Raw genomic sequence first — 144,179 nt, forward strand, 5'->3', positions numbered from 1 at the left:
CCTTTAGTTGCTGTCACAGGTTCCACCCTGATGGGGGTTTGGCTCTCAATAGGGTCAACATATTTGACAATTGTTAGGGGGGATACAGTGACGGCTGTGTCACCCTCCGCATCATCACCTTCAACATTGGATGACAGGTTTATGGGGGTAGTAGGCGTGGGTATGTCACCCTCCATTTCATCATTGTCCTTTTGTGCACTCTGTCCCTCATCCTTGTCTTGACTATCTTTATCATTCTCTCTATCATCCTTTTTCTTGTCTTCCTCCTCACTTATCCCATCATCACTCCCCCTATCATCCTTCTCCTTGTCCTCCTCCTCCTCCTCACTTGTCTCATCATCACTCCCTTCGTCATCTTTCTCCTTCTCCTTCTCCTTCTCCTCACTACTCTCACCATCACTCCCTCCATCATTCTTCTGCACAGCTTCACTAGTCTCACCAGCATGCTGTCTCTCCTCCTCCTCATCATCTTCAAACCCAGTAACAGTTGATGCGAGTGTCTCAGCAGGAGCCTTTCCTTTTCTCTTCCCATTTGTCTCTCTTGGAATGTGCACCTTCAACAGCTTCTCATCTACCCTATTCATCAGCCTCTAATGGCTTTCTTTATCTTCTTTATTAATCGTGCACGTAATTGCTTCAGTTCCTGCATGACAATGACGTTTATCAATTTACTAACAACATAATTATACCACATCATGATCTCACTATTGCAGATGACAAGCTCACTTTACCCAGTGACAAGTTAACTATTATAAATAACAACTTCAGTATATGAAATTACAAGCTTACTACACTATAATAAATAACAACCTCTCCCTATTATGAATAACAAGTTCATTAGTAGTATAAATAACAACTTCGGTATGTCATATAACAACTTTATTATATCAAATGACTAGTTCAGTTTAGCCAATCACAACTGATAAATTATAATTAGCAACTTTGGTACATCAAATAACAACTACACTGTAACAAATGACAAGTTCACTTGACCCTATCACAACTCAGGCATAATCAATAACAACTTCATCAAATAACAACCCAAACCTGAACTTTACCGAATGACAAGTTCACATTACCCAATCACAACTTTGGTACCGTTTTTAACAGGTTAAGTTTATCAATTAACAATATCAACTATAACAAATGACAACTTCAGTAAACCTAATCACAACATAAGTTTTATATATACCAAGTTCAGTTTATCAAATGATAACGTAACTATCACAAACAAGAAGTTCACTTAACCAAGAATATCACTCTACCAAAGATATATATATCGAGTCCAGAGAATCAACATTTATCCTCTCGTCTTTGCCAGACACAATATCACTCCCTTTCTCACCATACAACAGCCCCCTGACGCTCTTCCTCTCAGTATTTGCCAATTCTTTGATCTTCTCATCTGTCCAGTATTGGATAGCACTGGTGGAGCCTCGCTGCGAACCTTGGATGAGGTTAAAATGCTCACCAAAAAAAGCTGCAACACACATATCATCACCAATTACATTGTTCATATTGCCAATAAAGTATTGCACAGTGAGAAACAAAATAGTCATACCAGAAGTAAGTATACCCAACCACCAATAGTACTACTCCCCTGCCCATCATTACCCTGTCTATACAGCTTCACAAAGTCAACCATTTCTTTCCATAGGTCCTCCAGTTATGTGTTGCCCAATCATACTTTCCAAAGTCATCCATCATGGAATGCATGACTCTCACTAGCCTCTCACTCACTTCTGAGCTAGATGACGGACATAGAAAGGTACCCAGCGTGTATAGGACAAAAAAGAATTCAAATCTACGATCTTCCTCCCCAGAAATAATGTCATCCAGTATTTTGCTGAATGGCACTCTCCGATACTGATTCTTCAAGTTCTTGTACATTTCATCATCCTCCGAAACTTCAATTTTAATCTTCTCTCCACGATGGCGTATTCCTAGGAGCTTCTCAACATGTTTTGCTCCTATTTCCTCATTTTTCCCTGGATTGTAAATTGATGTGTTGGTGGGTCATATGATCTTAGCATAGTCACAATGAGATCGCGAGGGAGTCTCTTCAATCTAACCTTCAACAAGCTTCCAAATCCTATCCTCTCCACCCTATCCCTTATCTCATCATTATTATTCACAAAGTGCAGTAATTTCTTAAAACCTTTCAAGGACACTTGGGTTAAAAATGATGGTACATATTTCTTTTTCTTCTCCTCTTCAATCTTTTCTGGCCTTCTTTTTTTCGCCTCCTCTGTGTACCTCTTCCTCTTCTCATCAGACAAAGCTCTCCATGCCTTTGACACAGTGTCTCTTTTTTGTTTGCCTCTGATATCACTGTCACCTAATGTCGCCAAATACTCCCTTCTGAATAGCAACCAGCCATTGTGTGCCGGCTTTGATCCGGAGGCTCCCTCAGATGTCATGTCCTTTTTCCTGCAAATATTCAACATACAATAGTTCACTAACACAACTTATTAATTGACTAACAACAATTCTGTCAATACTCGTTCTGTCAATCAAACGCCTATGATAAACTTATTATTCTCTCTACAAAAGTTGTCAATTCTTTAAACTCAAATTGTTATTCCCACATACTTATCATAATTGTTATTTCTGATCATACACTAGTCATTTAACTTGTCATTTGAAATGATAAACTTATCATATTGTCATACTCAGCTTTGTTATTCAAACAAGTCATTTCCTATTATCAAATTCTTACTTCCGCATACAAATCATGTTATTCACTATTATAACCTTGTTATTTCCCATTACCAACTTGTCAATTTCGCATTGACATCTTCTTATTCCCAATTAATCAACTTGTCATTTCCTATTCTTAAATTATCATTTTCGTTACTGAACTTGTCAAATCCCACCGTCCACCTTCTCATTTACAACAAAACACACTTAGTATCTCTTCAATTCAATTTACCCTTGACTATATCCTATGTCGTTATTTTCCCTACTATTATTGTCATCTACGAAACTGATATTGTCATTCCCTCCCCACATAAATACCATTCCCATAGGTTATTTAACAGAAAAAACCTATATTTTTCATAGTAAAACATTCTTCATCACTCAATCAAAATTTGGGTACTTCTACTTTCCTACCCTAAACTCTTTTACTCTCACCAATCATTCGCACATTCTTGCAGCAACCAATCCAAACAAAATTAGCCAGCAAACTTAACACAATCAATCGCCCAACATAGCTGCTAACTCTGATCACCTAAAGCGATTGCTGCCGCACTGTTCAACAATGCCTTCGACTTCTCTGAACCCTTCCACAATGCTGATAAACCACAGCTTTGTTCACCTCTGTCACAGCAAATATGCTCTTCACTATTGCAACACTCCTCTCCACACTACTCTTACGGCAAAATGGCGATAAGCAGGTGCAGGAAAATGGAGACAATGGGGAGAATGTAGAGAATAGTGGGAAGCTGTCAATAGTGGGGGGACTACGTGCCGCGAGTTCAGCTGGTTCAAATCACTGAGGAGCAATTTCGTCTTTTCACCAACATTTGCTATTTGCAATTTGAGACCGGGTCTCTTATGGTAATTTGGCTTATTCAGGTGATCATAGAGTGATTTTGCTAATTCGAGGGTCTTCATTTGTGAATTTTTCATCTTCGTTTGCAGATCCTTTATTGCAAAAACGATTTTCCAAATCTGTGGGGCCTTTTTGGCCCTTCTAGAATTTCTGCATGCATCTGAATATTGACGCAAGCGTTTTATTATTATTCATATGTTGACTTCACGGCTTTTTTCCCCTCGCCAATGACTTCATGTCCATCCACCGGTACTTACCCACTACTCTCCAGTCCCCACGTCTTCATTATTAATTAAGAGCCACTAAGATTTCAAAGTGCTAGTAATAAATTCTCACGTAAAGATAAGTGACTTTACTTGGGGACTACGCTCTGCGTATTAATATCCATACATTTCACCCTTTCTGCCGTGGCTGTTTTTGTCCCATAAAGACAAAAGTATATTCATATATACTACTGTACAACCGAAAGGAGTATTAGAGTGAAAAATCTGTTTGCGTAATTATTCTAAAAAATTACATTTAAAAATGAACATATTGAAATCAGAAGATAAAACTTCGATTAGAACTCAAGTCTTTATGTACAGAAAAAGTTGAAGGAGAAAGAGTTTCCCAATCTTTTTAAATAAAAAGTAAGAAATACAAAAACAAAAACAAGAAAACAATGAAAAATTATTTTTAGTTTCCTTAAAAGCATATTTAATTTTTTTATTTTTAAAAAATTTAATTAAAAACAAATTATCAAACAATTTTTTTTATTTTCAAAAATGAAAAAAGTGTTCTCAAAATAAGAAAACAAACAAGGCCTTCGTTAATGATAATATTGATGTCTAATTTTGATGAAAAAGATCATTTTTTTGTCAAAATTAAAATATATTTTTCGTTTAAATTTTGGTTGATTGTATGCCGTTTTTAGATTTGTATAGATTCCTATTTTTAGTTTTGAAATTTGGCTTCACTTTATTTAATTCATTTATCTCATGATTTTCTAACCTAATCACTTTTTTTAGGCGAAACATTAGTTTTTTTTTTCATTTTCTTATAAATTTAATAACGCAATCATGTTTCCTTAATTTTTACATTGTGATTAGACGTGCGTCATAAAAAGAAATACTGAAATAGACGGAGGACATAAAATCAATGCAACAATATAATAATTAATTGTAAACCATTTGTGCCAATTTTCATGATTCTAATATAAATTACTTATATAATTAATGAATTAATTAAGAAAGTTGAGTATTTACTACTAGTCCGGTACTTAACATAAGATTTACTTATGTAGTTGATGTTGGTCCTATATATAGGATATGTTTAACATATTTATCAATTTTTCTCAAATTAACCCTATCGATATTCTCTCAATAATAATTAAGTAGAAAAAAAAAGATAGAATTAAAAAAGATGTTTATAATATTTTAGAAAAAAATATTATATTAACTAATTTAATTAATATTTTTAATCTACTCAGATTACTTAATTAGATCTTACATTACAATTAGAGTATCTTAATTATAATTGAAAACAAATGACACGTTAGTTTTTTTTTTTTTTTTTCGGGGGCTAGTTCAAGGACTCCAATGTCCTTCGCAACTCCTCTGGTCTCTGGCACATGTGATCGACCTCAACAGCGAGCTTGTCATTCTCATGTACCAATGAAGCCAAACCGACGTCGAAATGTGCGGTCTGGAAAATTTGTAAGCATATCATCAATGTAATGAAAGCCTCTGCTAGGCTTTTGAATTTTCCAAGTCTTTCATAAATTGAATTTACTCCTCCAGTACTTAATATAGGATTCAATTTTTGAGTTGGTTTTAGTTCTAAATATAAGATCTATTTTTCATATTTATCAGTTTTCTCTAAATTACCCCTATGGATACTCCCTCAACCATAATCAAGTAGAAGAGAGAAAGGGGTATTAAGAAAGATGATTATAGTGTTTTAGGAAAAATGTGTTACTTTTCTTATAATTAACTAATTTACCTAACTTCTTTAATCTAATCAAATTAGTTAAATGAGTCTTATATTAAGAATCGGAGGAATATTTTTTAGGGTCCCAATGTTGTCATCTAAGGTAATGTGTCCTTTGTATCGGACCAAAATTGCTTGTTCACGTCACTGTCCAATTTAGTCATAAATTAGAACAAAACAAAAAGTTTTCATACTGGGGAAAAAAGAAATTCCATCCACTTGTAAAAGTAAGATTTGGATTTATTTTTGTTTTAAATTTAAAACATCAATATTTTGTCTTAGAAATTTAACAATCCTGTTAATTACATATGTTAAAAGGAGTTTTCATTAATAAGGGTGGTTTTTAATGCAAATAATTGAAGGGATAATTTAGACAAATTAATATATATATGTTTGTTATAAATAATTAATTTAACTATTTAACTAATTTGCTTGATTTTGATAAATCAGTTTTCTAACTTTTACAATTATAATTGAAGGAGTATAATTAAAAGAACTTATGAAAACTTTAAATATTTAGATATATTTAAGATGTACTCAACTGGTCTTATTTATAGATATATTTATAAGTTATTTTATTAAATTTTCAGTTTGAATGTATTATTTTGTCTTTTATTTATTATAGTGTAGGTAGTTGTCTCTTTTGAAAGTTGTATATATTAAATATAGGTAAAGTTGAAAAATTATTATATTTTAATAGAAAGTTAATGTATTTTAAGGTTTTTCTTGGTCTGTGTGAAACATGCTGAAAGTGTTTTATAAATAAGATTAGAGGAGTAACTTATAAAAGATATGTTAATTCAAAAAATTGTTGCTTTAAAAAGAAAGGGAAGAGCACATTAAGATGAATTTATTAAAAAAAAAAGCCAATAAAAAAAAGAACATGAAGTCAATTTGTTCATTAGTCTATGTGGGAACCGTTTGCGGCAATATTCAATTGAAACGCGCATAGAAATTCAGCGGGGCGAAGTGGACCCCACAGATTTGTCAGAAAGTGGTTTACATAATAAAGAATCGACAAATGAAGAATCCCTCGTTCCCCCTGTTCCCCACGGCCTCTGTTTTAACCAAGAGCTCAAAAAGATGCAAGATGCAAATGAGAAATTGAGAACTCGCTCATAGACAACTGACTTTACTTGGGGACTACACATTAATATCCACACATTTCATTTTTTCTGCCGTGGCAGTTCTTGTCGCCATCACAATTCCACAATTTATTATTCTTTTCAAAATATTTATTGAATACTACGTATATTTAGATACTACTAGGTTTTTTAAAAACATTAAAGGTCATTTTTTTCCTTAAAATCACTCGGGAAGAATCATAAACATTCAGGAATATTTTTCTCCACTTAATGTCACACCGAAAATGTTAAAATTTTTTTTAAAAAATAGCAATGTCACCCTAGTTATTAAAATATTAACATTGATAATTCAAAAACTAACATTTTTTAATGGCAAGGGCAACATTGCTTACTTTTTAATATTTTCATGGCAATAAGAAAAAAGTTTAGTTGAGTTGCGTTTCGGGTATTTATAAATTATCCATTAGTAAGGTTCTCATGTTAACAATAAAATTCAAACCCACGACTTTTGTTGTTATGAGTTAACTTTTCACCAATTGGATCAATTTTTGTTGACACTTTCAAGGCAGTATTATATGTCTTTTCTAGGTTTGTTTAGATTCTTATTTATTTTTAAAATTTCATTTCACTTTATTTAATTCATTACTTATTTCATAATTTTCTAATTTAAAACTCTTTTGGGTGAAACATTAATTTTTTGCATGCTTTTATTTGAATAAAATAAAATCAATATATAAACACAGATTATAAAAAGCCTATAACAACAAATATATCTAATGCAATTATAAGTTTTTCATTTTTGAAAAATAAAATTATGTAGAGTTATATACAAACAAGTGAACAGCTGAATTATGTAGATTGGAAATTGATTGGGGGGGGGGGAAAAAAAAAGAGAATAGGAAGGGAGGCCGCTTCCAAAGAGGGAGTAAATACTAAATACTAGACGATGTCCCCCCCTTATGTTTAGATAGAGAATCTAAAAATATAAAAAAAGCCAAAAAAAGTAGGATACGTATCCTAATTTTCTTTAACTGTATATGAAATTTAAAAAGTTATTTTCACGGGGCCGCCAAAGAAGTTTCTGTGGCCTCTCTCTGCCCGGAGTTCACCCCTTTCCTGGAAATCAGTCTCCTTCCTTGGTTCGCTCCGCCCATTTAGCCTTGGGCACCACGTTAGCCATTCCTCAAGGAATCCAATCTTTGACTCTCCCTCCCTCTCTTTCTCTCGCACTCTCACTCTCTCCCTTTTAAGCTCAGTTTTTCCAGATTTTCGTTCTCAATCTTGCGCGACCTGAGTCTAAACTAGAGCCCCTCACCTGAACCTTCGAGCGCGGCCCTCATCTCATAAGATCCTATTTCAGAAATTTCCGCATTTGACGCTAATTTCTGTTTCTTTTTTTTTTTTCCTTGCTTAAAACTATGCCATTTCTTTTCTCACACAACTCGCTAATGGACTCTGCATCCAGTCTTCTCCTAAAACCCATTTTCTTGCATTTGTTGTCTGCTTCTCTCCACCTAGTTTTGTTAGTAGCGTTCTTCGTTTCATGGGCGTGGAATAAAATTGTTGTGGGTGCAAGAGATGGTTCCAAGGAGAAACTCAGGGGCACTCTATATCCAAGGGCTCTGTTTTGTTCTTTGGGTGCTTCTGCATTTAATCTTGTCATGTGTCTACTGTGTTACTTCTACTGGTATAGAAATGGTTGGTTTGATGAAAAGTTCGTGACCCTGTTGGATTTGGCGCTTAAAACAGTTGCTTGGGGTGTTGTTTTTGCTTACTTGCGTACAGGATTCTTCAATTCAGGTGAAAGGAAATTCCCGTTCTTCTTCAGAACTTGGTGCGCTTTCTACCTCCTTATTTCTTGTTATTGCTTTATACTGGACGTTATTCTCCAACTTGAACACGTCTTGCTGCCGCTTCAATACTTAATTTCTGATGCTGTCTCCTCCTTTGTGAGTATATTCTTTTGTTACGTGGTGTTTTATGTGAAAAATGAGAGTGAAGATAATACTCTTCAGGAGCCTCTTTTGCTTAACAATGCTGATTTAAGTAATGCGTTAGAGTCAAATAAGACCAAGGGGGAGGAAACTGTAACTCCCTACTCAAATGCTGGGCTTTTCAGCATTCTTACGTTCTCCTGGGTGGGTCCTCTGATTGCTACGGGCAAGCAGAAAACTTTAGATCTTGAGGATGTGCCGCAACTAGCTGGTTGTGACAGTGTAGCTGGAGCTTTTCCACCTTTTAGAAATAAACTCTAGGCTGACTGTGATACAATAAATGGAGTGACCACACTTAAGTTGGTGAAGTCATTAATATTCTCAGCTTGGAAAGAGATTTTTGCAACAGCCATTCTTGCACTTTTAAACACTTTGGCTTCTTACATTGGTCCATATCTCATTGACACTTTTGTTCAGTACCTCAATGGTAAACAAACATTTAAGAATGAGGGATATGTTTTGGTGGCTACATTTTTTGTTGCAAAGATTATAGAATGTCTATCACAGAGGCACTGGTTCTTTATATCGCAACAAATTGGAATTAGGATCCGAGCACAGCTGGTGACAGTGATTTATAGTAAAAGCTTAACCCTTTCCTGTCAAGCCAAGCAGAGTCACACTACTGGAGAAATAATCAATTTTATGACTATTGATGCTGAAAGAGTCGGTGATTTCAGTTGGTACATTCATGATCTGTGGATGGTATTTTTGCAAGTGGCGTTGGCCTTGTTTATTTTGTACAAGAATCTTGGGATGGCTTCGATTGCCGCATTGATTGCTACTATTATTATAATGTTGGCAAATATTCCCTTGGGCTCACTGCAGGAAAAGTTTCAAGACAAGTTGATGGAGTCAAAGGATAGACGAATGAAGGCCACATCTGAGATTTTGAGGAACATGAGAATTCTCAAACTACAAGGATGGGAAATGAAGTTTTTGTCTAAGGTTATTGAACTAAGGAAGATAGAAGAAGGTTGGCTAAGGAAATTTTTCTACACATCAGCCATCACCACCTTTGTATTCTGGGGTGCACCAACATTTGTATCTGTGGCTACCTTTGGTTCTTGTGCACTTCTGGGGATCCCACTTGAATCGGGGAAAATCCTATCTGCACTTGCAACATTCCGAATTCTTCAAGAGCCCATTTATAGCCTTCCAGACACAATTTCAATGACAGCACAAACTAAAGTATCTTTAGATAGGATTGCATCATTCCTTCGACTTGATGATTTACAGTCTGATGTTATAGATAAGCTTCCAAAGGGTAGTTCTAATATAGCAATTGAAGTAGTTAATGGCAATTTCTCTTGGGATTTATCTTCCTCTAATACAACATTGAAAGGTATAAATCTCACGGTCACGCAGGGCATGAGGGTTGCTGTCTGTGGTACTGTTGGCTCAGGCAAGTCCAGTCTACTATCATGTATTTTGGGAGAAGTGCCAAAAATATCAGGAACAATAAGGGTGTGTGGAACTAAGGCCTTTGTTTCTCAGTCTCCATGGATTCAAAGTGGCAAGATTGAAGAGAATATATTATTTGGTAAGGAGATGGATAGAGAAAGGTATGAGAAGGTCCTTCAAGTATGTTCCCTAAAGAAGGACCTAGAGATTTTGCCATTTGGTGATCAGACAATTATTGGAGAGAGGGGAATCAATTTGAGTGGTGGACAAAAACAGAGAATTCAGATTGCACGAGCTCTCTACCAAGATGCTGATATATATCTATTTGACGATCCTTTTAGTGCTGTGGATGCTCATACAGGATCGCACCTTTTTAAGGTAACCCATTATGATATTTTGTTTGTTATATGCGATGAATTTGGCTGTAGAACTTGAATGCTTTGCAGATTTAGTATTCTATAAATTATTCTTTTTCACGCTGTTTTGAAACATGATCCTTATTTAGTGTCACACTTGTTTAAATGTTTTAGTTAATTGTCTCTTTCATTATTTCTGTATATGGCAGGAATGCTTGCTAGGTTTTTTAAGTTGAAAGACAGTTATTTATATCACTCATCAAGTAGAGTTCTTACCTACTTCCAACCTTATTTTGGTGAGCTCTATTCTCATAATTTAATCTTTATCATTTGAAAGAGAATTTACTATGTTTAGTGTCCTCTAATATTTATTTTATATCCTATTTATTAGGTCATGAAAGATGGGAAAATTACTCAATGTGGAAAGTATAATGATTTGCTCAACTTAGGGACTGATTTTATGGAGCTTGTTGGGGCACATAAAAAAGCGTTATCTGCACTTAATTCATTGGAAGGGGGAGAAGAGTCTGATAAAGTAAGTATAGTTGATCAAGAGATAAATATCTCTGGTGTACAAGTTACAGAGGAAAAAGAGGCAAACAGTGATAGGCAGAGTGATAAAACAGATAATGTAGTTGAACCAAAAGGCCAGCTTATTCAAGAGGAAGAAAGGGAGAAAGGTAAAGTTGGGCTTTCTGTCTACCGGAAATATATTACTACAGCATATGGAGGAGTTCTTGTACCAATTATATTGTTGGCACAAATTCTATTTCAAGTTCTTCAAATTGGAAGCAACTATTGGATGGCTTGGGCAACTCCCGTCTCTTCAGATGTGAAACCACCTGTTGGAACCTTTATGCTTATAGTTGTCTATGTTGCTATGGCCATAGGAAGTGCTTTTTGTATCCTTGTTAGAGCAATTTTTCTATTCACAGCTGGTTACAAGACTGCAACTCTGCTCTTCAATAAAATGCACTTGTGCATCTTCCGTGCACCTATGCCATTTTTTGATGCCACTCCAAGTGGAAGGATTATTAACAGAGTAAGAAGTTGAAATATTCCATTGTTTTTATCGTTTTTGTTGTCTAATCTAATGAGCTATAACATTTTAGTTTCTGGATTTTAAATAATCTTTAAAATTTATAGTCCCCTTCACCTTGTATTGAATCGTTGACAATGTTTTTCTTTGTTTTCTTGTAGGCCTCTACAGATCAAAGTGCAGTTGATTTAAACATTCCCTATCAAATTGGGTCATTTGCCTTCTCTATGATCCAACTTTTTGGAATAATAGCAGTGATGTCTCAGGCTGCATGGTAGGTTTTCATCATCTTTATACCTGTGATATCAATCAGCATTTGGTATCAGGTATTTTGCTTAAACAATGTTATCTTACTTGATACAAGGTTCTGTGTATTTCTTGTATGTTCTTCCTTGTTCTGTAGTCTATGCTGATCATGCACTTCTTCCTAAATTTTTCATTGCTTATGTGTACTTTGTTAACAACTTATTATTTGGCAGCAATATTATCTGCCTTCAGCTCGAGAGCTATCACGGTTAATTGGAGTGTGCAAAGCTCCAGTCATTCAGCACTTTGCTGAAACTATTTCAGGGACAACAACTATCAGGAGCTTTGATCAAGAGTCAAGATTTAAGGAAACAAATATGAAACTGATGGATGGGTATTCTCGGCCAAAATTTAACATTGCTGCTGCTAAGGAATGGCTTTGCTTCCGCTTGGATATGTTGTCTTCCATCACATTTGTCTTTTCCTTAATATTCTTGATATTTATGCCACGGGGAGTGATAGATCCAGGTGAGCGATTCAGCTTTGGCATCTGTTGGTCAAAAAATGGTTTTGGCACCTTGACCGATTGACAATTACTTAGCTTATGTTATTGAGGTAATGGAGGCTTGTTGTTTACTTATATTTTATTTATGATTATGAAGGTATTGTTGGTTTGGCTGTTACATATGGACTTAATCTAAACATGTTACAAGCCTGGGTGATATGGAATCTTTGTAGCTTGGAGAATAAAATTATATCAGTAGAGAGAATACTTCAGTATAGTAGCATTCCAAGTGAGCCCCCTCTTGTGATAGAAGAAAATAGACCCAATCTTTCTTGGCCAATGCATGGGGAAGTTGACATTTGTGATCTACAGGTACTGAGTCAGTCCTAAATTTTATTCCAAGTGCATGTCTTAATCCTATGGAGCATGTCAGCATCATCATTTCTTTCAATTTTTGGTCAATTAATTTGTAAAACTTGAACTGTTAGTCTTTTATCAAGTGTTGGAGTTTATCTTCAAAGAGAAATATTACTGCTTGTAAAATATCTTTTGGATCATGGATTTACATTATGTTTGTACTAACATAAAAAATAATCCTGCATATGATGAAGGTTCGCTATGCTCCACATCTTCCACTTGTGTTGCGGGCATAACGTGCAAATTCCCTGGCGGACTGAAAACTGGCATTGTTGGGAGAACAGGAAGTGGTAAAACAACTCTCATACAAGCACTTTTTCGAATCATTGAGCCAGCTATTGGGCAAATTGTGATTGATGGCATCAACATTTCATCAATTGGACTTCATGATTTAAGGTCTAGACTTAGCATTATTCCTCAAGATCCAACCATGTTTGAAGGTACAGTAAGAAGTAACTTAGACCCATTGGAAGAGCACACGGATGAGCAAATTTGGGAGGTAGGTTGTTATATTTTCAAATAGAAACATGCACTCACTCAACATAGGTTTTTTGCCAAGATTAAATTTGTGTCTGTTTCGTGACGTGTCTTTGCCTTCATTGATTGACATGCTTTTAGGCTCTAGATAAGTGTCAACTTGGAGATGAGGTTCGAAAGAAAGATGGAAAGCTAGACTCTGCAGGTTTGTCCTATTTTTCTTGATCACAAAAGGACATTACATTGTTTCTGATCTCAGAAACGTTAACCGGTGGCTTTTTTTGAAAATGGGTGTAGTTAGTGAAAACGGTGAGAATTGGAGCATGGGTCAGAGGCAATTGGTGTGCCTTGGTAGGGTGCTACTTAAGAGAAGTAAGGTGTTGGTGCTTGATGAGGCTACCGCGTCGGTTGATACCGCCACAGATAACCTAATTCAGCAAACTCTTCGGCAACATTTCTTTGACTGTACAGTCATTACCATTGCACATAGGATAACTTCTGTTCTTGACAGTGATATGGTTCTGCTTCTCAATCAAGGTCAGTTAAGTTGCTTGCTATTCTTCTTTGATTATGTATAGTTTCTATACTTTGATCTGCTTTATTTTGTCTTTTCATATGATTTCCATGGATCTTGATGCAGGACTGATTGAGGAGTTTGACTCTCCAACAAGATTGCTTGAGGACAAATCATCTTCTTTTGCTGAGCTTGTTGCTGAGTATACCATGAGATCCAAGTCTTCCTACCAGTAAATGAGCTTATCTCTGATTTTGCTTACTGAAACAAAGATAACACAGTTTCTTGATTATGACGAAATTGAGGGAAATCTATCAATAACGATCATATGAAGGAGTTAATATGAAATTGGGATAATCCAGTCGAACAACGTTAATGCCACTTGCTGTTTTGCTGTTTTGAGTTGCAGATTTTAATAGTTGTGAGTATGATGTGTTTTTATATATGAGTTAGGATCTTGTTGAGAACAATATACGTGGGGAAAGTTAAGAGAGAAGATTGTAAAACTATAAGATGGTCATTACTGTCACATTGATTTGTTTGGAGTACTGATAAGATTATGTAATTTGGCCAAGTTAGTGTGGAATCTCTCCAATAGTTGAGATGTTATGTTAATGTTGGTTCTCATGTCCTGTCTGATTATTTTGACATTACTCGAGTCTGGACAGCATTCTCTACGAAAAACAACATGCCATTACATTTGTCAGGTTTTGAAGATTTTCGGTTCCACTGATGTGAATAGAAGAAATGGAAGAACCCATTTACAGTTGATCATTGCTGTCCATTTCTATGTTTCAGTACTGGCGGTAATTGCAGACGAGTGTTTAAAGCATCCATCTTTAAGGAAGTATACTATGCATTTGGAATCATCTTCATCTATCAGTGAAAAGAATTCAACATTTCACTTGAATCATGATTATAATATAATTAACATGATATAAAAATTATATGTGTATATATATAAGTTTGTTAGTATTGTTTATATATTAAATGTTATTTGTAATTATATTTTATAAAGCTAGCACTAAATACCCCGTGCGTTGCACGGGGAGCAAAGCAAATATTATAAAATTATCTCTAATTCTAATTATAAAATTTTATTTTATTTATAATTTATAAATAATATCTTATAAATAGAATCAAAGATAGTATTAAAACAAAACATAGTACAAAATAACTAATTCACAGTCACATCTCTAAAAACTTAAAACCAATCTATTGAACATCCACAATAAAAATAAAAAACACTGCAAAAGTTGTACTAAGCTACTAAATAACTAATGTTCATAACATCAACTACAAACACACATGACTTAATTGTAATATGTAATATTACAATATTATTATATGATAATTAAATTATAATTTATAATTATAATTAAATTATAATCATAAATATAAGTAGATATGAATACAAATAACATATAAATATATAATTATCCGTCCAAAATTATTATCCAGCTAATTATCATTACTTCATTTAATATTAATAATTAATAAGTTAGCAGATTCAGTGATAAAGGAGAAATGAAGCATCCGTAACTTATGTTTTGTTTTATTATGATTCTTATACTCTTCAAGAGAAGCAATTAACTGGACAAAAACCACTACATTTGAAAGAACACGATACAAATAAACAATTGCAGAAACGGAGTAATTTAACCGTTCGAACATGCAAAACAAATTTACCAATTAAATACTGCACCTGATTCTTTTCGGAACTCTTAATAACCCTCACAATGACTCTCCACCTATTGGTCCTTTCATGGGGATTTTTTAGAAGAGAAACTTTGGACATGATGGGAGTTGGAACATCAAGTGCAATTGCAGTAGACATTGAATTTATTTTATTTCATTTTTAATTAAGAAAATAATTTACTGGTTTCAAGTCAAAATAATTATTTTAGGATTAAAAAACATCTCATGAATTTATTTCAACATGACACAATCTCTTCTTACATGCTTTCATGCTTTGTCTTACATGGTGCATTAAAATTTCATGATCCATGGAGATTCCAAAATTTCTCCCGGTAAACACCATTGATTATTTTCATTTGGATGAATTAGAATAATATTTGTAGCCTTCACCATCACAAATGCCTCGTTTATTCCTTCACTATGGTTTGTAAAAAAGACTAACACTTTAAGACATCGATCGTTTAAGTTGAGATTTTCATCCCCATTGCAAAACAATATCATTCAAATTTCAAATCTTGCAAAAATAATCCCATAGATCTATATTTATAAAATAAAAAAAGTTATCAACAACTGAAAAATTGTTATAAAAAAAAAAACCTTCATTATCTTTTGCCTTACTAAATATCACCTGTAATCAATAAACGCAAGGTTGAAGAAGTAATATATATATTGAAATAAACTTTACTGATTTACTACAAATGCAGATAATCTTTATGAGGCGACATTAAATCCCACACAAGCTAATATTGTCATCATAATTCTTCCACCTAAAGATTTCAAATTTTCACCAAAAAGGATTTTACGTCAAATTATCTTAACAATTTAACTTTAATATTCAAATACCTTGATTTTAATTCATCAAATATCAAACGGTGCAATATTAAAAACAATATATGACACTTAGCCCAGACAGCGAAAAACTCTTCAAAATTAAAGATACATAACATTAAACTTCAATTAATGAAACTAAAGTATAGTTTCTACGTATTACCAAGTCTAAGATTTTCATATGCCACTAACATTGTGATTGTTGATCTAAAAAGAGAGAAAAAAACAATATTCTCTCAATCATTTCCTAAATTGGTCTTGTGCATTTCAACAGAGATTTCCCAACCAATGATCCCATTATCCTTCAACACACTACAGAAATATGATCCATGAAAAAAGTACATTAATTCATAGCATTACTCTGTTTACTACTATGATGGAATGAAAATTCGCAAACAATCTTATCATACTAAAGCCAAATGTGAAAATGTTGTTGACTTGTGATGGGTCGACCTAAAGTAGCAGTCATGATGATATTGATATTGATGATTTGAAAAAAAAACCAACATAAAAAAAAAATAAAGACAAGGTTGTTCATATAAAAATTTTTCCTCGCCTCCACTAGACCCAACTGATATAATATTAAAATTTCTTCTCTCTGCTCTTCTCCCCCCAACCAGGCTCTAATAGATGACAACATAATTCCTTTGACTATAACTAAAAGTTTATACTATATGTGGTCTTTAATATAAAACGTGGTTGACTAATTTGGAGAGATTAAGAAAATTAAAAAATTACTTTAAAGTATTATACATATATATATCTTTTTTAAAAAATTAATTTGTCAGGTTTATAAATAAATACATAATCTAGTAATACACATAAGTATTTTAAAAAGATCATGTAATATATAGTATAATTAAGTGATTTTTTTAAGTTCCTTAATTATTTCAAAGTAGTTGACTATGTCTTTTATTAAGAATAGGAGGTAGTAGAATTTTTCTTATGTTCTTGATTTTTTTTCCAAACATGTTCTTGATGTAAGTCATCTTTTTTCTCATTTATTTTTATTTTTTAATTAAAGGGGCAACACTAATTTGGCTTATTTTTATTTTTTATATGTATATATGATATTTAGTGTTATTAAGTTAGATTTAGGCACTGTTTAAGTTTAGTTGAGAATAGGTCTCAGATATATTCTCTACATTCATTGTAAAATGTAAATTACAATTTTACATGGACTCAACTTAAAACTTTATGCATCTTTAATTAATTTACACATATTAAAATAATTAATTAAATTGATGAAATTCCAACACCACTATTTAAGGAGAGAAAATCATCATGTCCCTCCCTTTTCACGAAAGAATGTCACAAAATTATTTTTCAATCAGACCAATTTAGTCATATGATAACCTAAATTTTTCAAGAAAAAGTTATATCAAATACTCATTTCAGTCTTCATAAAATGCCCTATAATCACATTTGATGAAAATAACTTAGGTTAATATAATTTTTAGTTCCTGAAATTTGACTATATTTGAGTTTTGGTTCCTAAAATTTGAAACCAATGATTTTAACCCTTGAAACTTGATCTCATTTTAATTTTCATCCCTAAAATTTAAAACTAGATGAGGACTGAAACCAAAATGATGTTAAATGTCCAGGGTCAAAACCACTGGTTTCAAATTTTAGGGACCAAAATTATAATGGGATTAAATTTTAGGAACTAAAAATGATATTAATCCAAATGACTTTATATGTTCCTAAGCAAACACTTAGATTCTAAACACCATTATTTTAATAATAAAAACAGAATAGTATAAAAATAATTAATTATGTTTTATTAATATTTTAGTTCATTAATTATTTTCAAAAGAAAACTAAAATTTCAAAGTCACGCAAGATAAATTTAGTAGCCACATTTAACTCCTATCCTAAAATATTTTGTTAACTGCATCCAACAACTTAAAGTATTTTGAAGTTTATCCAACATCTTTAAATTTTTTTTCCAGTGCATTCATCAGTCTAGAAAATATTGAAAAAATTTTAGGATGTTTGATACACTTTCATTTAACAGGCTTTTTGAAGAGTTAACAATAATATTAAAATTGTTCCTGAAAAAATTACCTAAGGACAAAAATTGCTAATTAATAGTTTAAGGACAAAATTGAACTAACAAATATTATAGAGTGCTGATCATACCTAAAAAAAAAAATACTTTAAGATGCTAGCTAAATCAAAAAATATTTTAAAGCACTCGACATATGTTAAAAAAATATTTTAAGGTAGCATGTGCATCTTAACCCTTGTATAAATAACAAGTATAAAGGTATTGTATTCAACATCAACCTCAGAACTTCACATCCTATTTCTTAGTCAATCATCAATGAAGCAGTCCAAGTAAGAGTAAGATCCACCCTCCAACTCACTCATTTGCTTTTTTTTTTTCCATTTTTTTTATAATAGACAATTTTATTAATACGAAATAAAATGATACATAAAAAGGGCATCAACAACTAACACACCAAAATAAGTAGCTGTGAAGCCTAGTAGCAAAAAATAAAACAAGTACAAAAAAAGAAATATACAACAAAAAGTATAAACATATAGATAGCTAGGAGGACAACCCAAAGCAAGTCTCTCGTGGACCAACACAACTTCATGCATGTCCACACATAAGACTTTAATATTTTGAAAAGAGTCTTGACAAACACTTCTGCCGAGTTGTTTCCAAAAGTTAATGCCATTGTGAGACTTGAGAACTATCATATCCCCAGATTTTGGGCCTAGGAAAGCAAGGAATAATCTAAAATGGGCAAGCTATTGAGTCCTTATGAGCTAAAGTTTTGAAAATGTTAAAAAAAGGTTAAAGGGTTTTCAGGGATTAAACTGCAAATTGAGAAGGTTCTAGGAACTAAAATATAAATAAAGTTAGAAACACTAGTGAAGTCTCGAGACCTAAAAATGAGAAATGAAGATAAATATAGGCCAAAGGTTATATTAGAGGCTTCAATAAGGTGAATTATAAGGTTAAGCCGAACTAGAAGCAAAATTGTAATTTTAAAAAGTTTCAAGTCGAAAAAGATAATAAAGGAAGTATGCCCAAAAATTTCAGAAAAATCCCAAAAAATGGGAAATGGTGTTGTAAGGCTTTTTTTGTGAAGAGAAATGACAAAAATACCCCCGAGATGACTTTAATGGAATTTTCAAGATTATGACTCATTTTGATGTATACAGTCAGATTTAATTATGTGAATCATGAGGAGGTTTTAGAAAAGTAAGTAAAAATAGGGATTCATGAGTTAAGATACTATAAAAAAATTATAAAATTGGTTTCATCCCTAGAAGGCTAGCAGAATGGCTTTAAGAATATTTAAAAGCTAGTTCTGCCATTTAAGGGTATTTTATGGGAAATTCAAATAGAATTGCCCACAGGTTGAGTTATGGTTTGAAAAAATTCACAGATTTTTTCAAAATTAACGAAAGATTATGGTATGGAAAGATGAGTTTTTGAAGCCTTGGATTGAATAAAATACTTTAGTCAAATATTAAATAATTTTATCCCCTAAGTAGGAGACAACGGGATAAGATTGCATTAATGAAGCACTGAGTCAGTATGCTAAGTCGCTAGAATGCATTTATGATGCCACATCTAATGAGTCACTAGAAGATATTTATGGACAGTAAAAAAATATAATGTCGTAAGGGTATGTTTTAGACAGTCATCTGTCTATCCAATACATCGAAATCTCTACTGCGTGACTCAGTGAGACTAAGCAGCCTGTCAGTAGAGCTAACTATTTTCTTCTATGCTTCTCAAGGATGGCATCATATGTGGGCCAATTCATTGGTTAGAAATTCTAAGAAAGAATGTGGGAAAAGAAAAGGGATCGGTAAGAGACAAATGAAACTGGTAGCTTGGAAGCTTGTTGGAGAAGCTTTCCAATTCTCTTTTCTTCCCCTTTTTCACGCCACATGTAAGGCTTCTCATTGGTAGGAGTATTGCAAGAAGGCAAATGACGAGATAATGAAACATATAGCATAATCAAGTTACAAATGGAAAAATCATAAGCTAAGTGGTTTAATTATAAAACACATGGCAAGGCGTGATGTCATAAGGAGTAAGCAATCTAGAAGCCTAGACACATGGCTTGATAAAGATGGAAGACAAGAGGATAAGGGACACATGACAAAGAGATTACATGAATGGTCAAAATTAAGCCACCCATTTACAATATCAAGGGCTAAGATTTAAGCTTGTTTCTTATAAATACCCTCCCTCTCTCATTCCTTGAAGATTTTCGGCCCAATTGAAGATAAAAGGGAGAGAGCATTTCAGCAAGGAGGGAAGGAAGAGGACAAAGAGAAAGAGCAGAGGGAACCTAACTAACTTTATGCATCCAATTAAGGTAAGACCATAGCTCTTGTTCTAGTCTATGTTACCATATGAAATTTTTAGCTTGGTTATGGGTTTTATTGGATTTTAGGAGCTTGAAACCGTAAAGGGACATGCTGTATGAAATTGATAAATGAAGGGGAAGATGAAATTGATGTTAGAATAATATTTAAAGGTTTGATAGAAATGAGAATCAAGTGGTTATTGCATGATTTATGAAAGATTTCATGATTATGTAACTTAAATAAGGGTTTCAGCCAAGTTGGGGTTTATGCCTTAGGGCTAGATTTTGATAATTTTGATGCCTCCAATAATTTTAAAATGAAAAATGGTATATGAAAATACCAAGAAAGGATGTTTGGAATCATTAGAATTGAAAATAAAATTTTTAGACCCTAAAGGCATACCTTTCGGCCAAATGGAATTCAGGAGGAAGAAGTTAGATTTTGTTAAATCCAAGCTCATATTTGAATTCCTCATAAAAAATTGAGTAGGAAATGGCCAAGAGAAGGAATTTACGAATCAAGATTAAGAAAGTGGAAAGTTAAGGTTAAAGAGGAATCAGAGTTAAAAGATAGAGTTGTTAATAGTTTTCATGGTCTTAATGGATTGGCTATTAATGTGTATTGTGAATTTAGGGCTATGACATACCAAGGAAGAGGAATGGCAAGACTGATCAAGCAATTTTGATAGTTAAAAGCAAGGGAGCAAGAAGAAAGCTTAAGGATAAAAGGTAGTGAACTTACCCTAATGTATGCTTGATATGTATGTTTGTGGGTTGATAGTGTTTGATGATGAATGAAAGCATGATTGATGAGATGTTGCTCTATTTCTTGTTTAATTCATGGCCATGTGTGTTTGAAATAGTGAGCATATGAATATGACATTTTAAAGCATGAAAATGTGCAATACCAAGCATGTCATACACTTGCATATATCTTGCATGCATGAATAGTAATGTTTGCTATTGAGATTCTCTCAAATCTCACTCTCCCTTAACCAACCATAATAGGTGCAAAGAGCATGGGAAAAGAAACCAAGAAGTGGAAATGCAAGAATGAAGAGAAGAAGTGAAGAAATAAATATTGCATTGTGTTATATAAGTTATGATGATATATTCATAAACATATTGTGACTGGATTGCATTACTGTATGATGGTGTTGACACGTATGATTGAATGAGGTAATGTGTGGGAATATTTTATAGATTGATGGAATGATAACATGTAAGAAAGGAATTAATTATGCAATATTATTGCAAGTTAGGGCGATAGTTTATCCCTAAATAAGCTATGAAATGGTGGCAGAGTGGAAGGAACACAAATGATTGGATCTACATGTGAAATTTACTATAATTAAAGTGCACATCCTGAAGTAGTAGATTATTTAAATTGGATGTGTGTGTTCAAAGTTAAGACAGAGAAACTGAAAAACACTGTTTTGACCAAATAAATAGTAAACTTCACACAATTAACTGTATGAGTTGAGCAAGGAAATGAACGATGGAGTATTTTTTTTCCTTACAGAGAATTGAAAGAGATTTGAATAGAATTTTGAACCATCTCAATATTATTTTTTTATAACTAGTTATGAATTTTTAAAATTAGACCGAAAACCAGTGAACAGAAACCCGATAATTAAGTTTCAAAATTTCAATCTATGGGCTTGTTTTGTGATTCGCTTGAACTGTAATGCTTCCAAATGCAAGCTAAAAGGGGTTTAAGAAAGGATGTTCCATTTTGGTATCAGAGCAAAGGTTATGACAAATGTTTAAACAGAACATAGGTTTTGGTAATGGAACACTGGTTCAAGCAACACTCGATATGAGTGAAACCCCTATCCAAGTAAGTAACAAGTCACTAGGATTGGTCCAACTAAGGTTAAGGGATTGAGGTGATTTCTCTAGGGAAAATGGCACAAAAGAGAAGTAAGGAATGATAAAGAGTAATCTAAGAGATAGGTAGCTACTACTAACAAACTCCCCCTCAGGAAATGAATAATTGAGCTGAGAAAGCTTGATTGAGGTATGAGTCAAAGTCAAAAGACTCTCCTAGAGGATAATGGATGAGAGTAATGTAAGCTAGGCAGGGATAGGAGTTTATAGCCTAATAAGAAAGTAGAATGATAACCTAAGCCTCAGGTGATTGATATTAGGTGTTTGACTTGAATGTCACATAATAGAGGTATTTAATAATTTAAGCCTGCTGTGTAATGTGGTTAGTTTATGATAGTTAGTGTATAATCATAGGAATAAATGGTCAAAAGATAAGAGAAGTTAGAAGAGTACAACACATGCAGTATTACTTAAGATAAAGATAAAGAGAAATAGATGAGAAGTACAAGACTACCTCAAATTCCTGAAAGATGTAGGAAACCCTAAGAGATAGCAAACCAAGAGGGATAAATATTAAATGATATAGAAGGAGCAAGAACCCTTTAGTGATGCCTCCAGAAGTTGAGATTTAACTCAGGGTATAGCCCTGATATTTAAATTTAGTGCACATGGTTAAAGATGATGGTTACACTGGGAATTAATATAGACAGATAAGTATATTCCCAATAATGCCTAGATGTATAGTAATGTCTGGGATTGGTGAGGATCCCTTTATGTCCCTAAGGCATCTATGAGGAATGTGACTATTGCACTCAGGCCAATAAGGAATCTAAGAGATGAGATTCCTAAAAATGAATGCCATTAACCAAGTAATTGAATAAATCAGGTTGAGAGGCTCCCTCTAATGGGAATGGGACATGGAAAGAACGTGCCAGGATAAAGATTGAGTAAACAGAAGGTCTTGGCCATAGAGTATCTCTTAGAAATTGGGAGGTGGTCCTCCGACTCTGAGTTGATATTGCTCTATTAAGAGCAAATTGTCCTCTGAAGAAAAGAAGGAGAAATGGCCATAATGGAGTTGACAACATTGGCAAGAAAATAGCGCCTCCTCCTGAAGCGATAGAGTTGATGCTGTACCAGTGAAAGCAATATCTTCTCCACCAAAACAGGGAAAGTGGTTGAGTTGATGTTGCTCTGATGAGAGCAATACGTCCTCCCATAGAAAAAGTAATAGCAGTTGAGGCAAGGCATGTAGAGTTGACCTTACCCTAACGAGAGTTAAATTGGCCAAGAGTAATGTAAGGGCGAAATATCTGAACAGATAACAGAGATTATTTTACAAGTTCTCTCCTTATATCATTCAGATTCAATAAGAGACAGTGAATATAGTAAAATAATAAGAGAATTTCTAAAGCATGACGGATTGGTATGGATATAATGATAAACCAATTGGTCATAAAGATAAACCTATCACAAATAATCAAACCTATCACCATCAAATTCAATTAGAGAAATAAGCGCACTTGAGTATCTTCTCCATTTAATTATGTATTTTTTTTCTTAGCTAATTACAACCTTACTATGACAATGACCACGTTTGGTTCATCCTAGCCCAAACTATTCATTAAACCCATTACTTCTCAAGGTTTTCTTAACTAGCTTCCCAAATTTCTATACCTAAAATCTTTCATGAGATAATATTTGCACTTAACTAATTTAAACAGAAGCAACTTTATATTCTTATCTTAGATTTGTAAAATTAATTTTAAGGTGGAACTTAGGATTTTAGGTGCTCTTAGACGCATAAAGAAAAGTAGGGAGAGAAATTTTGGCTTTTATAAATTATCGATGATGCTTATACAAGAATATTGCTTATAGGTGATACTTGTGCAAACACGTCAGCTAGTCTTGAATTATAGAGTGGTTAGAAAGGGATCTCTATGATTGATCCCAGCAGGTGAGTGTAGATGTAGCAAGGGAACAGTTTTGTTCTCACTGTTAGTGTTTTCCTACATAATCATCCTTGATTTTGTTCTGGCCGCTACTTGAGAAATAATTCCAAATTATATTTTTTTCCTCTCTCTTTCTTCGATGTTTCTCTTAAATCGTATAAGGAATTGAGTTGAATAAAATTTTGATTAAAATGTTTGGGTTAACTATGCCTTGATATATAATTTCATATAGTTAGATAAGTAACTTTATTTCTCCTCTATATAAAAATTAATAAATTTTTCTCATATTATAATTATACTTGTTCATATAGAGTTATTTGTTTATTTTGTCCCTTTTTTTATGTTGTATAAACTTTGTTTTTAAACAACATTTAATTTGATTTTTCATTTGATTTTGTTTTAAAGTTTTTTTTTAAAAAAATTTTTGGGGTATATATGTACATGTCAACTGAACTATTAGTAATATAAATATATATATATATATATATAGTGAGTAAGCATACGGGATGTGGGTATATGGATTACATGATATGTTGATGAGATACATACGTACATACATACTTGTAGGTGGGACGGCTGTTCCTCACCAACGATTATGAAGGTTTATAAATAAAATAAAAGCTATAGTTGAATGCCCTGTGATTGTTGACCACTATGGTGGGTTGGTTTTGATTTTATCTATTTAATTCTCCTGCTTGGAATTTCATTTGCGAAAAATTCTTGTATGCCATCGTTTCCTTCCGTTTACTTTGTTTTTTGTGCCTCACTAAGTCAATGGTAGACTCACCCTCCTTTTATATTACTTTACAGATTAATGTGCAGTTGAATAGAGCATTCTGGTGTTGCGTTGGTGTATTTTAGGTAGGATAAACTAGAATAAAGGCATTATAGTATCCTATGGTGTCGTGACTATTATGGAGGAGTTAGTGTCTTAGTGCCTCATCGACTTAAATTTTATGCTGAACATTGACTTCTTTTTCGTTTTTTGGAATAATGCTTGACTATTATTAGTTGTGTTGTTTGAGATTAGTGCTTTGCAATAGGCAATTTGTGGTTGCTGTTAAATAAATGAATGCTGATTTTCTGTGGATCTTTGTTAAAGGTGATGGAGTGTGAATGTGATTTTAATTTAGGCTCACTAGACTAAGGATAACTGTATTGGCTTAGTCTATGTGCGAGTCATAGCTCAAAATTTGGATCGTGATAGGTGACTAACCATGTTGCCGCTAAAAAGTTCTTTCAACGGTGACCTAATATTACCACTGAAAGGAGCTTTCATGACTCAACATGTCACCACTGAAAGCACCTTTCAGTGGCAATACTGAATGTTGCCATATGAAGTCTATTTTAACTTTTTATTACTATTTTAATTTTTTTAAAAATATCATATTTAGACAACAATTTTGTTCATTAATACGACATATTATGACGAAATAGCTCATCGTTATAAATATAAATATTAAAATAAATAATATAATAGCTTAAATAATTAGAAATAAAAAATATAACATAAATACTATTGTATGAATTATATATTTTTATACAAAATTGATATTATAAATAAATATTTTAATCAAATAAAAAAATTAAATAGAAGTATTTAATAATAGTAATAATATTTAACAATATTCAATATAATAGTTTTAGTGGTGACTTTTTGTCTTTACCAACGACGACTTTTTTGGTTGCCATTAGAAAGTAGTTTTAGCGACAACTTTTTGTCACCGTTGAAAGTTTACCTTGAAGTGCCATATCATGAGCTGGATATTATCACCTTAAATATGGCCCTTCTATGGTTCAAACTACTAACTTCCTCCTTCTGCGTCCTTTCTTCATGTCACTAAATCATTTTGCTTGGAGGGAAGGCGACTTGGGTGTGTAGGAATTCGATTTGTTTCGATGGATGGTTTGATTTCGAAGAGGGGTTCTTCATTTTATCCGTTAGCCACAACTGTTCATCTTCTCCCTTCACCAAAAAAATGATTTAGAGTTTCAATTCAATAAGTCAATTGGTTCAGGTGTGATTTCGAGTTCAACTCAAAGAAAAGAGAAGAGTGAACCCAAAATAGGAAGATTGCACACCCATGAAAACACACACATAAACAAAAAGACGCACATACCCATGAAACCAACTAACACGTTCAGCAAATGGAGGAGGTAATGGTTTCAATGAACAGATTAGACATAAAAACTATACCTGGTGTTTTGGACTGATCAAACTCATTGCAATGGAATAGCGACCGTGCATCTTCGATAGTGTGTTTGCCTATAATGCTCAACTACTCAACTAATAGAGATGACCCTATTTCAGAACTGATTGTGCGGTAATTTTTTCCTCCCTTTTGTATTTTAATGCCGTCCATTTTTCCATTGCTCCCTTCGTGTGCTTCCGAAAATATAAGGGCCAACGGTGTTAACTGTGTAAAGTTAAAGGATTTAAAAAGAAAAAAAGTAGAGGTACCAAATTAAAAATTGAGTGAAACTATAGGTGCCTGTAAAATGGTTTTCCCTTCTCGTTATGTGGCATTGAAATACGAGGATCTTTCATAGGTCTTATCACTTGCTCATGTTCTGTAGATGTATTCTCAACTTTATGTTTGTGGTTTGATGTTTTATTTCATAAGTGTGTTGCAATCGTTTTGTTTGGGTTTTATGTGTTTTGTCTTTTGCACACTCTTTTGTACATGGATGCATGCTACTATAGGTTGTTGCTGCTCAAAATGTGAGTGTCTTTATGTACTCATCCTTTATTTTAATATAATCGATCATTTTATTAAAAAAAAAAAGCTTGCTTGCAAAAATATATAAGGAATTTATTTTTATATCGATCAAATGTTACTGTAGAGTATCTTGTTAAGAATTGAGTATTTGATGTAAGTTATTCTTAGAAAAATTGTTACGTCAATTTTTGAAACCAAACATCATCTCATTTACACATTATAAATGATAAATTGAGCCGCTTATCTTGACATTTTGTCTTGTGGAATTATTCCTCTGTTTTATAATAAATGTCACAACAAATTCATTTTTATATTTTATAACAAGTATCATATTTCGATTTCAAGAAGATATTAAATACTTTATTTTTTTGGGGCAAGGGATTGATGTAGAACAGAGGAGAAAAAAGGGAGAGGTCAGAAGAAGAAGGGAGAGAGCAGAGAAGAGAGACAGAGAGAACGTGAGAGAAAATTGTATTCTAATAAACCAATAATCAAAGTTTGATTACATGATGGAACCCTAGGATACTTATAAGCTAATATAAAATAAAATAATTAAAATGTAAATTAGTTAGTGGGTTAGTGGGTTACTAGGCAACTGGCCACTACTAAAAATAATGGAATTAAATAACTAACAAAATAAAATAATTAAAAGAAACTAATTAATCAAATATCTGCATCATTTCCCCCTGGTTTGAAGAACTCGCCACTGGAGAGTTAGAAAGCTTGTAGCTGTCAAGGAGGGCGGCGTCTACATGACTGAACTCATCCTCAGTGATCCATGTAGCATCTAAGTCAGGTTACCCTTTCCAGTGAACGAGGTAACGACTGATGGGACCTGTTGAAGTTAAAATCATCTGTTCATCCATCACAACGTCAATAGCTTCCATGGGAGGCGCAACTCTAGGCACGAGCAGGGTTGGGGCTTGGTGGGTCTGAGTACCTGCAGAGTCATCAAAAGATAAAGGGGGGCGGCTTGAAAGTGCCCTGGTAAGAAACAAGATCCTTAACATTAAATACTGGAATAATAGCCATATCTGGAGGTAACTCTAATAAATATGCATTGGGCCCTAACTTCTTGGAAATATAGAACAGGCCAGAGGCACGGGCATGTAACTTCTTGTAAGGCCTCTTTGGGAAACACTCAGGCCGTATGCGAGCCACGACAAGGTCGCCAACGTCAAACTCCTGGTGACGTCGATAGACATCAGAAGCTATCTTATACCTGTCATTGTTCAAAGCTAACTTACGCCTAACCTCAGCATGAATATCCTGAAGGTGATGGGCAAAGGTCTCGGCAGATTTAGAAGGGAGAGTGGATATGGGAAGGGAAACAAGGTAAACAAGCTGCTTTGGGTTGTAACCCTGGACAATTTGGAATGGGCTTTTGCTAGTGGATCTGTTGACCAAGTTATTGTGAGCAAATTCAGCTATAAGCAAGACTAAAGGCTACACGTTGAGGCCTTAGCTTTCTATAGGTCCGTATAACCCATAGGTTAAACCATTACATGTTGAGGCCCTTCCCCCACCAAGGTTCGGAGACTTGCTACGAATCTCAAGTTGGTAATTGACATACCTATGGAGGGTAAGCAACTCACCCCAGACACGAACGAGACCCGTCACCACCTAGACGATACCAAGACACCCCTCGATAAGACTATAATAATGATGCAATGAAGAGGGTTAAGGTTAAGGCACCTGACTTTGATAGTCGATTAGATGCAAATGCCTTCCTTGATTGTTTAGCCACCATAGACAACTACTTCGAGTGGTATAATATGAGCTACATTCAGCGTATTCGCTTTACCAAGATGAAGCTCCTCGGATCTGCACGGAAGTATTGGCAGCATGTCCAAGTGAACCTCAAACGCTTAGGGCAACCTCCTGTTACAACTTGGAAGGAGATGAAGTTAAGGCTTAAAGAAAAGTATGTGTCGGTAGCCACTTGAGCACGCTTTTCAACTAATTGAATAGCCTCAAGTAGGGAATGTAATGTCCTGAGTTTTTATCGGGTTTTAATAACCTCTTTTGGTTGATTTTGAGGATAGATTAGTGATTTAAATGTTGATCTTGGTGTTTGGGTTGGAATTGAGGTATGTTGGATGAATAGGTGAACGTACCCCTCTCAGGGTATGTTCGCCGCGGTGAACCGGGAGTTCCAGGGGAGAGTATCCTTTCGGGAAGGTTTTGCCGCGGTGAAGGTAGGGGCATGCCGTGGCGAAGATTTTCTGGGCGAGCGAGAGTTTCCTCTTGGGAAGCTTTCGCCGTTGCAGAGATTGGAGTTCGCCACGACGAAGTTGGGTTTTCAGGCGAGTAATCCCTCTCGGGATTAGCTCGCCATGGCAAAGTTATGGGTTCGCCGCGGCGAAGGAGTCCGAATCTATATAGCCGCGGGAGGGGTTCAGTTGTGTGAAAATTAGAAAAATCTGAGGTAGAGAGAGAGGCTTTGCTAGGGTTTTGGTATTTTGACTTGGAGGGGGCATTTCTAAGGATCCATTGCCTCGAGTAAGTGATTTTAACCTCTAATCTACCTTCTTTCTTGGAATTTCTGAGGATTTGTGGTGAAACCCTAGAGTTTTCTAGGTTGTGATGGAATTGAGGTTTTTGACCGATTGTTTTGAGTTTAATTGATTGCTTTGGGTTAGTCTAAGTTTTTAATCGGTGTAGTTTTCTTGGATTTAAAGAACCTTGAGTTTTTGAAGTTAGGGTTTATGGAAATGGGAGGTTTGTGATTGAGGATGATAATGTAGAGGTTGATTCTGAGTTTTGTGATTTGGGTTATGTTAAGGAGGGTTAAATTGGATGTTTAATTAGTTTAGATTGTTGTTAAGACTTCAATTGTTCAAATGGGATGTTTGGAGGTTGAATTCCTATAGTGGGTCCTTGAGGTTTGAACTCTAATCGATGCTTAAAAAGGGGACTTGATGTTTTAATAGACTTCTATGACTTTGGAGTGTTGTTTTAGTAGTTATACCCCCTTTGAGTTGGGTAGAGTTTTAGTTGGAGTTAGGAATTTTGTGTCCCCAAATGTTGTTTTGGCCACATTATTAGTTTGAAAGCTAATACATGATGGTTGTGTGTTTGTGTGCTTGTGTAGACCGGTTGTGAGCCTTGTTGGTGCACGGGGCCGTCTTATTGGTTTGTTATTCCTTGCTCAGGCGAGAGGTAACCACTTTCCAATCCTTAGTACATGCTTTTGTGGTATTGTGAGTAGATTTATGTTTTGTTCTCTGAGTAACAATTATGTTCAAAGTGTATGTTGTATATAAAAAGGAAAACCGTTTTGTGGGGTTTCGATTGATGATGAATGAATCTTGGAATTGTGAAAGATATGCCACTGAAAGTAGTTAATTATGAAATGTTCAATTACTATTTGATTATGGTTTGAGCATGATGCATGAATTGGGAATTGGTGAGAGTTTTTGATAGTTACTACCACGTGGTAAGGCCTCCATTAATGCATGATAGTTGGCTCAGTACGTCCCCCAGAGTGGGGGATAGGCTTTTTGGCTCCCTACATCCCCCATAGTGAGGGATAGGCCTTTTATGGCTCCTTACATCCCCCATAGTGAGGGATAGGTTGGCTTCGACTCTTGAAAATCTCCCAAAGTGAGGGATATGGTTAATGGGATTGCATCATTGCACTTGCATTACTTGTTGTGGCTATCATTTATAATATTACTTGTGAAATGCCCCACTTGACACCTCACGAGCACCTATTTAGTAGTACCTTGAATTGGAAAGGTTGGTTACTGGGACGTTTGTCTCACCCTGTGGTTTACAATGTTTTCAAGTGAAGGTTCTAGGCGAGTGCCGTCAGGAAGAGACGCAGAGGCTTGAGCTTGGTTAGCTTTAGGCCTCTAGCCTTTGTATATGTATGGCTAGTATATATATTGCCACATTTAGGGTCTTTTGAGATATTTTGACTGTTGATCTTGTTGTAAACTGGAGAGAATGTCATCTCCTTATTTTGGTTGGCCGGAGGCCATTTCTAATGCTTTATGAAACTTTGTTATACATGGTTGAAAACTAATTGGATGGGCTGATTTTGATGTATGTTGTTACCCGGGTCGGAGGCTCGGAGGCCGAGTGGATATGAATGAATGATTTTAGTTGCATGCAACGGAGTTCGGGTTTGACTCGAGTTTGAAAGTCAATTTCTAAAAATATGCAAATTTCTTTCTACTATGGTAGTTCATTTTAACAGATTTCCTTTTCTACCATAGTAGTGGTTTTATGACGAGTTATAATGTTTTGGGTTAAAGGGTTTTTACAGGGAACCTCGTCGGTAGCCGACTATGTCTCTCGATATGATGAACTTTTGATCCGCAATGATTTAAATGAGCTGAGTTTTGTCATTATCGAGAGATTCATCAGTGGCCTTAGGGACGACATACAGAGGGAACTCAGAGTAAACCGCCCTTACACTTTGGAGGAAGCATATCATAAGGCTATTGAGATTGACTCCCTGCCTAAATATCCCTCCTTCAGGCATCCTGGCTTCTTAAGATTAGAGTCTCATCCTGCTCGCAGCCCTACTACCTCAGCTAGTCAAGGGGTAAGTCAACAACTTTCAGGGCCAAGTGCTTCAAGATCGAGAGATTCATCAACCTCAAATGTTCGCACGAGCAACAGATCACCGGGATAGGGACGGGTTGTTGTCGGAGTAAGAAATGGTGGTGATGGAATGACGAGTCGAGTCGTGATGTGGTTGAACAGAGGTACACGACGGTAGTTATGGAGCTTCTTTGACTAAGGGCGCATTTGGATGTTAGGGAGTGAAAGAAATTAATCACACAAGGACTACAACATTGGCTCTGATGCCAAAATTAATGTAGAATAGAGGAGAAAAAGGACAGAGGTCAGAAGAAGAAGGGAGAGAGCAAAGAAGAGAGATAGAGAGAATGTGAGAGAAAACTGTATTCTGGTAAACCAATAATCAAGTCTGATTACATGATGGAACCCTAGGATACTTATAAGCTAATATAAAATAAAATAATTAAAATGTAAATTAGCGAGTGGGTTAGTAGGTTACTAGGTAGCTACCCACTACTGAAAATAATGGAATTAAATAACTAACAAAATAAAATAATTAAAAAAAACTAATTTATCAAATATCTGCATTAGGAATGCTTTATTTTTTGTCCTTATTAGTTGTTAAACAATATTTATATAAGTAACACTAGGGGCATTTTAAGAAAGTACTAGATAGATTTACAAACACTATTGTAAAGAGGTTTTTTAATGTTGGTTAAATAGGGATCCTAACATCTATTCTTTGTGGGATATTTTTGCCAATAACGTTGTTTATTAAATTTTTAACGTCGGTCAGAAAGTGACATTGTAAATTGAATTTCAACGTTGGTTATTATTAAAGTAACGTTGTATTTTGCTTTGTCATGATCTGTTTCAAAAGTGGGCCGCTTTTAATAACCAACGTTAAAAGCTGTTTTAAACGTGGCTTATTTCATATAAGTGATGTTAAGAATGATTTAAAATCCTTTTTATAAAAAAATAAGTTTTTTATTTTCTATTTAACACACCTGAAATTAAAATAACAATAATGATACCCTAAAATCAGAATCCAGCATCAGCATGAAAACATGCAACATTTATTATCATCAAAATCAAAACCATGTATATTAAGAAAGAATGAATGTAATCTTCCTTATCTAAAATCAATTCTCTCACATATCTAAAACCAAAACTAGAGGAAGTGTAAAAGAATAAAATTACAATTGATTATCGCCCCACCTGGAATCATTCAGTAACATGTGTGCCAATGCTTCCCGTAGTTGGTCAATTGCTTCATCAGTTGTATATGGGGTTGTGTTTGCAAAAGCTTGCAAGTTGACAGGAAACAATTAATAGTCAAATTATAATTGAAATGTTAAAAAAAACATATGAAACCATTAACTTATAAATCATTACCTTATTGAGTTGACTACATATCCCTATTGTGATAATGTCATACATATAGTCGGATGACATGCTACCAATACTCCACATAACCAGTTTAGCAATGATACTAAAATAAGGCAAAATACAATGGATGTGAGCGTGAAGAAAAATTATTTATTTACAAACCATATTTTCTTAAAAGAACATACTTGTGGATAAACCCATTTTAATAGAGGGGAAAGGAGAGATTTTAATAGAAGACAAGGATTTTAATAGAGGGAAAAGGAGGGATTTTAATATTATATTATTTGGGTTGGTTACAAGAGATGGGATGAGGGGGATTTTATAATGTTACCTTATTTGGTTCAAAAAAAATGAGAGAGAAAATATTAATTAGATTGGAGAGGTTTTCAATTTATTATGTCCTTATTATCTCTGTGTCTTAAATTTTACTATTTAAATGGTAAGGTTAATTTTTAAAAAATGTCATAAATTCTCTACATAATGAGTATAAACAAGGGAAAATCCCATATAAATACCACTTAAATTTTAAAATTTCATATTAGCCATTCTAATTTCATACAAGACAAATAGGTCTACAGGTATTAAATTGGGATTTACAAATTTTAGCAAATTACTTCAATGTCCATTCTCTCATCCTTGTTTGTCTTCTCTCTTACTTCATGTTCAGACTTCAGAGAGCTCTTCTCTCTCTTCAGGTCCTCTTCTTTTTTGGAGGGCGCCGAACTGAAAGGCTAGGCATGAATTGTCAAAGGATTTGGTGAAGAAGAAGAAGTGGTCTCTCCTACCAGGGTTGTGCAATCGGTTATTCAATTCGGTTAACTCTACTAATCGAAACAACCGAATAACCGAAATCTACATATCTTGGGCACCGAACTGAAACCAAACATTAGCAAATAACCAAATCGAATTAACCAAAATATTTTAGTTCGGTTTTCGATTTTTGATTGGTTTTAGGCTTTTTTTGTTGAGACTTTTCAATCGAATTATAATTTTATTATTTTCAACAAATGAAACTTATGCAAAACACTAACTGAATAGCCTCAACACTTAACAGGAATAGGATAAAAGAAGCATAATACAAAGTATAAACAACTTAGATAAGTGCTATCACTCATATCCCTCCTTGCAACTTATCGCAGAACAAGAAAAATTAGGAGAAAAAAAGAAGGGCTCAATTTTATTAAAAGGGGAGGAAACACCAATGCAAGTTAATAAATACACAAAATTTGGTTTTTATATTTCATTTAATAACAAGAACCACCAACTCCTTGCAGTGTGGTATGATCAATGTAGTTTCGCGTACCAACAATGAATAAAAAATATGAAGGTCTTAGTTCCCAAATTCAAACAAATTAAAGTCCTCATGGTTCCAAACAAATGGAGAAAAACTTGAGGGCGAGAAAGCACAAGGACAGAAAGCACAAGCGATGACAAGCCAACGATGGCGAGTGAACCCTGGAGGGCGAGGACGATAATGGTGAATGCATTGTGCCTTACCTTCACTTCGATCTACCACCATTTTGTCCAAAAGCGATCGTTCTAATTCCTCTCTCACCCATCATGTGACATGCTGCGATTTATGTGAGGAGGGAGATGGTGGTGGAGAGATTTTTGGGCGCCGACAAGGGGAGATGTTGGAGAGTGGATAGTGCCTCTCCACCATTTTGATTTCTCGATTCTAGCTGGGAGCCTAGGAGCTAGGGCAGCCAAATTTGTTCCTTTCTGAATAAAGATACAACTAGCCACTTTTTTTTTTAAATAATTGTTATATATTAGACTTGGGCTTTGGGGAGACAACAAGACACATAGCATGAATGCCTCTTTTTTTTGGTATAATTTCAGTTTTTCGGTTAAAACCAAAATTTTTTATACTAGTAGCACCAAAAACCGATTACTGAATAACTCATAAATAAAAATCGAATAAAAACCACAAACTGAATTAATTGAACAGAAAAAAACGAACTCGGTTCGGTTTTCGGTTTTGGTTTGGTTTTGCCCACCCCTACCTCTTACAGCGTTCTGGTATATTCCTAATGAATATTTTATGATGATTGGGGTTTGAGACTTGGTACCTCTCATCTTTCATCTTCCCTTCTCAATCTCGTCACCAACACTAGAAGAGAGAGAGAGATAAGTAAAGTTTTAGAGAAGAAGTACAAAAAAAACATGGAAGAGAGAGAGAGAGAGAGGAAGAGAGAGAGGAGAAGAAGCACCTGTAGAACCAGGGTACTTTTATGCAAGGTTTGAGAGTATATTGATTAACTCTCTACTATCTTCTAATAAAGTTTGTTCTTAATGTCAGCTATTTTGTTAGTTTCTATTTTTTGCTATGTTCTGTTAAATCAGGAATGAGTGATAAATTTCATTACCTGAGCAATAAATTTCGATACTTGAGTAGTAAATAGTCCTACTTGGTTTGTGGTGAAATAATAACACTTAAAATGTGAATGACTATATTTGTATTAGTAATAACAACTTTTTCCGTAAAGTTAAGGAGGTTGACTTGTTATTGAAATTGAACTCATTTGTTAATGATACTGATCAGATTTGTTATGGTAATGACTACATTGTTGCGAAGCAAATTAAGTTAAGTGGGTTGTGGGATTTACTAAACTTTATAATAAAATTGACTATGTTTCTATTGATAATGATTATATTATTGTGGAGAAAATATAGTATAGTGGATGACTATAAAGTGCCATTTTTGTAGGAGGGAAAAATGGTATTAGAAGGAGAGCCAAGCAAAGAAGTGAAGAGTGGATGCATATTGTTTCGAAAAGAATTTTCTGGGCTAGGGAAGAAGTTTAGGAAGAGTGTTGTATATACAAATGCATTATCCAACCATTGTTATAATATTTGACTTATGATTATAGATAGAATTTGTTTACAAAAATATGTTTAATCACTATTATTGCACATTTATTGATAACAAGTGCAAATTATGTTTACCTTTAGTTGTCATTATAATGAAGGTGGCTTTTAACAGCATTTGTGAAGTCATTGACAACTTTCCAAATGAATATACCAATTTCCATAATGTGTTTTACAATCTTTTTATTTGTAACTATTTCTAATCCATTTGCACACAATTTTACTAAACATATAATGAGAACAACTTGTGAAATAAAAATGACCATTTGTATAAAGAGTTTTACAATTTGTTATAAGCTATTTGTAAACAATTTTACAAAGCAAGTAAAAGGAATCATGGCTTAGGTAATGAAAGTTGCCATTTGTATTAGGGGATTTGCAACTTATTTATTTACAACTATTTTTAATGCTTTTGCCCACAATTTTACTAAATATATAACAAGAATAACAACTTATGAAATAAAAGTGACTATTTGCGTAATGAGTTTTGCAACATATTTTAATCAACGTGTTAGTATGTGAAAATATTCAACCGCCTTTTCTTTTTCTTACTCCACGGGTGTATTAGTCATTCTACCAAAATCTGCAAATCCCAAATTCATACCTCATGCCTATTTGGTCATTTCATTTATTTGGATCACCTTTTTGTCTCTTTCAATTTCGGCGAGTATTTTTTTGTCATTTTCCCTATAAACAATCAATTTAAGTTTTTTTAATAAAAAATTTACGACTTGGTTAAGAAGATATTAAATTTAGAGAGGGGGGAAATATTATTTCAAAAAAAAAATTATTGAATTTGCTTTTGCAAGTATATATTGATAATTTGGCAGCAAAAATATACACGAACTATTTAAAAAGGGGCATTCATGCCGTTAATTGCCGCAACATTAACCATTTGGTGAGAACATTTTGACTAAAAAATGATGATGATGTGCATACATGGCATAATAATATCCCAACTGAAAAATCTAAAAGTTATGAAAATTCTTCCAAGCTACTATTGTCCCTTCTCCTCCTCATGACTGACCTTTTCTAGTTTTCACCATCATCACACCAGTGCCACCATCACCATCGTCCCTTCCTTGCCCTCCTTCTTCTATCCTAACATAAAGCAAACCCAAAAAGTTGAAAATTAATACTACCCCTGGTCCTTAATATTGGTCCTAAATATAAGACTCAAATCTATTTTGTCTCTCATATTTGTCTATTTTTTTCTAAGGTAGTCTTTGTAATAATAGTAGTTCTAGCCAATACACTTGATTAACAAGGGTATTTTAGGAAAAACAATACTTATTTATTACGAATAACTAACTTAACTAGTTTTCTTAATTTACTCAAATTAGTCAACTAGCTCTTATACTAAGGACCGAAGGTAGTACATACATTGAATGTCTAAATCTTTGCACAAACTAAAAAAGAATTTGCAAACCAGCATCATAACAGGTTTGCATAGCTTAACATCAACAAACTGGTCACTCAAACTCAAACAAAAATACCCACACAAATGTAAAAGTCAAAGAAAACTATGACTATATCATTGAAAGTTTGAATGAAAATAGAAATTGAGGCACGAGGAATCCAAACCTTGAAGGCAAGAATTTCCCCTTTTTCTTTGTCAAGTCTTAATTGACAGAGAACACCCAAATATTAGTCCTAAATTTTTTCAGAGAATGCTACCGTCAAGCTAACTCAGTCTCAAAGTGAAAGCATGATACATGACAACCAAGAATCACAAATTAAGATAGCAAAGCAAGGTTTAGGCATCGGCAAGGTTGAGGCTTCAAATTTCTGAGCACAATAGCATCGGCGAACGGAGCTTCCGATTTCTGATAGCAGAGCAATAGCGAGGTTCAGATTTCCATCTGAGAGACAAAAAGAAACAAGGTCATGATGTTAGGGTGAAGTTTGAGGTGTCCTTTACAAGTTGGTGGGGAGAGGCATTTTTAGGAGGCTTTGTCCATTCTAGATCATTGTCTTCATCATCATCAAAGAGCTAGAGGAGGTGAATGGGGGAGAGATTTCTCGAGAGACCATAAGGGGGGAGAAGAGGGAGAAAAGAGAGATGGTGATTTTTTTATGGGAAAAGGAATTAAAAATAATTTAAAGTGAGATAATTATGGAGAAGACAGAGAATAAGACAAATAAGATTAATATGATATGAAATGACATGATTCTACTGGTTAGAGTACAAATTATGTGGATACTATGTGGGACTCATTAAAAAAGTAATATCTATCCATAAGAGTTAACGGATATGATATTTTTGCTCTGTTTTTTAAAAGTTCATGTGTAATTTTACTCCTAATATTTTATTATAGTGCCTTAGATTCTTTTTTGAATATTACAAGGGTTAAATTTGTTCCTTCCTTCACCCTTAAAACTTTTGAATACTTTAATCAATAATGTATTGACACAACTTGTGGAACTGCAAACATTGATAATATATTGAATTTTCTTTCGCAGGTATGTATCCTTATAGTGCTCTTTTTGTCACACTATTAATGTAATGTCCTGAGTGCAACCCTACTTGTAGATGTTAGTTCTAGAAAGCCTATTCCTGAACATTTTTTAGTGTATTTTTTAAGGTGAATATGCTATGCAATGTTTAATGTTTTGAGTATTTATATATCACGCATATGGTTGAATATTTGTTTTTCAAGCGATTAATCATTTGGGGCTTGAAAGATTATCGGCAGAACTTATAAATAATAGAGGTGATCATACAAAAGTTTATTTTTTCATGTAAGTTTATTTTTTCCCAAATATTGTAATAGGATAATTAATCTTGAATTTATACTAATGTATTGAGGTTTTGAAACTGGGGTAACAATGATTCCTTCAAGTATTTTTCTAGATGAACAATAAAAATTCCTAACCTTACTAGCTATTAGGTACATACGTTGTTTCTGAAAATAATGGCAAATTATAGAAGACTGAAGTAAACTCTTCATAACTACTAGTCTTTTATAGTTGAAGGAGGTGTTGCTTCTTCAATAAAGTGTGCACTTTAATTGGACCATACATGTGTGTCTCCCGATCTTCCATGATATCAAAACACCTTGCATGTTCTGCCACCATTTAGGAAGTCATATGACTCGAGAGATTCCTAGAGCAACCAAGGATGAATGGTGGAAAAAATTGTCCAAGCCTAAGTATACTGTGATAACCAAGCAATCACAGCTTATGCCAAGCACCTTTGCTATCATGGCATGATAAACACATAGACATAACTACCTCTTGGGAAAGAGATATTGTTGCTAAGAAGCAATTGATTGTTCAATACCTTTTCCACTTATAAGGAGTTAGTAGATCTCCTTGCAAAGCCCATAGTTAAGGGTTCATGAGTGACACAAGCAAATGCTTTGGGCATGCATAAAACATATGGTATTGAATATCTTTTAGCAATTAAATATATGCATTTTCAGCTTAAATATTCAATATGAATATATATGTGTGTGTGTAAGTTATACAGTAACTAGTGTTTCGCACATGTCAATGTTGACTTTCTCACACAAGCAGCCACCTTTTGTGTTCATAAGGAACATAGATGTTGAGAAACATGTGATCACCATCCACTAGTGAAAGTAGTAGAATGGTCAAGAAGTATCATTGCATATGTATTGCCTCATATGAGTTTAAGACGAGATCTATATGAAATGGATTGAATCATAGATAGACGTTCCGTGAGACTTGTAGCTAGGCAAAGAACTCTTCAAAGATGTCATTAGGAGTTGTGAGTTGAGGTTTATGTATTGTGAATATCTAGAACTTAGTAAGTCTACATGGTGTAAAGACATACATTCTTACAAGCTAAGACAAACATTGTAGCATGCAATTTATACTGTATGTGTTTATATAAATCATAATAAGGAATGTGGGTACAAAGATCCATCTTCCATCACACAATGAGTCCCAAAAGGAATAAATCCTTTTATGATGCCCTTAAGATTTTGATATAGAGTCATAAAGGACTGACCTGGTGATAGCTATTTTAGCTTATACCCCATGATCATGAATGATTCAATCTAATGGCTTAAATAATAGGAAAACGACCATCTCAACCTCGATTGATGACTGGTGAGAAAAAAGGTCTACCCTAAAATACATTGTTGTACTCATGTTTGTGATTAGTCCTTTACCATTCATTTGAATGCTAAGACAAACATTGTAGCATGCAATTTATATTGTATGTGTTTATATAAATCATAATAAGGAATGTGGGTACAAAGATCCATCTTCCATCACACAATGAGTCCCAAAAGAAATAAATCATTTTATGATGCCCTTAAGATTTTGATATAGAGTCATAAAGGACTGACCTGGTGGTAGCTATTTTAGCTTATACCCCATGATCATGAATGATTCAATCTAATGGCTTAAATAATAGGAAAACGACCATCTCAACCTTGATTGATGACTGGTGAGATGAAAGGTCTACCCTAAAATATATTGTTGTACTCATGTTTGTGATTAGTCCTTTACCATTCATTTGAATAACTCGCAAGTGTGGATGCTATGCAAAAGAGAAGACAGTCTGAGTTAAAAGAGACTAACTTGAGAGAGTTTAGGCTTGCCATGAGTAAGATGTATGAATGAATCTAGGGCATTTAAGACAACATGCAAACATCTTGCAAGTACATTTAGAATGTCCTTGAGTGTTAATCTTGTATAAGAGACTTCTAGTACACAAGCATCTAAAATTGAAAGTGTTATGTCACGTGGTCATAACAAAGCACCACCTATGTAACAGAAGAGATATGTTAATCGCATGATGGTAGAACCATCAAGTGCAACCAGGAGATGTTAGATTTTGAATCCACGCTTGGGCTAAAATATTTAATAAGATTATTTACCTGATTAAATATGATATAAATTAAGGAATTAATTTAATTTACATCATCCGAATAATCCATATATTGGATATATATGATTTAATTTAAAATGTTTAAATTATAATCATATCTTTGGATTAAATCAACATTTAATTACTCAATACTATGAACATATGATAGAGATTTAAATGAGTTTAAACTCAAATAATATACTCTATTTGGTTGATCGAGACATAATGGAGAGATTATAGTAAATCACTTGATGGATAACGTGGAATATCTTAAGAGAATAAGATATGGATATTTTTCCTTTTCAAAAAATTCCTATCTATCTTTATATAAGGAGGCTCCATCTATCATTTATTACTCAGCCTAGTCGTTGAATTTTTCAGCTATCTCTCTCCACTCTCTCCTCCGACCTTTTTGTTGTACATCTATTGTGTCACTATAAGTTTAGGCTCTAATAGTCTAATATCTACACAATGCATTGGCAACCCAAGAGTACTAGTGACCGAACTCGAATTTGGACCATGTAGGTCCCTCTACTCGGCCATTTATCATCTGACATTTTGCAATGAAATTGCACTTTTCAATAAACCTTTATTGTTATTCATTTACAATAAAATATCTAGAAATTAACGAGTTAAATTTGGCAATTCAAAAAGTACCCAGTAGTTATTCACAATAAACTTTTGCAATAAAGTTGTCGCTGGCAGGAACTTTAATGCAACAGTTTTATTGTGAATGGCTAATGAAAATTTGTGAATTGCTAAATTAAACATGTTAATTTCTTATCTTGTATTGTAATTGAATAACAATAAAGATTTAATTTATTGAAAAGTGTAACTCCATTGCAAAAGTTTTGAACCTGTGAATTGCTAAACTAAACTTGTTTATATCTACGCTCGTATTGTGATTGAATAACAACAAAGTTTTATCAAAAGAGTGCAACTTGTGAATTGCTAAACTAAACTTATTAATTTCTAAACATGTCTTGTATAAATTAACAAGTTCAATTTAACAATTCACAACTCTTAGTTAACTATTCATAACAAAACCTTTATAGTAAAGTTGTTGTGATCGTCATTGTCGGAGTTCCTATAATTGTCATTGGAGCTCCAGCTGCTGGAGCAAAGGTGACTTTGAAGAGAAAGAGAGATATGACTTTGAAGATAAACGAGGGTATGTGGTGAAATACCACACATTCACAAATCCCAAATTGGGTCTATGACTCAGTTAGAGATTTTTTGAATTTGCTAACTGATTTAGGATGTATTTATTTCCTCAGATGACTTTGAATGGGATTTTTTCTTAAAGTTTTCTTGAGTTAATTTTTTTTTTTTCAGTATTTCTCTCTCTCTTTCTCTAATTTTCAGCATTCATCTTTAATGTTTTTAGTAGTTATATTAGATAATTTCAATATTCATCTTTCGTATTTTTAATACTAAAAATACTAAAAATGTAGAATATTAAAATAAAAAATTAAATATGAAAAATGAGTAATAAAAATATGAAAGATAAGTATTGAAAAAATTCACTTAGAAAAATTTCACTTTCAACAAACAACCATAATTTTTTTATGAAATTTTAAAATTTTAAGATCCTTAACTATACAGTGTTCTTAAATATCATTTTGTCTATTATTAATTACAAGAACATCTTTTAAATTGCTCAGTAATAGAATCCAAATAAGAAAAAATGTGTACTTAATTTTTTGTGTGTATAATGTATAAATATGTACTTAATTTAATAAAACATCAACAAGTATGATCGTTTCAGTAGACTTGCATAAATCACATCGTAATTTCAGTCAATGATTTAATTGTGAAAAACATGAATGCCTGACGGAACGTTCTTGCATTGTGAAATTAAAAAAAAAAAAAAAGGAAAAGGATCCTTCTTTAAATATTTTACCCAATAAATAAAAGCGATCAGATTTTTTATAACCCTATGATTATTTAAAATTTAATATTTTAATATTGATTCTTTATGCTTATTAGTTATTTATCACTAGGTGGGCATCAATATTTCTTTTTTCGGCCGACACAAAGGTGGCTATTCTTGATCAATTATGTAGCTACGTAGGAGTATATGTATCATGTATGCATGGATATAAGAGTATATTTATCACACGGAAGATTGGATTAATGCACAAAATCGTCAAAAAGATGGAAATACTCAATAGTACACTTTAATTTTTACGTACAAATAAAGTATGAAAAATAATATATCTAAAAAAAAGAAAATATTTTTTCTGTGAAAAAGGTTTTTTTTTTTAAAAAAAAGAGCGATATAAAATATAAAATTACAATATTTATACGTCACGAAGAATAAAATTTATTTGTTTCCATATAATGTATGGAAAAGTCTGTGTAATTTAATTCAAAACGAAAATTATTAATTAAAAGTTATTTTTAAAGATAATAAGTTTGCATTTAATAATATCTTGCGTCCCAAAGGCCACGCCACTATGGTGGTTATTGTACGTCGTTTGTACCAAAATTTTTTTGTCTAAAATATAAGTTGCTTGTTTTGTTAAAAAAATATATATACGTGATTTGTAGAATATTTAATAAATATTTTATAATTGTACTCTAATTTAATTTTTGTTGGAAAAAGAAAAAGACGAGAGACATGTGAGAATAATTGGTAAATACAGAGAGAAAACAACTTTAATAAGAATAAATTTAAAAAGTTTTTTCTATTTAATATATTTCTTGATATGTAAGAATAAATTACAAATAGTAATTTATAATAAAGACCATAGTGGTATTTATCATAAAATTTACAAACTCACAAAGCTTGAGCATGGAGTGCAAATCCCATTATTTACGTAAGAGTCTTGTTAGCGGTTGATTCTCTCAGTATATCTATAAGCCGTCATGGACCCAAAACCCAACTCACTTTTTTATTATTATTTTTTGTTAACCAAGAAAAAGCTGGATATTTATTTTATTCGCTCACCGACTCCTATGTTGCTTGCGACTTCTTTGATTTCCAAAGGACGCATCTGGGCAACAACATCATCAATCAATATATGTATTTTTTGTTTTTTGCCAACACATCAATCAATATATAGTTGAATTTAGTAGAGTTCGTTTCAGTCAAAATTTTATTTAAAAATATACTTGTAATATTTTATTCATGCACGTTCAGTGGGGAGCATATAATAACCATTTTTAGCATCTTGCATCTGCCATCACCAATATTGTTGTGGTCTTCTTCCTTGGGCGCCACGACAATAACCTACGTCCAAGCCATCTCACCTTTGACTAGTTTCCTCACTCTCCGCATTTTGAAGCTCAGAATTTTTAACCGTTCACAGACTCTCTGTTTGGTACCAGGAAAAAGGAAGAGAGGGGAAAATTTTTTAATGAACTCATTTTAAAAAATTAGAGAAGTGGGATTATAGATGATAAAAAAATATAAGATAAAAGAGTAAGAAAAATAAATATTAATCAAAAAATTTGACGCCATTTCTTTAGTCTTTTTTTTAAAAAAAACGGGCTCATAAAATTTTTTTCTCCCCTCCCCTTAATTTCCTTATACAGAACCTTTACCAAAACCAAAACCACTAAACTTGGTATCCAATTTCAGTACTTATCACTTTGACGAGCATTCTAAACTCATTAGATCTAGACTGTCTATATCTAATTTAAACACTTCAGATTAAAGTCTTTAATTAACTATTTTTAAATATAAAAAATTATTTTTAAAAAAAATGATAGTTAAGAGATTATCTTTATTTTAGATTCTATACATATTAAAATAATTATTTTGAAAAAATAAAAATACAAAAGAAATCAAATTCAAACCATTCAAATGAGATATGAACAGTTCAGATATGATAAATTGGTACTCATTAAAATAATGAATATCGAAACTGGACCTACTGAACTTGGTGTACAACCATTTCACGAAAGCTCCATTTTTGGAAAGTTCCCTGTTCGACGATCAATTTGTTCGATGTCGTTCGCTTTTGTGGGTCTTCTCTGAAGGTGAGCTAATAGTTGGATGGATACAAGGTGAATATTTGTTTGGCATCATAACTGGAATTCCCAAAATTATTTATTTATGCAATTCAAAACAAAACTCTTTTAACATAATTATTTTGTATTTTATAAATTATGATTACAAAACTAGTTTAGAAGAGAGGTTTGGGTAATATATATTTTGATTTTAAGAAAGGTTCATATAAGTTTTCAAAATAAAAGAAAAGTATCTGTAATTTAGGTTAAATTGAGGGGAGAGAAGGTTGATATGTTTTACTCTTTAATTAATAAAACATAAATTGTTAAAAAAAAAAAGACTTGCATAAACTGCATTGTCTTTTTGGTTAATGATTTAAGGGTTAAGGTGCAATTTTAACAACAAAGTAAGGTGAGCAACAACCCATTACCCCCTAGCCTGCCCATGACCCATGAAATTTTTGCCCATTTAAGCCCGCCCAATTAGCCCAAATAAGAGATTATAAACGGGCGGGCTTAAATGGACTGGGTAGCCCATTAAACGTGTTGGGCTATAGACAAGGTATTGGGCTGTCCATACTCGCCCGTTTAAGTTTTAATTTTTTAAAAATATTTTTATTCTTAATTTTAATTGATGATATTGTTTTTCATTCATCTTTTATCAAACCTTCATGCTTGTTTAAGTTTTTATTTTATCCTTTAGGTAAAAATTGGCACTTTCAAAGTTTATAAGACTTTATGATTAATGACTACTTTTATGATTTTATCAGATTTTGATTGTTTACTAATCTAAGTGAGGTTGTGTGATTGAATATGGTTGATGTTATTTTATATTTGATTTGCTATTTAACATGCAAAATTTATTGATAGCATCATAAGGTTACATATACAAAATAACTATACTGAAAAAAATTTTAAAAAAATAAATGGGTTACCCTGTAACCCGGTTAGCCCAAATGGGCTTCCCCGTAGCCCATTTAATATGGGCTAAATGGGCTACTACCGGAATATGGGTTAGCCCATGCCCATTTATGAATAAATGGGTGGGCTATGGGCTAACCTTCGGGTTAGCCCACCCTGCCCATTACTCAGCCCTATAACAAAGTTTACCCGAAAGAGCACTGGGCACTATAAAGTATATTTGGGTGCAAAAATATACATGAAGTTGTCAAAAGGGAGTATCTGGCACCATGCCGTTATCGTCCATCAGTTTACCGTTAGAGGGGCCCAGAAAGTCAGTTTTAAGGTGCATTTTTAACAACAAAGTTTGTATCAAGGGGCATTAGGCACCATGAAATTTACTTGGGTGTAAAAATATACATGAACTTTATAAAAGGAAAAAAATAACAAAATTCTTCAACCTCCATAAACATCCATTAATTTTATTTTTTTTGGTCTCATCAAATGTTATATTTTCTCTCTATAAATTTCCACTTCCAAGCCGATCCATCTTTCTCTTATCGTAGTCAACACGCACACTTTCTCTGTCATGTTGTTTTCTGAGCCTCCAAGCCTTTTATATGTATTTAAGCAAAACACATCTTTCCCTTCTAAGATATGAGGTTTATTGCTTGCATCCAAGTACTACCTCCAGTCCTTAATATAGGATGCAATGGACTAATTTGAGGAGATTAAAAATAAATAAATAAATTACTTTAAAATATTATATTTATTGTTTTTTCTCCAAATTAATTTTCTTGGCTTGTAAACTAATATATAATTTAATGATGCATATAAATATTTTAGAGAGATCATGTACTATATGCTATTGCGTCAAATAAATAAATAATATAATATTTAAAGTAATTTATTTATTTATTTTAATCTCCTCAAATTAGTCCATTGAATCCTATATTAAGGACTGGAGGTAGTACTCGGATGCAAGTAATGAACCTTATATCCTAGAAGGGAAAAATATGTTTTGTTTAAATACATATAAAAGGCTTGGAGGCTCAGAAAATAACATGACAGAGAGAGTGTGCGTGTTAACTATGATGAGAGAAAGATGGATCGGCTTGGAAGTGGAAATTTATAGAGAGAAAATATAGCATTTGGTGAGACCAAAAAGAATAAAATTAATGGATGTTTATGGAGATTGAAGAATTTTGTTATGTTTTTTTTCCTTTTACAAAGTTCATGTATATTTTTACACCAAAGTAAATTTCATGGTGCCTAATGCCCCTTGATGCAAACTTTGTTGTTAAAAATACACCTTAAAACTGACTTTCTGGGCCCCTCTAACGGTAAACTGACGGATGTTAATGGCATGGTGTCAAATGCTCTCTTTTGACAATTTCATGTATATTTTTGTACCCAAATAAACTTTATAGTATCCAGTGCTCTTTCGGGTAAACTTTGTTGTTAAAATTGCACCTTAATTGTAAAAAACTTGAGTGCTTTACGAAATGTAAAGAAACGAATAGGATCCTTCCTTTAAACATTTTCTTAATATATAAAAGCAAGCAGATTTTTTTACAACCCTACGAGGCTACGACTACTAAAATTTTCTTTTTTGCCAACTATGACTATTTAAAATTTAATATTTTAATATTGATTCTTTATGCTTATTATTTACTGCCTCGTGATATAAGAGCCAATTTAACATTCATTTTGGTTATAAATATAAAATTTTTTATCAAATGGTAATTTTAGCTAATACATATTAGTAAGGATATTTTAAACAACACTCATTTATTACAAATAACTAATTCAACTAATTTTTTAATCTACTCAAATCAATCAATTAACACTTATATTTAACACTTATATTAAATACTAGAGGTAGTATTATTCATTTGTCACTATCTTGTCATCAATATTTCTTTGGAAAAGTCACAAATAAAGACCCCCGAATTACTGAAATTACGCAGAGGTCACCTGAATAAGCAAAATTACTATGAGGGACCCAGTCTCATATTGTAAATATGAAATCTTGATGAAATGTCTGAAATATCCCTCAGTCAAATGACAAGTTGACTATAGAAGATGACAAGTTCACTTTAACGAATAACAATTTCAGTAAATCAAATCACAACTTGATTGAAGGTATGCCAAATAACAATTTGACTATGGGAAATAACAAGTTTATTTTAGTAGATGACAACTTTAATAGACCAAATTACAATTTGACTTAGAGGCATTTCAGACATTTCACTAAGATTTTATATTTACAATATAGGACTAGGTCCTTCATGGTAATTTTGCCTATTCAGGTGACCTCTGCGTAATTTTGATAATTTGGGGGTTTGTCATTTTCCCTATTTCTTTTCTCCGCCGACGCAAATAATAGAACCGTTAATTGCAAGGGGCTATTCTTTATCAAATATGTATGCAACCACATAGCGTGCACATTTTTTTTTTAATGAGGCTATACTTTTCTAATCCTATTCAGAAAATTGGAAGGTATTGTCAATATATTTCATCGAGATTAAGAAAAATATTAAAATTTACTAATTTTTTAAAAAATTTAATAAATTTTTAATATCTTTATTTAATCATATATTTTTTTATTTTTGAAAAAAAAAGAAATCTACAGAATGAAAGATAAAGTTTTGCATGTATATGCAAAATTTAGTAATGTGAATTATAAATAAGACCAAAAAATATATTCTCTCTCTACTATATAAATAGGACCATAAGAATATGATTCAATTAATATACAAAATCTTCAAAACGATGCAAATATACATCAATGCAATTTAATTTTTATGTGCTACTCCTTCTATGCTTTTTATAAAAAAAAGGGAAAACCATATTGGAGGTACTTACACTTTTTTTCAATTTTCAATTTGGTACCTATGTATTTTTTGTTCTTAACTAAATCTTTATTTTTCCTCTATTAACATCATTAATCCTTATGTAGAGACTAAAAATATCAATAGAACAAAATTTTAAGAGCTAATGTTGCTAAAAAGATAAAATTAAATTTTTAATTAAAGAGAAAAAAACACATAGGTACCAAATTAAAAATTGAGAGAAAGTATAGGTACCTCTAATATGATTTTCCCTAAAAAAAACAACTACTACTTTTACCTTGCTCTTGTTTATAAGAAAGGTTAATTTGCAAGATGATTCAAATTTTCTTCATTGCTTTTCTATTTTTTCCCATTAATTACTTATTTTAAAACTAAATATATTTATTATCTCATTTTCTAAACTATTATCTCTCTCCATCACATATTTTCTTTCTTCCATAATTCTTTTATCTCAATAATTTCCTTACTCTCTGTCTCTCTTATGCTCTCACTCCCCCCCTCATAAATGAGAATACTTTTAAAGGAAAAAAGTCACAATTTTTATATATTTATTATTGTCTTTAATTAATTTTAACTAACTTTTTAATCCATATGATTTTGTCAAATGTTACTTATAAAAAGGGTGGAGAGAGTAATATAGTAAGAAAAATAATATGTCTCAAAATGAAACGAAAGCATTTTTATAAGAGCAATATAAAGTATAAAATCACAATATTTATAAATCTTGAATAATAAAATTTATACTTAGGATTTCATATACTGTATGGAAAAATGTGTGTAATTTAATTAAAAATTGCAAATTATTAATTACAATTTATTGTTAAAGACAATAAGCTTGCATTTCACAATATCGATCTTGTGTTCCAAAGATTATTTACCATAAATTTTGCAAAATCGAAGGTTTCGATGTAATCAATGTTGTCTGTGTATTGCATATGGGTTCATAATTAAAGTTAGATGCTTAGTTTATTCTTTTCTTTTCTTTTCTTTTTTGGCCTGATGGATACTTATTTTATTCACTCACCGGCTCCAATATTGCTTGCGACTTCTTTGATCTCCAGAGGACATGCTGGCTCAAGGACATCATCAATCTATAACTAAAGTTAGTGGACTTCATTTCAGTCAAAATTTTAGTTTAAAATATGATATTTTATTCATTCTCATTTAACGGGAAGCTTACACCAACCCAACCATTTTTAACATATTGCATCTCAAGTATCAATCTTTATCCTTTCCGCTCGCAATATAAAATGATATATATGCTTTTTGGGTCTTCTTCTTCCTTGGGCGCCACGATTTCCTTCCTCCAACCCACCCCACCTTTGATTCTTTTCCTCACTCTCTCCATTTTCAAGCTCAAATTTTAATCCTTCACAAACTCTTGTAACCTTTAACAGAGCCAGAACAACAGAACCTCGAGCACATCCTTTTCACAATAACTCCATTTTAGAAAGTGGAAACCAGAACTCCATTTTAGAAAGTTCCCTATTCAAATTTCAATGTCGTTTGCTTTGGTGGGTCTTCTCCAAAATCCCACTTTCTCGCACTTGGTGTCTGCTTCTCTCCACTTAGTTTTATCACTAGCGATTTTAGTCTCATGGTTGTGGAGGAAAATTGCATTGGATGCGAGAGATGGTTACCAAGAGAAGTTCAAGAGCAGTCAGCACAAGAGAACTCTGTTTTGTACTTTTGGTGCCTTTGCATTTAACCTTGTTATGGGACTACTCTATTGCTTATATTGGTATGGACATGATTGGTTTGATGAAAAGTTCGTGACCTTTTTGGATTCGGCGCTTAAAACAGTAGCTTGGGGAATCGTGTGTGTTTCATTGCGCGCAGGGCTCTTCAATTCTGGTGAAAGGAGATTCCCTCTGTTCTTCAGAGCTTGGTGCGCTTTCTATTTCCTCATTTCCTGTTATTGCTTTGTGCTGGGTATAGTTATCCATGTAAAACACGTTTTGCTGCCAAGTCTGTACTTATTTTCTGATGGAATCTCCTTTTTTGTGAGTTTATGCTTGTGTTACGTGGGGTTCTTTGTGAAATGTGAAGGTGAAAATAGCATTCTTCAACAGCCCCTTTTGAATGATAATTCTAATGTCAGTGATGCATTAGAGTTAAATAAAACCAACGGGGAGGAAAATGTTACTCCTTACTCAAATGCTGGAATTTTCAGCATTCTTACCTTCTCTTGGGTGGGTCCTCTGATTGAAGCTGGCAAAATGAGAACTTTAAACCTTGAGGATGTCCCACAACTAGCAAGTTGTGATAGGGTAGTTGGAGCTTTTCCAGCTTTTCGGAATAAACTTGAGGATGATTGTGGTACATTAAAGAGAGTGACCACATTTAAGCTGGTAAAGTCATTGATACTCTCATCTTGGGAAGGGATATTTGCAACAGGTATAGTTGCACTTTTATACACACTGACTTCTTATGTTGGCCCATATCTCATTGACACTTTTGTTCAATACCTCAATGGCAAACAAACATTCAAGAATGAGGGATATGTTTTAGTGGCTGTTTTTTTGGTGGCAAAGCTTATAGAGTGTATGTCACATAGGCAATGGTTCTTTAGGTTAAAGCAAGTTGGAATAAAGATTCGAGCACTACTTGTGACAGTGGTCTATAGTTAAGGGTTGACCCTTTCATGTCAGTCCAAGCAAGGCCACACAACTGGTGAAATAATCAATTTCATGACAGTAGATGCTGAAAGAGTTGGAGACTTTGCTTGGAACATGCATGATCTGTGGGTAGTAATTCTGCAAGTTGCATTGGCCATGTTTATTTTGTATAGAAATCTGGGAATGGCTTCAATTGCAGCTTTTATTGCAACTGTTGCTGTAATGTTCACAAATGTTCCCTTTGCATCATTGCAAGAAACATATCAAGACAAGTTGATGGAGTCAAAAGATAGAAGAATGAAGGCCACTTCTGAGATTTTGAGGAATATGAGAATTTTGAAACTACAGGGATGGGAAATGAAGTTTCTATCTAAAGTTGTTGAACTGAGGAACATAGAACAAAGCTGGTTAAGGAAATATCTTCATGCTTCAACCCTGATCACTTTTGTCTTGTTTGGTGCCCCTGCATTTGTATCAGTAGTTACTTTTTGCACTTGTATACTTATGGGGATTCTACTTGACTCAGGGAAAATTTTATCTACCATTGCAACATTCCGAATGCTAGTCAGGGAAAATTTTATCTACCATTGCAACATTCCGAATGCTTCAAGAGCCTGTTTATAGGCTTCCAGAGACAATTTCAATGATAGCACAAACTAAGGTATCTCTGGATAGGATTGCATCATTCCTTCGTCTTGATGACTTGCAGTCTAATGTTATAGAAAAGATTCCAAGGGGTAGTTCTAACATTGCAATTGAAGTAGTTGATGGTAATTTTTCTTGGGATTCTTCATCGCTTAAACTAACATTAAAAGGTATAAATCTCTCAGTCTTGCAAGGCATGAGAGTTGCTGTTTGTGGTACTGTTGGTTCAGGGAAGTCTAGTTTAATATCTTGTATTCTGGGAGAAGTTTCGAAGATATCTGGAATCTTGAGGGTGTGTGGAACAAAGGCCTTCGTTGCTCAGTCTTCATGGATTCAAAGTGGCAAGATTGAAGAGACTATATTATTTGGTAAGGAGATGGATAGGGAGAGGTATGAGAAGATCCTTGAAGCATGCTCCCTGAAGAAGGACCTAGAAATTTTGCCATTTGGTGATCAGACATTTATTGGAGAGAGAGGAATTAATTTAAGTGGTGGGCAGAAACATAGAATACAGATTGCACGAGCTCTATACCAAGATGCTGATATATATCTATTTGATGATCCTTTTAGTGCTGTGAATGCTCATACAGGATCCCATCTCTTTAAGGTAAATTATTCATTATGGTCATTTTGTTTTGTCATATAGGATCATAGATTTGGCAATTCTAACTTGCATATTATCTAGTATATGTGCTTATTTTTTTTTTTTTTAACATGATTTTTTAGTGGCATCACAATTGTTTAAATATTTAAATTAATTAGCTCTTCAATTATTTTTGCATATGGCAGGAATGTTTACTGGGCCTTTTAAGTTTAAAGACAATTATTTATATCACTCATCAGGTAGAGTTTTTACCTACTGCTGATCTTATCTTGGTAAGTGATTCTCTAAATTCAGTTCTCATCAATTTAGTGAGAAATTGAATTGTCTTGTATCCCCTAATCTTCTCATATTGTACCTTGTGTTAAGGTCATGAAAGATGGAGAAATTACTCAATGCGGAAAGTATAACGATTTACTTGGCTCAAGGACCGACTTTATGGAACTTGTTGGTGCACATAGAAAAGCTTTGTTTGCACTTGATTCATTTGATGGAGGGAAAATATTTGATGAATTAAGTGTAACAAGTGAAGAAGTAAATATGTTTGGTGCAAAAGTTACAAAAGAAAAGAAGACAAACAAAGATAGGCAAGGTGGCAAAATAGATGATGTAGTTGAACCAAGAGGCCAGCTCATTCAAGAAGAAGAAAGGGAGAAAGATAGGGTTGGGTTTTCAGTTTATTGGAAATATATTACCACAGCATTTGGAGGAGCTCTTGTACCATTCATATTGTTGGCTCAGATTCTGTTTCAACTTCTTCAAATCGGAAGCAATTATTGGATGACTTGGGCAACTCCCATTTCACTAGATGTAAAAGCACCTGTCGAAGCCTTTATGCTTATAATTGTCTATGTTTCTATGGCCATAGGAAGTTCTTTTTGCATCCTTGCTAGAGAAATACTTCTCTTGACTTTTGGTTTCAAGACTGCAACCCTACTCTTCTATAAAATGCACAAGTGCATTTTCCAAGCGCCTATGTCATTTTTTGATGTCACTCCAAGTGGAAGAATCATTAGTAGAGTATGTAGAAGTGTGGACATCTCATAATTTTCTATTTTCTTCTTCCTATCAGATCTTAATAGTAATAATATGTCATAATCTATGAATTTTGAAATGTTATATTACTTAAGTCAACAGTCTCCTTCATCTTGTTGGTTTTATTTGAGAACCATGTCATGAATAATGCACTGTGTCACTTCAATCTTTCTATTTCCTCTTTGTTCTCTCGTAGGCATCTATAGATCAAAATGTATTAGATACAAACATTCCTTATAAATGTGGGAGGTTTGCATTCTCTTCAATCCAGCTCTTAGGAGCTATAGTAGTGATGTCTCAAGTTGCATGGCAGGTTTACATCATTTTCATACCTGTAATATCTATAAGCATTTGGTATCAGGTATCTAGCTTAAAGCATATAATATTACACAATATAATTAAGCTTCCACATATTTCGTGCATATTCCTCCTTTACTATCCTACATAGATTCTACACTTATTTGTTCACTCAAATTTTTGTGTTTCTACTTTATCATAACATAGATTGACTACTTATGCTTACAAAATGATAATCATGCAGCAATACTATTTACCGGCGTCTTGAGAACTATCACGGATAGTTGGACTTCAAAAGGCTCCAATTATTCAACACTTTGCTGAAACAATTTCAGGAACAACAACTATCAGAAGCATTGATCAGGAGTCAAGATTCTAGGAGACAAATATGAAATTGGTAGATGAGTATTCCCGTCCAAATTTCAATATCGCTGGCGCTATGGAATGGTTGTGCTTCTGCTTGGACATGTTGTCTTCAATCACATTTGCCTTTTTCTTGATATTCTTAACATTTATGTCCAAGGGAGTTATAGATCCATATAAGGAATTCAATTTTATCATATTAACAAATGGACAGCTTCTATGCATATGTAAGAGAGGTATTATAGCGTAATTGTTTACTTATTTTGCTTCATGCTTCTTAAGCCATTGCTGGATTAGCTGTTACATATGGACTTAACCTGAACTTGTTACAAGTTTGGGTGATGGTGGATCTTAGCAAAATGGAAAACAAAATTATATCAGTGAAGAGAGTGCTGCAGTATACATGCATTCCAAGTGAGCCTCCTCTTGTAGTAGGGGAAAATAGACCTTACTCTTCTTAGCCTTCATATGGAGAAGTTGATATTCATGATTTACAGGTATTGTGTTAGTCATAAAATTTGAGTCCCTGAGCAAATCTCAGTCATATGTTGGGATTTCTTTTCCTTCCAATTTTCATTGAAAACAATTTTTCTCCTCAGCATGTCTTTATTAAAGGTTGGAATTTATTTTCAGAAGCAGATGTTATGCCATATAAAAGATTGCTTTTTTTTTTTCATGGATTCAACATGATTTGTTTGTACTGATGTTAAAGATATCCATGCATATAATGAAGGCTCGTTATGCACCACATTTACCACTTGTGTTACGTGGCATAACATGCAAATTCCTTGGAGGAATGAAAACTGGCATAGTAGGGAGAACAGGCAGTGGTAAAACAACTCTCATACAGACACTTTTTAGGATCATTGAGGCAACTGCTGGGCAAATTGTGATTGATGGAATCAACATCTCATCAATTGGACTTCATGATTTGAGGTCCAGACTTGGTATTATTCCTCAAGAGCCAACAATGTTTGAAGGGACAGTGAGAAGTAATCTAGACCCTTTGGAGGAGCATACAGATGAAGAAATTTGGGAGGCAAGTTTGTTATATTTGATAGACATAATCATGCGCACAAACACCATGTTCTGTTCCCAAAATTAAACTTGTTTTTGTTTCTCAACATGGCTTTGCCTTTATTGATTGGCATTCTTTTAGGCTCTGGATAAGTGCCAACTGGGAGATGAAGTTCGAAAGAAAGAAGGAAAGTTGGACTCTGCAGGTTTGTCTTATTTTTCTTAATCACAAAAAGACATTATCCTTAATATAAAACAAGGTAACTAGTTTGAAAATATTAAGAAAATTAGTTAAAGAGTTAATATAATCTTTGGTCTCTCAAATTTGCCCTCATTTTAACTTGAGTCCCTCAGGTTTCAAACCATCAGTTTTGGTTTTCAAGTTTCAAAATGGTCTAGGTTTTTATTGAGTTATAAGGACAAATATTTTAAATGAAAAGAAACTTGAGGGATCAAAACCTATAGTTTGAAACTTGAGGAACCAAAACCAAAATAAAGGCGAACTTGAGGAACCAAAAATTATATTTAGCCCTTAGTTAAATTAGTTATTTTGTAACAAATATATGTTGATTTCCCTATAATTTCCTTTCTAGTCATTTACATTATATCAATCCCTTCATGAAAACCCCTTTATTATAAGCAATCAATAGGGATACTTTGAAAAAAATTATAAATTTAGAAAACAAAAGATTAAGATATTATATTGAGGATCAAAACAAAACTCAGGGTCAAAAGTAGTACACTTTCTGATCTCAAAAATATTAACTGATTGCTTGTTGTGAAAAATGGGTGCAGTCAGTGAAAATGGTGAGAATTGGAGCATGGGTCAGAGGCAATTGGTGTGCCTTGGTAGGGTACTACTTAAGAGAAGTAAGGTGTTAGTGCTTGATGAAGCTACCGCATCAGTTGATACTGCCACAGATAATCTGATTCAGCAAACTCTTCGGCAATATTTCTTTGATTGTACAGTCATTACAATTGCACATGGAATAACTTCTGTTCTTGACAGTGATATGATTCTTCATCTCAATCAAGGTCAGTTAGGATGCTTTTTTTTTTTTAAACTCTTCTTTGAAATTGAATAGTTTTTATGCTTTGATTTGTCTTTTCATATGATTCCTATGGATACCGATGCAGGGCTAGTTGAAGAGTATGATTCACCTACGAGATTGATAGAGGACAAGTCTTCCTCATTTGCTCAGCTTGTTGCAGAATATACTATGAGATCCAAGTCCAGTTTAGAGTGATGGGATTATCATTGAGTAAAAGGGGGGGTCAGTTTCTTGATGATGACGAGAATTTTGGGGAAATCAGCCAATTATAATATTATGAATCGGTTAACATGAGTTTTGTCATGACTCAATTAAATAATGTTTACACGTCTTTCTGTTTGTAATGTTGATTAGGGTGTTTTTTGAGCACTATAATGCAATCTATCATATGTAGACCACTGCATTGTAATGAACTATGCTGGCATGAGTTGATTATATGGCTTTATTACTTTAAAGAATAATATGAATTGAAAGGAAAGCACAAAAGGAAAAAAAAAAACAGAGAGAGAAAAGGAAGACGGACCACTTTGAAACGATGGGGCGCAAATATGCTTACCTGAATGGTTAGCTAATGACAGCTTTAAAAAGGAAAAATTGATGAAAAGCCCTGTAGAAATTTTATTGGTTAAAAAAATCTGTAATTTAAACAGGTATAAAATTTTTCAAGGTACCAATACTTTTTTGTGTACAAAAATGAATTCAAGTTCTTTCAGCCAATAAAATTTCTCAACAGAGTGATTTTTCCTTTAAAATTGATCACTTAATGTATTCTTAATTAGTAATTCCACTTTGTGAATGTTATAATTTTCAATGATTTTTTTCTTAGATTCTTAAAAAAAATCATTACTTATTAGTTGCGAAAAGTGGTATGTGGAATTACCAGTTAAAACTTGGAATTACCGCGTAATTTGACAGTAGTCCAATTCACATTTCTTATTTGGAGGTTTTTTTTTTTTTGGGGGGGAGAATTTCAATGAACTAACCACTAGACAATTAATATTATTCAACTCTCAAAAATTTCAAAATTTCACTGCACTCTTGAGAACCAAAATTTTATGGGTGAATAGACAAAAATATCCTTACTGCATTTTAAAATTATAAATTTCCTTATGTTTCTTGCAAATTGCTAAATTTGGGTTGCAAATTGCTGAATTCGAGTTATTCATTCACACCAAAGTAATTACATTTGGGGGTTGTAAATTTCTTTATGTTTATAATAAGTCGCGGAATTTGGTTTGTAAATTATCAAATGTGAATTGTTCATTCACACAAAAACAATTGCATTTGAAGGTTGCAAATCATTTTGTATTTCTTGTAAATCACTAAATTTGAAATGTAAATCCTTGAATTGGTGTTGCAAATCGCCGAATTAGAGTTGCTGTTCATCCATAAATTTACAACTTAAATTCGGTAAGTTACAATTATGTTTTTAAAAAAATGAAGCAAAAATATTTTTGTCTTTTCACCCATAAAATTTGGTTCTTAGGGTTGCAATGAAACTTCAAATTTTTTTGGGGGTCGACTGATTTTTTTTCCTAAATTTATAATTAAATGAAATGTCCTGTAATTTGGATCTCTTATGGCTAATAATATGATACAGTTATTTTTACTCAAATTCAAATTGCACAGTATAGTTACTTGCTAATCCCTTGTTAATTCACTAACTATATCTCTGTCTCTAACAAATCAATAAGAGATTGTTGTGAATATTGTAAGTGAATGTCATAACTCAAAATAGGCTAAGCCAAATAATTTTACTTAACCTAGTAAGCCTAAACAATTTCACACAGACTCTCAAGCAAATATCTTCACAACACCAAGACTTTGACATCATCATAGTAGTCATGACATCACGGCATCCCACAAAAGACATCAATTTAGCACCATACACTTCTCATGTCTATGAAGCATAATTAACCACAATTACTTTTGCTAACTGCATCATCTGGCAAAAAAAAAAAAAAACGTAAAGAGAGGAGGGAGTCTACCATTGACTTAGTGAGAAACATAAGTAACAAAGTGCACGAAAGGGAAGCAAAGGGGCACAAGAGTTTTTCACAAATAATTTTCATTCAAACAGATAAATGCCAAAACTTTCAAATGTTACGTTAAAAATACAATTTTTTTTTATCTAAATCTTCATCAATAAAATAAGCAATTAGATAATTATCATCAAATATTCAATCACAACGATCTTTCAATCAACATCCAACGCTAATCATGTGGGGAATCATTGTCCCACCGATATAGATATGTAAATACATTCCAATATATCATACCTTTATCCATTTCAATATCCCATAGTATCATGTATCGCGTAAATCATGATGAGAAGTAACTGTCCCACCTATATAGGTATATACACATTCTATATACGCATATATATTCCAAATATATACATACACATTCCCATATATATGCATATTCCAATACTTATATTCCAATATATGTATATATAGATATATCCCAATAAACATTTCATATATATAACATGTATTCCAAACGAGTGTTACACAATCCAATACTTCTATATATACTCCAATACTAATATGCATTTCAATACTTATGCACATTCCAATGTACTTTCATACATTCCATACACACACACACCCCATACATTCCAAATACACACACACACACACACACACAATTCTAAAACGTAAATAAAACTTCAAATCAATTTAGTTATGGAGAAAGAAATAAAAAGATTCAAAGAAGTAAAATAAGAAAATAAATATTTGAAAAAAAAGTATTTTTCCTCCATTTAAAAAAATAAGTCAGCTTTAATTTTTTGAAATCATAAAACAAGTTTGAAATAAATTGATAAAAAAAGAGACTTAAAGAAAGTACAAATAAAAAATTAATTTAAATAATAAGAAAACATTTTTTTTTTTGCAATCAACTAAGTCAATTTAATTTTAAAAAAATTAAGCAAATTTTAAAATCAAGTTGATGAAAAAGATTTGAAGGAAGTGAAAAATGAAAAAAATTAATTAAAATAAAACTAACCTATTTTTCACTGTTAAAAATACATCAATTTAGTTTTTAAAAATATAAAGAAAGTTGGAAATCCGAATAATAAAAAAAAAACAATAAGGGAAGTAAAAAGGAAGCGATTCCTTCAAATATAGGAAAAAACATAATTCTTTTGTATTAAAGACAATAAATCACTTTATATTTTGAAAATATAAATATTAAAACCAAAGTTGGTTAAAAATAAAAGGTAGGAAAAGATTAAAAAAAAGTTATAAAAGGGAGAGGAAAAAAACAAACATAAATATAAAAGTATTGGTTGAAACAACCAGTGCGCAAAAATATCAACCCACCTATTTGAATTCTAAAAACAATCATTTATCAAGACAAACAAAACACACACAAAAATACCACTAAAAAAATATTGGAACAAATTCCTATAATCCAGAAATATAAAGAAAGAGGTAAAACAATTTGGAATTACTTTCCAAACAAACTGGAATAAGAAAAACAAGAAAATTGTATAAAACATTAAAAGCATAGCAAATGTGAAACGAATTGTGCCACCTTACTATTTATACCCTCACCTAATGGGACTGATAGTAGAGAGCCCTTTTTCCTACCACCGCCATTGAAGATTTATCCCTTATTGTTACAAAAATCTTCTTAACATCACCTAGCGAAAAATAGAGATCGCACTATACATAGCTCATTCTCTTCTAGTTATCGAGTTGATTTTGGTCTTAAATATAATACCTATTTCTTATCATATTTATCAATTTTTTCTAAATTATCCCTATAGATATTTCCTCAACTATAATCAAGTAGAAGAAAGAAGGAGGATATTAAAAAAGATAATTATGGTGTTTTAGGAAAAACATGTTATATTTATTATAATTAACTAATTTATCTAACTTTTTAATCTAATCAAATTAGTTAAATAGGTCTTATATTAAGAATTGAAAGACTTCGTGATTTTGGCACCCAAAAAGAGGAGAATGATGCCGCACGGACGAAGGAGGGGTTGCTGGATGAGGTGACATTGGAGCAATTTACACATCTTAAGTCTTAACCCTAGCATAAAGTATCTGTATACCCCAATGTCCCCCCCCCCCCCAAAAAAAAAGAATATCATTAACCCATGTCTATGTGATATTTATTTTAAAATTAATAAATCTAATTATTATTCACTCAAATCAATTTATTCATTTTGTGTGTAAATGTTATTATAAAATTACCAAAGTAGATTGTTATCCAACAATTAGTTAAGTAATCATTCAAAAGTATCTTGCATAATATTCTTTGAAAGTAAGTTAAACTGAATAAGGAGGTAATAATTTTTTTTTTTTTGAAAAATGGTATATCTTCGCATAAATCAAAGGTTTTAAGTGTATCATGGATGAAGAGGAGGTTATTATAAAAATCTAGACTTTTATGCTGCTAAGTTTACTAAATCTAAATATTTTTATGATTACATTTTTTGGTAAGATTTAAATTATTTCATTTTAAGAGTGTGTTAGAGTATTAGGAGGATCCTATTGGATATGGGACAGATTTATAACTTATAAGCTAACTTAATTTTTTTTAATATTTGAAAAAAGTTTACGTAATTTTTTGATATGATAATTTAACCTTACTTTTAATTTTACATGGGTTGTTAAAGTGAATGTGTCAAAGAAAGATTTTCTCCGACTTATATATATATATATATTTGGAACAAACACCTTTTTTTATGGCATGTATGTGTCATTAGACGTGTCTCATGTCCCACCAAGAAAGCGTTTGTTGAACAATAAGCAGTCACCGTAGAGGCCTTCAAACACTCCTTTTTCTTTTGAAACGTTCCTCCTCTTACAGAATTCTTTTACTTTTTACCATTCTATCACCATGAGTTCTTTGGAAGGGTTTGTATAATTCTAAAGAGTGCCGCTCTAGAAATTACTAAGATATAATATAATATCTCTTAAAAATAGTATCAACAGCCATGTATTTGGTTTTTTTTATTACAGCCAGCAGAAATTTATACCAACCCTTTTTTCCACTCAATTTTTCTGAGAATAAAAGATTTTTATAGTACTTTTTTAGAAATTTTGTTGGGTAAAATATTTTCATATTTAAGCACTCATTAAAGTAGAAACATACACATACAGGACAAGTCCAAAACTTATAATATTAAAATAATAAAATGTAAAATAAAATAAACTAGCTATTTCTTAGTATATTATTTCATTAATCCGCCACGAGTTAGTCTAGGGTTGGCGGAGAGCTCTTTTTTTTTTTTTTTTTTTAATAAATCAATTCTCGCCTCACTTTAGTCGCATAAGTCCAACTTCAAAGTAGACTAAAGCAAAACCCACACCAAAGATTTTAGTTGGCAAAAAGAAAATAATAATAAAATTTGAAAAACTAAAAAAAAAAAATTTCTCTAACATCCTCCTGCCTTAGTCTCAGACCTCAGTCTCATCTTCTTATATTTGGCTGGTGAATTTTCTCTAAATATTTGCTCTGTTTCTTTGTTTTTCCCTTATCATGTGGTCGATTTTGCTCAATTATTTGGTTTATTGTTGTCGATTATCGTTTATATATTGATGGTCGTTTATTGTTGATATTTGCACTACTGGTCAAATATACTGGATTATTATTTGCATTTTTTATTTTTAAATTGTTGTTATTAGATTGATTGTATCATTTGTATCATTGTATGAAATTGAGTAGAGCAAAACTAATACTCCTTTTTTACTGTGTGGCAGAAGACGAACATGAAAAGAAAAGATTTCTATCGATCCTGCGGTAGCTTCACATAATGCTTCAAATTTCCCACTTGATTAGATGCTTAGACGTGTTTTGTTTGTAGATTTTGAACACTTGATGTTGAATCGTTGGTGATAGGTGTCGTTAAACACTCTAAATTGTTTATTTGCTTTTAAATGTTGAGTTTTGTAATTGGTATTGAATTGTAGAACGATTATTAACTTATGCTTGAAAATCAGGTCTGGACCTTGGCTTGCTTCAATTCTGTAAGAAAACACTAGGTTTGTTTCTTAAAAAACGAAAAAAGATACTGCCAGCCTGCACTACTTTCAGCTCGCATCGTCACAGGTTAACCTATATCCATACTGGTAACTCGCTTTACCAAGTCTAAATTATGCAACACCAAAACTTGCAAATGATTGCTTAAAAAATCTTGCAAATGACAACAAAAACAAAAACTTATCTGAGGATACTTTTGTCGCGTGCTAAGTTGTCCTTTTGATATTGTAAAATAACTTTAATTTGTAGATAAGTTCTTCAACATAATTCTTCCTTTTTTTTTAATACCAGCAAATAATTAATATACAACTTGAGTGATTAAACAAAGGAACAAAAGTCGGTTTCTTTGTGGATTACACCTCCACAAAGTCTACTCTATATTACTATAATGTTGGGGTGGTTAGTTTCAAAACAATTATGTACGTATGGCACTAACAACCAATGTGTTGTTTGATATACGCTAAAACATTTCTCATATAACAGGACTTCTCTATTATGTACTAAAAGCGAGATTTGATTTTGTTGACCGTGAAATACAAATTGGTTATCGTTTATCAACTGCAATAAAAAAAAAAAAAGAGATTTACATTTTATTAACGATCTGACACTAAATGGAAGAACTAATTAAAGAGTTGATTTTGATTTTAAATGTAAGGCCTTAATTTATTTTTCTCTCATATTTATTATTTTTTTAAACTAATTTATCTAACTTACATATTACCTCTGATTCTTAATAGGGAAAATCCCAATTAAATCCATCTAAAACAATGAAATTCCAATTAAGGCTTATACTTTTAATGAATTCCTAATTAGGCTAAGAGGCCTAATTAGGGATTTTCAAATGTTGCTGAAAGACTAGAATGCCTCTTTGTAATCAAAATGGAAAATTGAATGTAGGTGTAAATCTGATTTTAGTTTTAATTATTCTAGTAGATTTACTAATGAGGATGTGGTCTTTCTTAGATTTTATGTCAAAGGTGTGTTTTGTAATTGTGAACATTATGTCAACTCTAGAATTTATGGCCTTTTAGTTTTTTATTATATAAAAATTTGATATTGAATAAATCTTGGAGACCGGAAAATTGAAGATGAATTGACAAGTCTCAATGTAGGTTGTGAAATAGTAAAATTAATTTTGAAAGATATTCAAGAATTCCATGAATCTTTGATTTTATTTTTTCTCGCACAAAAAAAAAATCTTTGATGTTGTTAATCTTTTACATTTGAAATTGTAAAATTTTTATTAGTTCCTATATTTTTGCAATTCTATAGATATATAGAAATTAGGGGAAATTGTAAATAAAGACCCCCCAATATATAAAATGGCAATCAGGGACCCTGAAATTGAAAAATTGCTCACAAGGGCCCGGTCCCAATGTGCAATTATGAAATCATGGCCAAATTACCAAAATACCCCTCTTTAATTTTTTTTCAACAAAAAAAACTACTGCCTCGCCGGAATCCGGCCGCCGGCGCCGAAGTTCCGGCCACCGGAGCTCCGCCACCTCGGCCGCCGGCCGCCGGAGCTCCGATGGCCGGCCGCCGGATTCCGGCCATTGCGGCGGCCTTCCTTTATTTTTTTTTTGAAACTGTTTTTTTTTTAAATTGGGGGAAGTGAGGTTGGGGGGATTTGATCCCCCAACCTCATGCTTCCCAAAATTAGGAATGACCATTGAGCCAACAAATTTTTGCTAACATTATAATACAAAAAAAAAAAGTTAACTCATTTACTCTTGTTCCAGGTGATAACAAGAATACATTTGAAAATAACAAGTTCTGATTATAAAATGACAAGTCTGGGATTAAAATTTAACAACACGTTTTTTTTATAACAACACACTCTGTTTCAGGTGATAACAACAATACATTTGGAAATAACAAATTCTGATTATAAAATAACAAGTCTGGGATTAAAATTTAACAACACGTTTTTTTTTATAACAACACACTCTGTTGCAGTTGATAACAATAATACATTTGAAAATAACAAGTTCTGATTATAAAATAACAAGTCTGGGATTAAAATTTAACAACACATTTTTTTTATAACAACACACTCTTTTTCAGGTGATAACAACAATACATTTGGAAATAACAGGTTCTGATTATAAAATAACAAGTCTGGAATTAAAATTTAACAGCACCTTTTTTTTATATAACAACACATTTTATTTCAAGTGATAACAACAATACATTTGAAAATAACAAGTTCTGATTATAAAATAAGAAATCTAAAATTAAAATTTAACAACACATTTTTTTATAACAATTAATTATTTTATACTTTTGAAAAATAAATTATTTATAACTTATAAAAAGTATTTTAAATCTATTTAATTTGCTAAAAAATAATTTTTATCTCCAATTTATAATCAAAACTTGAAGTGTAATCTATTATAGATTAAAAATACTTTTTTATTGTTCATATTTATAAATAAAATTTAGGGAAAATGACAACACACTTTTTTAATTTTTTTTAAAAATTTTTAATCTACATATCTATTTCATTCTTTAAATATTAAAAATAGTTTTTATATTTAAAGAAAAAAACTAGTATTTTTAATTATAAATTAGAGATAAATTTAATTTATAAATTTAAGCAATCAAAAATTATTTTTAATCTACAATAAATTGTACTATTTATAATTTATAAGAAGTAGTTTGATTTATAATGAGTTGTATAGATATATAGATTAAAATTTTTTTAAAAAAATTAAAAAAGTGTGTTGTCATTTTCTCTAAATTTTATTTATAAATTTGAACAATAAAAAAGTATTTTAATCTATAATAAATTACACTTCAAGTTTTGATTATAAATTGGAGATAAAAATTATTTTTTTAGCAAATTAAATAGATTTAAAATACTTTTTATAAGTTATAAATAATTTATTTTTTAAAAGTATAAAATAATTAATTGTTATAAAAAATGTGTTGTTAAATTTAATTTTAGATTTCTTATTTTATAATCAGAACTTGTTATTTTCAAATGTATTGTTATTATCACTTGGAATAAAATGTGTTGTTATATAAAAAAAAAAAAGGTGCTGTTAAATTTTAATTCCAGACTTGTTATTTTATAATCAGAACCTGTTATTTCCAAATGTATTGTTGTTATCACCTGAAAAAGAGTGTGTTGTTATAAAAAAAAATGTGTTGTTAAATTTTAATCCCAGACTTGTTATTTTATAATCAGAACTTGTTATTTTCAAATGTATTGTTGTTATCACCTGCAACAGACTGTGTTGTTAAATTTTAATCCCAGACTTGTTATTTATAATCAGAACTTGTTATTTCCAAATGTATTGTTGTTATCACCTGAAACAGAGTGTGTTGTTATAAAAAAAACGTGTTGTTAAATTTTAATCCCAGACTTGTCATTTTATAATCAGAACTTGTTATTTTCAAATGTATTCTTGTTATCACCTGGAACAAGAGTAAATGAGTTAACTTATATTTTTTTTGTATTATAATGTTAGCAAAAATTTGTTGGCTCAATGGTCATTCCTAATTTTGGGAAGCATGAGGTTGGGGGATCAAATCCCCCCAACCTCACTTCCCCCCAATTTAAAAAAAAAACAGTTTCAAAAAAAAAATAAAGGAAGGCCGCCGGCAATGGCCGGAATCCGGCGGCCAGCATCGGAGCTCCGGTGGCCGGAACTCCGGCGCCGGCGGCCGGATTCCGGCGAGGCAGTAGTTTTTTTTGTTGAAAAAAATTAAAGAGGGGTATTTTGGTAATTTGGCTATGATTTCATAATTGCAAATTGGGACCGGGTCCTTGTGAGCAATTTTTCAATTTCAGGGTCCCTGATTGCCATTTTATATATTAGGGGGTCTTTATTTGCAATTTCCCCTAGAAATTATATATTTTTTTATCTTGAATTTTTAATTATTTTTTATTGGCCATAATCGTGATTTTTCTTTTTTTGTTTTTAATATGATAATGTTTTTGGCCAAATTTTCATGTGATAATGTTTAAAGAAAAAACATGCTAGTTAAATTTAATTAAAAGAATTAAAACTAAAATTAGGCTTTTTAATTATGAAGGGCATTTTGGTCTTTTAGCAACATTTAGAAATCCCCAATTAGGCCTCCTGGCCTAATTAAGAATTTGTTAAAAGTGTAGGCTTAAATTAGAATTTTGCTATTTCAAATGGATTTAATTAGTATTTTCCCTTCTTAATATAAGATCTATTTAAGAATTAAATTTAATACTAAATATAAGATTTAATTTACTTTATCTCTTAGATTTATCATTTTTTTCAAAACTCATTCACTTAATTAATAAACTTATATATGTGCTAATATTATACAGGTGTATTTTATGAAGATTATGTCATATTTATTATAATTAACTAATATATTTAACTTCTTTAATTTACACACAATTGTTAAATGGTTCTTATATTAAGGACGAAAACTGGTGTAATTTAATGTTATCTAGGAATATCTACAGAAATCAAGCCATATTTATTAAAATTAAGTAATTCTTTAGCTTATTTAATTTACTCAAATTAATTAAGTAATTCTTAAAGCCAAAGAATATTATTTAAACTATAAGATAATTTAAGTTTTAGGTAGAAAGACGCAAAGATATCTCAAAATATGAAAATCATAATTTAGGACTTCAAAATGGCCCGATCATTGTGAGGTTCTGCTGGTTAGTCTAGAATTAAATTTTGGAGCAAAATCATCTAAATGCCCTTAATTTGAAATCTGAAAAATGAAAAAAAAAAAGACAAAAGTTTAAGAAGTAATAACTTTAACTTATCAAGTGTCAACAACTAAGACAATGACAACTAATTTAACAAAAATTTCTTCCTAATATCAATGAAAACAATAATCTAACTAGAAATCTGAAAAATGAAAAAAAGAAAAAGAAAAGAAATGGCAACGATTTAATATGTAACAACTTTAACTTATCAAGTGACAACAACTAAGACAATGAAAACTAATTTAACAAAAGTTTTTTTCCTTAATATCAATGACAACAATAATTTTACGAGTGATAACAATGAAGAACAAAAATTTCTTACTGAATATTAGCAACAATAATAGTTTAATAAGTTACAATTTACCATTCCAAATGACATCAACAATTAAAACACTGAGAAATCATTTTGGGATTTACATATTTTGGTCTTGGCAGTCTTCCTACTCTCTCCCTTATATCCATCCATGTGACCCTCTAAAATAGTACTTCTTCGGTTCCAAATGTAAGAAATTACACTCTAAACTGAATGTTATATTTAGGACAAGTGAGTAATACATATTATTTGCATGCATGTTTAAAATATTCTGCTGATTGAAGCATGCAAGTTGGTGTTTTATAATTCCATATTCTTTGACCAAAACGAATAAACGACTCCATCGTCAACAATTTATATTAAAATTAGGAGTATTTCTAATTGATCAAACATTGATGGGAGCATATGCCAAACATCTCTAAATCGTTCATCCCATATTCTCTCCAATTCCCAGTCAGCAGCATACACATTGAGGTTTGACTTAGTTCTCAACGAAGCTCTCTGTTTCAGAATCTCATCCCTTTCCAGGAAATTAGCTTCACTTGTTTTCATGCTTCTTCCTTGGGCATCACGTTAACTTATCCCCAGGACGTCTGATCTAAACTTTCACTCTCTCTTTCTCACCTCCCTCTCCTTTTAAGCTGGAAATTTCCATTTTTCGATGTTGTAGAACCAGAAATTGGATCCACCACTGAGTCCTCTGGCCCAGAAAGCTCCTTATTTGACGGGTAGTTTATTCCAGCTCATCAAGTAAGCTATGTCGTTCGCTTTGGCGGATCATCTCCTAAAACCCATTTTCTTCCATTTGTTGTCTGCTTCTCTCCATTCAGTGTTGTTACTTGCGTTTTTTGGTTTATGGATGTCGAACAGGATTGCAGAAGGTGCTGGAGATGGTTCCAAACAGAGAGTTAGAAGCACTCTGCATAAGAGAACTCTGTTTAGTACTTTGGGTGCTTCAACATTTAATCATGCCATGTGTCAAATGTATTACTTCTATTGGCATAGAAATGGTTGCTCGGATGAGATGTTTGCGACCCTTTTGGATTTGGCGCTCAAAATAGTTGCTTCCAGTGTTATTTTCACTTGCTTGCGCACAGCATTTTTCAGTTCAGGTTATATGAAGTTTCCATTCTTCTTCAGAACTTGGTGCGCTTTATCTCTTCTTATTTCCTGTTATGGTTTTATGCTGGACATTTTTTTCCCTCCATAGAAAAGACGTTCAGTTAACCATCCAGTACTCGATTTCTGATGTTCTCTCCTTAATTGTGAGTGCATTCATTTGTTACTTGGGATTGTCTGAGAAAAATGAGGGTGGAGATAGTATTCTTCGGGAGCCTCTTTTGAAGGATAGCACTGATCTTAATACTACGTCAGAGTCAAAGAAAACCAAAGGGGCAGAAACTGTTACCCCTTACTCAAATGCTGGAATTTTCAGCATTCTTGCCTTCTCTTGGATGGGCTCTTTAATTGATGCTGGCAGAAAGAAGATTTTAGACCTTGAGAATGTTCCACAACTAGCTAGTTGTGACAGTGTAGTCGGACCTTTTTCTGCTTTCAGAAATAAAATTGAGGCTGAATGTGGCACCATAAAGAGAGTGACCACAATTAAGCTGGTGAATTCGTTAATTGACTGATCTTGGAAAGAGATTATTGTAACAGCTATTCTTGTTCTTTTAAACACGTTGGCTTCTTACGTTGGTCCATATCTCATTGACTCCTTAGTTCAATACCTCGATGGCAAAGAAACGTCTGAAAATGAAGGTCTTCTTTTGGTGGTAGCATTTTTTATTGCAAAGCTTATAGAGTGCCTGTCACAAAGGCAAAGGGTATTTAGGTTACAGCAAATTGGAATCCGGATCCGAGCACTGCTTGTGACAATGATTTATAGTAAAGCTTTGACTCTTTCATGCCAATCCAAGCAGGGGCGCACTACTGGGGAAATGATCAATTTCATTTCCGTTGATGCTGAAAGAGTTGGTGACTTTTGCTGTACATGCATCATTTCTGGATGGTTATTCTGGAAATTGTGTTGGCCTTGTTTTTTGTATAAGAATCTTGGGCTAGCTTCCATTTCAGCTTTTATCGCAACTGTTATTGTAATGCTCACAAATGTTCCTTTGGGAACATTGCAAAAAAGATTTCAAGGCAAGTTGATGGAAGCAAAAGATAGAAGAATGAAGGCCACCTCTGCGATTTTGAGGAACATGAGGATTCTGAAACTACTGGGAGGGGAAATGAAGTTTCTATCTAAGCTTATTGAGTTGAGGAAAAAAGAGGAAAGCTGGTTAAGGAAATATGTTTCTACAACTATTATTACCACTTTTGTCTTTTGGGTTGCATCCACATTTGTATCCGTGGTTACTTTTGGTACTTGTATACTTAGAGGATCTCACTTGAATCTGGAAGATCTTATCTGCACTTGCAACATTTCTAATGCTTCAGCAATCTATTTATAGTCTTCCAAACACTATGTCAATGATAGCACAAACTAAGGTGTCTCTAGATAGGATTGCATCATTCCTTAGTCTCGATGACCTGCAGTCAGATGCTATAGAGAAGCTTCCAGAGGGTAGTTCTGACATAGCAATTGAAGCAATTAACAGAAATTTCTCTTGGGATTTATTTTCACCTAATATGACATTGAAAAACATAAACCTTAGAATCTTTAAAGGCACTAGAGTTGTTGTTTGTGGTACTGTTGGTTCAGGCAAGTCTAGTCTACTTTTTTCTTTTTTAGGAGAAGTGCCAATGACATCTAGAATGTTGGGAATATGTGGATCAAAAGCCTTTGTTGCTCAATCTCCATGGATTCAAAGTGGCAGGATCAAAGAGAATAGACTATTTGGCAAGGAGATGAATAGGGAAATATATGACAAGGTCCTTAAAGCATGCTGCTTGGAGAAGGACTTGGAGATTCTGCCATTTGGGGATCAGACAATTGTTGGAGAGAGAGGAATCAATTTAAGTGGTGGGCAAAAGCAGAGAATACAAATTGCTTGAGCTCTTTACTAAGATTCTGATATATATCTATTTGATGATCCATTTAGTGCTGTGGATACTCATACGGGATCAAACCTCTTTAAGGTTGTAGTGACAATTTTGTTTACTATATGCAATATAGATTTGGCTATGCTAACTTGTATAGTATTATATGCTCACTCGTATGTTTTTCAAATGATGATCCTTACATTGGCATCTCACTTGTTAAAATATTATAGTGATTAGCTCTTTTATTACTTCTATATGGAAGGAATGTTTGCTAGGCTTTTTAAGTTCAAAGATAGTTATTTATATCACTCATCAAGTAGAGTTCTTACCTTCTGCTAACCTTATCTTGGTGAGTGATTCTCAAAATTGTGTCCTTATAAAATCTTTTAGGAATTACCATGTCTTGTATCCTTTTATCTTTTCATATCATATCTAATGTTTAGGTGATGAAAGAAGGTGAAATTACTCAATGTAGAAAGTACAATGATTTACTTAACTCAGGAACTGACTTTATGAAATTTATCGGTGCCCATAGAAAAGCTTTATCTGCCCTTGATTCATTAGATGGAAGGGAAGTATTTGATAAATTAAGCACAGCAGAAGAGGTAAATATCTCTAGTGCAAAAGTTGAAGAAGAAAAAGAGGTAGAAAAAGATACACGACATGGAAAACAAATGATGTAATTGAACCAAAAGGCCAACTTGTTCATGAGGAAGAAAGAGAAAAAGGTAAGGTTGGGCTCTCAGTCTATAGGAAATTTATTACAACAGCATATGGAGGGGCTCTTGTACCATGTCTATTGTTGGCACAAATTCTATTTCAACTTTTTCAAATTGGCAGCAACTATTGGATGGCATGTGCAACTCCCTTCATCAAATGTGAAATCACCAGTCACAACCTATTCTCTTATTACTACCTATGTTGCTATATTAGTAGGAAGTTCTCTTTTTATCCTCACCAGAGCAATACTTCTTTCTGTTGCTGGTTACAACACTGCAGCTATGCTCTTTAGTGAAATGCACATGTGCATTTTTTGTGCCCCTGTGTCATTTTTCGATGCCACTCCTAGTGGAAGAATCATTAATAGAGTAAGTAGAAACCTAGAATTTCCATTTTTCTATTTCTTGCTTTCTTATCTAGGCTAAATCGTAACAAAATATCATAGTTCATGTATTTTAGATAACTTTCTACTTCAAATTGATTGTCCCTCTCATCTCGTTGGTTTTTTTTAATTGTCAACTATATATCAAGAACAATCTACTGAGTCATTAACAATCTTTCATTTTCATTTTTGTTCTCTTGTGGGCTTCTATAGACCAAACTGCCGTGGGTTTAAGCGTTCCCTATCAAGTAGGGCCATTTGCCTATACTATAATCCAGCTCCTAGGTAATATAATAGCAATGTCTCAAGTTGCATGGCAGGTTTTCATCATCTTTATACCTGTGATATCAATCAGCATTTGGTATCAGGTATTTTGCTTTAAGCATGTAATCTTACATTATATAAGCTTTCACATATTTCTTGTATGTGCATCCTTTGCTTTCCTACATTGGCTTTATGGCTCTGCCAACAAAGATTATGTACTTATTTGACAACTTTATGTTACATATGATCAATACTTTACCATGTTGCATGTTTGACAAACTATGCCTTACAATCTTGTCATTCTGAAGCAATATTATATACCAGCTGCTCGAGAACTATCGCGATTAGTTGGAATATGTAAACCTCCAATCATCCAACACTTTGCTGAAACCATTTTAGGGTCAACCACCATTAGGGGGTTTGACCACAATCAAGATTTTCAAAAATAAACATGAAATTAATGGATAAGTATTCTCGGCTGATGTTCAATATGGCGCTATGGAATGATTGTGCCTCCGCTTGGACATGTTGTCTTCTATCACTTTTGCCTTCTCCTTGATATGTTTGGTATTTATGCCAAAGGGCACTATAAATCCAGGTATCTAATTCAATTCTGTTAGCTTAACAGATTGACAGATACCATGCTTGCATAAAGGAGGTATGGAGGGAAATTATTAACCTTCTATTTTGTTTCTTATTTCTAAAGGTATCATTGGTTTAGTTATTACATATGGCCTTAATTTGAACTTGCTACAAGCTTCATTGATGACATCTTTATGCAAGATGGAGAACAAAATGATATCAGTAGAAAGAATACTTCAGTATAGTTGCATTCCAAGCAAACCTCCTCTTAAAATAGAAGAAAATCAACTAGATTATTCTTGGCCAGCACACAGAGAAGTTGATATTTGTGATCTACAGTTAGTGTGATCTAGTGATGAATTCAACTCCAAGTCCATATCTGAATCATATGTTGCATGTTAGGATCTTGTTTTCTAGTTATTTTGTGGCAAATAGTTTATAACACTTAAGTTTTCCATCTATTGAGGTTTGGAACATATCTTCAAAAAGCTATGGTTATGTCGATAAAAAGAACCACTACATCCAATCCTCAATATAAGAGCTAATAAGGGGGTTAGATTTATTCCTAAATGTAAGATCTCAATCCACTTTGTCTTCCATCTTTTCCCAAAATATCTCTATTGAATGCCAAGGGTTTCCACCAAGGGATAATTCTAATCATGCAATGCATATGATTGAAGATGACAATTTAGAGAGATCAACACACATTTGTGACAAATAACCAACTTCTTTTAATTAATATTCCAAAATTAGATATATAGCTTTTTATATTACGAACTAGAGGTGGTACTTTCTTAATGCTTTTATCATTACATGTTAATAATATAAGTATGCATGCATATGATGAAGGTTTGTTATGCCCCACATTTGCCACTTGTGTTGCATGGCATGACATGTAAATTGCGTGGAGGACAAAAAAACGAGCATCGGAGGGAGAACAGGAAGTGGTAAAACATCTCTCATACAAACTCTTTTTCGGATCATTGAGCCAACTTTTGGGAAAATTATAATTGATGCCATCAACATCTCATCACTTATTATTCCTCAATAGCCAACAATGTTTGGAGGGACAGTGAGAAGTAACCTAGACCCATTGGATGAGTACGATGATGAACAAATTTGGGAGCTAAGAATGCTTTTATTTGATAAAAACATGCATACAAACAAATATTTACGTTTGTTTCTTAATGTGGTTTTGCCTTTTACAACTTGGAGATGTAGTTTGAAAGAAAGAATGTTAGGATTATAGTTTTGATGATAACAAAGTCAGAATTTCAGGGTTAAGTATTTTGATCGATAACGTGATCGAGCAATTAGTTATCGCTAAGGTTTCAGATAAATGATCAAGTATAAATCGGGTCTAAGGTAGTCTTTTTGATCGAAGAACTATTCGATGAATATTTTATCGATTAAGTGATCGATAATCGCTAGTATAAATATCACATAAGGGTATAGGAAATTATCGATAAGCTGATCGATAATATCAGGTAAACAATCGAGTTACTGATAAGAGACCCAAATCTGAAGTGTATTTATCGATCAAGTTATCGATAAATCAGTCATCAATAACGACTTCGATAAAAGGTAACGCTCTGCACATTAGTTCTGTTACAAGTTTATCGATCATGTTTTCGATCATTTGTTTATCGATTACGTGTTCGAACTTTATGCTCTAACTCGTTAAATGCAGGAGATCAAATTCACTGATAGATCGATAATTTTATTGATCACAAAATTATCGATCACATGATCGATAATCAATGTCCTTTTTACTCCTACTCAGTTTTGCTACAGCTAAATTATCGATAACATTATCGATAATTTTGACTTGTTTGCTTAAATAAGTTTTCACATAACGTGATCGATAAAGAGTCTGAAAATTGACATATTTGCATTAAGTTATGGTGAACTATTTTTTCGATCAAGTTATCGATCACTGGTTTTTCGATAAAATGTTCGATCATTTAAATTCCCGGAATTCATGTTTTTCACAAAACGTGATCGATAATCATTTCCTTTACCTTACAGGATTAAAATTCTTTCTTCACTATTATCGATCACTTGTTCGAATAGTTAATGATCGATAAGATGTTCGATCATTTCAAATAGCCCGTGTCCTTCTTTGATTATTTACATAACCATGTTTTATCGATAATATTATCTATCATATATTTATCGATAAGATGTTCGATCATTTCAAATAGCATGTGTCTTCCTTTGATTATTTACATAATCATGTTTTATCGATAATATTATCTATCATATATTTATCGATAAGATGTTCGATCATCAATGACTGAAGCTTCATTTTAATAACATCTAAATTATCGATAATCTGTTCGGTCAATTATATGATCGATCACTTGTTCGATCATGCAATGATTTCCTCTTTCTATGAAAATTCTTGGAGCCGATGATCCAACACTTGATCGATAACTTTAGTGATCTATTTCGAAAAGTCTTCATTCCGTTTATCGATAACTTGATCTATCATCAAGTAATCGATCATCTTTTCGATCAAACCAAACCGGAATGACACTCTGTTCTTGTTACTGATAAATGATCTCGTCACAAATCTTGAATGATAAATTAGCCTTCCTTCTGTATTCAAGGTTAAAGCACTCACCACAAAATTCTCACTTGTTCTAAGTTTGAAATATGCAGATTAATGAAAACGAGTGCAACGGCTCTTCAATGGGATTACGTAGACTGCGACCTACAGTGTCAGAAACTCAGACGCATTAATGGCGGAGCTGTTAAAACCAGTGAAACACGCAAACGAAGTCACAACGGCTAGAAGCCCTCCGTCTAACGGCTATTTAACGATATCAACTATAAAAGGCGCGAAGAGGCATTAATGAAGAAATTGAATACCGGAGCTACCATCTGCTATTATTTAGTTACGCATTCAATACTCTGTTTTTTACTTTACTACTGAGCATCAGTGTTTATCATTGAATTCACTCTGTAAGAGAGCCATTCACTACTTTTATTAAAAACTTGAGAGACACTCAAGAGTGTGGACTCTTGAGAGGGGTTGTACCCTTACGGGAGTAAGGGGGAGTGATTGAGCGATTCAATTACTGTACCGAGGCACCAAGAGCCCTGTCGATCTTGGAAGATAGTGAAATACTCAGAGGTGTTCTGGGGACTGGAAGTAGGTCACGTGGATTAGACCGAACCAGTATAAATCTTGTGTCTCCTCTCTGCGGTTAAATTCTCCTTACTCTGACTCTCTGGTTTTATTTAATATTTGCACGCCTTTAGTTTTAAATTTTTGTAACTCACCCAATTCACCCCCCTCTTGGGTGAGATTGTTTCTAACATTTGGTATCAGAGCAGGTCTCTTCACTAAGGATTTAACAGTCCGAAGAGAGATCAAATGGCAGGATTCGGAGATAGCGTGTTACCGGAAGGATGTTCAACATCTAAACCGCCAGGCTTCAGTGGAGAAAATTATACGTTCTGGAAAATGAGGATGAAAATCTTCATTAAGGCCACAGAGTATGGGTTGTGGGACGTAATAGAACACGGCAACTATGTCCCGATGAACACAATAGACGGCCAGCAAGTACCCAAGAGTTCCACGGAGTTCAACGAGGAAGATAAGAAGTTGGTGACTCTAAATGACAAAGCGATCAACATACTCACGTGTGCGCTTAGTCAGAGGGAATACTTCAGAGTCTCAAGCCTGGAAACCGCGAAGGAAATGTGGGAGGCTCTGGAGATAGCTCATGAAGGAACCACCGGTGTAAAACAGAGTCGAATCAATACTCTCACTACCGAATTCGAGTTATTCAGAATGAAGGAAGGAGAGAGTATCCGAGATATGGAAGTCAGATTCTCACATCTCATAAATCACCTCACTGCACTTGGGAAGAAATATAGTCAAGAAGATCAAGTGAGAAAAATTCTGAGCGGTCTCACAAAAGAATGGGAACCGAAAGTAACAGCTATTGAAGAAACCAAAGGAGAATCCATTGGTTCGGTTGCAGCACTATTCGGGAGTCTTGCTGAGTATGAGAGCAAGCAAAAATACAAAAAGGAGATGAACGAGAAAAACCGGAAAGGCATCGCTCTTAAAACTCAAGTGAGCGAGGAAGAAGATGAAGATGATCTTGATGATGATGAAATGGGCCTTATAGTCAAGAGGTTCAAAAAATTCTACAAAAACAGAACCGGAAAGAAGTTTCAGCCGAAACGCAAAATTTCTTCATATCCGAACGAATCAAAGGATCCAATCATTTGCTTCGAATGTAAGAAGCCAGGACATATCAAGGCGGAATGTCCCCAACTCTCCAGAGCAAAGGATAAAGAAAAGAAGAAAGAAAGATTCAGAAAGAAGAAAGCCTTCGTCACATCAATCTGGGGAGACAGCTCCTCCGATGAAGAAGAAGAAAGTGACGATGAAGAGACAGCTAATATCTGTCTAGTGGCCCAAGAAAACGAGGACTCAGAAACAGACGAGGTAATAATTTCAGAACCATCTTATGATGAATTGCAGTCCGAATACAATGCTTTACACTTAGAATTAGTAAGAATTGCAAAAGAGTAGTTAATTCTAAGAGAAGGATAAAGTTTTTAGAAGAACAACAATCAAAGGTTGAAGTCAATACTGACTCGACCTTGACTTGCAAAAGTTGTGAAAAGAATGAAAGAAAGATTGAAGATCTAACCAGAACCTTAGAAAAATTCACTAAAGGAAGCGAAATGCTTAAGGTGATTCTAGGAGCTCAACGATGCTCTATGGACAAGACTGGTATAGGATACGATCCAACCCAAGATAAGTCGAAAGGAAAGAAAAAGAGTAGTGGTAGATCATATCTTACATATTTTAGAAATTCTGTGCATTCCTCAAATCCTTTTGCACTTTGTTCTCATTGCAACCGTAAAGGCCATTCAACTTCTTCTTGTTACTATAAGAAGAAAGGAGACTACGGAACATTAAAATGGGTGCCCAAAGGTACTTATGCACCAAAAGTAACTCATACTAACCAAAAAGGACCCAAGAAGGTATGGGTACCTAAAACATGATTGTAATTTTTGCAGGTATGTCTCAAGGCATCCAGAACAAATAAATGGTATATAGACAGCGGATGTTCCAGACACATGACAGGTGACACTGAGAAGTTTACATCACTCAAACCAAAAGATGGAGGAAAAGTAAGCTTCGGAGGAAACCAATCGGGAAAAATTGCTGGAATCGGAGAAATCGGAAGTAGTATAGGCCTGAAGGTCGAGGACGTGTACTACGTGGAAGGTCTGTGTCATAATCTCCTCAGCGTCAGTCAGAGTGCGGACAAAAACAACTGGGTAATCTTTGATTCTGAAGAGTGTTTAATCATAAGCAAAGATGACCTACCCTTGAAGAAAGAAGAATTGAATACGAAGCTGAGAGCTCCGAGGGACGGTAACTGTTATACACTTCAATTTGATTCTAAAAATTCTGAAAACTGTTTTATTAGTAAAAAGGAGGAAAGTTGGATTTGGCACAAACGTCTTGCACATGTCAACATGAATCAACTTTCAAGATTAATAAAAAGGGATCTAGTTGTTGGTTTACCAAAAATCCAGTATGAACGCGATGATGTTTGTGATGCTTGTCAAAAAGGTAAACAAACAAAATCTTCATTTAAATCAAAGAAGATAGTTTCAACTGAAAGACCTCTCCAAATGATTCACATGGACTTGGTCGGTCCATCTAGAGTAAAAAGCTTCGGGGGAAATCTTTATACTCTTGTAATAGTTGATGACTATTCAAGGTTTACCTGGACTTTGTTCCTTTCCTCTAAAGATGAAACTTTTAATGCTTTCATTGTTTTTGCCAAAAAGGTCCAAAATGAGAAAGGTGCATCTATTGTGTCTATCAGGTCAGATCACGGAGGAGAATTTGAAAACAACGAATTTGCAGACTATTGTGAGGAACATGGAATTGACCACAACTTTTCTGCACCAAGGACTCCTCAACAAAACGGAGTAGTTGAACGAAAAAATAGAGTACTCACGGAGATGGCTAGAGCAATGCTAAATGAGAAAGGGGTCTCACAAGTATTCTGGGCAGAAGCAATGAGCACAGCTTGCTATATTTCAAATAGAGCCTACATCAGAACATTGCTCGGGAAGACTCCATATGAGTTGTACAAGGGAAGAAAACCCAATCTGTCACACCTAAAGATCTTTGGAAGCAGATGCTATATCCACAACAACAACAAGGAAAACCTGGGTAAATTCGATCCTAAAGCTGACGAGGGTTTGTTTCTTGGCTATTCTAATCGTAGTAAAGCATATAGAATTTTAATAAACGAACCTTTACAATAGAAGAATCAATTCATGTGGTGTTTGCTGAAACTGAAACAATTTCGAAACCTGTAGATGATGATGCTGAAATCGTTCAAAATTTTCAAAAACTGGATTTGAATAAAAACTGGAACAAATTATCTTCAGAAACCGTTTCAGAAAACAGAGATGTTTTAAACGATCCCTCTTTACAAGAAAATCTAGAGCAGCCAAAGGCATGGAGACACAACCGAGATCATCCTCTGGATCAAGTCATCGGTAAAGTCAATGAAGGGGTCAAAACCCGGAGACAAATTGTCAATGAAGTTCTTTTCTCTGCTTTCATATCTCACATTGAGCCCTCTAATATTGACGAAGCACTATCAGATGAATTCTGGATAGTTGCGATGCAGGAAGAACTTAATCAATTTGAGAGAAATCAAGTTTGGGAATTGGTACCCAGACCAGAAGACCATCCGGTCATTGGCACCAAATGGGTATTCAAAAACAAGCTCGATGAATCAGCTCAGATCGTCAGAAACAAAGCCCGATTAGTAGCAAAAGGCTATAATCAAGAAGAGGGAATCGATTATGAAGAAACGTATGCTCCTGTAGCTAGATTGGAAGCCATACGAGTTCTTTTGGCTTTTGCTTGCATCAAAGATTTCAAACTATTTCAAATGGATGTTAAAAGTGCATTTCTAAACGGTTATATATCTGAAGAGGTGTTTATCGAACAACCTCCCGGTTTTGAAAATCCAAATTTTCCAAATCATGTTTACAAACTTAAAAAGGCTTTGTATGGTTTGAAACAAGCGCCCAGAGCCTGGTATGAACGACTTAGCCACTTTCTTATAGAAAAAGGTTTTGAAAGAGGTAAAGTGGATGCCACACTTTTCATTAAAAGAAATAGAAAAGATCTTTTGATTGTTCAAATATATGTAGATGATATTATTTTCGGTGCTACTAACGAAGATCTCTGTCAAGAATTTGCTAAGCTTATGCAGGGAGAATTCGAGATGTCCATGATGGGAGAATTAAATTTCTTTCTGGGATTACAAATCAAACAAAAGAAGAACGGTATATTTATCTCCCAGACGAAATATGTAAAGGAATTGCTGAAGAAATTCGGAATGGAGAATGCTAAAAGTGTAAAGACTCCAATGAGCTCAACCTGTTCGCTTGATATAGACGAAGACGGGAAAGACATAAATCTAACAAGATATAGAGGGATGATCGGTTCCTTACTATACCTTACTGCAAGTAGACCAGATATTCAGTTCAGTGTTGGAATGTGTGCGAGATATCAGTCAGCTCCAAAGGAGTCGCATGAAGAAGCCGTGAAACGGATACTCAGATATCTTGTAGGAACTCAAAATTTAGGAATCTGGTATCCAAAAGGAGGAACCGAATATTTAATGGGATATTCTGACGCTGATCACGGTGGATATAAAACAGACAGGAAAAGCACCAGTGGACAATGCCAATTCTTCGGAGGATGTCTTGTCTCATGGTCAAGCAAAAAGCAAAACACCGTGGCAATCTCCTCTACTGAATCAGAATATGTAGCCACTGCCTGCTGTTGTGCTCAGATCTTATGGCTAAAACAACAAATACAAGATCTAGGAATCAATATACGTGAGATTCCAATCTTATGTGATAATACGAGCACGATAAGTCTGTCCAAGAATCCAGTTCATCATGCTCGAACCAAACACATTGATGTTCGACATCACTTTATTCGTGATCATGTTCAAAAGAAAGATGTAAAAGTTGAATTCATCCCCACTGAATATCAGATAGCCGACATCTTCACAAAACCACTAGACCAACAGAAGTTCAGCTATTTCAGAGGAGAATTGGGAATGGTAAATCCCAATGAATTGTAAGAAATTTCATACTATCTCTTAAGATTAAATGTTTAAATTTATTGTTTTGATGATAAGATAACTAACTTAAGCATCGGAGTATGTAGAAATTTGTTTTGCAGGAAGCTCTGTTTCGATGAAGAAAAACAGAGGTAAACAGAGTATGAGATTATCGATCAATTGATCGATAATCATGAAGGCAAGTGGGAGATAATTTATCGAACAACTGATCGATAAATTCACTTTGTAAAGAAAGGGAATTGCTCCAACACTACAATTATCGATAACGTGATCGATAAAATAAATATCGATCAGAACATCGATCAAGAGCCTCAAGGTTCCGAGACTCGTCTGTCAAATTTGGTAAGCATTGATCGATAAGCTGACCGATAAGCTTAATTATCGAACAAATATCGATAAATTACATCAGGTACGCATTTCTTTTTACTTACTTTATCGATAATATGTTCGATAAATGCTTGATCGATAACTTAATCGATAAAACTGATCTTTGTTCAAGTGTCTTCTTCATAATTATCGAACACGTGATCGATCAAGTGTTGATCGATAACTTAATCGATAATTTCAAGAACTATAACGGTACTGTACTGAATTTCATCCGTCAGTTTTCCGAACCCTAGCTCGAACATTTCCCGTCCCCTGTTCTTCGCAACGGTCGAAAATCACTCCTATCTTAAATTCTTCCACCGTTACACCGATCGAATCGTTCTCTACCACTTTCCCAACCTTCACCCACTTCAAACTCACCGTTTAATCTGTCAAAAACTCGCTCAGCACCTCCGAAATGGCTCGGGTGAAGCAACCGAATGTGGAAAAGGGAGAAGCACCGGAGAAACAGCCTCAATCGAGTGACACCACCGCTTCGGGTACTCGAAAGCGATACAGACCGAAGGTGAGAGAGGAATCAACGAAGAAGAGAACTACTCTGAAAATCCGGGAAAGTCGGACCGAAGAACAACCGGCCTCTCTCAGAAAGTCTCCCCGGTCCAAATCAAAGCTACCGATTGTAACTGAGGAATCGGAGACCGAGTCGGATGATGGAGTCTCAGTTCAGAAAGCTGTGGAATCAGCCTTGAATATCTCTGTCCCCAAGCAACCGAGAAAGAAGAAACAGAGGGCAAGTGAAGGAGTCGCTCGGCAAATTCCTTCTGAAGGTATACCCACTGAATTTTCTGAGTTATTATCTGGCAATCTCGATATTGAGGTTAATATAACAAAGTATAAGGCCGATTTTGCCAATAGAAAATTCTGTCCTGTGGTATCTGTTGATTTAGAGGGTCTGAGGAAAAATAAACAGATTGAGCTTGATTTAAGTGACCCACTGCAGCATTATTCAAATTGGTTAATTATTGGTGGTGAATACTGTCCCGAAGTGGTTAAAAGATTCTACTGTAATATGGAATCAGTAGAAAAATATGATGATAAAGACAATCTCATAGAAAATTGTCTGAAAGTTACACTGAGAGGCAGAGCTTTTAAAATAACCAGTGCCAAAATAAATGAGTTGCTAGGAACTCAAGATTTTGTGCGAGGTGGTGACATGAATGAGGTAAAGGCTTACAGAATCTTAATGCAGAACAGTGATTATCCCGGTGAGCTGAATTTCCCACCTAAGCAGATGTGTGACTTCTATAGGATCATCCATTACATCTATTCTAGATGCATGGTAAACAAATCCGGTAGCTTCTCACATCTCACTCAGGATGATTATCTTCTACTAGCCCGGATTATTAGTGGGGAAAAGATTAATATTGGGGATCTTATTTACTCCGAGATGAAGGACTTTGTTCTTAATAAGTCCAGATCAACCCCAATCCCCTATCCTCAGTTGGCCACTTATTTCCTTCAGGCACATAACATTGCTCCATTTGAGCCTGGGGAACTCAAGACCAAGGTTCCTAGTTTTGGCCTCACTCAGCTCCACAAAATGAGGATCTCTGTTCCCTTTACACCATCACAGAAAGTATCTCAGAAGGATAAGGGAAAGCAACCAGTTGCTAGTGCCTCTCGGACCCAGGATGAAGCCGAATCCACTGCTGCTCCATCTCATACCCCTGGTCCATCTTTTATGGAGAGGTCCCTCAGGGAAATGTTTCAGGCTGAGCTTCGTGCATTTGAGACCAGAGTCTACACTACTGCCAGAGACTATGGGGAAGTTTCTGACCGGAAGTTTGATGGCATTTCTAAGATTCTGGATCTTCACCAACAAGCCATGGTGGTTTTGGAAAAAGAAGTCACTGAGAGGTTTAATTCAGTGGACAAGGAACTCCAAGAGCTTAAAGGCTTAGTTACCTCTCTCTGCCAGCACTTCACTCCACCTAGCACAAGCTTCAGCTATGAGGATCTCCTCTTCCATCCTCCCTCTCCACCACACCCTGAGCCTGCACCTCCTTCCTCTCCTTTACCTACTTCTCCTATTTCCACCACTTCTCCTTCTGTTCCATCTACTTCTACTTCTGTCCCTACTACTCTTGCTCTTATCACTGTACCTCACCCTGTTCCCTCCTTTCATTTTCCATCTATTTCTCCACTTCTTCCCCTTCCTCCTCTCCCTATTTCCCTGACCATTCCCTCGGCTCCTACCCCTTCTGATGCTGACAAAAAGGGGGAGAAGAAAACTGATGATACTTCGTAGATTATATGGCTTTATGAGTTGCTTTTTATATATTATCTCTTTTGTGATTTTCTTTTGTGTATCTGGATAGTGCTTTTATCGATAATATGTTCTTGATATTTATCTGCCTTTTTATGCTTTTTAAGAATATGAAACTGTTTGATGTTCTCTCTGATAAATGACTCTTAACCTGTGTTTTGTCATCATCAAAAAGGGGGAGAATGTTAGGATTATAGTTTTGATGATAACAAAGTCAGAATTTCAGGGTTAAGTATTTTGATCGATAACGTGATCGAGCAATTAGTTATCGCTAAGGTTTCAGATAAATGATCAAGTATAAATCGGGTCTAAGGTAGTCTTTTTGATCGAAGAACTATTCGATGAATATTTTATCGATTAAGTGATCGATAATCGCTAGTATAAATATCACATAAGGGTATAGGAAATTATCGATAAGCTGATCGATAATATCAGGTAAACAATCGAGTTACTGATAAGAGACCCAAATCTGAAGTGTATTTATCGATCAAGTTATCGATAAATCAGTCATCAATAACGACTTCGATAAAAGGTAACACTCTGCACATTAGTTCTGTTACAAGTTTATCGATCATGTTTTCGATCATTTGTTTATCGATTACGTGTTCGAACTTTATGCTCTAACTCGTTAAATGCAGGAGATCAAATTCACTGATAGATCGATAATTTTATTGATCACAAAATTATCGATCACATGATCGATAATCAATGTCCTTTTTACTCCTACTCAGTTTTGCTACAGCTAAATTATCGATAACATTATCGATAATTTTGACTTGTTTGCTTAAATAAGTTTTCACATAACGTGATCGATAAAGAGTCTGAAAATTGACATATTTGCATTAAGTTATGGTGAACTATTTTTTCGATCAAGTTATCGATCACTGGTTTTTCGATAAAATGTTCGATCATTTAAATTCCCGGAATTCATGTTTTTCACAAAACGTGATCGATAATCATTTCCTTTACCTTACAGGATTAAAATTCTTTCTTCACTATTATCGATCACTTGTTCGAATAGTTAATGATCGATAAGATGTTCGATCATTTCAAATAGCCCGTGTCCTTCTTTGATTATTTACATAACCATGTTTTATCGATAATATTATCTATCATATATTTATCGATAAGATGTTCGATCATTTCAAATAGCATGTGTCTTCCTTTGATTATTTACATAATCATGTTTTATCGATAATATTATCTATCATATATTTATCGATAAGATGTTCGATCATCAATGACTGAAGCTTCATTTTAATAACATCTAAATTATCGATAATCTGTTCGGTCAATTATATGATCGATCACTTGTTCGATCATGCAATGATTTCCTCTTTCTATGAAAATTCTTGGAGCCGATGATCCAACACTTGATCGATAACTTTAGTGATCTATTTCGAAAAGTCTTCATTCCGTTTATCGATAACTTGATCTATCATCAAGTAATCGATCATCTTTTCGATCAAACCAAACCGGAATGACACTCTGTTCTTGTTACTGATAAATGATCTCGTCACAAATCTTGAATGATAAATTAGCCTTCCTTCTGTATTCAAGGTTAAAGCACTCACCACAAAATTCTCACTTGTTCTAAGTTTGAAATATGCAGATTAATGAAAACGAGTGCAACGGCTCTTCAATGGGATTACGTAGACTGCGACCTACAGTGTCAGAAACTCAGACGCATTAATGGCGGAGCTGTTAAAACCAGTGAAACACGCAAACGAAGTCACAACGGCTAGAAGCCCTCCGTCTAACGGCTATTTAACGATATCAACTATAAAAGGCGCGAAGAGGCATTAATGAAGAAATTGAATACCGGAGCTACCATCTGCTATTATTTAGTTACGCATTCAATACTCTGTTTTTCACTTTACTACTGAGCATCAGTGTTTATCATTGAATTCACTCTGTAAGAGAGCCATTCACTACTTTTATTAAAAACTTGAGAGACACTCAAGAGTGTGGACTCTTGAGAGGGGTTGTACCCTTACGGGAGTAAGGGGGAGTGATTGAGCGATTCAATTACTGTACCGAGGCACCAAGAGCCCTGTCGATCTTGGAAGATAGTGAAATACTCAGAGGTGTTCTGGGGACTGGAAGTAGGTCACGTGGATTAGACCAACCAGTATAAATCTTGTGTCTCCTCTCTGCGGTTAAAGTTCTCCTTACTCTGACTCTCTGGTTTTATTTAATATTTGCACGCCTTTAGTTTTAAATTTTTGTAACTCACCCAATTCACCCCCCTCTTGGGTGAGATTGTTTCTAACAAAGAAGGAATGCTAAACTCTGCAGGTTAGTCTTTTATTTTTATTTTTATTTTTATTTTGAGAAAAAAATTGATATGCAAATTCCTGAAATTTCATCTCATTCTTAATTACATCTTTTGAGGTTTTTTTTAATTATACCCTTGTAGTTTCCTCAATTTATAGGTCTTTTCCCTATACTTGCAATTTGTTAGTTTCTAATAAAAACATCATCAGTAGCTGATGACTAGGTTCTCACTCTACATACACTTGAATACTTGAATTAATTTTGCCACATGGATAATAAAATAAAAATCAACCATATTATAGATTATGTAGTGTAAAGAGATGATTACAAGCATAGTAATTTCTTAGTCTTATGTTAATAATAAATAAATCTTATTCTATCGTTTTGTTTTCAAGAGAACCTCTTTTTTATCTTGTATATTGCAGCAACTTATGTGTCACTTAGTCAGCAATCACATAAGCCCGAATTAATACTACCTCTAGTCCTTAATATAAGACTTAGTTGACTAATTTGAAAAAATTAAAGAAAAAGTTAAGTTGGTTATTTATACTAAACAGGTGTTGTTTTTCTTAGAATGTTGTTGCTAATTATCTGAATTAGCTAAATCTGCTATTTGATAGAACTTTTAACATGTGCAACTACTACAAGGATTATTTTTAAAAAAAATATATGAATATAAAAGACAAAGTGTATTGAGTTCTTGTATTTATAACCAAATTGAAAGTCAAACTCGCTCTTATATTAAAAATCAGAGTACTAAATTGTTAGCATGGGGATTAATGCCTATGATTGAGTAAACTATAAGATCCAATTAAATTGAAAGAACTATAGGGATTTGGTTAAAAATTAGGTGAAACTACAAGGAATGATGAATTAATTTTCTATTTTTTCTTTTCATGAACAAAAACATATAATGGTGCTCTTGACCAAAGAACTGAAACTTTATTACTTTTGTGAAAATGGTGAGAATTGGACCACGGATTGGAGCCAATTGATTTGTCTTGGTAGGGTACTACTTAAGAGAAGGTGTTAATGCTTGATGAAGCTACTGCATCAGTTGATACTGCCACAGATAATTCGATTCAGCAAACTCTTCGGCAACACTTCTCTGACTGTACAATCATTACCATTGCACATAGAATAACTTTTGTTCTTGATAGTGATATGGTTCTTCTTCTCAATCAAGGTCAGTTAAGATTCTTTTTTTTACTCTTCTTTGAACTTTATTAGTTTCTGTACCTTGTGATGTGCCTTTTCAATTTACATACAATTTCCATGGATCAAATGCAGGAATGGTTGAGGAGTGAGACTTACCCTCAGGATTGTTAGAGAACAAATCATCGTCTTTTGCCCAACTTGTAGCAGAGTATACCATGAGATCCAAGTCCAGTTTAGAGTAAGGAGCTTCTCACTGATTATTTAGTGAAATAACATAAGATGGTTTCTAAGATGATGAGAAGAATTTAGGGAAATCTTCCCTCTGTGGCATAAAACTCCTACACAGTTACTATGTCTCACCTCATGATCATTGGTTTGTATACACTGAAATCACTTGTTGATTTTGTGTTATTCTTAAAGCAGGTGCTCTCAAAATCTGACATGAGAAGTTAAAAATTTTCTAGCTTGAATCATTAAAAATATGGTAATTCAATCTTTTAATTTAAAAAAATATGAAATATATACTAACATTGCTTATTAGATTCAGAAAAAAAAAAAGTTAATATTGCTGAGAAAAAAATAATTTGTTAAGTACTCCTCTAATCTTATTTATAAGTTACTTCCAACATGTTTCACACAAACAAACAAAAACCTTAAACTTTATTAACTCATTTCAAATTCAAGAACTTTTCAACTTTATCTCTATTTAATATATATTATATTTCATATAAATAAAGTCAACATGATAATAAATAAGGATAAAATTTTGCATCCATATAAATGAAAGATAAATAGGACCAAAAAAAATGTATTCTCTTTTTACCCTATAAATAAGACTAGAAGAATAACGTATAGATACTTGCACATATAAATAGTGAGCATTAAGTCAATTAACAGTAATCTTTGCGTTCTTTCAAATCATAACTCACTCATTAATGCACTCATCTTTTTTTGAACCCTTTTTAAGGCCAATCATTCAATATCGATAAATATGAACATTAAATAAACTGTGAGCCAATTAGAGAAGTTTTCCCAATGTGGTTTTGGATAGTAAATCCGGTTGAAATCCAACTAATTTGAATTCAAATTCAAACTAGATCAAATTATTAACGGAGATTGTCTTCCAATGATATTTTCTACATTTACATGGATTCAAATTCAGGACGTCGTGTTTAAACAACTCCAACCTCTTCCACTGGGATCGTGGTAAGAGATGTTGAATTTCTTAATCCTCTATTTGATCCAACTGTCATTGGTTATATTTTACTTTTGGTTATCTATTTACATATCAATTACAATGAGAAAAATATGGAAGAAAGAGAACTATATTTTAAAAATAAAGAAATCTCTGAGGAGAATTTGAACCCCGATTTCAAAGGACTGAAAAATAAGATAAATTTTCTTAGGATTATAGTTACTTGATATCCACCTCATTCATCTTTACTTTGGATGAATAAATTAACATAAATTTGTGTCCCTAAAGAATATGATGGAATAACTCCTGACCAGCACTAGGAGAGATAAATGGAAGTGTTGCTTGAATTGGAAATTTGTTACAAACACCCATAATTCGTAAACTAGCAATTTACTCCCTCCTTATAGTTTTATCAATTGTTTTTCAAAGAAGTTGTTTCTATTTATTTGTCATTTTTAAAATTTAAGACTATTAATTTCTTCTTTTTTTTTCCCTTTTCAATTATATACCCTTGTCTTTGATCAGACAATTCTCAACCAAAGAACTCCCTCCTCCCATGATAAATGCATGAACCAGTAGAAATGCTTATTTTAATACTAAATATAAAATTTCAATTCACTTTATTTTTTAATAACTAAGACGAAACATTTTAGAAAAATCACTAGAATTTTTTAACAAACAACCAACATTGAAGAAAGGTTAATTGTATGCTGTGGACACTCGAATGCATTGGTGACTAGCCTGCTCGCTTAGCTTGGAGGATTGTGCAAATTTTTTCTTGACCAGCACGTGGATTGTGCAATTGAAAACTTGCTAAAAATAGCTTTATACTACCTCTTAGCCTAAATATAAAAACTAGTTGACTGATTTAAGTAGATTAAAAAAAATTAAACTTAGTATTTATAATAAATAGGTATTATCTTTCTTAAAATATTCCTGTTAATCAAGTATATTGGCTAAAACTACTATTATTAGAAAGACTATTTTGAAAAAATATATATAAATATGAGAGACAAATGGATTAGGATTTTATATTTAAAACCAAAATAATAATCAAACAAAGTCTTATATCAAAAACCGGAAGCGATATACAAATTTTATTTGATAAATCATTCTCCATTGCAAAATACCACATCCTTCTTAATACTACTTTAGTTTTTAATATAAAACTCAATTAACTAATTTAGAGAGATTAAAAATGTTACTAATCTACTTTAAAGCATTTAGGGTTGTCATTTTTTTAAACTAAATTGCATTACTTATAAATTATATATAGTCTAATAATACACAATATTTAAAAGATTACATAACATAAGCTCTAATTATGTAATTTAGTAAGGGATAAGATGCTTAAATACCCTACAAATATCCACCTCAATTTTTTTAAAACTTTTATATGCCTTTAAAGCTTTACTTCGTAACATTTTTTTTTTGAATTGTTATCCATCATTAAATTCGCCATTAAATCAGAGTATTATATGATTTATTATTTGACATTATTATACTGTACTGAGGTGTTGTGCCTTATCAAACAACTTGGGTTACATGTATGTTGTATTTAGAAGAAATAAATAAGAAAAAATCTCGTGTAAATTTTATTGTTAAGTTGGTGGACCCTACTCTTTTTTCCTATTCCATAGCAAATATTCCCTCAAAGCAAATTGAAATGCCGTTTATGGAATGATAATTGACAATATGATCGGTATACCGTCAAACAAAGACAAACAAAAACTTTGAAAATCTCTGTCAAACAATTCTTTAGTTAACATTATTCGACAAAGTTATAAAAGTCAAAATATAATTGTAGTCACCTAATAACCTTTCAAGTATCACATAAATCCATGTCGAAAACGGACAAGTTAAGCCCAATATATACTACCTCCGGTCCTAATTATAAAACCCAGTTGGCTAATTTGAGGAGATTAAGGAAAGAAGTTAAGTTAGTTATTTGTAATAAATAGGTGTTGTCTTTCCTAAAATATTCCTACTAATCAACTATATTGGATAGAACTACAATTATTAGAAGGACTATTTTGAAAAAAAAGTATAAATATGAGAGACAAAGTGGATTGGGGTCTTATATTTAGGACCAAAATAAAAGTCAAATAGGGTCTTATATTAAGGACCGGAGGTAGTACATCAATATACACACACAGACACACATATCAGCATTTGTATCCACAAAATGCATTCATATAGCTCTCTAAAGTCAAGGCCAGAAAAGTAAGACGCTAACGCATGTTAGAGTTGGCTATGGTCGAATAATTAATTGATCAACATTGAAAAAAACATCTATACACCAATTTTTCTTCGTCGTTGAATAGAAAAATGCAACTGAAAATAAGAATGCTAATTTAATAAGCATCATTCTTATTATACATTGTTAATAAGCATGGTACCTCTCAATTTATTTGTCACTGCCACAACTTTTCTCTTCCGCTGCACCATACCAAGAGCCTGTTTGGTTGGAGGAAAATCCTGCACGCAAATGGGAAATCAAAATTTTTCACTTTGCAGCGAGCGCTTGGTTCGAAGAAGTGGTGGGAAACGATTGATTTTTCTTTTAAACATATGAAAATGGGTTCCCACCAAAATTGGTCTTGGTGATGACCAATTTTCAATTGCTCGCCTCAAATGGCCGATGACCCATTTATCGCTGAAATGTTGATTAAAGGGAAGATCATCATCATCATCGTTATGTTGAGAGAGAGAGAGAGACCACTGACTCATCCTTCTTCTTTTGCTGAAAGGAAAACTGGAGCAATCTTCTTCATTCTTCTGCTTATTCTTCTTCTTTCTTTAACCCTCTTGGTCTCGTCCTCTCATCCTTGTCCCAATCCCTCAATATGTTAGTCACACACTCACACTCACTTCAATTGTGCAAGACTGTAAGTATGCTCATCTGACATCTCATTCCCTTAGGCATGCATGGCACAGTTTTGGAGTTTGAGTTTTGGACTGCTGGTAACATTTGATCAATGATTGATGTACTTGCTTAGTCATGGCTTTGGTTTTGAGTGTTGGTAATGTTTTACTTAAACTTCCATCTACTAGATAGATCATTATAAATAATCTATTAGCTTAGATATTTGTAGATTGCTCGAGCTTTTCACAAGTGTAATGACTATGTACATATATATCAAGTACATATAAGCTATATGTTCATTACTTGTCATAAGTGTTGATATTATGTCACCTTTTTTTGAGTTAGAAACTTACTCTGCTTGCCGCCAAAAAGGGGGGGAAAACAGAGCATAATAAAGCACTCAAATATGGCTCAGGTCACTTGCAATTTTGTGTGAAAGTGGGATATGTCATGCCTGAAATTGGAATTTGGATAGAGAAATTCCAATTGATGACAATGAATTGAAATTTGCCAACACAAGTTCCAATTTACATTAATATATCCCATTGTTAAAATGACGAAACGCAATGGTAATTTATTAAATGCTTTCAATTTTGTGCATAAACTTGGCGAGCAAAGTGTAATTGTTGTCCGTAAATTCCAATTTATCTATCATTTCAATTGATATCGATAAAACCACATAACATGAAGCCAATTGGAATTTATTAAATGAATTTCAATTTTGCATCCAAACTCGGATCATGATGCAATGTTGTTGTTAAATTACAGTTGCTCTGTCTGCTCCCTTGTTATTGTTACGGCAGAAACAGGGCAAATGTCAAAGACAAGGGCTTCAATGTGGGGATATTTTAATTAAAAAGCATATTTTTATTTAATAATATTATATTTTTCATTGAAAGGTAACATGGTAAAATTGCTCAATCTTCCAATCTATTTTCATCCAACCAAATGTAATATTTTTCAGCAACTCATGTTTCATTCTAGCGCATATCAGATAGGCTCCCAACCGAAAGAAATGTCACATTTGCATATAAAAGCTACAACAAGCAAAAGCTTTTTTGGGCCCGGGGGGGATGAACGATTGAGAAATAAGAGTCACATTTAAAAAGAAGAACATTATGAGTACAATTTAATAGGAGGAGCAAACTCTCACATTATCTTGCCCTAATCACATTAAACTAATCAAGACTAACCACTCAAATTAAACCAATGAAACAAAGTAATAACTTAAGAAAAAACGTTAACAAAATAATGCATTGTTTTAATATCATGTTAAAATATAAATACAGGTGTCATGACTTAGTCTATAAATATAGTTTTAATAGTGACTTAATTTTAAGTGTCAACGCTTTTTTTTTTTTGGCAGTGAACTCATTATATGGCTCCTAGTACCACTAAAAGTCAATTTTTCCAATGAAGGAGGGAATCACGGTGATAGATACTGACCAAGGACCACAAATAAACTTCACAGAAAAGGAACGAAAGAGGTTAGAACAGAGCTGGCAAAACTCACTCATCGTGAAACTGCTGGGAGGAAGCATCGGCTTCATGCAACTAAGGAGGAAAGTTCAGCTCCTTTGGGGGAAAGGAGGAAATGTGGATTTATCAGTGATAGGAAACGGTTACATGATAGCTACCTTTCAAGAAGTGGATGACTATTTTCTGGGCACTGGAAGGAGGACCCTGGATAGTACAAAATAGCTATCTCACGGTTCAAACATGGAAACGAAATTTCAACCCATGGAACGAAAAGATTCAAAAAGTTGCCATATGGGTTAGGTTACCGGGACTCCCTGGAGACTATTACGATAGAAAATTCTTCTACAACCTGGGCAACAAAATAGGAACTACACTAAGAGTAGATGAGATGACTCTGTCAAGGGCAAGAACGATGTACGCGAGAATGTGTGTTGAAGTCGATCTGAATGCTCCCCTGTTGGGCTCATATACCATTGATGGAAACAGACTTAAGATTGAATATGAGGGCCTTCAAATTATATGCTACCATTGCGGCAGATTCGGCCATGACCAGGAACACTGCCCTAGCAAGCAACCGGCAGTACAGGAAAACACACAGAATGAAGGAGCTTCCGGTAAGAACGCTCGCAAAGAAGGAGAGAACAGGTCATCGGAAAATGAACAGGAAAGTTGTTTTGGTGAATGGATGAAGGTACAACTGACAAGGAGGGGAAGGCGGCCAGTGCAGAAAGAAGGTCAGAATGTGTCAGTGAAGAAAGGGACAAGTAAGGAGACCTATACCTCGAGGTATGCGGCGCTAGAGGTTGAGGAAGTGAATGGAGAAGAGGAAAAGGAGGAAGGGAGGGTACAAAGACCTCCGACGGAAGTTTCGAATGCTCAGAAGGAGAAAGAGAAAAAAGGAAATATGGACACACATGAGGGGAAAGGAAAAGCTGTGAGGGAACGGAAAAACAGAGGAAAAGGAAATGGATCTGCCGAAATGTTAAAAAATAGGCATCTGGGGAGTGAAGAAAAAGGAGAGACTGTAAGAAAATGGAAAGAAGTGGGCTACAACAAATGGACCAAGATGTTGAAAAGGGGGAGCAAGGGGTTGGACCGAATGAAATACAATTAGGCCCAAGAGAGGAGAACCAAATAGAACAGGGTTGTAAGATGCATGGTGGGCCACCAGAAAATAGAGGAGATGGAACCGAAGATCACATTGTGGATAATTTTCTTGACTCACTCCCAATTGATGCTGATGAAGCAATGGGCTGTGAGGAAGAAAAACCACCACCAGATGATGATGAGATAATGGAAGGTATGGACCTACCAGATAGACTAGACCAACTCGAAGAGAAGAGGAAGAATGGGTCACGAGAAGAGGAAGGAAGACACGAGTTACGGTAAGTGATCTCCTGTCTCACCCCTTAAATTTTAAGATGATTATTGCATGGAACGCTAGAGGAGCCGCCGGACGAGACTTTGGCAACGCTCTAAAAGAACTCATGAGACGTTACAAACCAAGCATGGTGATTTTGGTGGAAACAAGATGCAGCGGTAGTAAAGCTCAAAAAGTGATTAAAAACTTGGGTTTTAAACACCAGATAATTGAGGAAGCTCGTGGGCTATCCGGGGGAATTTGGATTCTCTGGAAGGATGATATGATAAATGTTTCTGTCATCGCACAAAACAAGCAATACATTCATTGTCAGGTGACAGGAATAGGACGATGCACTTGGAATCTTACAGCCATTTATGCAAGCCCGAGGGAACAGGAAAGAAAAGAGTTATGGGAATGTTTAAGAATTCTGGCGAACAGGAATACAGGACCGTGGCTTTTACTGGGTGACTTTAATGATATAAGGGATGAAAAGGAACAAAGGAGAGGTGGAAAAATAGATGAGAGAAAATGTCGGAGGTTTAGTGAGAACATTGAGAAATGTAGACTAATTGACTTGGGTGCTGAGGGGCCCAATATGACTTGGCGAGGCCCTCTAACTTCGCATGGAAATAGACTGTTCAAACGTCTTGACCGTGGACTATGCAATCAACATTGGAGGAATCTGTTTGGAGAGGCCTGGTTAAGGGTAGGACCAAGACTTAATTCTGACCACCATCCGCTGCTTGTTTTCATGGAAGAGAAATTGGAAGTGAGAAGAAACAGACCCTTCAGGTCTGAAGCTTGTTGGATGAAACATGAAGACTTTAGAAAAGTGGTTAAAAAAAATTGGGAGCAACCAAGAATGGTCTGGCAAAACTTGAAACAGCTTGAACCTAAACTGCTTGACTGGAATGTTAATGTGTTTGGGCATATTGCTAGAAGAAAAGCCGAGATTCTAAGAAGGCTAGAAGGCATTCAGCGATCTCTGCACTACCGACATAATCCGTTTCTAGACAGATTGGAAGGAAGGCTGCAAGAGGACCTAAGAAAACTACTAGATGAGGAGGAATTACTCTGGTTCCAGAAAGCTAGAACGTAGTGGCTAATTGATGGGGATAGGAACACCACCTATTACCATACAAAAACCAGAATAAGGAGGAGGAGGAATAGAGTTAATGTCCTGAAAAATGAAGAAAATGAGTGGATAGAAGGCAGAGAGAACACAGGCTATTTGGTTAACAATTTCTTCCAGAACCTTTTCAAGGAGGAAAACCATCAGAGACCCTGGCCCCAAACGAAACATACTTGGCCGAGTGTGACAGAAAATGAATGGAGCAACATCTGCGATGGAATTAATGATGAGGAAATTAGAAGAACAATGTTTGCGATTGGAGCTCTCAAAGCTCCTGGCGAGGATGGATATCCTGCAATATTCTTCCAGAAACTGTGGGGGAAAGTGTTAAGAACTCAGTTAGGAACCTGTGGTACAATCCGATGAACATCAAACAGGTGAACTCCACACTTGTAGCGATTATACCAAAGGTAGAGAACCCGGAAAGAGTGACTCAATTAAGGCCTATCTCACTTTGCAATGTGACCTATAAATGCTTATCCAAGATCATTGTTCAAAGGCTCAAACTAGTCATGGAAAAAATTGTGTGCCCCTTCCAAGTGAGCTTTGTACCTGGCAGAAACATACAGGACAATATAATTATTGTCAATGAGATGGTGCACTCAATGAAGAAAAAGAAAGGAAAGAAAGGTTTTATGGCAATCAAGGTAGATTTAGAGAAGGCATATGACAGAATTAACTGGAGATTCATAGAGAAAATCTTGAAAGAATTAAAATGCCCGGACAGCATGGTCGAAAGAATTATGGCTTGTGTTCAAACCCCAGAAACCAGGATACTCTGGCATGGAGACAAACTGGAACCGTTCAACACCTCCAGAGGATTGAGACAAGGAGACCCACTCTCCCCCTACCTCTTTGTGCTAAGCATGGAAAAACTCACCCACATGATACTTGATCGAGTGAGAGAGAAACACTGGAGAGGAATGAGAGCTGGTCAAAGAGGACCCATTATTTCTCATATGATGTTTGCTGACGATCTTGTTTTATTTGCAGAGGCTGACACTAAACAAGTGCAATTAATACTTGATTGTTTTCAGGAATTTGGAGACTGCTCAGGGCATAAACTAAATGAAGGAAAGACTTACATTTACTTCTCCCCAAACGTGGACGGACGAACCAGAAAGGAGATCTGCGGCAGAAGTAATTTCAAGGAAGTGGAAGAGCTGGGGAAATACTTGGGGGCCAACATCTCATCTCCAAAGAGAAGAAGAGATAAATTTCAGCACATTGTAGAGAAGATCAGGAAGAAACTTGGAGGTTGGAAAGCTGAGAGCCTTTCGCTGGCGGGAAGACTCACACTGGTCAAATCGGTGACTAGCTCAATGTCAATGTATCCTATGCAACATGGAAAGATTCCTAAAGGAATCATAGATGACATTGAAAAAGAACAGCGAAACTTTATATGGGGAGAACAAAACGGAGAGCGAAAATGGCATGCCATCGCATGGAACACTTTGTGCAGACCGAAGATGGAAGGGGGCATGGGAATCAAATCATTAAAAGCTATGAATGAGGCATTTATCCTCAAACTACTCTGGCGGATGGAGCAAGAGCCGCGTGACCTGTGGGTAGAAGTCTTAAAAGGCAAGTACGGTAGGGAACAAGAAGAAGGGGATCAACCAATAGTCAAAGGGAGCGACTCCAGTCTGTGGAAAGAAATGACAAGAGTGTGGGAAGATTTTAAGAGAAACATACAAAGGGAGGAAGGACGACTAAAATGGAAACTAAACAAAAGCGGCCTCTTGTCCACGTCAAGTGCCTATAACTGGCTACACCAGAGAAGAGATGAAAGAGCAAGAGCCAAATGGAAGTACTTATGGAAACTAAAAGTCCCGGAGAGAGTTAAAGTGTTCATGTGGATGACAATGCACGGAAGGTTACCAACAGGGCAACTCACAAGCAAATGGAGTGGTGCAAATGCGGTTTGTGGAAGATGTAAAATGGAAACAGAAAGCATTTTACATACACTCAGAGACTGCCCGTGCATAAATCATGTCTGGAGAAAAATCGTCCCGCAAAAAATTTGGAGACCTTTTTTCTCCAAGTCACAGAAGAACTGGATTCTGCAGAACATCAAACCAGATCGAAAAAGGCAAGAAGGAAGATGGGGACCGGAAATATTTGCAGTTGGCTGCTGGTATGCGTGGAAATGGAGGAACCTGAGCCTACATGATGAGGAATTCGAGATGAAACATAATGCAGCATCCTTAATCACTCAGCACATAGAGCATTACAACAAACGATGGAACGAAGGTAACTACACAGAAAAAGAAACCTGCGAGATACGAGTTGGGTGGACTGCTCCCCTGACAAACTGGTGCAAGCTGAATGTGGATGGATCGTGGATGGCAAGGAATGATGCAGGATGTGGAGGCATAATAAGAGGAGACTGTGGAGAATGGCTAGGTGGTTTTACTATGAGGCTATGCTGGGTCGAAGCTCTAGAGTCTGAAGCAATAGGACTTTACGAGGGGCTGAAACTTTGTTGGGACCTGGGATTCAAGAAGATAGAAGTGGAGAGCGACTCAAGGAAGTTAATTATGGCGCTGGAGAAGAATGAAATTCTGGAAGACTGTCAAAACGTGTATTTAAAAATCAGAGAACTGCTTACTAGGGACTGGAATATCAGTTTAAAGCATGTCTATAGGGAAGGAAACTACTGCGCGGATAAATTAGCCTGGATGGGGAGAAAACAATCGCAACAGAGAAAGATTTGGAACCAGCCTCCGGAAGAGATTGAGAGTCAGATGAGGAATGACAGAGAGGGAGTGTTGACTCCCCGTAGAATTAGTATTTAGCTTTGAGCTCTACTCCTTTTATTACCAAAAAAAAAAAAGTCAATTTTTCCAATGTTTAATGTTACATGGCAAACTCTCGAGTATCATTCTTATTATAATACTTTTAGTCTTTAATATAAGATCTTATTTAATTTTTATTTTAGTCCTAAATATAAGACCCCAATCCACTTTATCTCTAATATTTATGCATTTTTTTCTAAGATAATCCTTCTAATAATAGTAGTTATAGCCAACACACTTAATTAGTAAAGATATTTTAGGAAAAACACCACCTATTTATTACAAATAACTAAATTAACTTATTTTTTTAATCTTCTCAAATTAATTAACTAGCTCTTATAATTAGTACCGGATGTAGTATGTTACTAATATGAATCATGAATTCCGGTCCCAAAAAACATATATGTTTAAATTTACCAACGCTGTATAAAACATACAAGTACCTTCTCCGCAACTAACATCAAGTCAGGATGGCCGAGTGGTCTAAGGCGCCAGACTCAAGTTCTGATCTTCGAGAGAGGGCGTGGGTTCAAATCCCACTTCTGACGGTTTTGCCATTTCTTCCATGCATTTTGTAATATTCAAGGCCCAAGTATAAATCAAAATAGATCCATTTTGATAGTCCGCCAGCATTAGGCCCATGATGAATCCTTGCCTTCAATGCTAAGGAGATAAGGGAATGAGATGTTGAAATCAAAAAACATCCCATCACCCAAAAGAGGGGTATAGTAAAAAAAAGAAAAAAAAAATTGTTTAGCTTCCAATGATATCTTACATGAAATTACAGTTTCAATTAAGCTTGTACTTTACATTTTTCATTTAATTAATTAGGTTTAGGACTAGGCTCAAAGCCTGGCTATCTGGGAGAATCTTAAAATTACGATATTTTAATTTAGGTATCTAACATTTCAAAATAACATAAAAGAAAGTAAATCCAACTTAGAATTTTGAAATTCAAGACCTTTTATTTTTAAAAAAATAATTTGAACCCCTGACTAGTAATTGTTTAGTATCCAATGATATTTTGAATGAAATTACGATTTCAATGAAACTTTTACTTTCCATTTTTCCTTTAATTAATTAGGTTTAGGACTAGGGTCGAAAAGTGGCTATTTGGGAGAATCTTAAAATTATAATATTTTAATTCAGATACCTAACACTTCAAAATAACATAAAAGAAAGTAAATCCAACTTAGAATTTTGAAATTCATGACCTTTTACTTTTTAAAATTTTGAACCCCTCACTAGTGGCATTTTTTTCAAAATTTTCTTTTAAAATTGAAATATTGTAATTTCAAGATTCTTTGTCGGGGAATTTTTTCTTATTCTTTTAAAGTTGTGGTTATATATAATTGTCCCTTTTCAAAATTTAAAACAAAAAACATATACAATATAAGGTAGAGATAGTTTGTATTGAATTTTGGACAAACTTCATGCATAAAAAACTTTAGAAGTCTTGGATTCATTTGTAGTATATCGGCTACATTTCTCTTGCTCCATTTTTCAATGCAACCCAAAAATGAAAAAAATTCTTGCAAGATTGACGTGCTTGAATATTTAAATATGAGGAACTGCTTGGCTTTTAATGTCTATCTGAGAAGTTATACTCATCTGATATTTAATATAAGACCTATTTAACTATTTTGATTAAATTAAAAAAGTTAATTAAATTAGGTAGTAATCATAAATATGATATATATTTTCCAAAATATCCTCAGTTAAAATTTCTTTGAAAAACTGACATTTCAAAAAATGTTTTAAATTATTTTATTAAAAATATCAAATGGTAGAATTGATGTATGTGTGGAATTAATGAGTAATAAGTACTCCCTCATTTTATAAATTATATAGGTGTATTATCAATGAGTAATAAGTATTATTGTGGTATTTAATTATTTAATATGAGTAATTTAGAAAAGAATTGATAAATATAAGAAACAAGAGATCAACCTTCTAATTAGGTCTTATATTAAGAACCGGAAAAATATATTTTTGGAGTCTAGTATTCATTTAAGAAAATATATCACCTCCAATTCTTAATATAAGAGCTGGTTGAAACTAAAATTTCAATCTACTTTATCTCCTAAATTTACAATGCATTCTCTAAAGTATCCATATTACACATATTAAGGGAGTTTTTATCTAAGGGTAATCATGATTAAAAAGATACTTTATGAAAATCATCTCATATTTATTACAAATAACTAATTTAACTAATTTTTTTAATTTATTTAAATTAATTAACTAGTTCCTGTATTAAAGACTAGAGCTTATATCACATCACACAAAACTGATTAAGCATAATAATTCTCAAAAACACTCTTAGACTAAGTTTTAATCAACATACTGTAACTCACAAAATATGAAACAACAACCCCACCTGAAATATTCAAGAGATTAATTGCCTTGCCTACCCTTAGATATACTTTCTCAACCAAGTACTTCAATTTTATCTCTTTCAGAACCTCATATCAATCAATAGATCAATATAAATAACCAAAATCATATTATTTATCAGTAACGAATAATCAACTTATTTTAAATTCTATCAAAATACACGAGTCCAGTCCAATTTAAAACTAAAGTTAAAGAATCCATTTCTCTGGTAAAAAAAAAAAAAAGTTAAAGAATCCATTCACACCTGACTTAATCAAAACCGCCCCGCTGCACAACGCCAAAGCTGGGGAATGTGCGTTTTGAAGAACCTCCTTACCTCTCCTTGCCACACTCATTTCTGTAGTCAAGGAAACACATCCAATTAAATTTCCTTCCACATATAGAAAATTAGGGTTTGATTTCACATGTGAAGGAGAAGGACTACATGAAACGTAAGGCAGCAAGGGAAGAAGAGATACTGATGAATGTGGGAAAGAGAGGTAAAGAGGATCTTCACAATGCACAGAAACTATGAAATAGAGAGAGAGAGAGAGAAGAGAGAGCATTCACAATCACAGATTATGTTTATTATACAGAAAGAAGAAGAATGAATTGTGCAAGAAGAAGAGACAACGGGATGTTTGGCGTATGTCAAAACAATGACCAACGATGTCGACATTACAAAGTAATCTTGAGATCTGCCTTGGTCCCCACCCAAAAAAAAAAAAAAAATATCGTGCAAATAGTTTAATTTCTATAAAAAAAAAATGTTTTCAATTATCATCAGGTGTTTTGGTTGCTATATAAAAATATCTAATCGGAAAAAAAGAAGTGTATTTTTAATCTTCAACTTGTTTAATCTCTTAATTTTACAAAGTATTTTTTCCAGTTATTGAACTTTAGTATTGCTAACGTCAAATTATTTTGCCCATGTCATCACTTATTCAGTGTTTGAGAATGTTTAATGTTGTCAACATCTAAAAATTTTAAGGTCTCCATTTTTGGTCAACTACGTTAGGATTAGACGATATAAAACATTCATTTATCCTACTAAAGTAATCGTAATAAAAATCATTTCAAAAACCAGAAAAATTGATTTTGCAAAAAGTAGATACTCTAATTTTCGATTTTAATTTTTACAAAATCACACTTCACATCTTTACCCTCATTTAAGTAAAATAGGGAATAAATCAGGCTAAGGTTGAGTAATAGTGTCCTTTCCCTATTTTACGTTTGCTTCTTTGTTTATTTGTACTTTTTATCAAGCATTGCGTTGTTTACTTATTTATCTTAGTATAATTTTATATTTATTGTGAAGGCACATTGTTCAATTGAAATACTGAAATAAAAAATAATATTTTTTGATTGAAAATTGAAAAATAATTTTCTTTAAATTTTTATTTAACACCAAAATCAAAAGGTTTAAGTGGTTACTACAGTCTACAGTAGTCACATAACATATTAAATTATATTTAAAAAGTAATAAAAAATATAAAGGTACATTAGAAAAAGTGATAAGATTAATCCTTTCTGGTAATTACAAATCTAAAAATGAAATGATAAAAAAAAAGAGAAAATTTCACTGTAGGACCGCAGAAGACAAATAATCTCAAAGAGCCTCCAAAACATTCTGAAATCTCACTGCAGGACCAAGGGGCCAATCTGATATTAATTCCACAAGCGAAATGACGCCACTGCCCCTCATTTTACTTCCGCTGAAATTTGAAAATAAGGCAAAAAGCGACGGTCAAAAGTCCTCCCGCTCTCTCTCTATATGCGAACGTAACCCGTGTGCGAAAAGTGTTCCCTCTCCCGCTCTGCGAACGTGCAACCACTCTGGGAAAACTGCTGCGTCTCTCGGTCTGCGAACGTGCTACCACTCTACGAAAAATCTGCCCTCTCCCGACTGCGAACGTGCTACCTCTGTGGGAAGATTCCTGCCTCTCGCAATCTGCGAAAAGTGTTCGACGTGGCCCCCAAAAATTCCATCAGCTTCAATCTGCGGGTTCGTGGTAATCACTAGAAGCGGAAGGAGAATAAGAAGAGGCCGACAAAGGAGGAAACTTGCAAGGCTATCGACAAAGAAGGAAGAAGCAGGGCGAGAAGAAGTCACTGATTTCCATTTGGTAAGCTTCGCGGTCCCCGTTAAATGCAGTAGATTTCTTGGATTTTGTTTTCATGGTAGGTTAAGGAGGAATGACCCACTGAAAGGTGGGTGTGTTTGGTAATGACATTTAGGTTCTAACCCAGGAATGATTACCAATGTGTCACATAGTGTTCGGCCATTTCCCTGACTGCCCTTTAGCAAATGCTCCTGATTTAGTGAGCGAACGCTTGTGAGTGTAGCATGAAGAGTTTGTGTGGGGGCTAAGTAAGAAAGTTATTAATTATTTAGGGAAAAATTAGTGTTGGTAGTTAACTGCATTGCTATAGTGTTTGTAGGCATTTTGCAGGAATAAGGAAAAGAATGGGAGGGGCAAATGTTGTCGTATGGATTAGGCAAATGAGTTTGTTTTGTTTGGTTTATCCCGTTGATTGTTGGAATGTGAGATTTTGTGGGCTAACAATGGGAGTTAGTCAATTGACGTGAAGAATTAGTTGACTAACCAGTTGCATGTGACAACCTCATGTGTGCATATATCTGTCAACTTAGGCAATTTACACGAAGAATCAGTAAATTACCAGCTATGTTTGTTGGAATCTGATTTGTAGTGGCCTCACAAGGAAAATTAGGAAATTGACACGAGGAATTAGGGGTTTATCCAGTTAGCTTATGTCAAACAGTTTTCATGTTTCCGGGAATCTGTCAAGTTAGGAAATTTACATGGAGAATCAGTAAATTACCCACTAAGTTTATGGGAATTTGGTGTGCAGTTGCCTGACAGGGAAAATTAGGCAATTGACACCACCAGTGAGCTGGATTTCCACTTAGCTTATGTGTAACTGTTTGATGCGTGGTGGACTGAGAAAGTTAGGAAATTTACCTCGAAAATTAGTTAATTAACCACCTCTGCTGCATAATTGCATGTTTGTGGGAATGTCGTTTGCAACGGCCTCACAGGGAAAATTAGGTGATTGAGACGAGCAATTAGGTGAATTTCCACTTAGCTTCTGTTTAAGTGGTTGATGTGTGGTGGACTCTGGAAGTTAGGGAATTTACATGAAAAATCAGTAAAGTAACAACTGGCAATTCAAAATTTCATGTTTGTTGGCATGTGATCCGTAGCGGGCCTCACAGGAGAAATTAGTCAATTGACACGAGGATTTAGGGGATTATCCGCGTAGCTCCTGTCTGACGGTTTCATATTTTTGTTGAATCTGTCAAGTTAGGAAATTTACATGGAGAATCAGTAAATTACCCACTAAGTTTGTGGGAATTTGGTGTGCAGTTGCCTCACAGGGAAAATTAGGCAATTGACACCACCAGTGAGCTGGATTTCCACTTAGCTTATGTGTAACTGTTTGATGCGTGCTGGACTGAGAAAGTTAGGAAATTTACCTCGACAATTAGTTAATTAACCACCTCTGCTGCATAATTGCATGTTTGTGGGAATGTGGTTTGCAGCGGCCTCACAGGGAAAATTAGGCAATTGACATGAGCAATTAGCAGAATTTTGACTGTTCGCCGGTGTAATTGTTTGATCTGTGTTGGAGTGTGAAAGTTAGGGAATTGACATGAAAAAGTAGTTAATTAACCACCTCTGTTGCATAATTTAATGTTAGTTGGAATCTGATCTTTTGTGGCCTGACAATGAATGTTAGCTAATTTACACGAAGAATGGTGTCATTATCCAGTTAACCTGCATGTAACAATTTGATGTCCTGTCGTATGACAAGTTAAGGATTTAACAATAATAATTAGTGTGTATATAATTTCCGGGTTTATGTTACAAGAAATGTTGGATGGTATGAATGTTGCTGTTTAATGTACTAACTAATGACTTTGTGATTATTGGATACAGGAAGAAGATGGGAAAAAAGGACGCACAAGTTACCGGCTGGAAAGTATTCAAGGGAGAATATTGGGAGCAAAAGAAGCAGGAGATGCATGGAAATATGGGAGCAATCACAGATGCGGCTTCAGCAATTTGGAGGGAGATGAGTGATGCTGACAGGGAGCCGTACAGGAAGAAGGAGGAACAGCTGATAGAGGAGAAGAAGAAGAAGGAGAAATATGTGTCCCCATTTTCTACTCGGTGCTCCCCCACAAAATTCAAGGAAGTGGCAAAGTTTATAAATGGCAAAGAAAATTTAAAGCGCAAGGTAGAAGAAATGGGGTTTGGTCATCTTCTTGGTATTACTTTGAATAAGCTGCCCAGAGATTTATGTCTGGAGTTGATTCATGCATATGACCCCCCAAGTAAACAAATTACCATAAGGGGGAAGACAAAGAAGGTCACGTGTACAGATGTTAGGAGGGTTCTTGGGTTACCAGATAAGGGCTCCAAAGTGAAGTTGGATGGCTTCAAGGATGAAGTAAATGAGCTGAAGAAGGACTATACTCCACTGACATATTCTCAAATTGCGGAGAAGATAAAGAGTGATGAAGAAGATGGAAACTTTGAATTCTATTTTGTTCTTTTCACAGTGGGCACTCTTCTTTGTCCCACGGGAAGTGCAAGTGTGAGTGACAAGGTGCTAAAAGTAATGGCCTGCACAGAAAATAACTGGAAAAAATTTGACTGGGCTTCCTTTGTGCTTGACGAGCTCAGTGAGGAAATTAAACGGTACAATAGGAGCAGTAAGGAAGGACAGACCGAGAGTGCCAGAGTCGTCGGAGGGTGCATCTACTTTTTATTGGTACTTGCATATTTCCTTACAAAATATGCCCTGTTGGATATGCTTTGAACATTAAACTGTTGATGTATTATGTAATTTGATTTTTGAGTCATATTTTTTCTTTCTCTGCAGTTGCACTTCCTGCAAAGGTTCCCTCTACAGGGAGGTGAACCAAAAGACAAAGACGCCGTCAGACATTGGGATGATAAGGCTGTGAAGAGGAGAATTGATGCGGAAAAGGAGAGTCGACATGGCATTTTCTACAGTCCACCCGCTGCTGAAGTGAATGAGTCAACACAACCGGGGAGCAGTACAAGTTTCCATCATCCGGTGAGTAATACCAATGTGATAATGTCTGTTGGTGAGACTTAATATCTGTTTGATGACATACATTTACAATGTGCAGGACATTAAGGAGTTTTGGCTCAATTTCAACAACACATTGAACAATGAGATGACCAAGATTCAAAACTTAGTTTGTGATGAATTAGTTAAGCTGGAAAATAAACTTCTTAACCGGGGAGGCAATGAAGAAGAAGGAAAAGAACACCACACTGAGGAGGATGAAAATGAGTGGCCACAACATGATGAAGTTATGACTGTAGAGAGGGAGAAAAACACATGAAAGTGGTGACAAATTGCATGATGATGAACAGCAAGAAGAAGAAGAAGAAGAAGAAGAGGAAGATGAAGACGAGAACGACAATGTGAGAGAAGATGAAGCTGCAGATAAGGATACTGAAGATGAACAGGCAGCTCAAACGGAAGAAGGAAAATGGTGGGCAAAGCAGTGCAGCTACCCACAAGGAGGTCAAGTAGACGTAAAGTCCCAGCAGTTAAATCTCCTTACATGTCTACTTATGGCAGAAAGGTGAAAATGAGTGACAGGGATGCATTTTATACTGTGTGTACTGAGTGGTGTCAACCAGATGAGGCTCAAGAGTAAGTATAGTCAGTTATTATGGAAAAGACAGCCTGTGAATAATACTACTATGCAACACTGACTACTTATTTTCACTTTCATATTTGTTGTAGGGTCATGGTAGATATGTTTGGGCATTTGGCAACACGATCAGACCTACAAGCACTGGGTCCCAGAAGGTGGATAAGCAACAGGGTACGTGCACCTATTCAAGTTACATCAAAGTGGCCATATATGGAATGTGCCACAATTTTAATTTAATTTTCCTGCTCCTTTATTCTACAGATCATGACTCTGATTGCCCACACCTTGAACGCTGACCAACATGAGAGTGCCTCTGCGGTTAAAAGACACATATTTGATGCAGATTTCACGGTTAGTGCTATCCCCTGTTAATGGATCAATGCTTTAAATTGTGCAATAAAGTTATCGATACAGTTTCTTCACTGACAATTTGCATTGCTGTGCAATTTGCTGTTGTGATAGGCAAGGATGGTGCAGCAACACACAGCATGGCAAGTGGACAAACACCTGAAAGAACTACTTCCCCAACACGTGGGATACAATTTGGCTGAATGTGAATACATATTTGCACCTGTTGTGTTTGCACTGCATTGGTTTTGCTTTGTGTTTGAACCGAGCACACTAAAGTTTTATGTGCTGGACTCTCTGCGTGGTGGTGAGGATACAATGAAGCACCAAAAGAAGAAGAATAAGTCTGATCCAGCATTAAAGGGGCAGCAAATGATGGCGCAAACTTTTGTAAGTGGTGTAATTATTCTGCTACTTTTGTGTTGGACAACCATAGTATCCCCTGTGTGATAATCATCTGTAATTGTGTAGAGGGCACACTTCATTGAAATACTAAGGAGAGTGAAGCCTGAGCTGGAGGGGTTGGCCAACCCAGATTCAAACAATGACATCTTGTATCCCACGGTTCATGTTCAAGACAATACGTGAGTCTTTTGTTCACTGAAAGTTATTTGTCATAAATTATAATCGACATACATAAGCCAGCATAGTGATGTGTTCATTTTTTCAGTGATGATTGTGGGGTTCATGTCATCACATATCTAAGAGAGTGGCCCAACCCACAAGAGAAGGATGGAGTTCTATTCACCATGCCTTATTATACAGCGGTAGGTGTTGAATTATATATTAATGACATCATGCATTTGTGTCAACTTACTGAGAACAGTTGTTGTTGTCCCATAGGATCAATACACATCTATACGGTGTGAGCTATTGTGGTGGCTCGTGACGCATCAAAGAAACATCAAGTCAGATGCTGTTACCAAACACCTTGACCACATTAACAGACAACGCAAGAGAAAGCGATGACTGATCAAATTCCTACCTTGTAGTTTTTGCTGATAAGCACTGTAATTGTTGTTGTGAACACTTTATGCGGACTAAAATGTTGTGCATACAAACGATGTTAATGAAGACTGTTTTGATGGATTCATATTATCACTACTTGTTTACTTTCATTAGATGTACGGTTAACAACAAAAATTAGGGAATTTGCACCAAAAAAAACAGGAATTAACACCAAATGTTCATCCATTTCCAACTGAACAACCTACATCAGGGATTAGACCTTTGCACGAACGATTAGACAATTTGCAAGAGAGACAAATAAGTTAACAACAGCAATTAGAGCATTCACAAGTGTCGTTCATCTGCTGAACAACGTGTCCTCTTAAATATGCAAGTGCCCTCCTTCACCTGAATAAGGTGTCCATTTCCATGAGGAACTAGGGAATTTGCTACTCCGATACATATATTCACAACTGTAATCAGTCCATTTACATGTGCCGTCCTTGACCTGAACAGGGTGCGCATTTGCAAGGGGAACTAGCCAATTTGCACAACACATACCGATATTCACACGTGGAATCAGTCCGTTCACATGTCGACTGGTCCAGCTGAAGCATGTGTCCGTGAGGGAACAAGTGCGGGAGAGCGCATTTGCAAGGGGAACTAGCCTATTTTTAAAATACATACCTATATTCACACGTGGAATCCGTCAGATCATATTGGCAAGGGGGACTAGCTAATTTGCAAGACACATACTTGGCTTCACATGTGGACTGATTCACCTGATGCATGCATCTTACTTAAGTGTGGGACAGCCCATTTACAAGTGGGACTAGACAATTCGCACCATACATGCATATTTTCACAACTATAAATAATCCATTTGCATCTGACCTACTCATACTGAAGGAGGTGTCCGTGGGTGAACAGGTGTGCAAGGGCCCATTTGCAAGGAGATTAGACAATTTGCAACATACATACAAATTTTACAACTAAAAAATAGTCCATTTGCATGCGGACTGATTCACCTGGAGAAGCTGTCCAAGTATGGTTTCGTATACCTTTGCAAGTGACATTAGACAATTGGCAACATACATATATATATTCACAACTGTAATCAGTCCATTTACATATGACGACCTTCACCCGAAGAAGTTGTCTGTCAGTGGACAGGCAGGGGAATCTCCGTTTGCAAGTGACATTACACAATTTGCAACATACATACAATATTTACAACTAAAATAGTCCATTTGCATGCGGACTGATTCACCTAGAGAAGCTGTCCAAGTATGGTTTCGTATACCATTTGCAAGTGACATTAGACAATTGGCAACATACATATATATATTCACAACTGTAATCAGTCCATTTACATATGACGACCTTCACCCGAAGAAGCTGTCCGTCAGTGGACAGGCAGGGGAATCTCCGTTTGCAAGTGACATTACACAATTTGCAACATACATACAAATATTTACAACTAAAAATAGTCCATTTGCATGCGGACTGATTTACCTAGAGAAGCTGTCCAAGTATGGTTTCGTATACCATTTGCAAGTGACATTAGACAATTGGCAACATACATATATATTCACAACTGTAATCAGTCCATTTACATATGACGACCTTCACCCGAAGAAGCTGTCCGTCAGTGGACAGGCAGGGGAATCTCCGTTTGCAAGTGACATTACACAATTTGCAACATACATACAAATATTTACAACTAAAAATAGTCCATTTGCATGCGGACTGATTCACCTGGAGAAGCTGTCCAAGTATGGTTTCGTATACCATTTGCAAGTGACATTAGACAATTGGCAACATACATATATATATTCACAACTGTAATCAGTCCATTTACATATGACGACCTTCACCCGAAGAAGTGTCTCAGTGGACAGGCAGGGGAATCTCCGTTTGCAAGTGACATTACACAATTTGCAACATACATACAAATATTTACAACTAAAAATAGTCCATTTGCATGCGGACTGATTCACCTGGAAAGCTGTCCAAGTATGGTTTCGATACCATTTGCAAGTGACATTAGACAATTGGCAACATACATATATATATTCACAACTGTAATCAGTCCATTTACATATGACGACCTTCACCCGAAGAAGCTGTCCGTCAGTGGACAGGCAGGGGAATCTCCGTTTGCAAGTGACATTACACAATTTGCAACATACATACAAATATTTACAACTAAAAATAGTCCATTTGCATGCGGACTGATTCACCTGGAGAAGCTGTCCAAGTATGGTTTCGTATACCATTTGCAAGTGACATTAGACAATTGGCAACATACATATATATATTCACAACTGTAATCAGTCCATTTACATATGACGACCTTCACCCGAAGAAGCTGTCCGTCAGTGGACAGGCAGGGGAATCTCCGTTTGCAAGTGACATTACACAATTTGCAACATACATACAAATATTTACAACTAAAAATAGTCCATTTGCATGCGGACTGATTCACCTGGAGAAGCTGTCCAAGTATGGTTTCGTATACCATTTGCAAGTGACATTAGACAATTGGCAACATACATATATATATTCACAACTGTAATCAGTCCATTTACATATGACGACCTTCACCCGAAGAAGCTGTCCGTCAGTGGACAGGCAGGGGAATCTCCGTTTGCAAGTGACATTACACAATTTGCAACATACATACAAATATTTACAACTAAAAATAGTCCATTCGCATGTGGACAGATTACAGCCTAACATATCCTGCGACAGCTATAGTCACCTACTGTCATGAAATTTTTCAACTATTGACACCACTATACAAAATATAATCGAACCCACCACCAAAAAATCAAAATGGGTTGTCATAGCTACTTCCCCAACAACTCAATAACTACATAGTGGGGCTCATTTATGTACAAAAGTAGCTGTGTGTTGAACCAAAAAAATAAAAGACCATTTTGAGCAACAAAGTCACCCAGGGTTCGGGTTAGTGCAAATCTTTCTAGTGTGACCAGCTTCACCACATCCTGAGCAATGATACGCTTTCTTCTGCTGGAATTGTGATTCAATCCTCCTACCTCTGGGTCTTCCAGCACGCCGAGTTGTCAATGGTGGTTGTAGGAAGATGGTGGACGAGTAATCTTCATATCGAAGGGAATCTGGCCTAGGGATGTCATGGGTCTCAACTGGAATCATGAGTCTGCCATAAATTTTCTTTTGGGCTGAGAGTAAAAAGCAATCCTCGACATATGCATATATATTACCATATACCTTCTTGATTGCAGCACATGCATGTGGGCAAGGTAGTCCTGACATTTGCCAACCTTTGCAGGTGCATTCACGTAACACAAGATTTACCCGCACATCTAGGTTTCCCCATCTGACCCTGAAATTGTTCATTCCATAATTTTGCACATCCATTCTTTCTGATCTGGCCACATGATCCATCAACTTTTCCTCTATATTAGGTCCCACACCATTGCTCCAATTCGTCATGGCTTCTTTGCTGTGGTACATCTTGTTTGCCAATTTTTCCCTGTGCTCATGTATCAAGACAGCTATGTTGTGCTTCCTCTCACCAACAAGCCAAGCATTAAAGGATTCGGCTAGATTTGTTGTGATATTGTCCCACCTCTTGTAAGGAAATTTGCTTTGTGCCCAACGCTCAATGTCTCCATTTGTTTGAAGCCATTGTCCTAATTCTGGACAAAATGCCATTAGCTTTTCCATACTGCAATCAAAGTCTCTATCAAGTCTTGCGTATGCAATAGAATCAAGTAATTTTAGTGCAACTTCCTTTGTCTGTCCGCTGGTCCTCCTCTTTCCCCTGGTTATCTTCAAAAACTCAGCACTGTAATTCTCCTTCACATGACGGTAGCAAAAAGCATGTCGATCTCCTCCAAACACGGCTTGCACTGCACCTTTTATTGAGTTGTGTCTATCCGATACTATTGTCACTTCTAATGAGCCCGTAATATCCTTTATGTTACCAAGAAACCATGCCCAGTCATCAAGCGTCTCACCTCCAACAATCGCATATGCAAGTGGGAATAATTCATTATCCGCGTCATACGCTTGTGCTCCCAATAACGTTCCTTTGTACGGACCACTCAAGTGGCATCCATCCACATATAATACAGGTCTGCCACCTTTCAAAAACCCTTCTACACAGCAACCGTATGCAATAAATACAGCTTGAAATCTATTATCTGATGATGCAACCCACTTTGCTACCGTTTCTGGATCACTTTCCTTCAGCCTTTCACATATCCAAGGGATTAGCATATAAGACTCCTGCGGACAACCATGAATTTTTGCCAATGCTTTCTCTTTCGCCCTATATGCTTGTTGGTAGTTGAGCCTCAACCCATACTCTCTTTCCAAATCCCGTCTAATGTCATTTGGAGCTTTGTGCATGCAAGAAATCAACTCATCTATTATGACTGCTGAAGCAAGTTTGCACCTCTTTCTCTGAGGGACAACTAAGTTGTCTTGTGCATAATGCAAGTGTTCATAGTTAAATCTTCTCACAACTAGGAATCCATTATTCTCACCTACACCATATGCTGAAATTTCCCAGGGACAACCATCTACACAGCACTTCACAATCATCTTATGCCTATCATTCTTTACGTACCGGTAACCAAACTTGTGTGCAAGGCTATACTTATATAATGCCTCTCTAAAATGTTCAGCACTAACAAAGGTTTGCCCTCTTGACATCAACAAATCTGCCCACTTTGATGAATTCATCACCGCTATTGGGGTTGGCAACGTTTCCATACCTACACTTCCTATCAGTGTTGGCACATCTTGTACGGAAGATATGTTTATGTTGTCTGTGTCTAGATCCAATTTCATTGCAGATACTGACATTCCATAAGGGCCAACCAAATCATCTAACCTGCATAAACAAATACAGCTATTCAGTATTACAGTTCAATTTATCAAAATTGGACATATTCTTTCTTATCCTACACACAATCTTAATAAAACCAGTTGAGAACAACTTACTCTTGTACACTGTCCAGCTGTGACACTTGTGTGAAGTCTTTCTCATTCTCACAAACATAAACATGGCCACTACTATTGTTGTACTCAATTACTTGTCCAACACCAATATCGTCAACAAGATCCAAGAATGTATCCCGGTCAAAGCTAACTGTGTACTTCATTTTATATTCACGAGTCCCTGGCCACACATCATGAGCTACCATGCATTGTAGTTCTTCATATGTCATCCCTTCTCTAATCAATCTTCCAGTAATGATGCCCCCTTCATAAATGAATTTCCCTTCTGAGGTCTTTACAAAGTGCCCTCTAACATGAAAGATGCAAAATACTTGTTTCCTACTACTGCTAGCCATTTATCCTCTGCTGCTGCACATCATTCAAGTATGACACAACGTACGTTTACATCAGCAATTTGACAATTGACAACAAGAATTAGTATTTTCACAACATTATATTGCTTTTTCTCGCACACAATCAGAATTACCAAATTTACCATCGTACTATGTATTTTCACCATTCCTCTGCGCGTCTACCTGTCATATAACCCATTCCAGGCCACACACCCATTTCCCTTTCTTTTTCGCCTACCTATGTTCCTTCAGCAGTGCATTATTCTCAATATGCACCCACTTTTCAAAACATCACAAACACCACATCTTTAACAACTTAAAACAGCATCAGCATGAATTTCTTAAACCATAAAACCGTAAGATTTGCAACTCACTCCCAACCTACATGCCCATGCACTTAAATACTCATTTCTTCCTCATTCACCCATCACAACCCACCTGTGCTAACCGAATCACACCAACAAAACCAAAATTTTAACAACAAAATCTTACCTCCCACGCCAACCTGACGCTACTTCCAGAGAACACGCAACACTGTAGGGCACACTTGCGACTTCTCTCTCTTGCACCAACTCTAGCTTGGAGTCCGAAAGACGGCGGAGGGACGGACCGCAAAAGTGAAGCTCCGCCACTGCGTTTTCTCAGCTCATGGTTGTCAGCTATCTCCCTTCCGCACCGGCGCGCTGCATGGGAGAGGCAGGAAATAACGCCATCTCCTCCCTTTCCGTCTTTCTTCCGTCTTTTACACCCGCTGATAATATGTCTCATTTTCGGAGGAAATAAGTCTTCATTAGGGGCAGTGGCGTCATTTCGCTTGTGGAATTAATATCAGATTGGCCCCTTGGTCCTGCAGTGAGATTTCAGAATGTTTTAGGGGCTCTTTGAAATTATTTGTCTTCTGCGGTCCTACAGTGAAATTTTCCCTAAAAAAAATAGTCTAACAAAATCAGTTCTGTCAAGATCACTTTTTACATATTTTTTTTTTAAAAAAAAAGGTTTCCAACCAGAAATATCTGTTCAACGAGACTCACTAAATTTTGATCAAAATCAATCTTAAAAATTACACTCATTCAACATGTTTTTTGTTCAACTACAATTCAAATACATACTTAATCATGCTAACATAAATATGATGCAAATAAACTTAATGCTCATTTGTTTCAGCTTTTCCCACTAAAAATGAGCTCTTTGTGGGAAAAGAAATACTTTTGAGAACTTTTACATATATCTTTTTGAACTTTTTACAAACTAGTATTTGTAACTTATTTTTCAGACGATTTTTATCATCATCTTAATTTACTCTTTCTAGACCGAATTTTCATTGTTTGACCTAACTATTGTGTATGTGTATGCAGGGAATATGAATGAACGACACTTTTGGCTGACAAAAGTTTGTAGTTACAAAACTCCATTCGTTCCACATGTTTTTAAATTATTCCTCCAATCAATATTACATATGCTACTATTATTAATTAAAAAACTGTGTTCTTATCACTTTGCTGGCCCCATTGATTTGCGTGTACTTTTTGTGTATCGAAAAGTTTTAAAAATCTGTAATGTTTCCACAGGTTTAAACCTAATTTAATAAATATAAAAATAATCTCTAACTCTTTGAGATCTTATCTACAGCGGTATTCAAATCCAAAACATGCCCAAAAGCCAAACACAAAAAAACTGATACAATGTATTCTATCCTTTTCAAGTAGAGGCAAAATGATATTAAGCAAATAAATGGGTATAAAGAGTACTGATACAATGTATTCTATCCTTTTCAAGTAGAGGCAAAATGATATTAAGCAAATAAATGGGTATAAAGAGTTATAATATTAGAAGTTTAGCACAAAATGCAGAGTTAAAAATAGAAGACGAAAAGAGTAACTAATAGATATGAAAGAAACAAAAGTAAAGAAAGAACAAAGATGAGTTATGTCTTCCGTAATGTAACTGCAAGAGCCGCCAACTATTGATGAAGGTTTGGTATTTTCTTCTCGTAAACATAAGCTGAAGTTTCAGCTTTTTCTCTCGATGAATTTGACATGGATGTATTGTCCACATTAAAGCTAACTAAAGACAAAGGAATATGAAAAGCCTTGGGATGGAGCATTTTCATCAGCAAATAAGGACTTGGGCTGCTTGACCGTACTTAAGGAATAAAATAAGACATTTAATCTTATCATTTCACTTCCTCTTGGCTAGAAAGATCGACTGGTCTATTAGGGGAATCTCAAGATCACCCTAAATGCCTGAGGTACTAACTAAAGATACTGGCAAATTAATTGATGACTGAAAAGCTAGTTGTAAAAATCTTAGTTTTTCCTGAATTTCTTACACCAGCATCTTAGGACAGAAGGCTGTATCTTCATGCATAATTAAGTATAATGATTGTATTGATGTCCTACAACCTACAATGCTAAAGACTTGATTTTTTTTAATTGAAAATTTGAAACGTTATAAACAGTTAAAAAACAATGAAATAATACAATGTTAAAAGTTTTTACCAAAATACTACAATGTTTAAAGTATTTATTAAAATGTTATATTTGAATCTGTTTTTGTAAAAATAAGTTAAGAGTCATATACAAGTCGTTCTTTTCAAAAACGACTTGTGATGTGAATGTGATGAAAGTGAAACCGTTTTTACGAAGAATGATTTTAGCTTGACACAACAATTATGTTTTTCAAATTAAAAAATACATTGTTCACGCAAAAAATGATGACTTTTGCTTCTTTTTGAAATAGTTTTTTGTATGAATACAGCCGAATCCTCCTTTGGCTTCCTATTACTCCAGAACTTGATTTGTCATGACAACTTTCCATCCTTTGTGCCAGCCCGTGAAGCCACTTTTATATATTTTGCATGCTAAATCTTGCTTTATCACTTCAGTCTTTCCGATTTCACTCTTCTTGTTGCTCTCTAGTTCCATCACTTGCTCTATCTTCTTCCATTCTTTTGCTTTAATATTTCTTCATTCTTGGTTCCAGACGTTTGACAAATTTTTTTACTTTTTTACTGTGCTATTATGGGTATGCTATTTCTTTTTTCTATTTTTTTAATTTATCACTGTTATAGTAATCAATTTGATTTTTCATCTATGTTATCGTTTATTAATTATTATTTTATTATTCTAATCTTCAAGTGGGGAGTGATACGTTTAACAATTTGGAATATCTATACTTTTTCTAGACTAGTGTCTCTTATTTTGACAGTAAGACTATCCTTTACTATATTGTTTCTTTTAAAATCTCAAAATTTTGATTTGAGCTCGGTTCTTTTTTAAATATATGATTTTTTTTGTAATAAAAGTATATGACTACTTCTGCAATAGAACTTGTCTCATGTTATTTGGAAGTAACTTTTAGGGAAAGTTACGTACAGATCCCACAGAAGATAATTTATTACTCTGAGGTCCCACGAAATGTCAAAATCACTGACAGGTCCCAAGGGACCTCAGAGTAATATTTTCGATTTGTAAAATGACATTATTGCCCCTCATATTCCAGATTCACATTTGCTCTGTCATTGTGATTTACAACCTCAGTAGCAACTATTAACAACCCAATAAGAGGGCGTTAACAACCCTAGCAGTATCCGTTAACAACTTACTTTATAGAATTATATAACCTCCGCATAAGAGTAAATTATAACCAAATAGTATAATACAACAACTTTAACACTAAAATGGGAAGCTTTTTGATATCATTAAGAATTTTAACTAGATCCAATAGGATTATAGTAATATTTTAATGCGAAGATCTATTTACAACCTCAACAGCGACTATTAACAACCGAATGAGAGGGCATTAACAACCTAAGCAGTATCCGTTAACAACTTACTTTATAGAATTATATAACCTCCGCATAAGAGTAAATTATAACCAAATAGTATAATACAACAACTTTAACACTAAAATGGGAAGCTTTTTGATATCATTAAGAATTTTAACTAGACCCAATAGGATTATAGCAACATTTTAATGCAAACATCCATTTACAACCTCAACAATAAGTATTAATAACCTAAGGAGAACTGTTAACAACCTTGGCAATGTCTGTTAACAACTAACTTTATCGGATAATATAACTTCTAACTATAACTAATTAAATTATAACTAAATAGTCTTAAAGTTAATCTTATATAGTTGTTAGAGGTTATATTATCCTATAAAGCCAGTTGTTAACAGATACTGCCTAAATTGTCAACAGCTCTATTTGGGTTATTAATACTCACCATTGAGGTTGTAAATAGATATTCGCATTAAAATGTTGCTATAATCCTATTTGGTTTAGTTAAAATTCTTAATGATATCAAAAAGCTTCCCATTTTAGTGTTAAAGTTGTTGTATTATACTATTTGGTTATAATTTATGCTTCTATGGAGGTTATATGATTCTATAAAGTAAGTTGTTAACGGATACTGCTTAGGTTGTTAATGCCCTCTCATTCGGTTGTTAATAGTCACTGTTGAGGTTGTAAATGGATCTTCGCATTAAAATATTACTATAATCCTATTGGGTCTAGTTAAAATTCTTAATGATATCAAAAAGCTTCCCATTTTAGTGTTAAAGTTGTTGTATTATACTATTTGGTTATAATTTACTCTTATGCGGAGGTTATATAATTCTATAAAGTAAGTTGTTAACGGATACTGCTTAGGTTGTTAATGCCCTCTCATTCGGTTGTTAATAGTCGCTGTTGAGGTTGTAAATAGATCTTCGCATTAAAATATTACTATAATCCTATTGGATCTAGTTAAAATTTTGAATGATATCAAAAAGCTTCCCATTTTAGTGTTAAAGTTGTTGTATTATATATTTGGTTATAATTTACTCTTATGCGGATGTTATATAATTCTATAAAGTAAGTTGTTAACAGATACTGCTAGGGTTGTTAACGCCCTCTCATTGGGTTGTTAATAGTCGCTGCTGAGGTTGTAAATCGTAATGACAGAGCAAATGTGAATCTGGAATATGAGGGGCAGTAATGTCATTTTACAAATCAAAAATATTATTCTGAGGTCCCTTGAGACCTGTCAGTGATTTTGACATTTCATGGGACCTCAGAGTAATAAATTGCCTTCTATGGGACCTGTATGTAATTTTCCCTAACTTTTATCCGCTTTTTGCTTTGTTTATAGAGTTTTATGTTGGTAAATGTGTAGAATATCTCATACGTAAGAAAGTGAGCTGCAGAAATCAAGTGAACTATTGGTTCCGTATTATTTTTGAAGGTAGAAATAGGACGTAAATAATGTAAAAACCAAATGAAAATGAAGGACCGTCATAAAATGGTTTCAGCTTCTTCTTTTTTTAGCTTTTTTTTCCCTCCATACTATTCGCTATTTTTTTTCGATTTTCATGCTTTTTAAAAACTGATCAATTTTTAGGGATATTAAAATAAATAATAAAAGATAAAATTATTAAAATTAAAGCAATGGAAAATTTTGAGTTAAAAATAAATCTGAATGATGTTATTTATTCAATTATTTTAAAGAAAATTGAAATTAATGAAAATATTAAGAGATATACATATAATTTGTAATTTTATATATTCAAATCAATTAAATGTGTTTATTTAATTTAAGTATATCTATTAAATATATAGATAGTAAAAATATAAAGAAAGAGATATTTGGGGAAAAAACAAAGGGAATTCAATTGCAAACAAGAGAAATGCAAAAAAAAAATTATATCTAATTGAGATATGGTTAAAGGGAATGTAGTGAATTTGGTTAGGAGCAATTTATATATTATCAATACCTTATAAATGATAATATAAATCATAGAATATAGGTAGAAAAATGAAATACGTATTTTCTTAAACAAAAATAAATAAATAGTTGAATTTAATTATGAATATTTTTCTGTATTACTAAGATTGCAGCGACGCCATTGTGTTGATAATAATTATGTTTTCATTATAAGATTGTTATTTAAAAATATAACAATACTGTGGAGTTAATTTATTTTTTATTAATACTTACAATGCAATATATAGGGAGATAAATCCATAATAAAAAGGAGTTCATGCGTATATCTCTGTAAGTGGATGAATTTTTAATGGCACTGCAATTTAACATTTGACCATAATAATATAAAAGTAATCAAAGTTGAACAAAATATTACCTTAAGTAAAATGAAGCAAGTTATTAGACAAAACCTGCTATTTCCTCCCAATCAAAATGTGACAAATCTAGTATATCAATATCCTACATGCATAACTTTACCACAATAACAAACATGCAATTTGAAAAATGATGCAAATATAAAACGAATGTGATAAGTAACCAAAAGCTCAACTGACACATAGAGAGTTGCATGCTAGCATATGTGATTTACCAAATGATGTCCTTGTTGAATCACAAATTCACAAGCAATGAATGATTATTTAGGAAATACGCTCCTAGCATCAAGTAGCAATGAGATGAATATTGTGGAACAAGGATCCCTATTTAGTGATAACATAGAAAAAGTTCACCCATTTGAATCTCCCCAAGATGGTGGCAACAATGGACTATCATGTTCTCTTTCTCAAATAGAAGACTTCGTGGATGAATTTGATGATAAAGATGAATATGATTCTTATTTAATTGGAAAATTTAGGTCAAGATCAACTATTTTAGCTCATCTAAACAAAGAATTATGTAATGCTACTAACCTTATTAAGGACAAGATTAGATGATACTTATCATTATTATATTTGTGGGCTTATAGGATTGCTTCCCAATGCTACCATCATAACAACTTGTGTGTCCAGGTCCACATTTTGGTATTTACCCTCTCTTACTTTCATTAGGTTTTAGGTATGCTAAATTCAATTAACTCACTAGACTATTTGATATAATATACACTTATATTATTAAAATTATGTAAACAATTTTTAACATTCGTAATAACTTATGGAAAAATGGGAGACAAAACCCCCCATATATCCAATTGATTCGACAGTCATATAAATCTCTTGTAGTGTACCAATTGATTTCAGAATATTGCTTGGCAACGCTTGAAATCTATCGTGCTCTAGTTCTTCTTATATATTTTAATATTATAGAATGGAGTCACCCTAAATACATATTAAGACAATTTAGTCGTCAGCAACCAATTCAAGTCATACCTGATCATTTGAGAAATTATCACACAATGCAATTATAAGGCAGAACAATTACAAATTAGATTAACTAGTACTCAAACTTTATTTAAACATGGAATGGATGGCCACAGCAATTATTAATGCCCTTGTGGCACTTGATGAACTTAATTGCGAACATCTCAACATCTTAGTACATACAATGATATTAAAGATATATGAGATGATGAATCTAATATATTAGTGGTCACATGGGTCACACTATAACAATTTCTAACAACAAATAATAGGAAATTGTTATTATGTGATGCGCATAATATAATTTTAACACAAGATTCCCAACACGAATATGGGGTGTCTGGGTTTAGTGAAAATACTTTTCCGTAAATCGAGATAAATTCCTCCACATATTTACTTCATATACTGTAAAAGTGCTTTTGAAACCATGGTTTTGATTCTATCCAAACACCTCCTAAATTTCAATTATGCAATGCAACTGTAATCATGCACGGAGAAAAGCTCTTGTGCTATATAAATTTGGCTCATACAAAAGTCCATAAAAAGATGCATTAAATATTTTCATACATATAGGGTACAACAGATATGTAGTACATTATTAGTGGTACGTGCCTATCCCCAAAAATCCAAACCCCAAAATTACATTAATAATTTCACAGTTGTGGGGTATGTCCATTATCGATGCAATATGATCCCAAGTGTAACAAAGTATAACATTTTCATCATCTCTAGGAAAAACTGTAACATCCTGACTTTTAGGCCTAAAAGTATCAAAAATTACTTGCATTGGATAGGCTACTAGGCCCCTTTTTTAGTAAAAATCTCAAAAATGAGAAAGGAAGTTAAAACAGTTTCAAGGACTAAACTACAAAGTAAAAATTTTCAGGAGCTAAAATGTAGCTAAAATTAGAGGTTCCAGTAAAGTCTCGAAGACCCAAAAAGATAAAAGAGGCTAGATACATGCTAAAAGTTAAGTTAGAAGCCTCAAAGAGATGGTTTTATGATATTGAGCCCAAGCAAGGGGAAAACCATAAATTCAGAAAGTTACGGCCATCAAAGGTAAAAATGGAAAGTACACAGAAAATTTCAAGAAAATCCCAGAAAATGAAAAATAATATTCTAAGATTCTTTTGTAAAGAGAAATGATGAAAATACCTCTAAGGTAGCTTAAATGGAATTTATGAGGTTATGACTAGTAAAAAGTATAATGTTTGAGATAATTATTTAAAATATCAAAAGACCTAAAAAATGTATGCAAAAATGAGGTTAAATGATTAAAAGATATACTAATTTATAAAATTAGTCCCGCAACAAAAGGCAAGTGGAATGGCTTTAATAAAATATAAAGCCGATTGTGCTGTTAAAAGGGTATTTTAGTAAATGATTTTTATGTAAGGCTTAATGGAAGTTTTATAGCTTGAGAAAATTTATAAATTTTCTTAAAGATAAAAGGAATTTTTGGAGCAGATAGGAGAATTTTCTGAGCTCCAAAAAGCTAGAAAGAAACCCCGAAAAGTGAGCACCAAGTAAATCGAGAAAAATATCTAAGGATAAGACAAAAGTCATGATAATTCATTAATACATCATGTAAGGCAATCATGACACATGTGAAGGTATTAATTAAGAGAGAGGAGATAGTGGAATAATAAAAAAGTGAGGCGACAAATATATCAGTGCTTCAAGAGACCGAAACTAAGAGAATAAACCAATAAAGTGCACTGATAAAATGTAAATGTACACTTGCTTTTTACTTGGCCCAGATCGTGCCACTTGTCAAGCTCCCTATAGAGAGGATTTTGAATTTGAATATCAATTTCATTTGAAATTATTTTAAGAATGAAAAATGGTTCAAGAATCCTTCACAAGTTGACACCTCACCCTTGTAATTTGAATAAACTAGAGGTGCATTTTGGTCCATGCAAGCCAAAGCTTTGGCTATACATAGAACCCTTCCTCTCTTTCAAGACTTGATTTTCAGCCAAACCTAAGGGAAACTCTTGCCATTTGGATTCTTGAAGAACAACCAAGAGAAAGCTACCTCCTTTGATCAACCAAGCTTGGATCTAAGGTTAGTAGATTGTTCTATTGTATGCTTTGCCTTGTTTCCCCAGTTTATATGGTGAAAAAAAATATGTTCTTTCCTCTTTTATGTTGCTGGCCGAAATGTGTAAGGTTAGGGGGTGGAGGTTTTGATGTTAAACCTAGTTAGAATAGATTGATTTAAGGTTGATTCAAGTGGTTTTGAGTTGTTGTTTGAAAATTTTCATGATTTAATGACTAAGGGTACTTTTTGGCCAAAGCTGTTTGGAAGGGAAGGAGTTTTATTTTCATGAATCTAAGCCCATATTTGGATTCCTTGGGCAAAATTGTGTAGGATTAGCCTAAGAGAATAATTTTTACAAAACTAGAACATTAATCCAAAAATTAAGAGAAAGAGGTTAAGTTTAAGAGAGCTAGTATTGAAAATTATATAATCTCTCGGTCCTAATAGATTGTATGATCAATATGGTTATGTTTAGGACCTTGAAACATTTAAGAAGATGTTTATTAATGTTGACCGAAAGCTATTATGGTTGGGAAGTCAAGGGAGTCAAAGGAAAAGCAAGATAAAAGCTTGAAGTACAAGGTAGTGAACTTACCCTTTATGTGCTTGATATGGTATGCTTATGTGTTAGTTTGTATTTGTTGATTGTATGATGTTGTGACATGATGATTGTTGTTGAAATGCTGTTTTTAATATTTTTCCATGGCCAAGTATTTTTATACCAAGTATAAAACATGATGGCATTTCACTAGTTAACTTAAGTTTATAAAAAACTACATACCATATACTAGCATCTATCTTGTATATGTATATGGTAATGTTTGCTATTGAGATTCTCCTGAATCTCACCCCTCCTTAACCAACCATTTAGGTCAATCAACGATAGGCAATAATGATTTGAGAAGCAAGGAGAAGAAAGTAGAGAAATATTCTTGTTAATGAATATACAATTCTCCTATTTTGTAAATTATATTATGGATACCAATGATTCTATGTATTTAATTATAATGTTTATGGTATGAATGGAAATGTATGAGAATGAATGGTAAAGAGTAAGTCCAAGTTATGTATGCCAAAGAAATAAAAAGAATTAAAATAAAAAGTGGTTAGGGGATAAAACGTAGGTCCTAGGACAGTGAGTTTGTAGATCCAGTTTGAACTATCAAATAAAGGAGTTAAGTGAAAAGATTTGGCAGACTTATAATACACATCTCAAGCTTTAAAATGAGAGGTACATTGCCTCAATTGGATGTGTATGCAAAGAGATACGAATTTTCAAAGTTGAGACGCAAAATCTGAAAGTTACAGATTTTACCAAATGAACAATAATCTTTATTAAATAAATTGTACGAATTAGCCAAAGATATGAAAGAGCTTTCCATAGAATTTTAGAACACCTCAATATGATTTTTATGGAATTAGTTATAAATTTTTGAATTTGGGCCTGTAATCTAGAATTTGAACAGTGAATAATAACCTGAGTAATTATGTTAAAAATTTAAATCTACGGGCTTGTATCATGATTTGCTTAAACTATAACGCTTACTAATACGTACTCTCAGAGGTTAAAGGAAGGACATTTCAAAAACTAAAGTAATTTTAATCTCTAGGTTCTCTCAGGAACTAGTAAAAATGTCTGGACTTAAATTATGCTTTTATGAGGTGTCCAGGGGCAAAATAATAGTTTTGGGATATATTTATGGTAGAAATATAATTTTGCAACTATAGGGCTAAAAGAAGATTTCATAGATTTCCTAGGGTCAAGAATAATTTCTAAAAACATTCGGACTAAAATAAAATAATTCTTCTTTTGATGACATAAGAAAAGAATAGGGAGAATTAGAGAGAAAGACCAATAGGGAATAATATTTATGAGAGATGATCATAAAAATTAAAATTATTTAAAAGGACTAAATATGCTAATATAAATCTAAAAATACCATATTATTCTTATCCAAACCTCCTATATTTTCTTACTATACTTCCCCGTACATTTCATTTTGTAAAACTAATACGAATTAATAAAATTTACTAAATTAAACTTGATTTCTTTCAAAACTGACAACCTGCGTGAAAAATTAATTAAGAAAATATACCAACATTATTCAGTCCAAGTAAAAATTAAAGTTTATTTTCTTAATAAAATTTTTTTTTATAACGATCACAATTTTTAATTAAAAATAAAATTTATATAATTTATTTTTTTATTTTATAAGAAATTTATATTATATTTAGAAATAAATTCATACAATAATAAGAAATTTAAAGAATTGAGATAATTTTTTATAATTTTATACAAAATATGGAACCACGATTGCCTTTATTAGACAATACTTAATCATAATCCAAAAATATTGTCAATACAAAATTTCAATAAATCATATATTAAATCACAATATAAAAAAATGATAATAAGGTTTTTTTTCTTTTTTTTTTTTGGGGAAAATAATGATTTTTTATTATCTTAATCTACTAATTACTAAAGTATTAGGTAGAAATTTTAACATGTTTAAAATTTGTTTATTTTACAAAAAAATTATTTTTTAGCGATATATCCTCTTGCTGTAATTCTTTTAAGTGAAATATAATTTCTTTTATATATATATATGTATCATATAATTAGGTGGCTTTTGTTAAAGGGTTTTGAGGAGGGGTCTTATAAAATTATAATAATTATCTGAATTCTTTAAATCTCTTATCATTGCATGAATTTGTTATTTTAAATCTGATATAAGTTTCTTATAAAATAAAAAATTAAGTATACAAATTTTCTTTTTTTATACTAATATAAATTTTAATAACATTATATAACTTTTATTTTCAATTCAAATCTGGGATAGTTTTGAAAATAAAATTTTACTTTTTATAAAGAAAATTAATTTTCACATCATTGGACAATGTTTGCATATTTTTTTAACTAATTTTTGCACAGTTTGTAAGCTTTAAGAAAAATCAAGTTTAATTTTGTAAAATTTAATAATTCGTATTAGTTTTAAAAATAAAATGTAGGAAAGAATATTAGACAAATAGAAGGTTTGGAGAGGGGCAATATGGTATTTTTAGATTTATACTCGAATATTTAGTGCTTTTAAATAATTTTAATTTTTATGATTTTCTGTCATAAATATTACTCTTTGTTAGTCCTTCTCTCTAATTCTCCCAAAAAAATAATTCCAGGAGATCATTGCAATTGCTGAAAGCAAGTGTTTTTTTTTTTTTTAGAAAAATTAATTTAAGAGTCCTTATAATTTTGTTCAATCTTAAATCAGGTCCCTACAAATTTGTTTCTTTTTATCAACTCCTTTAACTTTTTATAGCAATATTCCTTAGTCCTTACTATAAGATTTGATTAACACTCTTAAAAATTTTCACTAGCCAAACATGTTTGATGAAGCTCTGCTCTTTCCTTCACAATCATTCTTACGATCTCCTTCCAACCTCTCCATAAAAACCTTTCCTTCCTTGGTTGCAAAGTTAGGGACCCTCTCTGACCTTTTTTCTGGCTAAAATATAATGATGGATGGAGTTTAGAAGACTTTAGAGGATGTCACTTTTACATGCTTTTGTTTTTCAATACTGGTTTATTGCTTCTTTTTTTTGTCAAGTACAAATCTTTTGATACTCAATCCTCTCCGCAAAAAAATATTCACACAAACCTCCCCACTTGTTAGCTATAGCCAACAAACTAAACCAAAGCTGTTTACAATGATGATCACTCACTCCTTCTCTGTTCTTGTGTGTGCGTATAATATTAGTGAGGTCAAAAGAACTGTACCCTATCAAATTTGTGGCCTGCTAATTACATCTATTCACTTGCTAGTTACTCACTCATCACTCTTAAGCGAGAACTGTCAGTGTTCCATTGAAGTTTTAAGGGCCTATGTTGTTTATGTTTGAAATAGAGCCAGACATCGTCTTTTACTTAACAAAAGTGCTAATCACTCCAAGTACTCAAAGGACAGTTACAGTTATGCACAAAGACTGGTCGTGGTGGGTTCAGCTCCGTCTCTATTTGCCTGCAAATTCATCGAGGAGCGCCTTCTCATCGATTCTCTCCATCACAACTGCCTCCAAAATGAACCCAAGCACATGGCTCTCTTCCCCATATCCTCATATTCTTCAGGATTTTGACGTCTTCGACAACGACGATTTCCTCTGCTGTTCTCTAGCTCTGCGGGCTCCTAGATCTCCTTGATCACATCATCGATCATCCCTTGCTAGAGACTGGAGTCGCTTCCACCATGAAGTAGCTCCTCGAAGCAACTGTGCATTATCATTTGCAAGTCGGGAGTATGGAGTAGAAGGATATGATGTTGGGCATTGAAAGAAGGGGAGAGAAAGAGCGTTCAATCAGACTTAACGCTTAACAGGCTAATGAAAACAGTGTTACTCAGTATTTAAATGCAACGACTGATGTATAGAAAGTAAAAGGATGTAATAAAACGAAAAAAAAATTTAGGGACCTAATTCAAAATTAAGTTAAATTATAAGGACCTTTAACTGGCCCACAAATTGTTCTGGGCCCAAACTTAATCAGCCCACAGAGTCTTAAGTGACCACACAGTTTCACTATTCATGTTGTGATTTTATAACCATTTAACCTAACATTTTCTTCGCAGTGCATTGTAGTGATAAAGATTACAAGAGACAAATTTTAAAACAAATAGCAAAGAAATTAACCTAAAACGCGAAAAGATATGAAAAGAAGAAAGTACTACTTTTAATTCTTAATATAAGAGCTAGTTGAAAGTTGGATCTGGTTTTAAATATAAGATTCTAATTTCACCAACAGATAATTTTAATTAATCATCCAATGTACATGATTGAAGAGGATAGTTTAGAAAGATCAACACACCTATAATGAATAGCTAACTTGAATAATTTTATTAATATTCTTAAGTCAGTTATCTAACTTTTATATTAAGCAAAAGTAGCATATAACAGCTTTTGCACAAGTGATGTTGTTGCGAACATATCAAAAACTATAAGTAGGTGCAAAATAATTGAGTAACGTGGCTTTTGGATTACTGAGCCGTCAGGGGCATTGAAAGCTTGCAACTAGAGAATGATGAGAGGGCCCATTATTAACTTGTCACCTTTTATCTTGTAAATTTATGAACTGACTGGCACGTCTCTAGTTGTTGATGTTGCTTTAATTGAGCTGAGGCAAGTTCGATCTAAACTTGGAAATCTGGGTTTGGATTGTGAATACACCAAAAGCTGAGAAGCTCATGAACGAATTTGAGCTCAGATTTATGCTTGCTGTAAAGCTGAGCCTAATTGGCTCTGGCGGGAGCTCCTGAATGTTATGGCCTCTTATCCTGTGAGTTGTTGATTTACCTGATGTGTCTTGGAACGCACAGTTCAAAATTACTGAACCAGTGACAATGCAGCTAGCCATGCTACTCACGTTTTTTATAGTACTTAAATTCCTACGGCAATGCAAGTTTTGTGGAGATTATTATGGGAGAATTTCACCTGTTCGTGGGTTATTTTACTCCTGAAGCTCTGTTACTGTTAGGATTGATTCATGTTTTCGGCCTTTCTTTAATCAATAGATCTGCAAGACCTTTTTCCCCTTGACCGGAATCATCTTTAAATCCGATGACTATCTTCTACTACTGGTCTGATTCTCACTCCTCTTTTTATTGCTTTCAGAAGGAATTTGAGCTGCTTAGCCAGAGTCTAGTTTGATTTTATTTGAAAGTTGGGATCGATTTCTTAGAAATTTAAGGTAATTGTTCATAAATATCCGTGTACTTTCACATGTAAATTTTGATTGGGAAGCGTCTGACGTATATGTCTGATTGATGAGTGATGACGACTTAACCTCCACATTAGGTTTTGTGTTGAACTCAAAATTACTAATTTTTCAATTTTTCATATATTTTAAGATTAGTGAATAAAATAATAATGATAGTAGTTGAGTTAGCTATTAAGCTTAATTAATGTAAGCCTGACCTATTTACCAAATAGGCTTGGCTAGACTTTATGTAAGTTAGGTTGTAGAACCCTAATAGAGGCCTAGTCTATTTCCACTCCTAAAGTTATGTTTTTCTGAAACCTCAATTTGTGTTTTTTCCTCCCCTTTCGCGCCTAATATTTTGACCAACAATCAAATTACAAATTAGACTAATCCAAATTGATGCATGACAGGAACTATTAAGGTTGATACTCATAACCTTAAGATGTTGTGTGCTCAAGAGATTGAACTCGTAATCCTTAGTTAAGTTAAAACAGCCTTAGTCAGTTGATCCAATCCTATGAGATTTTAAGTTGTGTTTCTTTGATATTGATAACTTCAAACAACTTGAAGTCAGTGAGGTTCTATTCATTGAAAAGACATCCTAACTTGAAGTGACTGAAAGTTACTTCTTGTTTTGAGAAGTTATTTCTTAAACCTGAAGTTAAAATAACTGGAAGTTGGTACCATGCATTCTTAATAACTTTTTAATGACTAGAAGTTATAACTGATGTTGAAAAGCCAGCTTCAAGTAACCGGAAGTTATTTTCAAGTCAAAACTTTGTTTCGAAAATAGTCTTATAACGTGATTTGATCAGTGATAGCCAAAAGTTATCCCTATGTTTTGTGGTGCTAAATTGAAATCAATTTCAAGTGACTACCAAGTTACTCCCACTTGTAGAAGAGAACTCGAGTTTTAGACCTTCTTTCGAGGAAATTTTCTTAAAATGCCCCGGGTACTAATCCAGATTAGAAGAAGTGAACAGTCCTTTTTTAGTTAGAGCATTAGTAATATGGTTTAATTTTCTAGAAATATGCTAAAGCTTCATATCCGAAGAGTTCTCAAAAATATTTTTTATAACAAAACTCGTATCACATGTTTATCTCATATATTATAAAATGACCTCTAAAAAAATAAAAACTAATCCGAACCTTCTCAAGATCCTTCCTCTTTTTTTTTCCCCGAGATTTTATGTCTCTACTCAGCCGTCCATGCAGCGAATGATACTTGGCCTGTCGTAACAAGAAATAAAAGGAGTAGATAAAATCAATGCAACAAGATGAAAAGTGATTTGACTTTTTCTTTTTGTATTTTTCTGATTTTAAATATAAGACTCATTTTGTAGTGTAAATTACACTACTCTTACATTTAGAACAAGAAGAAGTATAAAACTAAATGTTTAGATGTACAGAAGTCATATTAAAAAAAATATTTCTAATATATCTCAATAATTTTGGCCGAAAAAATTGAACTGAGTAATTTTTAAATCTAGATCAACAATATTATATAGGATCTCTTTGGAACAATTTATAAGTAGTTTATAAGTAGTTTTTTAATAGTAATTTATAGAATACGAGATAAGTATATGAGAGTAGTTTTATCTCAACTTATATAAAACGTGTTTATAAAAAATTTTCATCATAATCTCAAACAAACAAGTAAAGAATGATGCATGAGAGAAGGAAAAAAATCGAAAAGACAGTAACGCGGAGAAAATTTGCTCACGTAGAGGGAATCTTCGTTTGTAGATTCTTTAGGGTGTGTTTGGTTGGAGGGGAGGGGAGGGGAGCCCCTCCCCTCATTTGGTTAAAAATTTTTTAGGGGAGGGGAGCTAAAATGTCCCCTCCCCTCCCCTCCCTCCCCCCCCCATTTTGGCTCTCCTCCAAATTTGGGGTTTTTGGAGGTGAGCCAAAATTTTAGACCATTATGCCCTTATAGTTTTTTTAATATTTCACTTCTACCCATAAAATATATTATTATAATATTTATTTCAAATAAAAAATATATTATCCTAAGTAAAAAAAATAAAAAATATACATTATTATAATTAAAAATATATTATAAAAATTATTTAAAAATAAAAAAATTATTTAAATAAAAAATTATAATATTATAAAATTAATTGTTTTTTATAAATATATTACTTATTAAATATATTTTAAAGCTGGAAGAAAAATAGCCTAAAGAAAATAAAATTTCATTTTCTTAGAGCATATAAAATTTGTTAATTTGATTATTTTAAATATATTATTATATTAATTAGAATAAAAAAATTACTGTACCAATTTTTTAATACACATATTAACATGATAAGGCTGAATTTTTATTAAATTATATGATTTAAATTAAGATGTAAATTAATTTATATAATATATCAATAAAAAACATAAACTAATATGTAAAGGTAAAATAGTAAATTGATTATTACTATCCCTCCCCTCCCCTCCTTGAACCAAACAAGGGATCATTAAATACCCTCCCCTCCCTTCCTTTTTAATCAAACCAAACAAGGTGAGGATGAAACCTCCCCTCCCCTCCCCTCCCCTTCTTTTTAATCAAACCAAACAAAGTGAGGATGAAACCTCCCCTCCCCTGCCTTGCCCTCCCCTTCTTTTTAATCAAACCAAACAAAGTGAGGATGAAACCTCCCCTCCCCTGCCCTCCCCTCAAACCAAACAGGCCCTTGGTATGAGCCATTTTACAAATCTGTGGGGCCCTTTTGGCCTTTCAGAAGTTCTCTGACTATGACTATGAGCATTTGAATATTGCCGCCTTATTATTCACATATTGACTTCACCCGGGGGGGGGGGGGGATTTGCCAATGACTTCATGTCCTCATACTCACCCACTGCTCTCCACGTCTTCATTGTTAATTAAGAGCCACTAAGAATTCCAAATGCTAATAAATTCTTCTCTGGGTAAAAAAAATGCTACTCCTCGGGTCCTTATTATAAGACCCAATTTGACTTTTTATTTTGTCTTAATTATAAGACCCAATCCATTTTCTCTCTTATATTTATGCATTTTTTTCCAAGATAATCCTTCTAATAATGATAGTTTTAGCCAATATACTTAATTAGCAAGGATATTTTAGGAATAACAACACTTATTTATTATAAATAACCAACTTAACTTACTTCCTTAATATCCTCAAATAAGTCAATTGGGTCTTATAATTAGGATCGGAGGAGTAATAAATTCTCACATAAAGGTAAGGGACTTTACTTGGGGACTACACTCCACATATTAATATCCACGCATTTGACCTTTCTGGCGTGGCTGTTTTTGTCTCCATCATAACACACCAATTTATTATTTATAATTATTCTTTTCAAAATACTCCTCCGGTCCTAATTATAAGACCCAATTGACTTATTTGAGGAGATTAAGAAAGTAAGTTAAGTTGGTTATTTATAATAAATAAGTGTTGTTATTCCTAAAATATCCTTGCTAATTAAATATATTAGCTAAAACTATCATTATTAGAAGGATTATCTTAGAAAAAAATGCATAAATATAAAAGAGAAAATGGATTGGGTCTTATAATTAGGACCAAATAAAAAGTCAAATTGGGTCTTATAATAAGGACCGGAGGAGTATTTATTGAGGATACTTAGATAAGGTTTTTTTCAAGAGGTAACAATGACTTCTTAACTTGGTTACAAGAGATCTGTATAATCATTCATGAGTATCATCTATGCAATCCATTTATTTGATATAATTAGCATTACAAAATATAATCTTCCTTACATTATACAAGTCCAACTAAATATTGGAATCAACAATATTTTGCATTAGGATTATATATAATTTCCTTTCATGGAATCCATTACTAGGCTAAATGTTTTTTTGCCCTTAAAAGTTAAAAGTATTTGTGAAGAAGTTGTGGGTATCTTTTGACTAAATATATTGAAAATGCTAAAAAAAAAAAGCACTATTACTCTAATCATTAATAAATTAATATTGATCATTCAAAAATTAATATTAACCGTTAATATTTATTAACAGCAAGAGCAACACACTTCAACTTTAACATGGGAAAAAGAATTAGAAAAAAGCATGAAATTATGATATCCTAATTCAGGAATCTAACACCTCAAAATAATAGTAAACGAAGTAAACCCAAATTAAAATTTTGACATTTAAGAAAAATTATAAAAATACCCCTTTATTAATTTCTTAAAAAAGTTTGGAACCCCTCACTAAAGCCCTCGCCATTGATCAGTAGTTGGCTGCCTGCTTGCTAAGGCCAGAGCTCCGACATTGACCACCGGCAAGGTGGCTACCGATGGAATTTTTTTATGAGAAATTTTTCTTTTAAAAAAAGTGGGAAAGTGGGGTTGCAGGATTTGATCCCCAACCGGTGATTGCCAAAATGATAGATAACAACTGAGCCAAAAAAACTTTTTTAATAATATTATGTCAAAAAAAAAATTAACTCCTTCACTTTGGCTCGAACTCGTAATAAGAATTTATCTAGGAATAACAAGTTTTGATTGTGAAATGATAAGTCTAGAGTTAGATTAACAACACATTTTTTTTTAAATACATAACATGTGAATTAATTAAAAATGACAACAACTCATTTGAAAATAATAAATCCTGTTTGTGAAATAGCAAGTCTCGAGTTTAGATTAATAACACATTTTTTTATATATAACATATAACACATTATAAATTTAAATAATTTTTATAAATTATAAATATTATAACAAGTATAATAAAAAGGTATTTTTTATATTTTTTTACAAATTGTAGATAAAGTATTTTTATAAATTATAAATAAATAACTACTATAATTAATAACTATTTTTATACTTTTTTTTAAAATAGAGATAAAATGCTTTTATAAATTATAAATAATATAACTATTATAATTAAAAAGTATCAGAAAAATGTGTTATTAATCGCAAGTTGAGACTTATTATTTTACAATCAGGATTTGTTATTTCTAAATGAGTTGTTGTTATTTTTAATTGATTCACAGTTATGTATTTAGAAAAAAAAAAAGTGTTGTTAATCCCAACTCCATACCTATCAAGACTTCTTATTCCTACATATACTGTAGTTACGAGTTTAAACGAAGTAAAGAGGTTAAGATTCTTTTTTAGCTTAACGATTTCAAGATGGCTTCTTAGGTCAACACCAGGCAGCTAGCCAGCTATAGGCGATGGCCGACGGCTAGTTGCTATCTCCAGTGAGAGATTCCAAACTTTTTTAATAAAATAATAAAAGGAAATTTTTGTAATATTTTTCTGAACTTCTAAACTTTTTTGGTACAGCAATGCGAACAAAGTTTCTTGGCTTAGTGGTTATTTATTTTCTTTGTAACCACTTAGTTGAGGGATCAAATCCTCTAGCCCAACTTTCTCCCCTTTTAAAAAAAAATTCCTCATAAAAAAAACCTCCCATGAGCACTTACCTGGATAGTAACACCTCAAAATAACAAAGAAAAAAATAAACCCAAACTAAAATTTTAAAATTCAAAAATATTATAAAAATGTTATTTATTTTTTTTAAAAAAAAAGCTTGGAATCTCTCATTGGAGTCAACCACCAACTATCACTAATTCTTAATATAAAATCTATTTAACTAACTTAATTACATTAAAAAGTTAGGTAAATTAGTTAATTATAAAATATGACGTGTTTTCCTAAAACATTATAGGATCCGTTTGAATCAGTGATTGGAAAAGTAGCTTATTGAAAATGTAGCTTTTGGAAAAATGAAGTTGGGTAAAAGCTAAATTGGATAAGATGAATTGTATTTAGATTGGAGTTCAGAAAAACTAGTTTGTAAAAGTGATATTGGTAAAAAGTTGTTTGGATTATAGTTGAGTAAAAAAAAGTTTGGTTGTAAAATGACCAAAATGAGTATGAGTTTTAATAAATAATGAAACATGATTAAAAAAAATGATTTCATATAATACAATGAAATAAAATAATTTAATATGAAGAAGTCAAATTTAACGAGTAAATTAAATTTTAAAACTTTAGAGAAATTATAAAAGATATTTTAAATATAAAGTGAAACATAAAAAAATAAAAATATATTTCTAGGAGCATATTTAAAAGCAAAAGTATATTTCCAACTTATTTATTACTTTCAACTAATTTTAACTAATTTTTTGTTATATACAAATTAGTTATTTGAGGATTATAATAAGAACTAAAAGAGGTAATAAATTTCTTAACTTTTTCTCTCTTCATGTTTTAAAAGCTCTAAGTTATAAGTTATAAGTCATAAGCTGTTAATTTTAGCTTATAACTTATTATAGCTTTTCATACAAAAGCTCGATTCCAGAAAAGCTCATCCAAACAGCATCATTGCGTCAATCGAGCTTATAGTGCTTATAAACTACTTATAAGCCCAAAATAAGTGATGCCAAGCAGGCACATAATCATTTTTCTTAATATCTTTCCTCTTACTCCTACTTAATTATCTATTTATAGTTGAGGGACTATCAATATAGCTAATTTAGAAAAATATAATAAATACGAGAAATATGACTTACATTTAGGATTAAAATCAATTCAATATTTAAGTCATATATTAAGCACCTTAGGAGTATCTTTAATTAACTCAAACGTGTCAATATAAAATAGTTAAAAATAATAAGTTTGTGATAAATTAAAAAAATAATATTATGCTTACTAACCACACGAAATTTTAGTATCATATTAATTTCTATTCTCTTTTATTATCCTTCTTAAATATGGATATATATCAACAAATTAATACTCACTAAAACTATCAAATATCCTATAAAAAGGACAAAAGTATCTTCTCTAAAATATGCCTTATACGACCAAAAAGACTATTAGTTAATGATAATATTAATTTCTAATTTTTGAAGGAAAAATTATTCTTCATTTTTTTCATCAAAATGAATTAGTTTTAAAATTTCTTTTCACTTTATTTAATTCATTTATCTCATCATTTTCTAACCTCATCACTTTTTTGAGGTGAAACATTAATTCTTTTTATTTTCATATAAATTTAACTTTTCTTTTTTTGGTTGAATCCAAATTGTCCACTGTCGATAGTAGTGACTAACCCTCCCACACTACAAGTTTTTTAAAGGGGTTTTAATACTAGCTATGAGATTCTCTCCATACATAGTGTTACGAATCAAACTCCTGATTAGATGCTTAATGAAACTATATAAATTTAACTACTTAATCATCCCTCCTTAATTTTTATGATTTCATTAAGAGTGACCGATAACAAGTGATAATAGAAGGAGTACATATAAATATATAATCGATGCAGCAATAATTAATTATAAACCTTTTGTGCCAATTTTCATGATTCTAATTCAATAAATTAGTTAATATAATTAATTAATTAATTAATAAGGTGGAGTATTTACCATTTAATCAGGGGATCTCATAATTGAAAAGAAAAGGCACGTTTTATTTATTTTATTTTATTTTATTTTTGGTTAATTCAGGGACTCCAATGTCCCCGGCAACTCCTCTGGTCTCTGGCGCATGTGATCGACCTCAATGACGAGCGCGTCATTCTCATGTACCAGTGTGGCCAAACCGACGTCAAAATGTAAGGCGTGGAAAATTTGTAAGCATGTTTGCGTTTTTTTATGTTTTAAAAAACATTTGATTAAAATCAAATACTTTTTTTAAAATATTTTTTATTGTTAAAAACAAAAAAAACTGTTCTGAACTTCGTTCATGACAATATTGATTTCTAATTTTGATTAAAAAATGATTTTTTTATCAAAATTAAAATGTACTTTTCATTTTAATTTTGGTTGATAGTATGCCATTTTTAGACTTGTATAGACTATTATTTTTATTTCTAAAACTTCGCTTCACTTTACTTAATTCATTTATCTCGTGATTTTCTAGCCGAATCACTCTTTTAAGGTGAAATATTAGTTTTTTTTCCTTATAAATTTAATGACTTAATCACTTTTCCTTAATTTTGAAGCTAAAATATACATTTGATCCTTTAACTTTATGTAAAAGTTTCAGTTTAGTCCACTAACTTTAAAAAGTATATTTTTATTCCTTTAATCCTAAAATTATTAGTCTAAAATAATGATTTTTTGCAACAATCATAGTTTTTTTGAAAATTAAACTTAATATTATAGCATTTAGTAATATTTTGTCAACATTTAAGAGTTTAATATCATCATTTTTTATTGATGATTCTAGGGTTAAAAGGTTTAGTTTACCTTTTAAAGTTAAATACCAAAATGAAACCTTACGCAAAATTGAAAGACCAAAAATATATTTTATCTTTATTTTTACGTGTGATTAGAAGTGTGTTATAAAAAGAAATAGATAGGGGACATAAAATCAATGCAACAATGTAATAGGTAATTATAAACCGTTGGTGCCAAGTTTCATGATTCTAATTCAATTAATTACTTATATAACTAATGAATTAATTAATAAAGTTGAGTATTTACTACTAGTCGGATACTTATGTAAGATTTAATTAGAGAGTTAGTTTTGATCTTACGTATAGTATATATTTCACATGTTCATCAACTTTTTTTCAAATTAACCTATTGATATTTTCTTAAACAATAATCAAATAGAAAAAGGAATTAAAAAAGGTGATTAAAATGTAGTATTTAATCATATCAAATTAATTAATTTAACTAATATTTTTAATTTTTTAAATTAATTAATTAAATCTTATATTATGAATCAAAATAGCATTTAATCAAGGATCTTAATTATAATTGAAAAGAAACAACATGCTATTACTTTTATTTTTTTTGGGTCTAGTTCAAGGACTCCAATGTCCTTTACAGCTCTTTTGGTACTTGTTTGGAAGAATTTAAGAAATCCCCTATAAACACATTTTATGTAAATCGAAACAAAACTTTTCTCACATACTTATCTCGTATTCTGTAAATTATTATTAAAAAACTACTTATAAGCTGGCACATGTGATTGACCTCAATAGCGAACTTGTCATTCTCAAGTACTACCAATAAAGCCAAACCAATGCTGAAACTTGTGGTCTGGAAAATTTGAAAGCATATCAATTCAATCAAAACCTCAGCTAGACTTTTGAATTAATATATATTTGTTACAAATAATTAATTTAACTAATTTGTTTAATTTTGATAAATCAATTTCTAACTTTTACAATTATAAATGAAAGAGTAGAATTAAAGACCTTACGAAAACTAATATAAAGTTACAACTTTCAAATTGTAAATATAAAAGCTTAAAGTGTAAATTTAAAATTAAATTAATGAGAGATAATATAGTAGTAGTATAACAATAGTAATGAAACAGAGATGTAATTAACTGAAAATAAAAAATAAAAATGCTTTAAATAAAAGATATGTTGATTAAAAAAATTGCCGCTTTAGGAGGGGGGGGGCATAAAGTCAATGTGTTCATTATGTCGGAAGTGGGAACCGTTTGCGGGAATATTCAATTCAAATGCGCGTAGAAGTTCTGCGAGGGCGAAGTGGACCCCACAGATTGTTCGAAAATGGTTTTTATAATAAAGAATCGACAAACGAAGAATCCCTCTTTCCCACTATTCCCCCCGTCTTCTTTTTTAACCAAGAGCTCAAAAAATTCAAGATGCAAATGAGAACTCACATATAGACAAATGACTTTGCTTGGGGACTACACATTAGTATCCAAACATTTCACTTCTTCTGCGGTGGCTGTTTTCGTCGCCATCACAATTCACCAATTTATTATTCATTAATTATTTATTATTATTCTTTTCAAAATATTTATTGAGTATATTTGGATACTAGTAGGTTTTTCAAAACATTAAAGGTCATTTCTTTTCCTTAAAAGCATTTGTGAAGAATCATAAACATGCAGGAATATTTTTCTCCACTTAATGTCACACCGAAAATGTTAAAATTTTTTTTTAAAAAAATAGTAATGTAACCCTAATTATTAAAATATTAACATTGATAATTAAAAAAGTAACATTAATTATTGTTAACATTTTTCACTTTTAAATACTTTCATGGCGATTTTTTTTTTCCTAATACGAAAGTAAGTTAGATGATTTGGGTCCTAGATACTTACAGATTGCTCACTTACAAATTTTTTATATCAGCAACAGAATTCGAACTTACAACCTTGTAATTATGAATTGACTCTTCTCCATCTGAATCAATTTTTTTTGGCTCTTTCAAGATAATATAATATGTCTTTTCTAGGCTTGTCTAGATTCTTATTTAGTTTTAAAATTTCATTTCACTTTATTTAATTCATTATTTATCTCATAATTTTCTAATTTAAAACTCTTTTGGGTGAAAGATTAATTTTTTGCATGCTTTTATTTGAATAAAATAAAATCACTATATGACCACAGCTTATGAAAAACTTATAACAACAAATATATCTAATGCAATCAGAGCTTTTTCATTTTCGAGATACAAAGAAGTGAACAGCTGAATTATGTAGATTGGAAATTGATTATAAAAAATAAAAACAATGAGCGAATGGGAATGGGAAGGGAAACCGCTTCGTGCCTGACACGCGCTTATTGTTTCTATTTATATTGCCAACAGCCCAACACCATCTAAGAGAAAACATTTACCATAGTCATTTATAATTTTGGAGGGTTACTTAAGATGGTGAAATCTTGAGGGTAAATTGATTATTCTCCCACAATGTTATTCAACAAATTATGGTTCAGATCATACTAAGGAGAAATATATCTACAGTTTATGGCGGACCATTCTTCAAACAAGGGAGTGTTCGCTTTATTGTCTTAGAAACACTTTTACATGAACTGAAACAAAATTCATCATACATGTTTATCTCGTATATCGTAAAATCACCTTTAAAATTCAAACACTCTCAAGATCCTTTCTTTCTCAATGATTTTATGTCCATCCACTCAGCCGTGCAATCCATGAGGTGAATCATACTTGGGTTGTTGTAATAAGAAATAGAAGAAGTACATAAAATCAAGGCAACTATATGGAGCAAAAGTGGCTTGATTCTTTTTCAATTAGTGATATTTGCTGACTGGCGGTTTTTGCTGGCTGTTTCATTAATAAAATGCATTTGTTTGTTACAAAAAAACGTTTGAATGTAAAGAAGTCATATTAACAAAATATTTCTAATTGATCTCAACAATATTTGAATCTAATTCAACAATATTATACTCCTCTGGTCGTTAATATAAGACCTAATTATTGAGTTGGTTTTAGTCTTAAATATAAGATCCATTTATCATATTTATCAATTTTCTTTAAATTATCCCTATGGATACTCCCTCAACCATAATTATAGTATTTTAGGAAAAACGTGTCATATTTCTTATAATTAACTAATTTACTTAATTTTTTTAATCTAATCAAATTAGTTAAATGAGTCTTATATTAAGGATTAGAGGAATATAATAAATACTGTATGAGAGAAGGGGGGAAAAAAGAGAAAAAATCGGAAAGAAAGTAACGTGCGGAAAATTTGCTAAGCAGAGGGAATCTTCCTAGGCCCAAAAAAAAGGTAGATGAAGGAGATGTTTAGGCAAAACTATGGTTTGAAGAATAACTTCTGAAAAATAGATTTTAGAGAGAATAGATTTTGAAAGAATGGATTTTTTGAAAAAATGATTCTGATAAAGTGAGAGTATTTGGATAATTGTTGTTAGGAGTGCTTTTTGATATGTAGAAATTACTAAAAAGGATATAAGTTTAAATGATAATTACATGTAAGATATATTTCATAATATATGTTTATTTGAAGTAATAAATTTGTTAATAATATATATTTTGGCAACCTAATAAATAAGACATAAATAATATAATTAATAAAAAATTAATATGTATATATATTAATAAAATAATTAAATATGTTTTTAGGAAAATGATTTACTTTGCCAAAAAAAAAAATTATTTCCTAAAAATTTTAAAGATGAAATCCCATATTTTTTTTCACAAAATTAAATAACCACACAAAAAAATTTCATATTAATTGTCTTAATAATAGATGTTGCAACGAAATATATTTGTCTAGATAGTTTTTTTTAACAACACATTACATTATCTGAAAAGAAAAAAAATAAAAAGGACATGACTATTCTTGTATATAGTGAATAATTTGATCTCTTATGGAGTCACGAAACCGAGCCATGTGAGATAAAGATTTTATTGATGAAGGTATTAAGACCTTGTCTACATATTAACTCTCTAATTAGGTTTTACATTAATGACCGGAACAATAATCTTACATTTAAGACCAATATTAACTCTCCAATTAGGTCCTACATTAAAGACCGAAATAATAAATTTATTAATTTTTTTTGCCAACATAATAAACAATGTATAAAAACATATATTAATTACTATATCCAGTTCTAAATGTAAGAGTTAGTTGACTAATTTGAATAGATTAAAAAAATAAGTTAAGTTAGTTATTTGTAATAAACAGGCGTTGCCTTTCCTACAATATCCCTATTAATCAAGTTTATTGGTTATAACTTAAAAATGATAGACAAATATGAGAAATAAAGTAGATTGAAGTTTTATATTTAGAACCAAATAAAAATCAAATGAGGTCTTATATTAAAAACAGGATTTAGTAATTGTTAATATGTGTATATATAATTATAAAGTATAAGATTATGTTTTTAGAAAACTAAATAATTGTTTTCAACCAAAAAAAAAATTTACCATAGGGGGAGAACCACTCAAAAGCAAAATTTTTTTTTGCTTATTACAAAACCTTGGTTTTGAAAGGCAAACCATGCTTTTATCATAAAACTATGGTTTTAAAAAATTGATAAGTGTTTGGGTAATTTTTTCCCAAGTCATGGTTTGGACAATCACCCAAACACCCCAGAATCTTCGTTTGCAGATCCTTTACTGCAAAATCGATTTTCCAAATCTGTGGGGCCTTTTTGGCTCTTCTAGAATTTCTGCATGCATCTGAATATTGACGCAAACGTTTTATTATTATTCATATGTTGACTTCACGGCTTTTTTTCCCCTCGCCAATGACTTCGTGTCCATCGACCGGTACTTACCCACTACCCTCCAGTCCCCACGTCTTCATTATTAATTAAGAGCCACCAGGAATTCAAAGTGCTAGTAATAAATTCTCACGTAAAGATAAGTGACTTTACTTAGGAACTACGCTCTACGTATTAATATCCATACATTTCACCCTTTCTGCCGTGGCTGATTTTGTCCCATGAAGACAAAAGTATATTCATATATACTACTGTACAACTGAAGGGAGTATTAGAGTGAAAAATCTGTTTGCGTAATTATTCTAAAAAATTACATTTAAAAATGAACATATTGAAATCAGAAGATAAAACTTCGATTAGAACTCAAGTCTTCATGTAAAGAAAAAGTTGAAGGAGAAAGAGTTTCCCAATCTTTTTAAATAAAAAGTAAGAAATACAAAAAAAAAACAAGAAAACAATCAAAAATTATTTTTAGTTTCCTTAAAAGCATATTTAATTTTTTTATTTTTAAAAAAATTTAATTAAAAACAAGTAATCAAACAATTTTTTTTTATTTTCAAAAATGAAAAAGTGTTCTCAAAATAAGAAAACAAACAAGGCCTTCGTTAATGATAATATTGATGTCTAATTTTGATGAAAAAGATCATTTCTTTGTCAAAATTAAAAATATTTTTCGTTTAAATTTTGGTTGATTGTATGCCGTTTTTAGATTTGTATAGATTCCTATTTTTAGTTTTGAAATTTGGCTTCACTTTATTTAATTCATTTATCTCATGATTTTCTAACCTAATCACTTTTTTTAGGTGAAAAATTAGTGTTTTTTTTCATTTTCTTATAAATTTAATAACGCAATCATGTTTCCTTAATTTTTACATTGTGGTTAGACGTGCGTCATAAAAAGAAATAGACGGAGGACATAAAATCAATGCAACAATATAATAATTAATTATAAACCATTTGTGCCAATTTTCATGATTCTAATTCAATAAATTACTTATATAATTAATGAATTAATTAAGAAAGTTGAGTATTTACTACTAGTCTGGTACTTAACATAAGATTTACTTATGTAGTTGATGTTGATCCTATATATAGGATATGTTTAACATATTTATCAATTTTTCCTCAAATTAACCCTACTTGTATTCTCTCAACAATAATCAAATAAAAAAGAAAAGATAGAATTAGAAAGATGCTTATAATATTTTAGAAAAAAATATTGTATTAACTAAGTTAATTAATATTTTTAATATACTCAAATTAGTTAATTAGATCTTACATTACAATTAGAGTATCTTAATTATAATTGAAAACAAATGACACGTTAGTTTTTTTTTTTTTTTTCCCGGGGGCTAGTTCAAGGACTCCAATGTCCTTCGCGGCTCCTCTGGTCTCTGGCACATGTGATCGACCTCAACAGCGAGCTTGTCATTCTCATGTACCAATGAAGCCAAACCGACGTCGAAATGTGCGGTCTCGAAAATTTGTAAGCATATCATCAGTGTAATGAAAACCTCTGCTAGGCTTTTGAATTTTCCAAGCCTTCCATAAATTGAATTTACTCCTCTAATCTTTAATATAAGATTTAATTCTTGAGTTGGTTTTAGTTCTAAATATAATATCTATTTCTTATATTTATCAGTTTTCTCTAAATTACCCCTCTCCCTCAACTATAATCAAGTAGAAAGAGCAAGAAAAGGAATAAGAAAGATGATTTGGTGTTTTAAAAAAAAAATGTGTCACTTTTTTTATAATTAACTAATTTACCTAACTTTCTTATCTAAATCAAATTAGTTAAATGGGTCTTATATTAAGAACCGGAGGAGTATTTTAGGGTCCCAATGTCGTCATCAAGGTAATGCGTCCTTTTGTATCGGACCAAACTGGTTGTTCACGTCACTGTCCATTTAGTCATAAATTAGAACAAGCAAAAAGTTTTCATACCGGGGAAAAAGAATTCCATCCACTTGTAAAAGTAAGATTTGGATTTATTTTTGTTTTAAATTTAAAACATCAATATTTTGTCTTAGAAATTTAACAATCCTGTTAATTACATATGTTAAAAGGAGTTTTCATTAATAAGGGTGGTTTTTAATGCAAATAATTGAAGGGATAATTTAGACACAATTAATATATATGTTTGTTATAAATAATAATTTAACTATTTAACTAATTTGCTTAATTTGATAAATCAGTTTTCTAACTTTTACAATTATTTGAAAGGAGTATAATTAAAAGAACTTATGAAAACTTTAAATATTTTATATATTTAAGATGTACTCAACTGGTCCTATTTATAGAGCAGAGAGATAATATTTTTTGGATCTTATTTATAAGTTTTTTATTAAATTTTCAGTTTGAATGTCTATTTTGGTCTTTTATTTATTATAGTGTAGGTAGTTGTCTCTTTGAAAGTTGTATATATTAAATATGGGTAAGTTAAAAAATTATTATATTTTAATAAGAGTTTTGTATTTTAAGGTTTTTTTTTGTCTGTGTGAAATATACTGAAAGTGTTTTATAATAAGATTAGAGGATAACTTATAAAAGATATGTTAATTCAAAAAATTGTCGCTTTAAAAAGAAAGGAAAGAGCACGTTAAGATGAAGTTTTAAAAAAAAGGGTTAGGTGCGTCCAGCACCCCGAACTATTTTCCTAGGTGCATCCAGTGTCCTAAAATACTTTTTGGTGCATCCAGTGTCCCAAACTAATTAAAACGGTGCATCCATATCCCGAGCTAACAGAAAAATTAAGTTTGACCGTTAGTTGACCGAAAAATCTGACGTGGCGGATATGTAGGCATCTGATGTGTATTATCTTGACGAGTTAAGGTGTGCCTAGCACCCTGAACTATTTTCCCAAGTGCGCCCAGTATCATAAATAATTTTTGGTGCATCCAATGTCCAAACTAATTAAAACGGTGCGTCCACATCTCAGGCTAATAGAAAATCTCGTTTGACCGTTACCCTGTTGATTCAGTTGAAAGTTGATCGAAAAATCCTACACGGTGGACACGCAGGCATCTAATGTGTATTATTTTTGATTGAAAATTCAATTTATTTCCTCATCTTCTAACATTTATCTTCTACCAGTTTTTAAACTTAAAAAAAAAAGAAAGATCACCGATCCACCCTCTTAAATCCTGGTACATATACTACCCCATTCAATCTCATCCTCGTCTTTACATTTTATCCCATTTCTTTCACCACTCTGATTTGAAACTACAAAACCGCTGTCACAGCACACTTCCATCTTCATCTCTGTCGAATTCTCTCATCCGACTCGCATTTACTTTCCTCCTTGTAGAACACAGTAGACTTCCCCTTAGTCACTCCATCGACATCGTTGCCTTCTGAGAAAACACCCGTCGCCATCGGGCTCGTCTCGAGAGCTTTAGTCAAAATAATACCATCAACGCTTGCATGTCCGTCATGTAGGATTTTTTAGTCAGCCTTCAGCTGAATTAGCAAGATAATGGTCAAACAAGACTTTTCTCTGTTAGCCTAGAATGTGGACGCACCGTTTTAATTAGTTTGGGATACTGGATGCATCAAAAATTACTTTAGATACTGGGCGACCCTAGAAAAATAGTTCAGGGTGCTGGGCGCACCTTAACTCGTCAAAATAATACACATCAGATGCCTACGTGTCCGCCACGTCAGATTTTTTTGGTCAACTAACGTCAAACTTAACCCCGGGATATGGATGTACCATTTTAGTTAGTTTGGACACTGAATGCATCGAAATTACTTTAAGACATTGAGTTACCTGGAAAAATAATTCGGGATGCTTGGTGCACCTTAACCCTTAAAAAAAAAAGCAAAAAAGAAAAAAAAGAAAGAACATGAAGTCAATGTGTTCATTAGTCTATGTGGGAACCGTTTGCGGCAATATTCAATTCAAACGCGCATAAAAATTCTGCGGGGCGAAGTGGACCCCACAGATTTGTTAGAAAATGGTTTACATTGATAATAAAGAATCGACAAATGAAGAATCCCTCGTTCCCACTGTTCCCCACGGCCTCTGTTTTAACCAAGAGCTCAAAAAGATGCAAGATGCAAATGAGAAATTGAGAACTCGCTCATAGACAACTGACTTTACTTGGGGACTACACATTAATATCCACACATTTCATTTTTTCTGCCGTGGCAGTTTTTGTCGCCATCACAATTCAACAATTTATTATTCATTAATTATTTATTATTCTTTTCAAAATATTTATTGAACACTCCGTATATTTAGATACTACTTGGTCATTTTTTTCCTTAAAAGCACTCGGGAAGAATCATAAACATTCAGGAATATTTTTCTCCACTTAATGTCACACCGAAAATGTTAAAAAATTGAAAAAAATAGCAATGTCACCCTAGTTATTAAAATATTAACATTGATAATTAAAAAACTAACATTTTTTAATGGCAAGGGCAACATTGCTTACTTTTTAATATTTTCATGGCAATAAGAAAAAATTTAGTTGAGTTGAGTTTCGGGTACTTATAAATTATCCATTAGTAAGGTTCTCATGTTAGACAACGAAATTCAAACTCACGACCTTATTATTGTTATGAGTTGACTTTTTATTAATTGGATCAATTTTTATTGACACTTTCAAGACAGCATTATATGTCTTTTCTAGGCTTGTTTAGATTC

At 33.2% G+C, this 144,179-nt stretch overlaps 2 protein-coding genes, 1 non-coding gene and 3 pseudogenes across 3 annotated transcripts; 5 read left to right on the forward strand and 1 right to left on the reverse strand.

The window, feature by feature from the left end:
• Nucleotides 1–7,715: 7,715 nt before the first annotated feature.
• Nucleotides 7,716–14,182, forward strand: LOC114712580 (ABC transporter C family member 3-like; annotated as a pseudogene).
• A 35,439-nt stretch (nt 14,183–49,621) lies between these two features.
• Nucleotides 49,622–56,360, forward strand: LOC114712582 (ABC transporter C family member 3-like; annotated as a pseudogene).
• A 12,026-nt stretch (nt 56,361–68,386) lies between these two features.
• Nucleotides 68,387–86,365, forward strand: LOC114712581 (ABC transporter C family member 3-like; annotated as a pseudogene).
• A 6,717-nt stretch (nt 86,366–93,082) lies between these two features.
• On the forward strand, nt 93,083–94,123 carry LOC114712575 (uncharacterized). The gene has a single exon (XM_028897125.1). The coding sequence runs from the start codon at nt 93,083–93,085 to the stop codon at nt 94,121–94,123; it is 1,041 nt and encodes a 346-aa protein (XP_028752958.1).
• Nucleotides 94,124–97,418: 3,295 nt separating this feature from the next.
• On the forward strand, nt 97,419–97,502 carry TRNAL-CAA (transfer RNA leucine (anticodon CAA)). Its single transcript has one exon. It is a non-coding gene; the product is annotated as a tRNA-Leu (tRNA).
• An 11,804-nt stretch (nt 97,503–109,306) lies between these two features.
• On the reverse strand, nt 109,307–111,702 carry LOC114712576 (uncharacterized). The gene is made up of 3 exons (XM_028897126.1): nt 111,350–111,702; nt 109,650–111,239; nt 109,307–109,535 (listed from the first exon to the last, which is right to left on the reverse strand). Exons 1-3 carry the CDS (start codon nt 111,700–111,702, stop codon nt 109,307–109,309), a joined length of 2,172 nt encoding a protein of 723 aa, XP_028752959.1.
• Between the last annotated feature and the right edge of the window lie 32,477 nt (nt 111,703–144,179).

The sequence above is a fragment of the Neltuma alba genome, unplaced genomic scaffold, assembly GCF_004799145.2.
Source record: "Neltuma alba isolate B1F8T4 unplaced genomic scaffold, ASM479914v2 tig00011375_pilon, whole genome shotgun sequence".
NCBI classification, from domain to species: domain Eukaryota; kingdom Viridiplantae; phylum Streptophyta; class Magnoliopsida; order Fabales; family Fabaceae; genus Neltuma; species Neltuma alba.

What these genes read in the sequence shown, in the direction of transcription:
- LOC114712575 (XM_028897125.1), top strand. Translation starts at nt 93,083, where the DNA reads ATGATTATTGCATGGAACGCTAGAGGAGCCGCCGGACGAGACTTTGGC.
- LOC114712576 (XM_028897126.1), bottom strand. Translation starts at nt 111,702, where the DNA reads ATGGCTAGCAGTAGTAGGAAACAAGTATTTTGCATCTTTCATGTTAGA. An exon ending in CAGCTGGACAGTGTACAAGA is followed by an intron (nt 111,240 to 111,349) that starts GTAAGTTGTTCT and finishes TTGTTTATGCAG; the next exon opens with GTTAGATGATTTGGTTGGCC. An exon ending in ACCTGCAAAGGTTGGCAAAT is followed by an intron (nt 109,536 to 109,649) that starts GTCAGGACTACC and finishes AATTTATGGCAG; the next exon opens with ACTCATGATTCCAGTTGAGA.